Genomic DNA, 133,104 nt, shown 5'->3' on the forward strand with positions numbered 1-133,104 from the left:
TATATAGAGATGGCGTTATTCCAGTAGAATATTATTTTTAAAAAACGTTCCAAAACGCTTGTATCGTTAATTCAAGTTCGGAGTTCGATTTTTTCGGTTTTTTCTTGAGAAAGGTCATTGAATATGACCGAAAACGTTAGAATTTAATAAATACGGCTGCATATTTAAAGGTTTTCTTGAGTGTGTTTAGTTAATTCTACTTGCAGGTCAACATCTGCCTTCATATATTTTAATATTTACTTCAAAAGTATTTTCCATTACCAGAAAATGCTTCATTATTGTAGTACGACAGTTACCATTAGAAATTATTCAATCCATATTTCATTAAAAATGTTAAATAAACGAATCACCAAACATATGCCGTAAATCCATCGGGCTAGTTTATGTTTGGTGATTAGCTATATTTCATCGGGTTTAGCGATGTTTATAAATAAACGTTCTAAAAACTGAAAAATGAGAAATAATTTCGTTATCTCTGAAATATGCTTTTTTAGGTCAACATCTAACTATCTGGGCACTAGTGATTAAAATTTTCGGTTACTTTTGGGCTGGACTTTATAATTATTTAGGCTATAAAAATCTTAAATGTCTAGCAACTTTACCAGGCAGAATTTAGAAAACTCCTGAAATATCACACCGTTTTCTACTGTACTGAGTTTCTTTCCTATTTGTCATACATTAGTTTATTCTGTACTTTTGCATGTTTTGTTCATTACTGAGAGCATCTAAGATATATTCATCTACAGCTCTGCAGTCCTCAATTACAACTCAAACCAAGCCATACAGAGAGCTTTCTCTGAAAGAAAAAGTTGAGGTTATCAAGTATCTTGAACCCAACAGTCAACAAAAAAACAGCAGCAAAGTTCCGGATAAGTAAAATATGTGTTAACAACATTCGTAAATGCAAGACAGAATACCTTAAACTTTATAAAAATGGAGACTGTTTCAGAAAAGTAAGAAAGATAGCAAATTTTGAGATAAATGCTGCTGTTCTGAAATGGTTTCAGCAAATGAATGGCATGAATGCTCGTGTGTCTGGCATTCACATTTGCAGAGAAACTTTATATTCAGAACTTTAATGTATCAAATGGCTCGTTTGAATCATGAAATCGCTTTCTCACACACACAAAGACGCGTCATTTCAGAGAAGATACTTGGAGAATCAAATGATGTAGATGACATAACAGTGGGAAATTCCAAACAGAAGATTACAGTTTATACAGTTTTTGACACAATTAATATATATTCTGCTATTTAAAATCACAGCTGTCAAAATTAATAGAAATAAACTCACAAAACCTACAAAACAATGTGTCACGGAGATTGTTATAATGTACTGTATGTATTCTCCACTTTTCTATAATGACTATTTTTCTGTAGTGACCATTTATCTTAGTCCCAAGGTTAGTCACCTTAAGCAGGTTCCACTGTATTTCATTTATTTTGTTCCTCTATTGAATGAAATCGTCATTTTCGAATATACATACTGTATTGCATTTCGGATAAAAAACAAAAGCACAATCTGTATATCAATGTTATGATGATTGTCAGATGATTGTTCGTATAGTAATAATTATGAGGATATGAGTGTTAAGTCCATTGAGTCCCGAATAATTCATTTGTATTCTAGTTTCATAATCTAAAATAAAAATGGATTTATTCTCAATGAATCACGATAGCATTAACAGATCTACTTCATGAACACACACGATAAAATAAAGCTACATTAACCCCACTCAATTATTACCTCAAACTCAATGGCATAAAACGTTCGAGGCCGGATGACCAAGGCGGTTACAGCGTTAGCCTGTCTCTCTGAGGGTGGCGAGATTAAATCCAGGAGAGGCAATTCAATAATTTTTCGTGGACGGTCTGTCACGAATATGTCTGGTGCCGTTTCTCACTCCCGGTCATCCCCATTGCGGGCCTAATGGAACTTACGATGGACACGAAAAACGACTTTCTAGTACCCACGTGGCAGCAGAGTCGAAAATAGAAAGACATAAAACGTTTGAATAAAAACAGATTTTTCACAAAAAAAAAAAAAAAAAAAATAGTACATTCAAAAGGGGCGAGAAGTACATTAGCAAAAATATCTAAAATCTCATAAAAGTAAAATATAAGACATCAAAATTTTACTCTCAACGCCTCGAAGAACTAGACGGCAAGAAGCTGTACATTAATTTAAATGTCTTCTGCTTATTTTTAAGAATGATTTTTATCATTAGTTTGCTCCTCATTATTTCAAATTACATTCTCTTTTATCTTACTCTCTATTATTTTTTATATTAAAATTTTAAATATCATTTACAGTTACATAATTATCAATATATGTAATGTTTACATTTTATAAAAAGAATTATTATTAATTACAATACAGAAATGGGGATAGTATCATGAAACGACGGAAAACGCCGGGATTTAGCCTTAGAAAACGGTAAATAGAGGAACACAGTACTTTGAAAGTTTAAAGAATCACTTGACTGACGATTTTGTTTATTTTCCATAAAAGTGCCCGATAATCTGGATAATAAATATCGGAGATCTTTTAATAAATGGATAAGATAGAGGCGTTGTATACCTTGTAGTATGTTGATATTTCGTTTCAACTAATCTAATTCAATTCTGTAAACAAGTCCTAAAAGGAAATGGGTCTATTATTTGTTTCGATATCTCACATCACAAAATAAATAAATGTTTTCGTCTAATGTAGAAATTTCAATAAACTTTCTTGTTTATTTCTTTATTTTCTTTGATTTTTAGTATTTATTTATATACAGTGTTTTTTCCTTTCCTTTATTTACTGCATCAATTAAATTCTAACAGAAAAACATTTATTTATTAATATAATTAGTACGCAAATTATCTCATTAGGTTTTGTTTCCTTCTCTTTCCTAGTTTCTCGTCTCAACCTCACAGTTTCCACTAGTTTGAATACCAAAGATTTTCCAACGGATTTTAGCATTTTGACGTTTGAATGTTATTCGTGTAATAATTTTAGCGTCATTCAAACGCCGAGCCGAGAAAATAAAGGCTTCGGCCTACCACTCTGGGGAACCCGGGATCAAATTTGTACGAGCAATCCGGTCCGGAATTTTCATGGTCAACGTGTCTTGTTTCACACCACCCGGTCGCCTCCATTGTGAGTTTGATTGAACCCAAGATGGATGTGGGGAAAAAACCCGCTTCGTTCGTACCCATAATCTCATATTTAAAAACAAAAAATTAGCACCAAAAGCATCAGTACTTAACAACAGGCGACTGACTGTTCACATCAGCCGCGTGTAACTAGAATGGATAGACATCGACAGGCAAAACTCTCTCTCCAAAGACAATGGCCGACAACTGTTGGTAACGTTTTGTGTCTGTAACAGTCGATGTGAAAACCTTCATTAAAAACTCGCAATACAATGTTTGTTGGTACAGTAATGGTCGGTAGCCTTCCTTCGGTCAGTTGTATAGTGTGAATCAGTCTTATGGCGTTAGCCTACCGTCCTGGATGCCCGGAAACGAATTCAGACGAATCGAAAAACCCCAGGAATTTTCGGGGAGTAGCTGAACAAACGATGGAGTAGCCAGTGTGGTGAACGCAATTAAAAATTACAGATTTATATTTTAACTATAAATGGCGCTGTTCATTTAATCGAAATTACGCGTAATGAAATGGCTGAATAATAACAAATTCTTGAGTACCGATTCGAGTTTGAAATGGAACTTGCCAATTTTCTAATTCGCCTTTAGGCATCACACATTTGTCTGGAAAACAAATTCCAATTCGTTTTTACACTAATCTGAGGTAATTAAAATATCATCATATTTAAATTAAAAGAAAAAAAACGAATGAAAAGCAAAGGGTATCTCGATCAAGTAAAGAAATTTTTATACCTTTTATAGATTTATTTATCTATTGTAAAGTTTTGCAATATATATACTATTATACTGTATATACAATATATGAAATAATATACAACGAATGTTTTCTTTCCTCGTCAGAAGTTCCGTCCGAAGGACTTGTGTTCGGTATCCCCATTTGTCAGTGTCTACAAAACGAGAGGTTAGTTAAACAGAGGTCGTCGGCTCTTTTGAGGGAAGCGCCCGACACTCCCGTGGCCAGTAGAAGCGAGGAGGACGTGTCATCGGGAAGAGCACCATCCAACGACACGGTTAGCGAAACTTCTGCGTCTTCCCTGGCCAGGACTCCGGTGAGCTTCGCATTTTTTCTTGTAATTTTGTTTGTTGTTCCAACTGTTAACAGATTCATCCGTGCAGGACAGCGGATCCATCGAATCTCTGTCTATCGCCAAACACACCTGTCTGGACCTAGGTAGATTGGATATCGGATCTTCGGATGGCTGGAGCCAGGGATCTACCAATAGTCTTTACACCAATGGACCTCAAGTTCCCGCAGTCGTCATTGCTTGTTTCAGACACATAGAAACTTACGGTATTGTTTCTTAATAAACTGCATTATCCGTATTAATTCACAAATTTATCACAAAATTATTATTATTTCTTAAATTTAGGGCTACACGTGTTAGGTATTTTCCGCGTCAGCAGTTCAAAAAAGAGAGTGAGACAGGCGAGTGAATTATTATTTACTCTAGAAAAAATTATCATTTTTAATTAATTAGTAAATTGAATTTTCGACTTATTTATAGCTGAGGGACGATTTCGATAGTGGCAAAGAAGTGAAACTAAACGATGAGCATCATCCTCACGACGTTGCTCAACTTCTCAAAGAATACTTTCGCGATTTACCCGAACCTCTTCTGACCAGGGAACTCTATCAAGCTTTCTTATCCACGCAAAGTTAGTTTTTATTTCTTGACAAATGCTTATTTTCACTTGTGTTACGATTTGAGTTATTTGCAACGGTTTTGTTCCAGGACCCCGTTTGCCCATAGGTCGAGTCGAAATGTTGCAACTGCTGTTAAATCTTCTGCCCGTTACAAACAGAGACACTTTGTGGGCCTTACTTAATTTTCTAGTCAAAGTAGCGGATAACTCTTCGGACAGACTATCCGAAAACAAAGAATTTGTAGGTATCTTAGTTTTATTCGTAAATTGTACACAAAAATGCGATTTCGTAACGATTTGTCCGTCTAGTTACCAGGTAATAAAATGGATTCTCACAACTTAGCTACCCTCTTCGGACCCAACATTCTTCGTATGACCAAAACCGGAAAAGACTACGAATTCCTGGTCGAAAACGTCAGCAGGGTTCAAGAACGATGCGACGTCATTTTAGTTGTGAAGAGTCTCATCGACAACAACGAAAAACTATTCGAAGTAAGAAGCTAAACAAGTTATTTATACATTCTGTATATTCGCAACTTACTTTTAAATTTTTTCCCCCTGTTGAAGGTTTCCGCGGAAAATCTAGACGCGGCTTATCGCAGATTGCTGGTGGACGATCCAGAAGCTCTGGACGTACTTCTTCGTCGCAGATATTACAGCTCACCAGAGTAATTTTCACTCGATAACTCTAAACTTCCGTGTTTAATAATCGACACACTAATTCGTACAATTAATTTTCAGCTACGACGATAAAAGCAGCACTCTACCCAACGAAAGTCCACCCATTGTGAGTAAGGAAGAAGAGAATTATCTCCGCCAGTTTCTATCTAAAGATCGATCCAGAAAAAGGGAAAAGAAGTCAAAGGGAAAATCGTCCAACGAACAAGGAAGGAAGAGTCTTACTCGACCTTTGACCCTGGCCGAGATCTCTCGAGCCGAAGCATCCAGCACCGAAATGTCTAACAGTCCTTCAGAATCTTTGGACAGTCCAGACGTGACCACGTCATTTACGGTTATGGTGCCTTTGTCGCGTGCCGACGGAGGACCCGTCATAGTGCCTCAATTGGAAATCAGCGAAGCTTCGGAGGATGAGAACGGCGAGAGGCACAAGAAGGGGGGAAATCGCCCGTACGGCAAGAACAGGCATCCCACCTCTCCTTCGTTTCACGTGTCGGACATTAACGAAGAAGTGACTATAACAATCAAAATGCCTCGCCGCAGACCGAAACAGGAAGATCCTAAGACAAAAACGTCCGAATCGGATGTCGACAAAGTATTGCCAAAAAGCGCTTCCACTTCTATATTGTCCGGACTGTCTCTAGGACACAGAGACAAAAAGAATTCGAGAGGGGAATCGACGGAACATTCTAGTAGCAGAATATTACCATTTTTCGGAATGTCTTCCCCCAAACCGCTGAGGACCAGAAACGTGCAAAGTTCCGCCACCACAAATTTTCCTTTGGAGAGATGGAAAAGGAGGGAAATCATCGCTTCGGAATACACGGAACAAACTTAAATTCGTACATTTCTAGAATGTTCTGTGATAGCGTCATACCGAAACAAGTACAGTACGTATCGTTCACGTGGAGGGCAATTTTGCATCGATAAAGCGTCTTCGTTCTATCTTACAACCAAAACGATTCGGACGGCGTAAGCAATACCTTCGTAAAACGAATTTAAGATGTACAGTACATCCATCACTTATCATTCGTACGAAATTTAACCTCGTAAACGGTAAAAATGACGTAATATTTTTATTTATTTTGACTTTATCAGTAAAGAACACGTTGCACACTCGAACTACACCGTAAATCTGCTGAGCAGATGTCACCAGATTTGTACACCACTAATCTGAATTGTTCCATTTAAGCGCGACGATCGTATCGTCCATTGTACAGTTTGTGTATAATGACCAGGGATCAAAATCCTTGTAAATATTTCTCGTTTGTAATTGTGAAAAATTTGGAAATTACTCGTTAAATACGGTCCTCTCCTTTGTAAGTCGCTTGTTTTAAAAAATGTACAAAAAAAAAAAAGAAAAAATCCCGAGTTTTATACGAGTTTGCATTTTTGTATATTGTTGCTAAAGAAAATTCAGTAAAATTGGTTTTAAAAAAAAATTAACAACGAAAGTTACAATGGCGGAAAAACAGTTTATATATATAAAACTTTAATATGAGGACAATATACAAATATATATATATATATATATTTGCGTGCATCGATACAAAGAATTGCCGTTAACCATTTAGAATTCATATATAAACAAACTTTTCAATTTGTTAAAAATCGGATATGTAACTATATTTTTATTGTTACACGTAGATGTAATGCTTTTATATAGATCACGACGTTGTCGGCAGCATTTAAAAAATGTATCGAGGCAGAAATTTATTAATTATCGTTATCCTAAAATATTAAATACTTTGAAAATTATAATCCGTTCACGATAAAACCGCAAAATATATACAGTTCGGGCGATAAATCGAAAAAATAAAAAATGTTTTAAAATTCATTTAGGGACAGCATAAATAAAGACGCTATTAAATAAAATTTCCTGGAAACAATAAACATCTCAGCAAAAATAAATAATGGAAATTTCCATATAAAATTTGAATTTCCGCGCGCCGAATAAATCCAGTTTCGTTCAACGTATCGAGAAAGTTTCTCTCGTATAAAAACATGCATCAGGAACGTAAAACGACGAAGTTTTTCTTAAAACGCTCGCATCGTTGGCTAAAATCGAACCGACGTCATTTGGATGACGAATTGGAACTCGTTTTCTTCTTGCTCTTAGTTCGAGGCGCCAATGGTTGTTGAGGTTTGGCCTGTTGATGGAACTGTCTCTGCAGTGCCATCTGGAATTTGTGTCTTCGCTGCGGCGTCATCGAGCCCGAAGACAACGAAGAAGCATCTGAAAAACAGAGAACATTTATAACGTTTAAAGAAATTTTTGCAAAAACAAAAGCATAGTTTCTCGCAATTCCCCAAGCTACTTACTAAACGATTAATATAAAGTATAAGTTGTGTTTATTACCGTGAGATTGTAAATTTTATAGATCGGTATAAAAAAATTAGCCGTTAAGTGAGGTTAGAGACTATCATCACCTGGTATATCTATTATGTGATGTAGAAATTATCAAGCAATCAATCAAATTCATTTGTGCGGATTAATTCTTTCTTTTCAAAATTACTTTAAATTTTGAAAAGAAAAAAAAATGTAATTAAATGAGACTAAGTTTCACAAGCAATAGTAGATAATAAACCAGCAATGAGTTACTCAACTTTCCCGGCAACATTTAAAACTTTGGTGGTGCCATCTGTTATATTTTATTAAAACTTTTTATATTTTTAACTACTATAAAACGGCAAAAAGCTTAATTTTGAGGGTAGGGATAAGTTTTATAAAAAATTGTAAATGGTGATAATCACCAAGATTTAATAGCATCAATCCCCTAATAAACAAACTGTCCAGCAAAATTTCAGAAATTTTCGACAAAAAGCACAGGAGTTATTAAGCTTCAAACAGGGTGAACAAAATCGTGCCCCCCACACACAAACATCCATACATATAGAAATTATCCCAGAATTCTTTTGCATTTATGGACAGTACAAGGTGCTCTAAGTCCAAAAATGTAAAAATCTAGGGAGTCACTTTTGCCCCATCGCTATACTTTCCCTCTGTATAAAAGGCAGGAAAATAAAAAGTAAAAAAATGCAACAAATTCTTGTAAAGTTAGATTAATAACAGAATTATAAGAAATTATTGTTGAAGACACAATTATAGAGGGATTTGAGAAATCTTATCAACAGCTTGGATGGAACAGTGGATGATGATCAAGGAGACTGAAGATGACAACGAAGTAAGAAACAGGAATGATGACAATGAATGATGTTTTGATAAAGATGAAAGTCAAGTATTGTTTCAATAACTAACCAATTTTTTTTTAAAATCAAATTGTTAATATTCTATATGCAAATAAAATAAATAATAATAGGTTGAGTTATATTCTGATCAAAACAGTAATTTGTTAAATATATAATATTGTCAAATCAAAAATATTTACAAAAGATAACACATAATCACTGGATGGAAATCAAGGTAAAAGTAGGAAATGTAACTGTGCACATTTTTACATGTTGGGAGGCTGACTACAATATCCAGGCGATACAATCAGGATAAATGACTCATTTCATTGCAGCACCTTGTTTGTATAGGATTGGACACTGTTGCTAATCTACATTGTATTGTGCTAAAAGATCCTTACTTCTTTAGAGTTAGTACACATTTTGTATTCAGTAATGCACTGACTGATATATGTTGTCCCATATCCAATGTGAGGGCAACACATGTAAAAACAGGTTTGATATTTGGAGCAGTTGTAGCTTTTGCTAAACAAAAGTAGTATATATATTTGAAAACTAAATATTAGAGTATTTAGTTTTCAAATATATGAAAATATATTAATAAAAGAAATAAAAGCATATGAATAATTGTGAATGTTGATTTTCAACAATAACAAGTTCATTAACATTTTTGCAAGTTTTTCAATTAGTTTTAACACACTTTAGTCTGATCATCATTCAGACTAAGCAACTAAATTCTGTCAATTGAGATATTCCGTTTCATGCTGAGCTTATGTAAGAAAAGCAGAAACACACAGCAGCATGTGATGTTACAAAATGTACAGCAATATCTGCAGCACTCATATTCCATATAACTTATTGATTTTTGAGAAAATGTAAAAATGTTCAGTAATTCACATTTTTGGTAATCTGGTATCACTTTGGCCTCATAGGTACTGGATTATTTAATAAACTGACAATCATTTTGACTGAAAGGTTTAAAAAAAAATTTCTTCTCAACAAATTCTTCCAATATAATGTTAAATTACAAAATGTCCTCAAATTAATTTAAAAATGTCTTTAATTTTATATTTACAATTAAGTTTTCTATTATCTAAAGTCTAAACAATATTAGACAATTCACAATTGAAAATATTAGCAAAACACTGGGCTAATAACTAAAATAATAATAAGAAAAAAGTCCCAACCTAGACTCAAACAAAACAAAATTCATCTTCAAAAATTTTTATGTATATGTCTGAATCTATCCTGTTAAGAAAAGACCTCTCTTAAAGACTCCCTTCTCTGTTGCAGAATAGAAAGAGAAAAAAAATCTATAGATTTAAAGGAAACGGTATAACCAGTGGATTAAAAGCAGAGCTGTGGAGTCGCGTAAAAATCTACCAACTCCAACTCCGACTTTTCCTTACCATCAGACTCTAACTCTGACCAGGAGCGGACTTGTTACCAAAAGAGACATGGAAATTCTGATGTCATCACATGACCTCAAAATAAAAGATTCAATAAATAGAGTTCTAATAAAGATAGAACGTAGAAACTCTTTATTCCAAAGCTATAAGACTAAGTAATATATAAATATGTATTCGATAATTTTTACTTTTCCGGCTGTTATATATAACAAAGGGAAAGTGTAGCGCTCAGTCAAAAAAACAACCCCTCCCAAATTTTTACATTTTTGGACTCAGGACACCTTGAAATTTTGAGATATACAAAAGATTCGAGGTTTTTTCTATAGGTGTGGATGTTAGACTATGTGTGTGGGGCATGATTTTGTTCACCCTGTTTGAAGCCTAATAATTTCTGTGGTCAGAGTGGTCAGAATCAGAGTCAGATGTTTAACACAAGAATTAGTTATTAAGCATCAAAGTGGTTGAACTAAATCATGTCCCCATATACATTCTAGCATCTTAGGTGAGAACATTTTAATAGGTTTTTTCTGTACTATTATAAAATGACAAAAAAGCTTACTTTGAGGGTAGAGACAAGTTTTATTTTATTATTATTATTTTTTAAATTTTGAACGCTAATAACGAGTAAAATATTCAATAAGAGATATGACACATGACCACTTTTATGTCTTCACCCTGTCGACCTTTAATTAAGAACCAAAATTTAATAATATTAATGCTCCTTTATATGCAAGCTACAGTGCCACATTTCATTTCTTAAACTTTACTTATTCTGAGATATTGTTTATTATCTAAGAACAGAAAATAAAGAAATTAAACAAATTAGACGCCAACACACACTCACGCAAATTTTTCCCCTTTTATTGACTTTTTTTGAGGGGTTCGGGATGTCTCCAAACGTGTAGATTTGCAAAAGAAACTTGGAGAATCAAATTTGACACGATTCCAATACTTTTGCATTTTATATACATTACAAGTTGGGAAGTAAAAAGGAGTCAGAGTCGGCGGATTTTTTGACGACTCCGACTATGACTCCACGGCCCTGATTAAAAGTGATGCTATAAACTAAGAACATAATTCAATAAGTAATTATAATATTAACCTGGTGATAAGATGACAGCTGAAGCAACATCAGAGGAAACATTTTCTGTTTCAACACTCACAGGATTAACATCAGCACTTCCCATCTGAAAGTTGTATGGAAATGAATCCCAATTAGATGCACATTTTAAATGTATTTTTTTAAAACTAGTTTCAAAAAACTTTTTACACTTGTTCCAATACTAGAAATGGATGAACAGAGACTAGAAGTGGTAGAGATGGAAGAAGCATCCTGATTCCTAACTCCTGCCATGACTATGTTACTTGATGATGACAACAAAGTTGGCTGTGAAGCAGTTACCAATGGTATGGTGACTGAACTGCTTTGAGTCATATTTGATAGTGTTACCTAAATGAAAATAAAAAAAAAAGTATTTCATTTTTAAAACATTCAAATAGTTATCTACTAACTGTGTATAAATCTAAATGTATAATTAACAGGCTTCTACTTTTAAATACAAGAAGTTTACCTTGATAATTCTAGATAAATTTCTTGTCTCAGAATTTTTAAATTTATCATGATAACTATTGTAATTATTATTACTACTACTACTTAGGACTAATGATTGGTTATAATTTAATTACAACTTTTACATTCTACATTGTTCCTGATACTCTTTATATCAACTTTAAGTACTTTTTTCAATAAGATTTTTCTAAACTAACAATTTAAATTATTAAAACTTGCTTAAAAATTCTTAAATAAATATATTGAGAAACAGTAAAGCCAAACAATTGCTGGATTATATCGGGCTAAATTACTACAATTATTATTAATTTAATGTTAAGTAGTTTGGCACTAGAGGCAAACATTAAGAACAAAAAGTGGGACTCAAACCTACAACTCCCACTTATTACATATGGCTGTGTTGTCAGTTACTCTATCCAGACCTTTATCCAATCATCACTTCTAGAACTTATTAATTTAGATATAACCATACTCAGTTACTTACAACACCTTTATATTTAAATTAATAAGTTCTGGGTAGTGTAACTGGAAATATGACAACATGGTAATCAAGAGTTGCGGGTTTGAGTCCTGCTTCAGGCTAATTCTTTTCTTCCAGAACCTTCTAAATTAACTATTAAAATATTAATTTAATTATAATTATTAAATTAATATTTTAATAATTACTTAGCATTTAATTAATAATAGTAGTAGTAATATAGCCCGATATAATCTGGCTTTAATATATAACCATCAGATTTGGATGTTCATATTATTGAGAATTCCTATTAATTCCTAAGCAAGAAAGATATTTTGAAACAACTTGAAAATACAAAACGAAGTAAATTTACCAAATTTGGTATTCCAATTCCTAAATTGGTGATATTAACAGCAGATAATATATTTTGTGGTGGAGACAAAAGAGTGCTGGAAGAAGAATTTTGAGGATCTGTGGAGGAAGGACTGCTGACAGGTGAAAACACAATCTCACTTCCACCTAGAGATTATTATTATTACTGTCGTTGTAAAATAATATAAATTAAAAAAACAATGTGTTATTATTAATATAAAATACTGACCTTGAGTACTGGTAACAACTGAAGGACTCCGAGCCCTAAATAACAAAATATAAATACAATCATCCATTTCAGTTTCTATACATTTAAATGACTTTTATGTGAATTTTAAAAAGTCGATAATTTATGCTGAAGAAGTTCTAAATTAACACTAAGTAAATAATTATTTCCAAAACAAAGAACATTACACAACTGAATTTCAATGCAAATTATTAACGTAACATTATAAAAAATTCTTCTTATTAATTATACAGTTAGTTCCTGAATTATGACCGAGTTCTATTCAAGAACCCCTATCATAAATTGAATTGGTTGTAAGTCATATATCAAAATTAATGATGAAGTATATAATTTCCAAGACCATGCATAAGCCCATCTAATGTTCAGTATAACTTATTATATTAATATTTATATAAAGTGTAGAAATTTTAATGAGAAACTGACTCATTTTTATGGTTATTAGTCATATTAGTGTAGGTTGTGGAAGATGTCATGATTTTTTTTAACCGCTAGTATGAAATACAAATTGACAATTCATGTTTTCTGTTACCACAGTAATAAAGTACAAAGTCTAGTATCAAGTTGATATATCACTTTAAAAATCAACAGACTGTAAGGTGATTTCAAAAAGTACTCTGGATTTTGACATCATCAGCCATATTATCTCAATCATGGAGTAAGATGGTTAATGAAATTTTAATGTAATAAAATCAGCATTAGACTCATAATATTCAATCTGATTATTTTTCAGTTAAAACATTTTACAATACAATATTAAAAAAAAAAGAAAGAAATTGCTAAAGCATGTTAAACATAACTTTAGAAATATTTTACAATAAAACATATGATGGAAAAATGCAACTAGATCAAGAATTTCAGCCAATTTTTTTGCTATTCACTGTTTTTTAATGTTTTTTCTTCCTTTTAAAGAAGAATTTCAGCTCTACCTCAGACAGGACATTTGCTTAAAAATTTCATCAGCCATCTTACCCTTACTAGTTGGACAAGATGCTGGCTACAATAACAAAAAACAATCTTGGCTACCAGGTAACTGTTTAGCTCTAAACTATACTCCTTTAACCCTAGAATTACTTAAATGATTTCATTACTAATAGTATCCAGGTAATTATATTAACATTTATAAACCATATGTGAAATAAACAACACTCATCACTTTAATGTAAATGGAAAGACTGCAAAATAATAGTAAAAGCTATTCATTTTGAAAAAACTGAAACAGCATTCATAACAACAAGAATTCACATCAAAATGACTGATAATGCCCCACCATTATCCAACTTCATGAATCATGTGAGCTAGCATCTTGTCCAACATAGCAACTTCCATAGAGAAATGAAATTATCTCTAAAAACAAGAGAAATTCTTTACATATTGCAAACTCATTCATCTGCCATTACAATTTTTCCAAAAGCATCAAATATATGTACACTGCCCTACCATTAATATCTGGATAATGCCAGATATGAAAAATAGATATCAGGTAAACAATACAACACTGTGTTGGCTATAAATATGTTTTTTGGGCTTTGAACAAGCCATAGCAAATAGGAGTAAGCAAAATGCTGTATTCAGAGAAATTAACATCAAATGATACTGGGATGCCACATTTACAAGTGTTCTATATGCAATATCATGACTGTGATAACTCATATAGAGCACCTGCAAATGCTGATGACTAGAGCTGAATCCACCAAGGAAAATTCCAGAAAACCTCCCAAACTGACAGAAAGAGATAACACTGTGTGAGAGTCCTGGAATAACTATCAGCCCAAGTATGGTAAAAAGGATGTCCATGCTATGGGTTACATGCTATAATAATCATGTAAGCTATTTCCAAGGCAATGATCATTGTCAGAAATGATAGATGCTAATTGACATGGTGTAATAAATACAGATCCTTGACTGTAGATCAGTGGAATTTCATTCTATGAACAGATAAATCATGATTCACAATCTACTAGTTGGATGGCTGTACTTGGATGTAACAAACTCCAGAAGAACAATTCTTCCAGATTGTATTATCTCAACAAAAAAGTGGTTTTGTGGTAGTTGTATCATAGTTTAAATCTGCTTTTTATGGTAAGTCTTGGGCTCACTAGTTGTTATTGATGAAACCATAAATGCTATGTGGTATCTGTTTATTCTGGACAGTTATGCACTACCAACATTGTGACAGTACTTTGAAAAAGGTTCCTGTTTACCAATAAGATAATGCACCAAACTATATTGCTCAGGTTCTATGGAGTGTTTTGCAGACATGGGTGATGAAAAGTTGGATTGGCCTTCCTATAGCCATGATCTCAATCCTATTCAATATCTTTGGGGTAGATTGAGATGTCAGCTGTATGAACTAGAAGACTGTGCATGGAAAAATGCTGAACTGATGCCCATGTTGAAGGCTGAATAGAGGAACATTTCATTAAATATTTATAAAAAAGTTTTTAGAGATTATGCCACAAAGAGTAAGCTTAGCAGACAGATTTCAACACAAGATATTACAAACACAATAAATCATGTTTTTTGTCTAAAACCTTGGGTACAGATATTAATGATAGAGCAGTGTATACATATTATATAACTAATATATAATATTAGTTATAGTGTACACACTATAACTAATATTAGACACTGCTATAAACTTGTATCTTAAAAGCTGATAAATTTCCAGTAATTTTCCCTTCTCTGTTTAATAACTCAGATAATTATTTAGAAGCTGACTGTTAAATTTTACTTCCCTAAAATGAGAGATAAGCAATACTGAGTCTTAAACCTGTCTCATTGGATATTATTAACATTAAAAATTTTTATTTTTTCAATTTATTTTATTGTATTTGTATCATAATGAAATAAAATAATTTTATCTAAATTTCTTGGTTTTCAATTCATATTTTATTTATATAGTATTTTGAAGCATTTTAGTCCAGTTTTTGAATCTTCTTACTTTGCTTCTAAATTTTATTATGATTACATCATATGTTGTTATCAATTTTTATTTTATTGATATGAGTTATTAATTGATCCCTTAAATTTCACTACATCAAATGACAGTTTTAAACTTGTTTACACTTCTGAAACTTCCCTTTCACTATTTTGAAATAAGGTACAAAGTGAAAAGAATTTAGTACCAAATACAACATAACTGTTTATCAATAGTTGATATTATTTGTATAATTCTTAACATAATTATTTGTGAAATAGTAAAAATTACATTATCATTCTTTTTTCCACAAATGAGATATTCTATATTTTAAGAAAACAAAGTGTATTTTTATTTACTTTTTATGTCTTCCATTATATTTTTTACAGTTGAGAACTAAACTTTCTTATGTTATTCACATTTTATAAACACAATAATGGACTAAACATCTAGAAAGCTTGGGACCAGAAGTGGTCCAGATTCAGATCTTCTAGTGCTCTGAACACATGCTAAATATACATTTAAAATAAACAATGGAAACTAATGAAAATTGTATTTAACACATATGCCAGCAGTCACATTGAAATTGGCTTCATACTTATGTGATAGAAACCAAAACAAACTGGCTGCATGACAAACTACAGTTGTATTACAGCTCACCAATTGAAAACTAGCCAGTTTTCTGGAAACCAAACAGTTAATCCTGTATCTCATTTTTGAAATGCTATTTCACTAAACTTGGAGTTTTAGGCATACTAAAATAAGCATTTAGCAACCATAAATTACTAGTGTAAAAATTAATCTGTTCCTATTTCAGTTACGGAATATTTGCTGCTCACTAAAATCTTTAGTCCTTCTTTGCAGTTATGAACTAACAGTTAGTGTACTAAATAAACCCTCTTAGCCAGAACTACAGAATTCAGTCTGTTCCATTTTTTAAAAACAATGTATGATTTTCACATTGATGAATGTGTGACGACAAATACAATTACAAACCTTCTAAATGATGTCAACATTGGCAACAACAAAAAATTCAAGAAACTATTCTAGAGAATATGCTGATTATTTTAGGTAATGGTAATGAAATTGAATTTTAAAGCACAAATATTATTCAAATAATAAATAAATGTATAAAGTNCCTTAATATTAGTAAAAATGTGTGTAAGTAAACTCATGAATGAAATAATAAAAAACTATGTATTATATATATAAAAAAAAATACTTTTTAAACACAAGAAATAATGACATAAATTATGGGTTTCCTCCCATTTGTTTATTGTTTGAAATTAAATTTGTTGTTTATCTGGTAAGACATTTTATACTTCATCTTGAAAAATTGCAATTGTATGTTATGTCATAATAGTGTCTGTCAAGAAAATAGTGTTACTTTTAAAAAGGTTTTTATTTTATTTTTCTTTATATTGCAGCTATGTATTTCAAGCTGGGCTCTTATATTTGTATTATAATTTATTAAAATGGTTTATTTATTTTTTAATTATCAACAACGTTATGAAATTGGACAAAGTTTTAGTAGAATTTATCATGACTGAGAAGCAAAAAAAAAATATTGTAAATTTTGGTTGAGAGAACATGATTATATTATCCATGTTGTACAGTATAGCAGAAATGAGTGATGATGGTTTAATTTTATTATTATAAATTTTAAAAAAGTATAGCAGTAATTTTTCTTGACGTCACTACTTCCTTGAATTGCAAGTTTTCCTGAAAAAATCGTTGTAAAACTTAACGAGATTCATGGTAAAAGAATTGCAATTTTTGAAAACTTAGTTGAGAATCACAATGTATATTATATAAACAACCCTTCTAACATTGTAAATTTTAATTTTTATGTTAGAAGACATTACATTGTTATGTAAATATTATGTTCATTAAAAGATAACAACAAAGCTGGTCTCTATCTGGTCTAGCTAGTTAAATGAAAAGACAGTTTCTACTATATCAGCTCCACTTATTTATTAATTTTCTTGAACATATTTCAACATTATAGCCAAGTATTCATATATCATTCACCATTTAATGTATCTCTTTGAGATAACAATGTTTATTAAGATAAAGTTTTATGAGACAAGCCAATATTGACTAAAGAAATGAAAGAATTTTTGCTTATTAGAATGTTGAAATAGTTACAAATGTATATATATTCTTAGCTAATGACTTAATGTTATTAAAGTGCACAAAGCTTATAGCATCAAAACATGATTATGGCTATCAGGAGAATGTGATTTCTTTTCATCTGTTAAGAAATTAATTGTTAAATTTTAAAAATATTTTTTACATAATTAATTAATTAATTAATTTTAAGTTGTAACTTTTATGCTGTGATTAATTTTGTAGTTGTTTTTACTTTATTATAAATTTCAATGTCATTTATTTTATCTCAATTTTATTTTAATCCATGCTCTATTTTAAACTTGACATATGAATTTTAAATTATTTTAATACTTTATATAATTCTTCATATGCAAAAATTCACAATCTGTTAAAAATTAATATAAATGTATGTAATGAATAGTTAACTTTTTCTAAATCCTTTATAAAGTAGACTCAAAAATTAATGACTGGATAAATGTGATTGAAGCAGAAATAAAAGCATTTTTAGAACTATGTCTACATTCTTGCTTCACACAATTGACAATATTATCCAAACTTCCTAAAAAAAATCTACTTTTGAAAATGGATTCTTTTATCAAGAAATAGATTTTTATAATTCTAAGATGTTTACATTTCTCCAGGAATATACATTGGGAGACTAATTAAATAAAATTCATCCATTAGTAAACTTCTAAACTTTTTCAATAAGACAAATGGCTAATGTTTATATTGTCCTGGAATACTGGAATACAGTTGTCCTTAGACATATCAATGGTTGTATGCAGAGGAAAATTAGTGTTTAGGAATTATATTATTTGGGAAGAAAGCATAAATATGGTAGTGAAATTACAACGACTGGATAAAATACATAAAAAATTGTTGAGAAGATTTAAAACAAAATAAAAAATCATTATTTTTAAAAGTCTGAAAAATCCTTTAAGGAAATCCTTTATTAGATATTGGACAACATTTTGGGATTTTTTTCATCTTCAGATGTTTTTTTATGAATAAAATAAATTTAAAAGTTAAAACTTATTAAATCTATTTGATTAATAAGTTTTAAGAAATAAGAAAAGGATTTAATGATAAGAAAAACATTCATATGATGTTCAACATCAGATACAAGAAATTGTTTCAGACTTTTAAATTAACAAACTAATAATCAAAATCATTCTTTAATTGAATTATTGCTTTGTTGCTGCATATAAGCAAATTACATTTTCTAAATATATTTTTTTGAAAGAAACAAAATTCAATTATTATATTAGAAACATGTTACAAGGAAAAATTTTCTAACAATGCAATTCCCTTTTTCTTCCTACAGTAAGTAGCAACAATGTTATAATCACATTCAATTTTGAATCACTATAGATTTCTTAATTTGTATGTAGTTATTATTGTTAAATTAATTAACTGAGTATCTCAACTGTATATTAATGTAAGTATATCTGAATGCATTAATTTCTTTTATGCAATTAATAAATCTTGCTTTGTTATTATTTTTACCTCAAATTATTTCAAAGATTTATATTCTACAAATGCTTCCTAATATTTACTTATTAAAAATGCAGTTATAAAATGAAAATAAATAAATAATCAATTATAATATTTAGCTGGTAATTAAAATGCTAAGCATCAGTTTAGTAACTAAATAAAAAATATTTTCAAGTGTACATTACTGTTAGTTTAAAAAGAATTTTAACAATTTTAAACTTACTTTGGTTGAGACAACGAAGATGAATCTATAGCTGCAAGTGATGCAACTGTTGATCTAGAAGACCCAGCGAGATCTAAAGCACATATTTTGTAAAAAAAATATGTACATTCATCTTAATTTGTATGAAATTTGCATCACTTACTATTATTAGCTTCAACAGAATTTGAGAAATTATTAGTATTTGAAGAAACTAACTTGGATATTATTGACATCTTCTTACTGATTGCTGAATCTGTAGTTTCAGCCTAAAATTTAAATCCACAGCAATATATTTTTTTGATAATTTATAATTAAAATCTATTACTGATATATCATAAAAATATATATATATATGACTAACTGTAATTTTGCTAGTTTCTGATGAAGCTAGAGAAATTTCACTAGCTAATTCCAGAGTTGAAGAATTAACAATAGCATTCATAAATTCTGAAGGCCTGGGTGTATGAGTTATTTTAGGTGGCTGACCAGGAACAGAATGAGTGATTTTCACATGTTTACGACCTTCTTCAGTAAATATCTCTGTGAACTGATCGATGTATCTAAAATTTTAATATATTTGTATTATTATTGTTGTTACATCCTATTTTAATTATAATATTAATTTCAACTAATAAAACAGACTTACTTTTTTACATTTTCAGAATTTCCTAATTTAAAACTATACAATAATGAAAAATAAAAAATTCATTAAAAAATTTTAAAACGTACAAATATAGCCTTATCATTAATTTTTTTGTTATACCTACCAACAGCTTGTTCCAATTTGTTGTGCATCCTGACCAATAGATAACTTTCCAAAGTATTCTTGAGCAGAAGCACGAAATAATATTGTAATATGTGTATATTGTTTCTTCTCTGGAGTTTTTTCTGCTTCCATAATGTATTCTTCTACAACAGTCTACAATCAACAAAAAGTTTATTAGAAAATAAGCTTTAAAAACTTTAAAATTAATTCAATATAATTCATACATACCAAATCATGATCTGCTGCTGTGTAATCTTTAAGATCTTTTAAACAAGCATTTGAAATAGCATATTTTTCAACCTATTTGAAAGCATAATTTTAAAAGATGCTAAAAAACAAACTAAATAAAATAAAAATTGACCTCAGACCTCAATTGACTCTGGAGATTTCAAACTGACTTCTTGCTGCTTCCAGTTATCAGTAACCTGTAAAACACAAACTGTTAGTATGATCAATTTTTGTATTTAAATTTTTCATTTTCCATTAAACTTACCTGTTTAGACAGTTTTAAATTAATAAGAGGTTGGCTATTAGATTTATTTCTACGTTTTGCAAGAAAATCATATAATTTAAGATTTGGAGGAGCTGGACAATGTTCAAATTTTCGTTTCTTATTTATATTTGCTTGGGAATGTTTTCTGGCTAATCTAAAAATTTTTAATAAAACAATTTATTTGTTAAATCTGATATTTGTATTTTTTTTTAAATATTCAATTTTATAAATGAAAAATATTTTACTTCTTAAACGATCTTCTTGAAAATAAATGCTTGCGATGATGTAAATGATTAGCTAATATTGCAACTGACACAGACGGATTGAGACATAAAGGTTCAGAAGTAGCTAACAGCAGAGCAGCTTCTAATGCCTGCCGTTCATCCCAAGTCCATTTCTGTCCATCATTAGTGAGCATTCCAACATCACTTATAATTGTCTAGAAATATAAAATACTTTTAATATTTCCATTTTTAAATATATTTAAATTAGCTGCATTAATTCAATTCTCACCTGAGTTGTAGGTCTTAACAAGACATGATGATAATCACAGGTTGAAGGATTGGAAGTACGTCTGTAGTCTCTTACTTCAACAATAACACAGCCATTATAAAAAAGATTAGCCTGAAATAATAAAATTTCAATAAATTATAAAAAAGATTCAATTGAGACTCAACTTTATTGTAATTGTTGCTTACCTGGGATCTTTCTAGTAAGTCTATTAAAAGTGGAGGAAGCTAAAATAAAATTAATCTGTTTAGTATATATATTTATATTATATACATTTGCTAATATTAATCTATGCCATACCTCTTCATTATCAATATATTGTAAAATTTCTCCTTCCTATAATTTAAAAAGAAGTAACATAAAAAATTACAAAAAAAAATTTTCACACAATAAAACTTGTAACCAAACTAACCTCATATGGTAGACGAATAGTTTCTGTATCACAACCAGTTCTAGTTTTTAACATGAGAGAATAACCTTCATTTCCAAGATATAAATTAACAACTAAACAATTTAACTTTTCTTTTATAACCAATTTCTCTAATAACTGAGAACCTCCAAAAAGATTCTGAAAATAATAAAATTATAATCAGGATAATTTATATTTAAATTTAAATGAAAAATTATATTTGTCTTATATAAATATATATACACACTTTATTTTTAAAAGATGTCGAGCATCCAGCTATATATAAATCCATTAATTTCTGCTGAAGAGATTTCCTGAGAAAATTATCATCAGAAATAAATAAACAAACAAACAAAATTAAACAACAGAAATTTAAATAAATTAACAACATTGCATAATTATAAAATAATATAATATAGTTAATTACTTTGATCATAATGATATATTAAACTCATAATATGATAATTTATTTGCTGACACTACAATAAATTAGTCATAATAAATTATAAAGAAATGTTATTACAAAACACACAATAAGATAATTTTTAAAAATTTCTTTTTACATTACTTGTTTTGTTACTTCCAGATTATCTTTTACATATCTAAATTAGATGGACATATGTATTATAATATGGTGTTTATGTAATAATTCATTCAATTATCTACATAAACATTATTAATAAAACAAAAAGTCCAATAAAGTTTTTTGGTTTTTTCAATATTTTCTACTCTAAAGATACATTTTTAAATTGCAGTATGTCAATATGACATGAGTAAACATTCAAAATGAAGAAACAATATAATTTTAAAAATAAAAGTTAATCAAGAAACAAGTTATTTAGTTGAAAAATTATTGATTTAAACTAATAAAGTTTTTAATTTGTAACTTAGTAACTGGTTTTCATTTTAATTGCTGGAATAAATAACAATCAATATTATTATTGTTTGTGACAATCAGTCCTAAAAGAAATATTTTTCCTGTTATACCTAATACATAACAAAACACCATATTTACTCGAATATAAGACAATCTCACATATAGGACAAGGTGTGACTTTAAAGATCAAAACAAAGAAAATTAGATTTATTAATACAATTCTAATTTTATTTCGTTTAATAACAAATAAAATATTAAATGCGTGTAAATGCTCGCATTGTCCCGCAAAAATTACTGGCATTTTAAACTTCAAGGAAAAATCTTGTAAAATCGACAACATAATTTGTTCATGTAAAGCTGGATGATCGGGAACCTTTTTTTGCCAATCCTTAACAGTCAAATTCACTCTTTGTGGATTACACTTATGAGTCTCTTTGAGTTTCCAAATAATCATCTGTTTTCACATGGGAGTGAATTAAAACTTATATCGAGTTCCCATGTATTTTTGGAATTCAATTCAAAAGCTTTGCTTTTCCTATTGCTATTCATCTTTACTCCTGACAATACACAAGAACAATTCAAATTACCCAGATAAAATACTTTTGTTTTTAAACATCAGAAGGTGAGAATCCAGTAAAATATGTGAATACATAGTTTACAAAAATTATACAAAAAAATGAAAAGAATCCTTCTCTCGCGCGTATAGGATGACCTAGGTTTTTGAAGCAGTGAAAAATGGATAAAAACCTCGTCTTATATGCGAGTAAATACGGATATTTATAATTTGCTGATCTGGCAATAGAATCTAGATAAATACATTCCATAACATCTCTTTATCACTTCTTTTAATCTTTTTGATTTATCATCATTAACTGTAATAACTGAACTCAATATGTCAACTGTTGTATTCTTTCATACTTTTACCATCAATTTGTAAGCTCTGCCAGAATATTTATTTAAATTTTGTTGTTAATAAAACATTTGGTTTTTACCTCATTTACAATGAGGCTCAAGCTCTGGTCTTCATTTTTTTTATAACCTTCTGTGAAGTTATTCAGAAGTTCATCTACAATATACATTTTGTCTGTATAGTTTTGCAACTTACAATTAACTAAATATCAAATGAAATGGACTATCTTTTTTAATGAATAACTAATTGAAATACATAATATTGAATTTAAATTAAAAACTTTAAAATGCTAACAAAAAAATACTGCCAGAATTTCTCTTGGTTAGGTATTTTATTCATAAAACTAAAACAATAGTCTAAAATTCAATTTTAAAGTTACAATTAGTCTTCCCTATAATCTAAAAATTTTTACAAAAAACTTAATACATTAATTAAAATCTGTTCTAATTTTTTATAAAAATATTAAATTGATTATATTTAACTTTTATTAAAAGTACTATATATGTAATCATTTATTGAATCAACATTTAATTTTAAAAGTTAGCTTAATACATTTTCTTACTCATTTTAAGGTAAAATACTGATCTGAATAATGCTGATTATATATGATGCTGAACTTATTACTGATAAAGATGAATCTTCACTTTATCAAAGTTATTTATAAAATTGCAACAGATACTTGCACTTTGACTATTATTCACAAACACTAATATATCACCTTCATCTCTTTTTACATTGAATACATGGCAGGAAATAAATTTTTAAAGCAATAATTTAAATATTGTATGCAACAGCCTCCTGTAATATTATCCATTGGAGAGAGAGAAATAACTTTTATTAATTTTATTTCAAGCTAAAACCTTCTTGTGATATACCCAATTTCACAAATGATTTGGATTGGTTCCTCTTCTTTCATAAGACTATTTTCTTTTGGAGTAAAAAAGATAACTTTACTGTAACCTTACTTCTAACCATAATTTCCAATACATAGGAAATATGTACATACTCTCCCTCTTCTGTCTGTAACAATCATTTTCAAATTTAAAATAAGCCTAATGAAATATACTAAATGGGACCAGTAAGCAGAGAAATGTTCTCCATCTTGTAAGAATATTCCTAATTTGGAGAAAAGATGGTTGTTCTAAGACTGATTAACACAAGTAATAAAATCAGAAGTGGTCAATATATCTTCCCATTTTAATCCTCTTAAGCCTTTGTAACCAATTCTTCTTTATTATCCATTGATTTTAATTTACTATAAACTTACCAATGGAGAATAAAATTATAAAAATATCTAATGAACATATTACAATTTGTATGAGATACATGTTAGCTATACAGAAAAGACTTTATAAAAATATGTTTTCCTTAATTTTCCTGTGCAATCTTCCTTTCAATTAGCATCTAAAGATATAGACTAGAAAACAACAGAAACAAGAACCACTTTTAAAAGAACATTTTTTAGATTTACAGATTACCAAAGAATCTGATTTATTTGGAATTTCAGTGTATACAGAAAGGACATACAAACTGATTTAAATTCCTGCAAAAGCTTATTAACAGTATTCCATTCATTAGTTAAGACAGCATTTATATTTTCTTCAAGTTGGAAAAAATTTAGGAGATGAAATGTTAGGGAAAAATTATAAGATCAGTGAAAAATATTGAAACTTAATGAAAAATATAACTAAATATATAAATAAAATAAAAAGTAAGTAAAGAAAGAAGAGAAGTAAAAACTATATTTTATATCTAATTGAAAAGCTTTTATGAAACATGAGCAAGTCAATGAAGCATAAGATAACTTTGAAAAGATATCTAACACTTTTTAGCAAGATAATAAATGACAAAGAGGAAAGAAATCATAAGATAAAACTAGATATTACACGATATTGGCAAACTCAAAAGAAATGTGAGAAAGTATACTATTGGAAACATTGGAAAAAAAGAAAATATAGAATATGTTGAAAAAACATAAATAACAAAAGTCTAGATACTAAAAACAACAATAAGATACATTGCCTATGAAGTGATACATTGCCTATGAAGGGGATATGACTCATTACTAAGAAAATGAAATGGTAATTTGAAAGGTAAAAAACAAAAAAAAAATTTAGGAAGTAGAGTGAATCTTACTTAACACTGATTTATCTAATTATATAAAATTACTTGTCCTGACTGATTGAGAGATTGACTGATTGATTCATCATCACCCAGAGCAAACTGCTGAACCTAAAGAGGTGAAATTTTGTACACAGTTAGGGTACGTCATAAAAACGCACACTAAGAAGGGATTTTTCGAAATTCCCCCACAGGGGAGAGGGAAAGCATTAAGGCTTAACCTGAAGAATGACTTCTACTGTAATATTTTAGATGCGATTTTTTGTTTTCAACTATGTTTAGTTTTCATTGAGTGCTTAGGTGTATTAAATTGATAACATTTCAGACATAGTTATAAATATTTTTATATATTTTGATTTTTTAACCAAATGTTCGAACTGTTTTAAATTCGAATTTGTTATTGCATATTGGTTCGATTATAGAATGATTGTAAACATTCCAGAAAATTGATCAAATTGAAAATAGTTCGTTTGATTTTCAGCAATTCTCTTCAGCGGTAGGTGTTATATAACAATTACTATGGTTATTGAAATATTNGTAAATAAATATTTAGTGACAAAAAATGGAAATATTTGATTTTGTAATGGGAAAGCAAAGCTGTATATTTTATTTTATATATTTCAAGTTTAAAATAAATTTGTTTTTAATTTTATGATGTTTGGAATTAAGCTACCAGAAGACATCAAAATGAATTGATGGACTGTCTCCAATATTGAAAGGAAGAATGTTTGAATTTGATACTTTTAAATATTTTAAAACATTAGATAGAATACACATCTACAGATAAACTGGAAAAAGCTTGAAAAATGTTTGAATGTTAAATATTTGTAAAAGAAAGCTCCAATAAAGTAGAAGTTTTGCTCCTTATAGGAAAATCATTATTAAAAGTCTAATTGTTAGATCCAAATAAAAATTGGAAGCATTAAAAAAGAAAAATTAAACAGTTTTTACATCTTAAACAAAGTAGATTTTTTTTCAATTTAAATATAATAAAGTTTATTATGAATATAGTCACCACTGGATTCTCTTCTTATACCTGTCAAAGAAAAAATTATTATAAAAAATCTTCCAAACAAGAAATAGAAAAGTTTAGTGCATTTGAAACATGTAGCGTGTGATAAAGAGTTTTCAGTGAAAATAGACATTACAAGTGGGATGCAATTGTAAATGGAGTGCATTTAATGTTAAATTATTAAATTTTAATATATGTTTATTTAGCTATAAAATGCTTATAAGCTTTCTGAGTTTAGAACATTTGATTGCTATGGAAACCGAGCAATGATATTTTCAGAATTTAGAATGTTTATATTTCCAATGTTGAGATATTTGTCCTGAAAATGCTTCAAATAAAAGTTTTTGACTTCTTGAGAAAGATTTGATATTTGTTGCTGTTATTGTGTTATAGAAAAGTTTAATGAATAGATTTTATTTATTTGAAAATTGGTAAAAAATCAGGAAATATTTTAATCAAAAACTAATATAGCTTTATAATTAAAAACAAAGATAGATAAAGATAACTTTTTGAAAATACAATGAGCTCTATGAAGTCATAAAGCTTCAATTCATAATTCTGAATTTCACTTCTGAAGTAACTGCCTCTATTTTCTAAAATACTTCAAACTGGACTGTAATCCTATCTTCATTCATGGCATTTCAAGTAATTGAGTATAAGAAGAAAGGTCTGACTATTATCTAATAAAAACCTTCTGGTAAAGAACATCTTATGGTAAAGATACAATTACAATCCAGTTTAAAATGTTTTTATCAATGGATATTTACAGCTTAAATAAGCATGATATCAAATGCCATGTCATAAATGTAAAAGTAACTTGTTCAACAAGTTAAAAATGATATGTAGATAGTAGTATCACTAAAAACTTATAACTACTAACATATCCAATACCAACTCAACAAATTGAGTACTACAAGCATTCAATTCATGGCCTTGACTTTTATTTGCTTAAACTGGTTTGAGTAAATCAAGTATTTTGTAAACTTAATTGTAATGTTTTTTAATCCTTTGGACCTCAATTTTCTATAGAGCTCTCCAAATTTGATATTCCATTTCATTAATATTGAAAACACAGTGCAATCTGGCTATTAACTAGTTTGACACATCTAATTATCTGGCACCTTAAGTATTCTCAGATATTATAGGCACTGTTGCCAAGTCATAGACAAGCCTCCCACTAGTTCAAACTGCAGTTCCCACAAAACATGGCATTATATTGAACCTCAGCTTCAACACTTGAGCTTAGGCACAATATTAAAAGCTGTTATGGTCATCATCTCAGGCTGCTCAAAGTAGGAAAAGTATCTTATAACAATGTTGTATAAATATAAAAATCAACCCCAAAAAATATACTGTACCTCCCACAAGATTTCCAATGGTAGCTTAAATTTTCTGCTAAATTTGATGGTAATCCAACCAACTGGGCAACATAGATTACCATTGACAGCAGCACTCTCAGATGTTTGATCAGTAGTCCAACTTGTGTTTTGCTGCATCATTAACATATAACTCCATATCTGTTAATCTGCTCAATTATTTTCAATTTTGATCACATATTTATTGCGTTTAAATTATTAATTTATCAAAATGTGTTAATTTTCAACAATCCAACAATCTCCTTAATCTGACATTGTTCAGGTTCCCTATATATCAAATTACCAAGATTGTACTATATGACAATCTTCAAATTTTTATCAGAATTTTTTGATGTATTCTTAGAACTATAAATGCTCTTGAAATGTTCCAAAAATAATTAGGTTCCTTACCAATCACACAGTCATGACTGCTGTGTAAAATACATAAAGTACATACATTAAAGTCCATTATCTGAAAAAATTCTTTTTTATTTATTTATTGATGAAGAATGAATAATGAAGTCATATATATATATATATACACAAGGCCCCAAATTTTTCCTATTAGTCAACATAAAAATAAATATTCAATAATAAGTAAAAAATTTCCTGATAAAGCACATATGACACAACAGACAACAATATGGCATTCAATTTAATGACCAAACAAAATATAAAATATGCATTATAAAATGCTGGACATATATGGTGTCCTCGGGTCTGTAAATATTGGATGCCATGTATGTGTCCTTTGCACTGACAATGTTAATGCATAAAACACAAACAATTTTGACAAATTTAAGTTACATATCTTGTAATTACTTATCTGCATTTTATTCCTTATTGAGACTACCAGAATATTAATTTTTACACTTGAAAGACTTTTTCAATTAATATACTTTGTTCTTAGTTTTCCATTCATATTACAAGAATATGTATCACATTTTTTAGCTACATAAATGACTTTCATACTTTCTCTGGAAATTCATTACATCAGGTAGTTATAATTTTCTTTAAACAATATTTATAATAATTTATATGAAAATATCACAATAGCATGCTTTTGATTTGACTATATTATGTTAACTTCATGAATTTCTTTTAAATATTGCATTGTCATTATTTTCATTATAAAATTCAAAAAATGTCTGTAAAGTAAATGTTTCATTTTATCTCTGTTGCACAAAAATCAAATCTTATGTAAGTATACTTTAATTTATAATATGATGAACTTATATAAAATTTTGTATGTATTTTAATATCAGCAAAATTTTTTAATAAAATATTATTTAAAAATTAAAAGAATAAACTAGGAATAAATATAATTCAATTATTATTATTATATAAACACATAGCATACCATTTGGTTTCTGGTTTAATTTGTTTTAATAAATCCATTGGTCTCTGTTTGACAGTTTGTAATAAAAACTGTAAATTAACAATTTACACTATTAATAAAAATATAACACTTTATAATAAAATAAACATTATAAAAAGATTACAATTGTGAATATATTCAGTTAATTTAAAAATACTCAAAAATATATTTTAAAATTTCAATTAATTATAAATTTACCAGGTACAAACAAATTATTAATTATAAAAATAAACTTAACAAATTTATTGAATAGCATAATTCATACTAAAACCTTTGTTTTCAGCAAAACAGTTTAATTACAGATGTTTTCAGTCTTTTTTAAAGACCTTCTTCGGGTAAAATACAGAACCAAACAAAATGAAAGAATAGAATTATCCAAAAGAGTTCTTTCAGATAATTCAAGTGGAACATGCAATTGAAGTGCTTAGTGAAATCCAACAGAAGTATTTTAGATGGAGGACACTATTACCATTCAGAAAAATTTAAAGTACAATAACCCTAGCTCTTCTTAAACTCTGTGGTTGCCAGCAAGAAATAGCTTAAGGATAATGATGCTGATCTTAATACAGGTTGACAAATCTAAGGATTTGATTATTTTATCCCATTCCTTATACAAGAGGGCATACCAAGCATATATAACTGCTACCAGTTGTATACTGGCATCGGACCATCACTTGGATTGTCTATAGTCTCAAATCAAACACTTCACTTAAACATTTTTGGCTCACAAGTTTTACATGAACAATGTTCTTAGCTTGTAAGCACTAAATTGGCCTTTCTCTATTGCTAGACTTATTATACCACCACAGGACATCAGATTAGCCTTAGAAAATCACTTTACTATTTCAAAAATGAATGCATTTCGGACCTTAAGTCCATTCTCAGCATGCTGTACAATAACTATATTTAAGAAAAAACATGCAAGTTAGATTATATTAACAGTAAAAAGTTTTTTAGGTTGTAATTCCACTTCCATAATTTTGAGATTGATGTTAGCACATTTACGAAAAATACAGTGAAATTGTGACAATTGGTAAAATGACAATGATAAAATATTGGTTACAGATCAGAATTTCTGTGTGCTACAATATTAAAAGGATGGTAACAATTTCATGTACTGCAAATAACTTAAATAAAAATGTTGTAGACTTACATTTAACATGCCAATTTGATGCATAGAACATTAAAATCAAACAAGCAATAAGATGAAAAATATACGTAATAATAGACACTGTTAAAACAATAAAATATAATAATATGCCGATACACTGCTAAAATTGTAAAATAATAAATAATAAACCGATATACTGTAAAATAAGTAAGATGAACCAATGACCTGCAGTACATTCTAGAAAAACTGCCATTTTCTCCCCTGTTTATTTATACACTCCCCCTCCGGTCAAAAATGCATACCACAATTCATGTAATTTTTGGCCATGATTATTTTTCATGATTTTCTCTTTGTGTTTAATTAGTAACAATGTTCTTGTCTATCACCTTCTACACAAGATTGTTTGGTTTTACTAAACTTCACAAAATGGGCATAAATGTTAAACATATCATAGAAAAAAGTTGCTCATCTACCATCCAGATTGAATGCATTCTCAACAAATTTCTTACTTAACTATCTATGACTACAGCATTATTTAGTTCTTGTGAAGAACCTCCAGGACTTGCCACTTCTCAATGAAAAATACATCACAGTTCTTGACTTCACGGCTTTATATCCTTTCATAAGATTGGAACCATGTTTCTGTCATCTACGGGACTTCCTCCTTGATAAAATTTCATACTTCTATGCTACTTCCATATATATTAGAGTTGGCACATCTGGCCACATATTTCTTCTTTTTTTTTTTGTTTTTGATGGCACCATGTACAGTATGTCCAGAATAGAGGTGTTCTCATCACTAGCATACCCCGCGTTTCTTTACGCAGTGAGAGTGTAGCGAAATGACGTCACAAGCAGTGTTGGCCAATTAGAAACCAGCTTCAGTGTGTTCGCTGTAAAGCGCTTCTCGAGCGCTGCATAAAGAAACGCGGGGATAGCGAAGGGGGCATGGGGGTCTATCATGCCCTGGGCACCACTCACAGAGGGGTGCCAAATGGTCTCCAAGACAAACAAGATTTGGGGGGTGCCAAAAAAGTGTCGTGCCCCCAGGCGCCAGATATGTTGAACCATTACGCCACTGGTTCTCATAGGTAGCCAAAGATCTTAAGACTAATTCACAAATGTGAATTAGTCTTAAGATCTTTGTGAATTGTTCTTAAGATCTTTGGAATCTTCAATTTTACTGAAGTATGCACAAGGATGTATGCAAGATATATTGACAATGCATTGATTACTTGGAAACCATGGTGTAATATTGTTGAATTTCTTCCTGACATCAATGTTAACCCAAACAGCTTCATTTTAAACCTTGAACAAGAGAATAATTCCGAAGTATACTTTTTGGATATCTTTATCTCTATATGAGACAGTGTTATTAAGACCAACATTTTTTTAAAACTGACTTACAATCTGCTTTTCATTCCTTGGACCTCTAATGACTTCTTGCACTACAAATTGGAAGTCTTAGAGATTAATTAAATGAGCCTATACATACTGTCAAATGTCCTGTGACAGGATTTAAGAATTCAAGTATATCAAATCTCTTGCTCAATGTTTTGAATTTAAAACTAGTATTATTGAGGCTCTTATAGATAAGTTCTAATTGGAACCCATCAACAACAATAATCAACCTTACAGATGATTCTATAACATCAGATTACATACTTATTTGATATGCAAGACCTTGCCATCATATGTATATGCAAATTACTAAAGCCACCAGACAAAAAATCCTATACAAATGGAATCCAACAATCTGCAAGCTTTTATGTAACAATAAGGATCCTCTAACCCTAGCAATGTTCCAGGAGTATACACCATTCCACTTAAAGACATGAGAGTTGCATATGATCTTCAATACATAGGAGCCACAATTAAAATCTTTAGAAGCAAGATTGAAGTATCATAGGTAGAACATTCAGAAGTCCAACCTGGTTACAGCCCTTGCAGCCTAAGCTCTTCCTCATTCTGTCAATGGAAGCTGGCAACAAGCCAAAATCATTAACAGCATTAGGAATGAGCCTCGCATACATTACACAGAGGTCCTTTACATTTACAAATCTGTCCAATAAGGTAGCTCTATCAACTATCAGGACCTCAATGCCTGTCAACTACCTGGAAAGCTTGCTATGAGTTGCATTTTGGATAACCTTGACATCCTTTTATCTCTACTTTCATGATGTATTCTCCTCCTGCATTTTATTTGCATTGTTTACTTAGTTTATTTTATATTCTCACTTTTATGTATTTTTATATTTCTTATGTATTGTTTATTACGTATTTTTTAACTTTGTTATTTATTTCTTTGTTTATATTTATCATATTTTATTTTTATTCTTTTGTTTTAAAATTTAAATTAACTGTCATTTGTTGCTCCAAAGCTTTTATGTTATATTCTATTTATTCTATATTTTACCTGAAGGTTGTCTTTAAAAAAAGCCAAAAACATTTGTAATTAAACTGCAAACAAAAGTTTTACTGTAAATTTTAAATGTCCACAGTTGCAGTTTATATTCAGTACTTAAATAACACTCTCATAAATTATATTGGTATAGACATAAAATGTTATACTCATATGAGGAAAAAAGTTTAAAATATCTGAAAATACTTTTGGAAACAACAAAAGCATTTTGTGTTCAAATACTAATTTAAATTAAATATTTGTTTTCACAGAAAATTGCCTTCCAAATTTACCTTAAAATATCCTATACTTTTTAAAGCTTAGTAATAAATAGGTAAATTAATTTTATTTAAACAAAAAGTTAATTATTATTAGTAATCAATGTTGAAATATATTTTAATTTGATCATCATGATGGATGACATAAATGATCATTCAAGTCTAGAAATATGGTTTAAAATATATTCTAAAAATGGAAATTGGTAAACAAAATGGCCAGAACTTAAAATAGCATCCTCTCTAAATAGAGAGGATGCTATTTTAAGTTCTGCACTAACATTAGATTAAAAAAAAAGAGAGAGAGAATAAGACCAAAAATGACTCACTCCTTGGTCATATAAGACTAAGTCCATATTGCTTTAAATTAATCACTTATAAATCATCAAATATGAAATGGTAGCAGAACCAGACCAATTATAAAAACTCCAGTAAGCAAAGACCTAGGGACAGAGAGGGTAACAACAAAAAGAAGACAACTGGATAGATTAGTCAGCTAAGCTGACTAATCTATCTAGTTGTTAAAATATATTTTAAACCATATTTCTAGACTTGAATGATCATTTATGTCATCCATCATGATGACCTGGATCCCATTTTGAGTGCTTGGCTATAATTTGACTGCCCATATACATAAGACATCACACCAAAGAATTGCCCTGAGAAAAAAAGAATTTCTTTAGAACCTCATACTATGTCACAGCCATAGTTATTCATCCCTAGAACCCTCATATCAAGAGGATGACATTGGTTGGAAAGGACAAATAATTTTCCTATCTTTCAGAGTTCTTTGTGGGGGAGTACCATGACAGACACATACATCATTCCTATAATTTAATGTTGTTTGAATTATATCTTGTGTACTATAATGTTTGAAACAGTGCTTCTTTGTAAATGCTGAACAAACTCCTTTTTATGAAATAAGTAGATTAATTTAAAAGTTGCCAAGTCATAATATTTCTTTTTGTATTGGGTTGAACCAAAAGTTTGTTAAGGTATTTACATAATTGCTTGTCTGTGGTGCCTCTGTTGTGCTTATCAAGTTTTAACTTGTTTAGGCTGACATTACGAATATATGCATATTTATTACGTAAGTTTAATTACAGCTATTTTTTAAAATTTTGTTAACTTTTAAGAAAAAAAACACATTAAAATGGAAGATAAGAAGAATTTTCGACGTCTGATACTCTATTATTTCTGAAAAGAAAAAAATGCAACAAAAACTCAAAAAAAAAAATATGTGCTGTATATGGGGAGGATGCAGTTACTGATCAAACATGCCAGAAATGGTTTTCAAAATTCAGGAAGGGAGATTTTTCTCTCGAAGATACACCTCAGTCAGGACAACCTTCAACCTTAGATGAGTCCATAATGGCTTTAATTCAAAATTATTGGCATAAAACAACACGAGAGATAGTCGATATCTTAAAAATATCCCAAACATCTGTTGTCAGACATTTGGCTAGCCTTGGATATACTTCCCGTTACGATGTTTGGGTTTCCCATAAGTTAAGTGAATGAAACCTTATTGAGCGTGTTTCTGTATGTGATTCACTTTTAAAATGCAATGATGATGATCCCTTTTTAAAGTGATTAATAACAGGTGATGAAAAATGGATCATTTACAACAATATTCAATGCAAGAGATCTTGAAGTAAGCCAGGTGATCCTCCAGTGCAACAACCTAAAACTGGTTTGCATCCCAGAAAAGTAATGATTTCAGTTTGATGGGACTGGAAAGGGGTTCTTTATTACGAGCTTTTACCCAACAACCAAACAATTAATTAATTTAATTCCAATAAATATTGTCTTCAACTGGATGAACTAAAGGCTGCAGTGCATCAAAAACATCCGGAACTTGCAAATCGACGGGAGTGGTATTCCATCATGATAATGCAAGACTGCACATGTCGTTAAACGTGCGCCAAAAACTTCTAGACTTTAACTGGGATGTTTTGAGTCACCCTGCATATTCTCCAGATATTGCTCCCTCAGACTATCATCTTTTTCGTTCATTGCAGAATAATTTAAATGGCATAGAATTTCAATCTCTAGAAGGTATCAAAAATCACATCGATAATTTCTTCAATCAGAAACCCACCCAATTCTACACAGACAGAATTATGAAACTACCCGTCAGGTGGCATAAGGTTATCGAACAGAAGGGTGAATACATTGTGGATTAAAGGTTTTTATTTATTTCAAAATAGTATGTTTTATTTCTTTCTAAAAACCAAATGAACTTTTGGTTTAACCCAATATTTTTAGCCCAAAACACACAATGAAATGTCCCAAATTAACTAAATAATTTATTGTTAGTTATACAGACTGCTGAGCAAATCTAGTACTGATCATGATAGTCTATCTTAAAGTGCTACAAAAATGTTACTTTTTTAACATCTCAGAAACAATACAAAATATTTAGTTGAAATTTTTTGTATGGTTTGTGCTACAAGAAGATTTTTAAAGGTTTTTATGTATGATTTTTTTCACCTTGGGCAGAGATCTAGAGATGACACATTTCTTTACAAAACATATGTGATGCCACTAAAATCTAATTAATTTTCACAATTTAAAATAAGAAACTAACTCATCTTCATTCTTCCATCATGTCCAATCACCAAAAATAAGTTTTACTTTGCAGAGACAGCCTTTTATTAGAAGCTACACCTCTGCAAAATTATGTAAAACAGTTAAAAAATTAACTGATGATAAACCAAAATATTTTAAAATTTATATATACAGTGGTACCTCAGGATACAAATGCCCCAGCATACGAAATTTTCAGGGTACAACATGAATTTTGAACATAATTTTGCTCCACAGTACAAACAAAAACTCACCATACGACATTACATTAGTTCACAGTGCCATTTTTTATTCACTTCTGTTCATTGATCCCAGTCTGCGTGTTTGCTTCGTCCTGGAAGGATCTCGCTCGATAAAGGAAATCTTGTATTATCAGAAAGTGACTGATTTTATTGAAAATAAACATTCCAAAAAGCTTCACACTGGCCATATTGCTGCTCAGAGTAATGACATTTGCCTAAGTCATTTTAGAAACATTTTAAAAACTAGGCAAAGCCAAACCTCTTTGGATAGATATTTTACCGAGCAACCTCTATCCAGTGAAGTGAAAGTGCTGAGTTTTTTCTTTTTTTCTTTTTTTTTTTTTTGTACTCTTTTCGCCTGTGGGCACTAAGAGGGCCTCTTTTTGCAAGCCCATTATGGGTTCAGCCAGGCCCACAATGGGGCTGCCGGGCGAGTCCCCCAGAGTGGTAGGCTGCCACCTTGACCACTTGGTCATCCGGCTGCGTTAAAGTACTGGTGGAAGTGAAGGAAATACAGCAAAAAGCAGTGAATAAAATGTTTTAAAAAAAAATATATATATATATATATATAACAGAAAAGTTAAAAAATTAGTGTTAAGTTATTTTTAAGTTATTGTTACCTTATGTTATGTAAGTTAAATTTTAGTATCATTTCCCTTCTTCCTCTCCTCCTCCACCAGTTTACACCTCTACCGTCATCTATCCTCAAAAGTCCGCAAATAAAACTACATTTTTTTAATCAATTTTTATTCTATTATAGTTATTTATACATTTACAACTACAAAACACATTTTTACTAAAGTTACTTTTTTTTCAATGTACTACTTAGCTTTAATTTGAGTGTGTTTTTCATGTTGGAACGAATTATTTGGTTTTACATGTAATCATATGGGGAAAAATGATTCACCTTATGACATTTTCATGATACGATCTCAGTTTCGGAACGGATTAATTTCGTATCCTGAGGTACTACTGTATTTTCAATTAAAATGGCAGACAGTATATTTCACAATTTAAAATATAGAAAAAATGAAGTTGCCTTCATTCTTCTGTCATGTCCAATCACCAGGTTTTACATAATTTTACAGAAAATGAATAAACGGCTGTCTCTCAGAAGAAAATTATTATTCCTGGTAATTGGGCATGACAGAAGAATGAAGACAACTTAGTTTCTTCTATATTTTAAACTTGCTGTTACCTGCAACTTTACCCGTGCAGATTTTGCAAGCAAACACCATTTATATTCAGTAGAAGTTCAGACACATGTACTGCATATCTCGCCAACCACGTGACTGCACTACACGGTTACATATCTCATATACACATGCGTCTTGCCCCTTGCCACCCACTGATGCCAAAAATATAATGCTTACCTAGATGATATCTTTTAATTTATATGAATGTTTAACGGAATAATATACAGCCTATGTCCCCCTGAAGGCCCATTCTAAATATTGGTGAAAGAATTTTTGAAATCAGATGGGTAGTTTCAGAAATTACCTCCTACATCCAAACTTACAAACTTTACCTCTTTATAATATTAGTATAGATTATGAAATATATCATCAGCCATTTTAATTGAAACTAATTAATTTTGTTGTTTTTTTTTAATCTAAGATTACTCAAACATAATGCAATACAAACATGATAAAATAAAACTTTCTTTGCTACATTTGATATAGATTAAAATACAGTTCTCAAATAGTAAGAAATGTTGCACATGTGATTGAAATGGAAGATATTAAAAAATTTTCTTAGTAATTAGATGTGAGTATTTATGTAATATCTGATCAATGTGCAAACTTAAGTGACTTAGCTACAACTGAGTCACTTTAGCATTTTCTGTCTCAGTTGTCCATCATCAGGACAACTTGAGAAAAACTTGTTATTAAAGTAAACCTCAATAAAGCATTTTTTTGTTTATATTTTGGTTATAATAGTAGGCAAACACAGAAAATGGTTCATTTATAAGTTTCAAATTATTAACAGAACTATCTATAAAGTTTTAATTGACTTAAATTTAACAGAATGTAGTAATTAATATTAATAATAATAATAATAACTGATAATTAGTAATTTGTTTGGCTGATTAATCAATCATTACACATTGTCACTACAGTCATTGTCATTGCTTAATATCTAATACTTTTCAATATGAAGCAAATTGTTATTTTTTTAAATGTTTCTAATTATTCAATTTACACATGACAAAGTTTAACTCTCATTCTAATAAGCATCTATATTTGTAGCTTATTATGGCAAAAATTCATTAATTTGAAGTAGCTTTATAATAAAAATATTATCAAAATACCAACAAATACTTACATCAGCATATTGGCGTGCTGTTTCCATGTCTTAATTTTTCTCCTTTAATATCTTAATATCACTGATTTTCTTTTTTTTTCTTTCTTATTTTATCATTTCTATAAAAAAATAATTGAAAAACAAATTTTAAGAATTATATATTCATTTCTTAAAAATCTTAAATATTAAAATTTACAAAAGAAAAATTAATTGAAATCTATTTTTTATAGTAATTATGAATTATCAAAAAAATTTGTTGTTATATTTTAAATTGAAATATAATACAATACAATCACATTCAAAGCTATGCTAATCAGCATTTATATTTTTCCATAAAATTAATAGTTTTGTGAAGAAGCCATCTTAAAACCTTTTAAACTGTAAAATATTTTCATATGGTTTTCAAACTATTTGGCATTTTCATAGTTTTTTTCTTTTAAAATTGTGAAGAAACAGATGATAATGAAGAGCTAGTGTAATATCTGGAGTGTTTTATTGCATAACCTGCACTTCCTTTTAAGAAATAATTCATGAAATATAATAAAAAAAGATGATGCATTCATAAATTATTTCAAAGTAAAATTTACATTTTTAAACATATTTAATGATTAATCTTGGAATTGTGTTTAAACTATCAAGAATATTGGTATGAAGCAAAATCAATAGTATAGGAAATTGTGTTAAAAGTATTAATTCTATTTAATGCAAAAACCTTTTCAGATTTTTTAGCTCATTTTCAAAAATAATTAAAGATTTTTTTTTTGAAACAAAATTATTTCAATTTTTTAAGACTAAAATGTTTAAAACTGTAGGCATGCGTGTTAAATACATTTCTTTTTATAAATTGATAAGTGTAAATTCACAATTCATGAGTACTTTGTTACATAAATTCCTGTGATATACAAGGGCAAGAGATTTTATTCATTTTTTTATTTAGTTGATTTGTACATGTGGATAACAATACAGTCATCTCTTAAATGTGGATTCATTGTCTGGTTCAACTGGTCCATAAAAATTGGCAGTTTCCAGTTATATGTTTCTTCATTTATGTAGTTTTTTCAGATGGTCCCTTCAAAAACATAAAACTGAGATTTTAGTGGATGTTTTGTGTGATGCACTTAAATGATTTTACTTTAGGTATTGTTTCCTAATTTGTTGCTTTTACAGCAATGGATTGACAATAATTGTAATTTTACTACTGGTGGCAAAACTATATTCTTTCAAGTTTGTTCTAAAAAAATAATTATATTTCTGCAACTTTTTCCAATTCTTATCACTAAAGTTGAAGTCACACAAATGCATTTTCCATTTACAACAGCAATTGTCAAAGCATTGGAAATAATTCTGATTATATTTTACAAGATGAGCTACTAGACATTTTCAAGGACTGGCAAAAATAATGGCAGAAGTGCATTGAATTCCATACTTTGAAAAAGATCACAGCTGTTATATTCTATAATGATTATAATGTGACAAAAAAAAATCAGTCTTTATTTGCTTTGACTAGGTCTTGTATAATTAATACAAGAGTTGCTGTTTAAAATTCATTCAAAAAATAAGATTATCAGCACAAAACCTTTCTCACTAATTTCTAGCCTTATTAACTGGAGTACAAACGTTTTCGGCCTTCTTAATAGGCCTTCCTCGGGTACACTTTGTACTCCAGTTAATAAGGCTAGAAATTAGTGAGAAAGGTTTTGTGCTGATAATCTTAGAAATAGTTCTAGCTACATATGCATAGTAGTATTCAAAAAATATTTTTATTGCCATGATAATATAACAGAATTATATTTAAATATTTTACAACAAATTATTTGTCAATAATGATCATATTATCTACCTTGTTGATATTTCAAACTATGCAAAACGTACAATAGTTGAAGACCACCTGGTTTGTCAAGTTTAGATAATACAGAGTGACAGTAAGCAGAGAAAGAAATATACAATACAATGAAAATTGGCAAACACTGAATCATGTATAGATTATGCATGTTTTTGAACAAACTGAAAAACAAATGAAAAAAAGAACTGCAAGGCAATAAACTGAATTGATGGGATTAATTGAGATATGGTTAAAGTAGAAAAAAATTATAAAAACATCTGTTAATATTGTGATTTTCTATAAGGGTAGTGTGAGACACTAAAGTGCCACAATGACACCACAAATTATAGTGTTGAGCAGTGTCATAACACTTCTTACATGTATTACTAAAAGTATAAAAAAACACAATAGCTTTACATCGCTAAGCAAGAATGCCAAAAGAAAAAATTACCAAGTTGGAGTACCACTATAAAAAAGGTTGAAAAATACTGTACTAAGAGAAAAAGGACAAATTCAGAAATTGCCAAAAAGTTGATAGTATTTGATGACATTCAATTGTAAAAACCAAAAGTAAATAACTATAATAATATAAATTATTTTATATGGAAAGCTTTCTTAATAATGAACTACCAGAAAGAAAAAGAAGAGAGTTTTTCAATAATGTTATTCATAATTCAAGGTTATTTTTTTATATAATGAATATTATAACACTTATTTTATATTAATATTTTTTATTTGTTTGAATTGTTTTGAATTTTGATCATGAAACTTTAAACATTAAAAGCAGACTATAACAATATTGGAATGGAGACAGATATTTTATATACATAAACATTATGCTAATAAATAAACTGACCCTTTATTTATAACTATTAAAATATTTTAATATCAAATTTTCAAAAATAAATCTAATAAATTTTGATTATTATCTTTCTAACATTTTGTTTTATAAAGTTATAATTAAATACACTAAAAAACTAAAAATCCCACAGTTTATAACCATAACTTTTACTTTCTAAATAAAAGCAAACATTTTTGGTTTTTTTAAAACAACCATCTTCAGGTTTCTAAAAGAATTCAAATATAACATACATAATCTAATGTTGAATTTAAATTCTTTAAAATGTACCCAAAGCTTCATAGGACTTTCCATGCCATACAGTATATTGTTGTCTCTATAAAAATCAAGTATACTCATTTTTATTTAGAAAGTAAAAGTTAAGATTATAAACTGCTGAAATGTTGGTTTTTTTTAGTGTATTTAATTTGAAGGCATCCAATTAAAGGAGGTAATTATAAAGTTATAGAGTCAAGTCAAATAATTACGAGCTTTTCCACTGCAGATGTTGCACACATCTATAAAGTCAGAAGGAACATGTATCATGGTCATATACTGCATGTGTATAAGACATATTTTGAATCTATACAAATAAGAGCAGTCTCTACCATGGGCACAGGTTGCAATTTATCAGACTCAGCATTTCCAAGACAGTAGACTTCATAAAAGAATCATATGCTACAGTAGTGAAGGTGTATCAGGACTGGCTGAGTATAACACCTTTGACTACTCAACATGCCAATTGTAGAAGTCCACATGCTATTCATGCCAGAGATAAACATGACTGCAATGGTTAGGTTAGGAGTGGTGATCAACATGCTAGTGTTGAACCGAACATCTAAGTGTAAGTGGAGCCACAAGGAAGGTCTCCAACATGACAGTGCAGTAAACCCTGTTGTGTCAACACACAACAGGGCTTTGGAGCAGATACTTATTGACAACATCCATGCCAATGCAATTTCATCACAAACAATACTAGCACTAAATTCTTGCTAAATGGCAGAGGGTTGTCCTCTCCAAGAGTCACAATTTTTGTTCTACCGAGTGAACAGACAATAACATATTTAGTATCAAGCAGAAGCCAAAGAGATAGAGACAGAATTCGGCAAAACCAGTATTCTACTTATAATATCATAAAACCACAATAATTTTAGAATGCATTTACATATTTAATCTCCAACAAACATATTGGGCAGACAATCATATAGTAAGTTATTAGTCTGCCAACAAAAAAAAAAAAAAAAAAAAAATTCTGGTTTTAATCCAATCTAGAAATTTCACAAACTTTTACACATAAGGACAAGACATCACTGCTGTTTCCTCGACCATTCCATTAGACCCGATTGCAAGTAAAGTTTACTATAACAAACACAATCAATAATTTATAAGTTTAATTTCCAAATTTTAAATATAAAAATAGCATTCCCACATTAATTTAACATTACTCATTCAAACTGAAAAAGAATATTTTAAGAATATAAATATATTAATTTAAATTATCTAGTAACTGTTATAAATCATTTTCTTCTATACTCATCATATACGGTAATGGCAGTTTCATCATTACAGAGCTATTTCGACATATTAAAAACATATTTTGAAGCATTAACCTTAAATTTTTAAATCCTTATGAAAATAACTGTCAACTTTTGCTCCCTGTAAATATCACATAAATAATTACATATAATGTTGCGTAGCTAATGAGAGCAACCATTGATATAATAATAAGCATTGGCATCATACTAAATATTACTGCATTAATAAACACCTGGAAACACTTTAATATTTGCTTCTTCGTCATTTATAGCAGACACAAGTTCATTGATCTTAATATCGTCTTATACGAACATTAATACTTGTGCTATATATTAAAGTATTGTAATCTAATGTAAATTACATATACGAGTACATATATAATCATAATACAATCAGTGATTAAAAGTTACTCACTATGCGTATGTATAAATATATAAATATTAATATAAAACCAACTCGCCGACGTTACTCGTATAGTACTGAAAACCCTCTAGTGGTGCCTTTCGGAAATAATTTTAAACTCTTAAATTGGGATTGCACGCAGTGGCACACCCAGAGGGGGGTCAAAAGATTCTGACACCCTGCAAAGAAAAAGGAAAACTAGGAAGTTTTCCATAATTTTTTAATTAACATACCATACAGTAATATAAACAAATGTATATATATATATATATATTCTTTCTATACGGTACGAGATGTCCCAAAACTTCTTATTGGTGCTATTGAAATAGATTAAAATTGAAAGAAATGTTTTAATGACACGATTTTATGTCTATTTATTTACATGAAGCTATGAAATTGGCTGGTTTGATATGATATTTATAATATTTCTGAAATATAAACATTTCAAATACATATTTTATTTTATTTTATAACCTACATTTTAAAAGATTAATGTTAAAGATTCTGTTTCTGATACATCTTTCTAATTTCTGGTGTTATGAAAACAAAGCATTAGCTTTGACTTTCACTAGCTTGTCATTCTTTGGAAAACTCGTACTCGAAAAAAAAAATCCGATATTGCTTCCTTTTGCCCTTCAATTTATAAGTAAAACAACTGTAGCATTAATAATGACAGGCTATCCTATGGGGAAAAATAGATAATTGCCTGGGATCCCAATGAACAGAAGGCCCGAACCAATCTTTCATAAAGAAACATTTTCCCCCAAAAAAAATGTCTGAAGTCAACGTCGTACAAACCCTAATTCAGATTTGCCTGGACGTCCATGAAGCTATAATGCGCCACTGTTCAGCGGTAAGTTATAACTTCATGGCCATAAACACCTCGGCCATCAGGACATATGATACCAGGTCTGCCTGTGACTTTATTACTTCGTTCCTGGAAGCTCCCCGTTTCCTTGCCAATGCGAAGGGAATTTACAATCGCACTCTATCAGGACAGATTGTAATTAATGATGTGATTTATTACATTTAAAAGTATATCCATAGTATTTTTAATAGTTATCCTTCTGTTGTGTGTTAATTTATTTCAGATAATTGAAATATTTTAAAATTACAGTACATACAGTATGTAAAGGAAATAATATAGGCCAGGGTAGGAAACGTTTCTGAGCCCGCCTGCCCTATAGTAAGCATGCTTATCTTAAATGATATTTATGCTTACAAAGTTTTAGACTTCAAATAATGACGTTTAAATAAATTAAACGAATATGCTTTAATTAGAATGAATGTAAAAAACCTGATTGAAAAAAGACAGATGAATAAGTGACCGACACAGTCGTATGATTTCGTTATGTCTGCCATATTGACATGCCACATGTTTTACGCTTTCTATTACTATTAACTACTGTATTTGTGGTGAGTTTCGTGGAATTCATGTCACCCTATCCTTATTAAAAGTGGATCAATTTTAGTCAGCTGTCCAACGGGTGACGTGACTCACAACTATTGTAATAGCTTGACCATTTATTCTCCTACTCTCGAATTGTTGAGACGTAAAATAAAGTTTGCTTTGTTAATGTTAACATTGGATCGAATGAATCATTCATAATCTTGTCTCTATGCCACCTCTCTCTTTCAACAGAATCATTCGTCATCTACAAATATAATGGAAATATTGTGACTTAACTTGAAGAATTGTTTTCCTGAGTTATCATTTCAATCATTGACAAATAAAACGAGAAAGATACATGTATACAGTAATACCCCGACTTACGCGGTTATCGCTCGGTCCCACCTATCGCGTAAGTTCGGGGTATTACTGTATTTGTTTCAATCTAACACTATCGGAAAAGCAAAGGAGATAAAAATGTGAGAATTCGAAAAATTATTTGTTAGTTTATCTCTTCGCATTTTATTACATTTAAATTTATTTTTAATGGTTTTTCTCCCTTGATATAAGATGTGCAAACATGGAATAAAAAGACGTGAATTAAATAGTAGAAATTATATTATTGAATATACAAAACGATTTAAATTTATAATAAATCAAGCCACACTCTGCTCATAAACATAACACATAAAAAGTAAGTATATTTATTATAATAGAATTTTACATTATTAAATCGTATCTGTTTATTGAAATATTCATGGAATATGTTATGTTAATTAAATTTTAATAAGTTTCAAAGAATTTTTCATGTTTTAATATAAATAAAAACTATAAAGGGTTATACTGTAGGTCGAAGGGAAAATATTCTCTTGATAAGTGTCAAAAATTCGAGTTTAATCGAATTTGCAAGTGTTTAAAGGAGAAAGAGTGAGAAAGAAAAAGGAAAAAGTTTTGAAGAAATTCATTCGTCGTCGGTTTTGTTACGTCGACTTCTTCGCTGCTGCAACTTCTCCTGAAGTCCTTGATTCATCCTCTCCTTTCTCATACTCCTACTGCGATGAAGCTCCTGCATATCTTGCTCATGTTGTCGACGCAGTTCGTCCACTTTCCCTGTGAAAACAAGTTTTTTGTTAACAATACGCATCAATAGAAAAATGTTTTAATAAAGAAAGAGATGAACACGGATTTATTAATTTAAATATTCATGAGATGGAGTGATGCCATTAAAGAAAATAACAGATGTACAGTACAGTGACACTGTACACACATTCTATAGCCATACTGCACAATTTCCATGAAATATCAAACATTTTCTTTAATATTTAGTTTTACAAAGTTAATATATATTTCTACTTCAAAAGATGTATCTGTTACAATACAATTTCAAAAATATAGAAAATCTTTAGTTATTGTTATTTTTTCCAATAATAAACTATTTACAGATGTATATAATTCATTAAAACTTTTATAAATAATACAGTGATCAAAATTAATGTTGTAATAGAAAATTTAAAAAATAATAATTAATTGAAATAACTTGTTTTTGCAGTTTAAGTGATAAAAGGCTGATCTCAAACTTAAAGAGGTGGAGAATAATTGAGGAAGGTCAGAAATAGTCTTTTTAGAAACAATGAATTCAAATGTTTGTTTTCATATCACAAAATTGAAATTTAACAAATAATTCTCTTTTGTAGATTAATTTGACTAAATTTTGATAATGTTCAAATAGGTAAAAGTTTAATTACTTGGTATACCAATTACTTTTTGAAGTTATAATTATAAAGGGAAACATTTCAAATTTTTTTTTAAGTGGGAAATATTAAGATAAAAAATTGTGTGTTACACTAACTGCACTTTATTTATAATTTAGGTCTACTCAGATGTATTAAGCCTGATTTAAGTTCTTCCATACAGAATCTAGTGTTCATTAAGTATAGCAGAATGACATCATTTTATCACATTCTCATACTTTATAGGGGTGTTGCATCATCTCTGCTTTGTGAACATGGAAGTTTCTAATAAACTAATATTTAATTGTTAATATCATAATTTAAAAAATTTTTAATCTTTGACTTAAATTAATTTTCTTATAAAATGTGGAAAATCGTGTTTAAGAATCAGAAATCATAATGAGATTTTCTCAATTCTGATTAATTGTCCCATCAGTACCAGATATATACTCCAATATTGCCTTTATGGTGAAATTATTCAAAGACAGACTATTATATAGGCTCTTCATTCAGATCTGTCAATAAGAGAATAAATGAGCATTTCTCAGTTTTTACTAATTGCATAAAGATTTAAACCTTAATCATTAATTTAATGGGCTTCAGACAGAAGAAAGTAGGGGACAAGTCTATTTTGAAAAATAAATCTAATCTTCCACTCAGGTTCCTAGAACAATTATATATTCACAGCTGTGGACAAACTCAGTAATAAATAAACTTGATGCATATATGTTAACCTAGAAATGCACATAGTTTTCTGTAATGCAATTGTTTAATTGCAAAAATGAAACAGTTTTTAATATGAATTCATACAATTTATGCCAAATAATTGTGATTAAAAATATACAACCAGACCTACTTTTACATTGCAATTGTTACAAATTGAACTGAGTGATATGGAAAGGCATGAATGTGCACACACTGTCAACTTTTCAGTATAGTATAGTAGTATTTCATTTGTAATAATAAAGTTACTACAAACATAGTTTCTATGAAATCCGAGTCATTAACTTGTCAAAATTTTGATAAATATATCACAGTGTACACCTATTGTTATTTTTCCATGATTATAGTTTTTCATTTGTTACAACAGAAAATCACATATGCATTTCTAGGTTTAGGCAGAACATGGGTTTGGTTAGCATCTAAGTGTGATATCCTCTATATCATCAATCTTAAAAAAAAAAAAGCTAAATTTGGTCAATTTTAAGTTATTTCCTAATGTTTAAGATCAATTACTGTAGTACAGTTATATTTTCTTCTTTGCTCCTTTCTATTTTAAAGACATTTGAAATTTCTTTATTTTGGTTTTTACTTTATGTACTTTTATTTAAATTTGAATATTTATATAAACAAAATTTTTTTGCATATTATTATTTATATGCCTATAAATTCCCACTGTCATCCATCTGTCCTTCCTTAATTTCAAGAATGGAGTTAGATAGGTGAAAGCAGAGACCAGGAAACCATAGGGGCAGGAGGCCCCTATTAACTATATACGAACTTCTGATACAAAAGTCACATTATTTCAATTTTAAAAATTTTCCCTAACAGGAATTAGAGAGATGATCATCATGACTCTGCTGCTAATAGGAAAAGTATGATGTACAGTACAGTGGCTTGCTAACAGGGAAAGTATTACATAAAGGACAAGACAGTATTAATTTGGGGTGAAGAGTATATATTTTAAATTAAATAAATAAAAAAATTATTATTAAAAGTTGCAACCTGGCATTGTGACAACGTCACAATAAATAATTTTTCCCCCTTCCAATACCTCACAGATCAATACTTTTGTGAAATTAAATAAAAATAATTATAAAACAGTGTTTAAATATTTTTTATTTTATTTTTCAAATTTAAATTTGTAATTTTTAAATTTAAAAAATTCTATTCCATTTGCTCTGACAGCTAAGAATGAACTAAGTGAAGGTCAAAAACATTTGATTAAATATTTTTTGGTAGCCAGAACTTCAATAGTATTGTTTTATTATTAGTATCATAATAGTGCCAAGTTTCATAGACTTTCACTAGTTTTTTCTTTTTCTTTTTTTTGTTATAAGAGTCTGAAGAGGCCAAATAGTAAACCTGAAATGCACATCCCTAATTAATCAAGTATCTACTGATTGAGTGTGGCTTCCCAAAGGAAAGAACTGACAAATAGATTCAATAAAATAGAAAAGATATGAGCTTGAAAGAACTATTGAAAACCTTACCTTGTACAGTAATAAGATATTGTTCTACATGCTGGAGAGAGTGGCTAATCAAGCAGTTATAATAATTTAATACTACAAATTTAATTCACAAAAATATCACAAAAATGTATTAATTCATCCTGGCATTTTTAATTAATTTTTTAAATTAATGTTTTTTAATTTAATACTACTTAACTGTGCTGTACTGAGAAGAATTAAATTTAAATTTAAAGGACTATATTTATAGATTATTCTTCAAAAAACTTAAAATAATAGACAAGAGAAAAAAATTAAAATCATCAATAGAAAATAATAAAGTTAAATAAATTTCATATCTCACTATCAGATTTTAGAATCCATAATTATTCTTAAGAATTTTTGAAAGATAGGTTAGGAGAGATTTAATTATGCCTGGAAAAACTTTTTTCTATCACCAGACTTACTGATTAATTCTAATTTTTGTTGAAAAATACTTTTGAGTGCATTGAGAGAGAATGGATACTAGGAAAACAAGCCTACTTAAAAAATGACACACATGTGATAGAAATGTTTCACTTATTCTTTCTCTAAATTAATTCAATACTAAATTTGGGTTACTTAAANAAAATATTAAAAATTTATGATAATAATTCAAATTTTGTGGGCCCTTGACACTGGAGGTCCAGGGATTAAGCCCTATTAATCTCTATTTAGATCCGCTCCTGTACACAATACATGTATGCTGACTGGTTACCGCAAGCTTTCGATACAATCTGGCCGTGTTAAATGCTTTGAATGGCATCATGCGCGCTCATTTGTTTGCTGCGGCAAACCTCCACACGAGCAAGCGATCGAGTTCCCGCAAGCATGGCACGAACTTAAAACGGCTAGCCGCTAGCTGTCAATGAGAAAGCAAACACAAATGTTAAAAGAGTATACACGTTAGAATAAATTATTATTGGTATATTTGTTCTCATATAAAAAGTATATTGACAGTCAAAACTGTCTCTTAGGCATGCGGGCGCATGCTAAGCAAGCCCAGAGAATTTTTTCCTGCTAAAAATCCTATCGTGGATGAAAGTTTCATTCAGGAGGACATTTGTACATTGTGGTTTCCGAAAACAGAAACCACCACAATGCACAAATGAACCACTAAACATTTTATATTCCTTTTGGTTGTTCTTGGTATGAAAACAGTTGAAATACATCACCTAATGATTACTATCTCCTTGGCTAATTAAATTTCCTGTTGGCTATAAAATTTTTCCATTAGATTTTTAAATGCACTTTTCAAAACGTGTATTAATTACGTGTAGAATTAAGATTGGAAGGGGTTGCAAAAAGTACATCATTGTACACGATGAAAAGGCAGTGGTTAAGGCATTGTCTACGTGTACATTTTTAATGGTGTTAGAGGCATTCGAATTTGTTCTTATAAGCCTAATAATTAGTCATGTGAAAAGCTATCAGGTAGAAAATATTTGCAGAGCTTTTTAAAGTCATTTCTTCAATGTCAGGAAGGTCCATGAACTAACTTGCACGTAATTAAAAGAGATTTGTCAAAAGTACATCATTGGAACAGGAAAGAGAGGGAGTTAAAAATGACTTGAAAACTGTACACGTAATTAATAAACGGTCCTTTCCAAACAAGATCAAGGTCACGTTATGTTTTTAATATATCCCAGTAACTAAGTGGAAGTGTTTTTCAGCTACATTAATTTATATGATTGTCTGCGTTTTAAGTAAAATGGTATTGCTGTTATGTTTCCATCAAAACCGAATAGAATATTTTTAATATCGGAAATTAAACTAGGGTTTGTGAAATCCTTCATTGTGATGTGTGATGAGAAATATCTGTAAGCATGATTCTAATGAAATTCATTTTCGTCCAGCAAACGAAATGACTATATCATAACTGCAATAAATGCCAACAATAAACGTTTGACTTACCGACCAATTGGTCTCGGTTGGGGGTGGTAGGCAACGTCAGAGGCGAGGGAGAGAGAGTAGGGGCAGATGGTGACAGATACATTTTTGCTTGCTTCCTATGAATTTCTCTTGCAACAATCTGAAAAAGAATATCTTATATTTCTAAATTGGCGAAAATTTCATTTGGAAAAAATACTTACCGTAAATTGAGCGCTGTAATGTTTCTAAAGCAATATCGGCAAGAGTTAAAGGTATTTCTGTTATTGAAAACAATGCCCACGAGATTATGAAATCACGTGATTTTACAGATCCAATTGGAGAGAATATACATTCTTATTTGTTTCCGTTGGTAACATCGAAAACGAAACATCAAAAAACCAGTATTTGCTGCGTGTTTGGAATACCCGCAGTGACGTAATCAGAGACAGAGTTGCCAGAATCTGATTTGTTATATATAAAGAATGTATAGTAACAGAACCTCAAGATGGCGCCTACAGGCCTTAGAAACACTTAGCTGCATTGTTGCCATCTTTCAGTATAATCTGTAAAAATAATTAAATGTATCTATAAAGATTAGTGAATAAAAATCAATTTCAGTAAAAAATGTATTGAGATTTTTATTTTTGGATAAGTAAGACGATGTCTGAAACTGAAATCTCATTAAAAAATCATTCAAAAACGACGCGTTACACACGCATTCCGTCAAATTCTATGGCAACTTCTTCGTAAACAAAAGCAATTACAGTCACGCAATTAGTTTTAAGTCGTATAGCAACTAATTCATCGTCACAACAAATTTATTGCGACTATCAAACGTTGCTAAATGACACGTTTTAAAATAAACGTGACGCATCAATCGGTCGATAATCGTATAAGGTAACAGTATTAAAAACAATTAAATAATTTTTTAATATGTGCATCATTGCGTTTTAAACGTACGCTATTTGATGTGCCCATAACCATGATTTTTTTAATGTTTAAAACACTTTTTTAGAACACTACAAGAAAAATTAATTTTATCAGCTCTATATTCAATTCATGCTTCGTGGCATTTATGATTATGTTTGTTGTTTTTATATACAGTATTGTATTAGAATTTTATCAAAATCTAGCAATTATTTCTTTTTAATAATTGCATCTAAAACTTCTGAAAATAGCAGAAAGTACTGAAATGTTCTAATAAATATCTAAATGCAATCGGCAAATAATAACGATAGAGTAATCTGAAAATATCTAGAAAAAATTTATTCGTAAACAGGAAAAAACAAGAAAGTATTGAACCATCGTATGACCTTATGAAAGATGAAAAGCATTAGCCAAATATTGTGTTTGCCTTATGGGAAAACTAATATAAAAAAAAAAATAGTCACTCCTTATTTTTAATAATATTTCTGAATATTACACAAAAAACTTCAGGATGTCGGACAACAAAAAAATTTAACCATGGTTAATTTTACGATTAAAAATTTAATCTTGAGTACATCTCATTTTCAATTACAAATTGCAATTTACAGATAATTCTTTTATGTAACAAAAACTTGAAAGAAAATTAAAATATATAGCACTTCGCAAGGCGGTATTTTAAATCAAACCCAAACTTAAATCCAAAAAGCAGGGAAAACTCTCTTGGCGCAATAGTTATGGATGACTCCAATATTTCGATGTAAGCTGATCCACATGTTGATGGAATACGCAGCTTGTATTTTTGCACTTCAATTACAATGTGCACGTCGGATTTTTCTACTTCAACACTTATTGTGTTCATACAATGACAGATTTTCATTAGTCAGAATTTGAACACAGTAGTTTTTAGTAAATCAGTCTGAATAATTTCATTATTCTGTGTCCCACTTGTTCTGTAAATGTTTTAAAGTTGTTTTCGTTGTTATTCTTGACGTTTCAAAATATTAAAACTAGCTTTAAAATACAGGATGTCCATAAATGTTTACCCTGATAACAAAACAACGTAACTCTTAATCCTATGCGTTTCAAGTTAAGCCAATCAATCCTCTGTCAATAAAAGAACATACTATTTTTAATAGTATGTTCACGGCCTAAAGAACTTTGGAATTTCAAATTATAATTTATGCTCAGATCAATCCATCAGTAACGTGCCGTCCATGAAGCTGTGGAAGCGCCGCATCCCTTGAATTTTCTGAAATATAAATACATATTACGCGACTATTTTCATATTTTAACCTACTGTACTTTGAATTATTTAAAATTAATAATTTATTATTCCCGCATTATGTATCTTACCATAAATTTCCATACATGTGAAAAAAATGATAAGATTGCTATTGTATATTCGAATATAAATTCGCATATGCACATTCCCAATGGAAGCGCTGTATTGTCGAATACGGGACAAAAATATTTGAATGGTGTAAAGCAGCCAGATTACAGGCATTCGTGCAAGCGCTTTACAGAGCACCAACTTCACGAGGTTTAGCTGATGGACGCTACACACCAAAATATCGTATCACGCTTACAATAATTCTATCGTGGGCAGGCACAGTATCCCTATCATCAAATGTCACCGTATGCTACTGCAATCTATACTGGATAATCTGACAATTAAAATTTTGAATCCTGGGAAATTTCCACACAATCTACAGTCGTAAGAAATATTTAGGGCCGAAATTAAAATATTTTTAACAATTAAAGTATTATTAGTATTTATTTTTGTGCAAATTAAATATTGTGCAAACATTTGTTCTTTTAAATATTAGTTTTAGAACTACACGTGATAGAATTGATCTGTAAAAAACATTTATAAGCCTGATGTGTCCAGTTTTTCTGGTTATCTCAAAAGTTGATTCTTCTTATCCATTATTATTATTATTATTTTTGAAATTTCAAAATGACTGTTTTCTTTACAAAATTGTTATTGGGCTGCATTTGAAAAAATTGTAGACCTATAAATTTCCGCTGTCGTCAGTCCGTCTTTCCTCAATCTCGAGAACGGAGTTAGTTAGATGAAATACGAGACTAGATATGGAAACCTTAGGTGTAGGAGGCCCCGATTAACTGTATATAAACTTCCGACGCAAATTGGAAGTCACATTATTTCAATTCAACAATTTTCTCCTGAAGGGAGTTAAGTAGATGATGGCATGACTTTGTTGCTAACAGGAAAAGTATAATGTACAAGGGAAGACACTACTAATTTGAAGTGAAGAGCATATATTTTAAATTAAATAAATAAAAAATATAAAATTGCAGCCCAACATTGTGACATATAAGCACAAAATCGTATTGTTCTTTACATAACTACATAATGATGATGGACACGTTAAAGGTTAACAACCCCAACAATAAATCTGAAAATTTTTTTCTCAACTTTTTTACACATTATGAATAGATTGTAGCACAAACTTTCCGAAACGATGCGAATTATTCCTTCAGATGCTGTTTATTAAGTTATGGCAATGCAACACTTGGGCGATCTGTAGGGAATGCCTTCCGGGAGGTCTTTTTAAGGGTAACTGGTTCAGGCGTTACAGAGGTGGAGAAAAGCTAGAAAACTCCACATGGCCAGCCCATCCTGGCGAGGCACGAACCCACAATCTAACTCCCAGTGTTTATGGAACAAAACCACTTGGCCACTGATTGGCCACCTTCAGATGCTCTTTACTTTCCTGGCTGTTCTGTACACATAACAAAAGGAAAGTATTGGAATCATGTCAAATTTGACCCTCTGAGTTTTTTGCAAATTCCATGTTTTGACATCCCCTGAACCAGGCTGGATGGCCGAGCGGTAAAAGTGGCAGCTTGCCGCTCTAGGGGACCCAGGATCGAATCTGAATAGGTCGAAAATTCCCCAGGAATTTTTTGGGGGGGTTGTCTATCCGGATATGTTGGGCCCTGTCCCTCACCACCAGGCCGCACTATTGTGGGCCTGGCCGAACCCATAATGGACTTGCTAAAAGAGGCTCTCTTAATGTCCATAGGGTGGAAAGGGTAAAAAGACCCCTAACCAGTCAAAAAAATTCCATGGATATGTGCGTGTTGGCATCTATTTTGTTTAATATTAGGATGGGTGAAGATTAAGAAACGAATTTTGGCATGATAGCTTGTATATAAGGGGCATTGATGCAATTAAATTTTGATTGTGAAAGATCAAGAGGATGGAGAGATAGCGGGTGATTACATGTCATATCTCGCATACAATCGGACTTAATGATTTTGTTAGCATTTAATTTTTTTTTATAAAATTCATCTCCACCATTAAAATTAAGTCTTTTGTTATTGTATAAAAATTAAAAATGTATAAAATTTATTTTTGATTAAAAATACAAAAGTTATTTTTAAAATAAAATCTCATAAAAGCTAGGAAAAGTAAGCCACATATTGCTAGATTTTTTAATCTACGGGTAGAGAAAATCTGCCAGTCAGATTAGAGAAATAAAATAGCTATGTTTTAGGCAGATATTGCAATTTCAAGACTTCAAATGGCATGTCTTACTTCTACAAATTAAAACCCTAGATATAATTGAAGGAATCCATTGAACAGCAATATAAGCAGTTTTTTATATTTATATTTATTTTTTTATATTTAATATATTTAGTAAATAAGCAAGAAAAACTAATAGACTTAATGTTCATATAAGTCTGGACTAACTGTGGAAACTTTTCTGAGTTTTCTAGTCTGTCCTTAATTTCATCAAAACAAAATGAAACACTATTGCAAAGTCATAATGTACTAAGTTATTTCAGTTAAATAACTTAGTACATTATGACTTTACATATGAAATTATAAATGGTTTATAAAGTGCATGCATATATTCAAAATATGTTTTCTCGTCATTTCTTAATTTCATAGCTGATAGGTTTTTTTGTTGTGAAAAATTCAGTGGCATTCTCAACTTACAAAATCAATCAAAGTTTTAATTTTGCAATTCGATATTTTAATCTTATTCCTATCATAAACACATTATGTACTGTATATTAATACATACCTATCCTATTAATTTGTTGTGTAAACTAATGTTTGTATATGTAAGTTAAATACAAAATTTTGTCACATTGATCAGGTAAGATGAAAATCTTATAATAGAGCAGCTAAACTTTCTTAGAATAAAATAACTTTTCTCATAATTATTAAAACACACAAAAATTTATTTAAAGCATTAAATATGAAGAGACTTAAAATACATTTAAATAAACTTTGTTATTTTTAATATCATCTTTAAAATGCTTTAATACATTTAATAACATTGTCAGAGAAAATGAACAAAGGAAGAACAGGTCTCTGATAATTTCCCTTTATGTACAAAGGCAACCTGTGTATCACATGACAATGACTAAGGTCAGTTGAAATGCACCATTTCCTGCTGATTACCAGATAATGATGATTCTTGAATGGCAAAAACAGGCAAGCCATATATAACAGGAGCAGAACCAATCAGATGAGGCAGTTTACAAAAATTGCGAGCAGACGATACAGCACATGCTATAGAAGTTCCTCCATTGCCTGTTTCTTTTTTGCAGAAGGTTGGCAACCAAAAACGTAATAGAGCTTCGGTGAATCTGTCTATGTCTTTGTCAGTGATGTCCCATAAATTAGCAACCACACAAGGACTACAAAAAGTGTTTTGTTAGTCAAGAATTATGTTATATGTGAAACCAAACAACTTACCTTCCTCCTAACCAATATTGTAATGTCACTCCAGTTGGTTCTAGATGAGGACTATAGACTTTTAATTTTCCACTACTGCAACCCATTAGAATAGTGACAGCTTGACACTTCAACCTCTCAATGCTTTCCCCCGCCAAATAAACTTTTCCAGTTCCATGCCCACAATATCTAAAGAATTACAAATAATTTGTTACTTATTTTGTTCTAAGTCAAGAAACTAAAATTAAGTGTGAATTACATAAATAATTCATGATCAGTAATGGCAAACGAGAATTCTTGTTGAGTAGGTGCTCTGCCGACGATGCCATGCCAACCTTTCTGTTGTTTAAACACATCTTGAAATTTCTTTTGAGTATCAGGAATGTCATTACTGGGATTGAGGATGTAAAACGTATTGTGAGTGTCTACACCTTTTCTAAAGATGCAGTCAGGATAAAGACTGTAAGAAGTCAATTGTATGTGGAGTAAACTTAGAGAAGGCACACGACAAACAGGATGCTGACGCAATAAGGGAATATTCTCCCAGGGCAAGATTTGTACTCTCTAAAAAAAATAATTAAGTTACAAATGTCATAATGTATAATTTAAGAGATTTAATTATTCTTACTTTATCTAAGATTAAAATCACTGGTGCTCGCTGGACTCTACCAAAATTTAACTCCACAATACATTTCTTGATGTGCTTTACCAACTGCTTGCAACTTTTGTGGTTTGTATTACATTTAAATAGAAGACAAAGAGCATTTAGTAACTGAATGTCATCAAGAGAGGATGCAGAATCCAATAAAACCTAAAATAATTCAACATATTAACATTTTAAACTTAAATTTATATATACTGCATATACACTTTAACAAACCTCCAATAGGAGATAATCTGTGCAAACAAGATTTAATTTGTTGGCTTCTGCTAGAATTGAAGATAATGATATTTTTAAATTTTCCTTATAACGACTATCTGTGGGTACTCCTAGAAATATTCCTTTCCAATAATCCAACCAAAAATTTTCCATACTTTCAGTTAAAACCTAGAAAATATAATTTTAAATTGTCTTATTAAAATTATTTACAGTATTTTCATAATAGTTACAAATCACAATTTATTATAGTACAAAATCTCAAATTATGCTTGAAAAATGAAAAATTAATAATAAGATCTAACAAACTTGATAAAATTGTAAATTGTGAAAAGCTATTTAGAGTATGTCACACAATATGATACAAAATTAAAAGTTTAATAAATATATATATTAAATGATTGTTTCTTCTGAATATTTTCTAATTGTTACAACATAGTTCCATGTACCAAAAATTTACAAAGAAGTTGTACAGCCAGAATTGATAAATAGAAGGAACTATCAATTAAAGCCAAAAACCTTTGGAAAATGGAGAAAGTATTTATCCACCCTATAATCCTATCCTCCATGGGTGTAAACTCATGGATCAAAACTCATCTAAAAACCTTAAATACCGTACTATTGATAAATATTTATCTTATAAGATTAAGAAAGCTGTCATTCTAGAATAAATACCTGTAGTGTCTTTAGATGATTTTTCAATGAACACTAAGTAATTTGTTGCGACCCTGCAGCTTGATACCTGCATGCTCAAGGCATTTACAATATACACTGCCTTTGTAATGAGAAACGAAATTAATGAATAACAACAACAACAACAATAACTGATATATAAATCTATTTTGGCCTAGACAAATACAAAACATTTCACCCATAAAAAAACTTGCAAAAAAGAATGACCACTTGAAAATGGAATTATCATTAAATCCATAGATGAGAGTAAGATATAAAAATGTTTAAGATTACAACAGACCAAGCTCCCAAAACACACAAAATAAAACAGGCTATAACAGGAAATACAACAACAGATTAAATTCAATGATAAAATTCAGCTTAATGTAAAATGTGCATTTAAAACAAGAAACATATATTTTACTAATACTTACATATTCATTTGCAGTTATAGATTGGATGTGAACAAAACTACAGCTACCCCAGAAGAAAACAAAATTAAAACATATAAACAAATACAATCCTAAATTAACTGGAAAAAGTTGACTATCTCATAAGCAGGGAGAATGAGGCCTCAGATATTTCTCATAACTCTCATAATACTCATAACAAATAAATATATACATTATAAGATTATTTCCACAGAAAACAAGAATCATTATAATTACACAAATCTGTAACTCTAACAAAAATAATATACCATTAAATTGTAAACAAAACTAATCTGAATGAAACTGATATAATACAATATATAAAAGACATATCCTCAAAACAAACTGGGTATGGAAAAAACTCTATGATAAGCATCCTAACAATCTTAGCCAAGGATCATATCAACAGAACTGTGTCAAACTGCTGACTAGCTCAAATATGTCTCTTTAGAGAGACAAAAGAAATTATGATTGTCATACAAGATAAGGTCACAAATACAAAAAAATTATAAAATGTATATTGTAGAAGAAACAACACTTATAGATAATACATGTAAGAATGCTGTATCATTCCCAAAACTATAAAACATATCACATTGAGTTGCAAGCTTTTAATACAAATGGTCTACTTACATTGACATAACCAAATAAATGTAAAATATAAAAAATTTGCACACAAATTATTACATACCCAGCTACTATATTACACACACATTGTAGACAGTCTTAGATAACAACATACTATGATTGAGCCACAATCACAGACAAAACAATCTATTGCAAAAACCAGATATTATATTCATTGACAAAGAAAACACACATCATAGATATATCCATTTTAAACACCCACAACATACAAAATACATACACCAAAGAAGAAGAAGAAGAAAAAATTAGTAACTATTAGTCTCTTCTACAGGTATCATGTCATATATACTACACAAAAGTCTAGAGACATCAGTTCTTAATAACAGAATGTGCATCATATCAGAGAAAGCAATGAAACTAAATGACAAGTGTTTAGTACAGAAAGAATTTTTATTTGTGTGCTGTTGATGTAGCTGTAATTAAGAATTTCCTGATTATGTGACATCAGGAAATTCTTAAATACAGCGGGTGATTGGTTAACAAACACTTTCGCAAAAGATTTTTATGTTTGGACAATGAACACATGTTTGGATAACAAACACCTCACAATTAAGTGAAATTTGTTATAATTGTTATCGTCATCGATCAAAGTTAAGCTTCAAACACAAGAAGAAGCTACGTAAAATAATGAATACCAATTGTCTTCCCTTGTCTTCAGGCAACAATTTGAAACTTTTTGGAGTGCGGGAGACGTTGACATCAATGCTCAACCCAGCATATATTAATCAGATAGTATTCATCTGAACTTTGAAACTTTCCCTTATAATTCCAGCCTTTTATTTTTCTCACAGAAACAATTCTTTTCTAGTATTTGCGAGACTGTCGGGCAGGCACTCATTAAGTTTTGCATCAGTTTTTATTTTTAAAAGATGAGAGTATAATAGCAAAGATAGAGAGTGGGAAGATGATGTCTGATATTGCTGGGTAATATGAATGGCTTGAACAGGTCTATAGCAGGCCACAGTTCAATCTTATCTAAGAAAGATACTGTATTATCAAGAAGACTCAAGCAGCTTTAAGAGTAACAAAAATCACATCTGAGAAATAAAGAATATTAAAGAGCTCAAAATAGAACCTTAAACTTGAAATTCAGATAGTGAACAAAGTCTTGCAACGAATTATGTTCATTAACTGATCATCCACTGTACAGCTACATCAACAGCACACAAAAACTGTTTCTGTAGTTAACACCCTGATTTTGTTACAACATAGAATTAAGTATCAATATCAACAGAATAAGGCAGTGATTCTCAAAGTGGGGGTCGTGAAAAATATTTGAGGGGATCACAGAAAAATTGATGACAGATCAATTTTTTCCAAATATTTTATAAATTTACTATGGATTCATGTTTAAAAATAGTAGATTCTTTTTGGCTTAGTGTGAAAGCAGAGTATCCACTACTCTCTAAATTGGCAATGGCAGTTCTCTTACCATTTGCAACCACTTATTTATGCGAAATGGCATTTTCAGTAATGACCAACATCAAAACAAAGCAGCACTCTCGTCTTTGCAACATAGAAATCAGTACGAGACCTGCACTGACTGATATTAAACCCAGTTTAATTTATTTTGCCAAAATAAGCAAGCTCACCCATCACATTAAATTTAATTTAAAATATGTTTAACTTAACTAATTGAGTTTACTAATATCGAAACATATACATAGAATAGTTTGTTCAAAGATGTACCAAAGATAAGTTATTAATTTTTAATGATACTAAAAATAAATCTGCTATTAAAATTGTGAGTGTTTCAATGCAATTAAACAAAACAAATTAACTCATTCTGAATTTAAATTAATCCCCCTTCAGGGTGTTTTTCTACACATACCCATTCTTCAGGGTCCTTTGAAATTTTTAAGTGCAAAAGGGGGGGTCGCGAACCAAAAACTTTGAGAAACACTGGAATAAGGAATAATACCCATCCACAACAAATAATAACTGTAAATTTATAAACTAAAATTGATAATTTTCTAGTAAGTTATAGAACAAATACTATAGATTTGCATCAATTTGTTGATAAAAATTGTTGAAAACAAAATTTAGTATTCTGATTAAAAGTCACATATATTCAATCAGAATACTATATATATATATTCAATTCATTAATTTTAATTCAGAGAATTAGAATGTTGGTTATATTAAGTAATAAAGTTTTAACAAATCCTAAGTATATTTGATCAAGTTTTGTGGATGAATGTTCAGAAAAGTCTACATAATGTAAAATTAATGTAATTTTCTGAATAACTTTATTCATTCTAGGTAAAAAAGAAAATGCAAATAAAAATTATAGTATTTAATTACATGAAAAATTTAAAAATGATTCAGTGATCACAAAGCAAATGATAATAATGATGATTATACAATCATTGTTTATCAGTCAAAACAAATTATTACAAGTTTTAGTGAAAAATTCTGATAAAATAAATAGACCATTTAAATTTTGTGTGTGTTATACAAACTCTCACTTTTTTGAATGGTTTAGTAGATACAAATTTTATTACATTTTGAATAAAATTCATCACATTATTATGTTTATTAAGTGTTATAAAATTATTCAGAAACAATTTCACTTCTCTTATTTTAACATTTCTTTTTTTTTTTAAATCAGATATTTAAAGTATTAAATAAGTTAACAAATTGGTCCAAATATTAATCAATGTTTTTTCTCAGTTTTACAGCAGCAAAATGTCACTCTTGAACTATATTCAATCCTAATTATTTTCAAGTAAGAATTCCAAAATCAGGAGTCAACTTATATTTAGGCCAATATGATAATTTATAATGTGTATTATTAAAAATTAAATTTAAAACATATAAAATATATTTTAAAATTTATTAATACAAATTATAAAATAAAAATACAATAGAATTGACTTATTATAATTACAGATATTGTTTGTTATCACATTTAAAGTTATAAGAATTAGCATGTCCCAAAACATAAAATTGAAAATACACTTATAAAATTTTGCTTATTATAATCAGTTTTGGCTCTAGTTATAATTATCTTTAGATAAATACACATTTTAAACCAACTTTTTGTGCTTTTGGCCTTAATGTATGGCTGATAATAAGCAATTATCAATAGTTATTTTTATATTATTTAACCAGTGGCATAACACATTAAAGTTTAGTCATTTTAAACATTATTTTCTCATAGCAAATAATTTAGATTGCAATTCCTATTTTAATTATACACTACTTAAAGATAGCAGGCAAACATACTGGATAAATTATTAATTGATAATAATAGTAATAATTATAACAAATATTCAAAATATACATTTTAAATTATTTTAATGTGCTTTTTTTTTGTCAGAATAAACAATAAGAATTTCCATTAATTGTAGTCTTATTTATTTACTTCATTTTATTTTATTTCATTTTATTTATTTCATTTACTTATTTACTTACTTTAAAACTGATTATGTTAAGTATAACATAGTCAGTTTTTATCAGTATAAACAAGTTCAAGAATAATTACAATTAATAGATTCTACTGTATATAAATCATAACTAATTTTCTCATTATTTTCATAAATTAAAAGTGGCCAATAACTGTACCAATTACCCTAGGTGTCTAATAAATATATTCCTTTCCATAAAATAAAGAAAAGCATTAAAACATTTTAAAATAATAATTTAAAATAAAGAAAATTTAAACCTTCATCTGGTAATCTAAATCACGACGAACCATCCACCAAACTTTAGCATCCTTTTTCTGCATGGTAGCGGCACTTTCTTTTAATATTTTATTAAATTCTGGTAAAAAATTATTTTCAAACTGTAAAAATGAAAAATAGACAATTATTTTTATTGTACATTTAAAATCTGTGTATGAAAAATCTATGCTAAATTACCACAATATCTTCTTTATGTTCTATTGTTACTGTGATGGGAACAGAATCTGATTGAAAGCGAGTCACTAATAGAACTGGAGGACTGACTTTATCCGAATTTATATTTAATTCACATGGAACTGTGTTTACTTGCACAACAGTCCAATCTTTTGGGATAGAACCAATTATGTTTTGTATTTTTTCTTTTTCTTTAAGTTCAAATTTGTTTCTAAAATTTAACAAGTCTCTCTTTACATTAGCCAACTGATATTCATCATCTTCAACTTTATAGCTGTTCGAAGTATTCCCATTTCCAAGAGTTTCATTCTTACTAATAAAATGAACATTTTTAAAAACAATTGAAATAATCTAGTAAATTTTAAAATGACTCATATGCATTATTTTTAAAATAAAATGTAAATACATACTTGATTTTTTTGGTCAAAGTGATTAATGCTTGATGCTTTAAAGTTAATGCAACACTCTCGGAGATGTAATAAGCAACATCAAACTTTTTGTCATCCTGACAAATGTTTTTCAGATATTTAGTAAGCAATGCCATCAATATACACATGTTAGAGTAAAGTGGACAAACTGGATAATGACCTATTACCTCAAGAGCATGTTTTAATTCCAAAGCCAAATCTTCTAATTTCACATCTATATGTTNCAACAAATAATAACTGTAAATTTATAAACTAAAATTGATAATTTTCTAGTAAGTTATAGAACAAATACTATAGATTTGCATCAATTTGTTGATAAAAATTGTTGAAAACAAAATTTAGTATTCTGATTAAAAGTCACATATATTCAATCAGAATACTATATATATATATTCAATTCATTAATTTTAATTCAGAGAATTAGAATGTTGGTTATATTAAGTAATAAAGTTTTAACAAATCCTAAGTATATTTGATCAAGTTTTGTGGATGAATGTTCAGAAAAGTCTACATAATGTAAAATTAATGTAATTTTCTGAATAACTTTATTCATTCTAGGTAAAAAAGAAAATGCAAATAAAAATTATAGTATTTAATTACATGAAAAATTTAAAAATGATTCAGTGATCACAAAGCAAATGATAATAATGATGATTATACAATCATTGTTTATCAGTCAAAACAAATTATTACAAGTTTTAGTGAAAAATTCTGATAAAATAAATAGACCATTTAAATTTTGTGTGTGTTATACAAACTCTCACTTTTTTGAATGGTTTAGTAGATACAAATTTTATTACATTTTGAATAAAATTCATCACATTATTATGTTTATTAAGTGTTATAAAATTATTCAGAAACAATTTCACTTCTCTTATTTTAACATTTCTTTTTTTTTTTTAAATCAGATATTTAAAGTATTAAATAAGTTAGCAAATTGGTCCAAATATTAATCAATGTTTTTTCTCAGTTTTACAGCAGCAAAATGTCACTCTTGAACTATATTCAATCCTAATTATTTTCAAGTAAGAATTCCAAAATCAGGAGTCAACTTATATTTAGGCCAATATGATAATTTATAATGTGTATTATTAAAAATTAAATTTAAAACATATAAAATATATTTTAAAATTTATTAATACAAATTATAAAATAAAAATACAATAGAATTGACTTATTATAATTACAGATATTGTTTGTTATCACATTTAAAGTTATAAGAATTAGCATGTCCCAAAACATAAAATTGAAAATACACTTATAAAATTTTGCTTATTATAATCAGTTTTGGCTCTAGTTATAATTATCTTTAGATAAATACACATTTTAAACCAACTTTTTGTGCTTTTGGCCTTAATGTATGGCTGATAATAAGCAATTATCAATAGTTATTTTTATATTATTTAACCAGTGGCATAACACATTAAAGTTTAGTCATTTTAAACATTATTTTCTCATAGCAAATAATTTAGATTGCAATTCCTATTTTAATTATACACTACTTAAAGATAGCAGGCAAACATACTGGATAAATTATTAATTGATAATAATAGTAATAATTATAACAAATATTCAAAATATACATTTTAAATTATTTTAATGTGATATGACGATTTTAGTCTCTGTAATCCAAATATTCTTGGTAGACAAATCTCACAGCAATCTTATTGGCAAATTAAATTTATTTTGTAAAGACTACATCAAATGCATTTCGGGCTGGTCTAATATTTTCCAGTCCCTCTTCAGTGCTNCCAATATTGTAATGTCACTCCAGTTGGTTCTAGATGAGGACTATAGACTTTTAATTTTCCACTACTGCAACCCATTAGAATAGTGACAGCTTGACACTTCAACCTCTCAATGCTTTCCCCCGCCAAATAAACTTTTCCAGTTCCATGCCCACAATATCTAAAGAATTACAAATAATTTGTTACTTATTTTGTTCTAAGTCAAGAAACTAAAATTAAGTGTGAATTACATAAATAATTCATGATCAGTAATGGCAAACGAGAATTCTTGTTGAGTAGGTGCTCTGCCGACGATGCCATGCCAACCTTTCTGTTGTTTAAACACATCTTGAAATTTCTTTTGAGTATCAGGAATGTCATTACTGGGATTGAGGATGTAAAACGTATTGTGAGTGTCTACACCTTTTCTAAAGATGCAGTCAGGATAAAGACTGTAAGAAGTCAATTGTATGTGGAGTAAACTTAGAGAAGGCACACGACAAACAGGATGCTGACGCAATAAGGGAATATTCTCCCAGGGCAAGATTTGTACTCTCTAAAAAAAATAATTAAGTTACAAATGTCATAATGTATAATTTAAGAGATTTAATTATTCTTACTTTATCTAAGATTAAAATCACTGGTGCTCGCTGGACTCTACCAAAATTTAACTCCACAATACATTTCTTGATGTGCTTTACCAACTGCTTGCAACTTTTGTGGTTTGTATTACATTTAAATAGAAGACAAAGAGCATTTAGTAACTGAATGTCATCAAGAGAGGATGCAGAATCCAATAAAACCTAAAATAATTCAACATATTAACATTTTAAACTTAAATTTATATATACTGCATATACACTTTAACAAACCTCCAATAGGAGATAATCTGTGCAAACAAGATTTAATTTGTTGGCTTCTGCTAGAATTGAAGATAATGATATTTTTAAATTTTCCTTATAACGACTATCTGTGGGTACTCCTAGAAATATTCCTTTCCAATAATCCAACCAAAAATTTTCCATACTTTCAGTTAAAACCTTCATCTGGTAATCTAAATCACGTCGAACCATCCACCAAACTTTAGCATCCTTTTTCTGCATGGTAGCGGCACTTTCTTTTAATATTTTATTAAATTCTGGTAAAAAATTATTTTCAAACACAATATGTTCTTTATGTTCTATTGTTACTGTGATGGGAACAGAATCTGATTGAAAGCGAGTCACTAATAGAACTGGAGGACTGACTTTATCCGAATTTATATTTAATTCACATGGAACTGTGTTTACTTGCACAACAGTCCAATCTTTTGGGATAGAACCAATTATGTTTTGTATTTTTTCTTTTTCTTTAAGTTCAAATTTGTTTCTAAAATTTAACAAGTCTCTCTTTACATTAGCCAACTGATATTCATCATCTTCAACTTTATAGCTGTTCGAAGTATTCCCATTTCCAAGAGTTTCATTCTTACTAATAAAATGAACATTTTTAAAAACAATTGAAATAATCTAGTAAATTTTAAAATGACTCATATGCATTATTTTTAAAATAAAATGTAAATACATACTTGATTTTTTTGGTCAAAGTGATTAATGCTTGATGCTTTAAAGTTAATGCAACACTCTCGGAGATGTAATAAGCAACATCAAACTTTTTGTCATCCTGACAAGTGTTTTTCTATTTTCGATTAATTTTAAATATATGATTAACAATAGACAGATTTAATTTAAAATTTTTATAAGATACAGTTAATGATTACTTGAAATTTATAAGCAAAGCAAAATAACTTGACAAAAGTTTTTAAATAACAACAACAAAAAAACATTTACATTACATTTCATATTGAAAAAATTTCAATAATAAAATTATAATATATAAAAATTTCTTTTTATATTTTTTCTATTTAAAAAGTTAATTAGTAAATTTGATTTATATTATTTTTTAAATCTTGTTAAAAAATGTATATATTTATGTTAAATAATGTCATATAAAACCTTAATTAACTATTTAAAAACTTACCAGATATTTAGTAAGCAATGCCATCAATATACACATGTTAGAGTAAAGTGGACAAACTGGATAATGACTTATTACTTCAAGAGCATGTTTTAATTCCAAAGCCAAATCTTCTAATTTCACATCTAAAAAAAATAATCATAAGCTGCACACATTAAAATACAAAAAGAAATACAATAGTTCTACCAATCTCAATGCTTTGCTGACATGGAAGATTCTGAAAATTAAAACATTGACAGAATACATACAAAAATATTTCTTTAGTAAGGGTACAAAACCAGCTTAATAAAAATATATAAATTATACTGTGGTTTTAATCAAGAATCTTTTAACAATTCAGAGGTCAAGAATAAATTTGACATATTCCTAACAAGTTTGGTAAATTCTTGACTAAAATAAATTTATTCTTGACAGGACCAATAATGAGCCAAGTATATTTGATTAAACTAATAAATCAATTGAGAATGCTGATTTAATAATACAAGAAACTTTTCAAAATCTACATCCTCAATAATAAAATAATGTCATGAATAGCTGGATAAATTGTATGCACAATATTGAAATATCAAGTACTTAATTAAATACTTTCAAGTTAGTTTGTCAAAAATAATAGTCCTATAATAGAAGAATCTGTTAAATAAATTTTTACTAAAAATAATGGGATTACACAAATGTATGACAAATTGTAAAGAATATACCAAGAACCATGTTAAAATATCCATCTGACTATCCCTAAATTCCAGCATCAGTTTTACATGTCAATAAATCATATACTCATTTTTGTCTCTAATATAAGCTGAAATCCCAGCAGAATCTCAAACATATTTTCCAAAGTCATAGATATATTAGAAGCTAAATTAAGTATACCTATGCTAATTTATAATTATATATGAATTAATAATTGTGATTTAACGACATTTACCCCCTCTTGTATGCGGCCGCATCAGTTCAAAAGTTTTGAAATGCGACCCTTACATATAAAAAGGTTGACTATCCCTGATCTAGGGGATGAGAAGCAAGTGGGTGGCAGGGAGGTGCTGGAGGCACAGTACTGAACAGTGACCTTAGGCAAAGGTTGGGTCGATGACTACCTTCCCCTTTCCTCTATTAAAACGAATAAGAAAAAAAAATTACATTTAATGGTTTCCAGAAGCGCAGAACAATGTATGGTAAGAATATAGTGTGATGTTCATAGAAAAGTTTTCCTAAAAATATTTCCAAGCCTTTCTCACACAAGGAAAAATGGGTTAGGAGCCACTGGGTATCACTTTATGGAACCAAAGGGATGGTGGCTCAAAAGTTTGGGAATCACTGGTCTAGTTTATTAAATTAAAATGATTTTACAATAATTTCTAATGATTACATTTATCAGAAGATCTTTTAAAGTGTGTGAAGAAAGCTATAATCACATACTATTCTAAAAAAGTCAAAAAACAATTATCAATTATATCATTCAACTCATTTGTTATCTTTAAATGTTATTGTATTTACAGCAGTTATATTCTTTGCACAATATTATTATTCAAAACAGTTTAATTGAATATTTAAAATTTTTATAAAAATTTTTTGATCAATATATTATCAATAACAACATATATAAATTAATACTGCATTACATTTTGATAATACACTGACCTCTCGTTTGTTTCCAGCAATGCCATCAATATACACATGTTAGAGTAAAGTGGACAAACTGGATAATGACTTATTACTTCAAGAGCATGTTTTAATTCCAAAGCCAAATCTTCTAATTTCACATCTAAAAAAAATAATCATAAGCTGCACACATTAAAATACAAAAAGAAATACAATAGTTCTACCAATCTCAATGCTTTGCTGACATGGAAGATTCTGAAAATTAAAACATTGACAGAATACATACAAAAATATTTCTTTAGTAAGGGTACAAAACCAGCTTAATAAAAATATATAAATTATACTGTGGTTTTAATCAAGAATCTTTTAACAATTCAGAGGTCAAGAATAAATTTGACATATTCCTAACAAGTTTGGTAAATTCTTGACTAAAATAAATTTATTCTTGACAGGACCAATAATGAGCCAAGTATATTTGATTAAACTAATAAATCAATTGAGAATGCTGATTTAATAATACAAGAAACTTTTCAAAATCTACATCCTCAATANGTCATCTATATTCAGCAAACGAAATCAACAACGCAGTTAAGGAGACAAATTCCCTGACTTTTTGACAATTTTCGACAAATTCCCTGACTTTTTGACAAATTCCCTGACTTTCCCTGACTTTTTCAAAAAATAATGAAAATCCCTGACTTTCCCTGATTTTCCCTGACTTTCCAGGTGCGTAGGAACCCTGTATATAGTTCGACCGTCGTCCTCTGTGTGTCTACTGTCCGTTCTTTCTAAATCTCCAGAAAGCAATTACGTAGATGAAAATCGAGACTAGGTATGGAAAGCTTATGACAGTAGGCCCAGATTAACTATATACGAACTTCCTTTCTAAACGGAAGTAACGTTACATCAATTCTAAAATCCCCCCTCGAACAGAGTTAGATTGATGTCCCACACGACTCTGTTGCTAACAGGAAAGGTATGATGTACAGGAGAAAACAACTACTGTACTAAAAAGTTTGAGAACATTGTACCGGAAAGTTGCAGGCCGGCATTATGACTATATCACAATATATAGAAAAAAAGTATTTATATTTAAAATTTATTTATTAAACATCAATTAAATTTTTTATAAATAATAAATTTACCGGTAATTGATTTATTATAAACTCTGGTATGAATTATTGAAATTATTCACTTTTAAAAAATAATAAATATTTTAAATTTAATTAATATAAGTGTTAAGTAAAACGATGGAGACAAATTTAACATTTTATCTTGAATTAATTACATTAGATCTCTAATAAAAATTGTTATAAATGTATTTTATAGATATTATATTAATAAATATCAAAGGTTTTCCTTTTACACTAAAATTTGGTTTATTAATTTAAAGAGCATTATATAGATTATATAATGCTATTCTAAGATTATAAACAATATATCTTAAAAGTCGTCTTCATGTTATATGTACAGTATAATACTGCTGGTGAGCTAATATTAAACTTCAAGTAGTGTATTAGATTATGTAGAAATGTGACATGAATTTGATTACGAATTAACGCGTATGTCCTTCATCTTTTTTACATATTTCTTGAATTATACAATAAGAGTTGTACTTACTCAATTTCGAATATAATTTCAAAGCTTTTAACAAATGAATTTTGTTACAAGCACGTAAACTGTGTCCTTAATTTTCAATAAAATGTCGAATTTATCGACATCTTTCTGAATAAATGTTTATTCAGAAAGATGTCGATTTAATATATTTAAATATTTATTAAAAATATTTTTGAGAAAACATATTATATAGTGTGTAACTATCTACTANTTGATCAATATATTATCAATAACAACATATATAAATTAATACTGCATTACATTTTGATAATACACTGACCTCTCGTTTGTTTCCAGCAATGCCATCAATTTACATGCAAAGTAAGGTTGTCCCCTGAAAGAGGCTGAAAACATTTGCTTTGCATGTATATCAATGGCATTGTTGGAAATGAATGAAAGGTCAGTGTATTATCAATTTGTACAGCAGTTCCAGCTTGAAGAAATAATAAGTATTGCATTTTAAAACAGATATACTTACCTATATGTTCTTTTTCATCAAATTCTTGATGTTTAATCTGAGATGTAATAGTATTTGAAATTTCATTAAAACTGTTATTTAAAATATCATCTGTTACTGATGATCTTACTACAGATTCAACTGCTTCTTGATTTTCACTATTCTTTCTTGTAATTCTCTGATGAGATGAATGATTTTTTGAATCGTTTAATATTAATTTTTTTCTTGTTTTTGAACGTGTTGTCATAGTGTTTAGACTATCATCTCCTGTCCGAAAAATTTCAGGGGTCATCCATTTTGATTCTGCTAAATTTTTATTATTAGCCATGTGGTCTGATTGATCAAATGGAGAATTTGACATTTTTGAAAACATGGAATTGTCCAAAATAGTATTGTGAAATAAGAAAAAATCATCATCACCATCATCAGCATTTCGTCTATCTTCAATCTTTTCTTTTGACTTATGTTTCTCTGCAGTATTTTTTATTTTAGAAATTTTTTTCTTTTTATGTCGAGTAGAATATGTTTTAGGTGGAGAAGAAAATAAACATATATCATCTATGTCAACTTTTTGCATTTCTCGATGACTCACTTTTTCTTGGTTAATTTCAGTTGATATAATTTTAGAATGAAAATCATCTATATTATCATCTTTCTTTAACATGTTTTGGCCACTTTTAGACTTATCTGCTTTACCAGATAAGTTGTAATTGTTTTTGTGAGAATACTTAAACATTTCTGCTTTAAGCTTTTGTGACTCTTTTTGAATTTTGGGATTATGAAAATCTGTATTTTCATCACTTTCCAGATTACTACATAATGAGTCATCTGATTTGTCTAAACTTTCAATATATTTTTCCATGTAGAGATTAGGGGCTTTTTTCTTTTTTGGTGCTCTACATCCTTTTCTTCCCTTTGCAGATACTTTTCCTGGTGTTTTTGTAAGATATTTCATAGGCAATTTTACAAATTCATCACTTGATGAATTATCATCATCATCTAAATTTAATTTACTGATCTTCTCAGCAATTGAGGACATTTCTGAAGATACATTTCCACAAACATTCAATATCCTTTTACTCTCATCTTTTTGTTTAAATACATATTGAAGGGATATAAAAACTTTTTGTAATGTTAATTCTGAGAATAAATCTGCATAGATTATTTCATGAATTTTAGATGATTTATCTAGTTGAATAAAAGCATTATTCAGATTATTGAGTGCAGTACTGAATTTATTTTGTGTTGCATTAAGAATTGCTAATTTACATGAAACACGGCAAAATAGAGAAATGTCTGATTTCATCACTATTTCATTTTTATTTTCTATCATTCCTTTTTTATCTTTCCAAAAAATAAATGGTAAGATTGATGTAAATACATTTTTTCGTTTTAATAATATAATTTCATAATACTTTAAAATATCAAGAAATATTTTTTCTTTCTTATCAAAAGAATAGTGATTGAGAGATGATTGTAATTCCATTAATTCTAAAAATTGATAATGGAGGGCTATGTATTGGCAAATTTCACAAGAACATGATGTTGGATGATTAAAAAATGATGGAATTATAATATTTTGTTTTCTCTGTTGTGGTGGTGATGATTGAGGATCTTCAATGTTTAAAAACACACTACGCACTTCTGCTTTCAAACGTCTTCCAGACTTATTAAAAATAAATAATTCTTTCTCCTGTTCTTTCTCTACAACATTTTCTTCATTGTGTGAATATATTCCTTCAATGATATTTTCAAATCCAATGATGCTTATATTAAAATTCAAAATATTTTTCAAATTTATTATCTTTGTATTACAATCATCATAATTTTCACATAATAAGTCCAGTTGTGCCAGCAATATTAAAATACTTATTGTTCTGTAGAGAAAGAAGAAAATTGTATTAAATTTAATCATATTTTGAGAAGACAAAGAAATCTAGATAAAGAATTAACCTATTTGCCAAAATAATTCCTTGTGCAACTGTAAAGCTTTCTTGTAAGAAACATTGAGCTTCTCTTGGTGCACCAATCATTACATATAATTTTCCCAATAATAAACTTGATTCTATAAAAGTTCTATATAAATATGGCTTATACCATGGAGAATCTAAAATATAAATATAACATTTGTTTAGAATTAATATTTAAAATAAAACTATTCAAATGTAAAATTTACAAATAATTAACTCATAATTTTAATTTGTAAAATTCATTGAAAGTATCTAGCAATAATAAATCAAGATAATTAAATGAAAAAAATATTCCTAAATACTTTCAATAGAAAAATCACAATTAAAAGTTAGTGTAAAATAGACAAAACTACTGAATTACTATGTATGCACATACATGCACATATCTATTTTTTTAATTTCATTTTATAAAACTAATTCTAATATTTAGTGGCAATTTGATATATTACAATAGTAAAAAATTTCTTATATTCAAACAATTAGTTTCTTTTTTTTTACAAAATTTATATACTGGATGTAGTTATCTAAAGATATATATATATACTTTATTATTAATTATTGTAATCAAACAATTAGTTTCTTTTTAGATGATTACTGCGTTATATCAAGGCTTTTAGAAGATAAGGATGTTTACTCAGGTGGTTGTCCATGTCCGGATGGAACGACTTGTAAAATCGGTAAAAATGTAAGTTAATTTAAAATTTCGTGTTATCAAGAAAATAATTATTTTAATTTTGCTTATGTATTTAGTAGTGACAGTATTTTCATGAAACTTTCTTTATATCGTGTTTTAGTTCTTCGATATCGTTTTAAAGTGTAGAGAAGATAAAGTAAAACCTACAAAAGAACCAGAAGAGCCAGAAACAGAAAAACCAGAAGAACCAGAACCAGAAGAACCAACACAGTAAGCAACATAATAACCAGAAAATCCTACTGAAGAAGATAAAGTAACTGGCGACCAATAGTTAAATATAATTATACTCTGAAAATATCATATATTTAATTACACGTCATGAGTATTTAATCGTATTAATAAGTATCTTAGTTACGTTTTATTCCAACGTTATAAGATGTACAAATTTTACACTTTCACTGATTACAAGAAGAATTATTTAAAATCTTCTTTTATTTTGCAATGAAAATTCAATGTAAATTTAACTGATGTTAAGATAATTGCGTAACGAATTATGAAATAAACTGCATGAATTTCTACTGAAATTTTGTAATTGTATAATACAGTTGAAGTACCAATTGCTACGTAACAGAAAATATTCGTTCAATAATAATTATTATTATTTCTTCAAGCATTGAGTATTTGTACTTTAAACATTAAAAAATCTATTTAAGAAACTATACATGGAGATAGAGAGGTTTTATTTACATCCGATTACTAGAAATGTAACCGGGATATAGACTGAAATGAATTTTAAACGGATATTTGTTACTCGGTCGAATCGATCTTACTATCCCAGATTTGGTCACGTTTTAATTGAAGCAACAGATATTCTTTGTACAGTATATTCTATTTGTAGGCCAATATAAACATATCAATGGAATAGCTGACCATATTATAACTTATATAACTTAATAGCGTGGGTCATAATCTATATGACCCACGCTGTTAAGTTGTCAACCAAAAACTCTGGATAACTGTGACGAGCAATCCTAGGAAGTTTGTGGTGTTTTGGCCCTTTCCTGGCCTTCAGGACATCCCACTGTTGGCCTTGCTGAACCAACAATGGACCTGAAAAAGTTTCCTTATACACACAGTACAGAAAGAGTTAAAAACACTAAACTGATGACCTAAATGTAAGAGCGAAATTCAAATATTTCATCGCTGATATGATATTTATACAGAAATGGATATAATTTATATTTAACGAATAATTCTTTACAGCTTAATTGTCATACAGCTTAATTGTCATAATTGTTTAACTTCTTATGTCAAATTTATAAAAATAATAGTTGTTATGATTTAAACTTTTCTGCTTAGAAAGTCTAGAAAATTTATTAAATCGTATATTACTTATTCTTCAAACTCGTAGGTCGTCAGAGCTGATATCAAGAATTTTGAACACAACATTAATTGATAACTAAAATGGTTATAGATAGAATTTTTATCCATAATAAGTTACTACCGTATTACATATCAAATTTTTAAAAATAATTTATGCCTTGATACAATTTTGTTACGGAAATTGTTTGTTCATAAACATTTTACAAAAATCTGAAAAATTCGAAAATATTCGACACTGAACAAATACTATTCTCTGTAACTAGTTTCCAGGAGACTTTTCAAAATTCCAGTCAAGAATTTACACCGCACAGTTGCCACACGTCCAGATTTGGATAACTTCGTCACGATTGGAAAATTTTCCCAAAATGCTTCGATTTCTTCATTTCAATTTCTCAAAATAGTCAAATAACATTTCTAGGCGATAAGATTTTGTGCGTGCATGCGACAGTTGTTCTCACAACATCAAATGTGCACGAATTTTAGAAATCTTTGGTGTATCATATTCTGAATACTGTCATGTGTCACGGTGGCTTTAACATCAACGATGGTGTTGATGGTGAAGGATATCCACTGACAATGCCGTAATGTAGATCTTTTTTGTTTTCTTCGTTTTATTTTGCTATTTCTTTTTATGGAACTGACAGGTCCGTTACATTTAATCATATTCATCATGGTTCAGTCAGATCCAAAATGGAGCAGCTGGGTTTCCGTACGAAATCATTGTTATTATGTTACATATTTTAACTAAAAAACATGTTTGATAATCTGAAACCGTGTCGTAATTCTTCTTTGTTGCTTAAGCACTATGTAGTGTAATAAATTCGAACGTTTGGCACTCTTTTATCTTTATTTTAGTTCAGTTGAACCTTGTATCTTTTTCTCGTATTCGCTATCCTGATGTTGGGTCATATGAATTTTCTCTTCGTAGGATAAAGTCCGCCGTTTACTAAACTATTTAGTGTTTAAGCAACAAAGAATAATTACGACACGGTTTCAGATTATCAAACAAATTTACAGAAACAGAAACGGCGGATTTCATCCTACGAAGAGAAAATGCGTACTGAACTAAACTAAAGATGAAAAATTCCAAGTGTTCGAATTTATTGCACTATATAGTGTTTAAGCAACAAACGATAAAACATGTTCTTTAATTGATAATTCAATAAAATGAATTTAATTAGAATTATTCATTTATTTTTTTGAAATAGTTACTACCTACCTAATGCTGAGAATCCATCGATTATTATCAAAATGTTATCTCACAAAGCTGTCTTATGTTCCGATTTTTGATTTTAACTTACGACAACGCTAGACATATTGGCCACTAGCTGTCACCCGCGACTTCGCCCGCGAAGGTTTTGCAAGCAAACCCCATTTATATTTAGTATTTCAAAAACCTCAGTAATTGTTACATAACTCCTACCGCTGAGAATGATGAGAATTGCCGAGAATAAAACGAACTATTTTCAATTTGATCAATTTTCTGGTTTCGTGGTTTCTTTGATGATTCTATGGACTTCTCTGGTATGGTGCCTTTTTCGTGCTCCGCTATACTTTTACATTTTTCTTCAAAAAAATTGAAAGTAAAAACTCTTAAAACCATCATAAAATTATACAAATTACACTCTGAGATCAACATAAATTGACAAATATACAACACAGTGTATTATAACCTAATGGGAGGAAAAGGGTTTGGATGAATTCTCCAATGGACTCTACCTGTCATGAAGGAATGGTAGCCCGATCTCACTAATAGACTATAATCAGTCAAGTTCATTTTTTATTCATTTATTTTAATAATTTCTAAATTTTATAAAAGTTTTCTTTTTATATTTTTTTTCACTTTTGAGTATTTTAACATTATCAAGTGAGATATCGCAACCTTCCCCTTTACAATGTATGGCCACTGATGAATTAGTGTAATTATATTTTATAGCACATAAATGTTCTCTTAATCTAATTTTTAGGGCTCTTCCAGTTTCATGTATGTACTGATAAACTATCGATGAAATCTATGTCAATAAGAATTCCTCATGTGATAAGTTACTGGAAAAAACCCCAAAAACTTTCGGTTTTTTTTTTACAAATCCTGTATATTATTTCTTGGGAAAAACCACATTGACTCACCTAATTGTCTCTGGCTCGTTGCACTTGCCAATGTTACTTTAATTTCACATCCATCTATTTTAACTTTCTTGGATAACTTGAATGCCACTAAAAAAGTTCACAAAAAAGAATATTTAAAAAGCATTCAAAGCACTCCTTATTGCTAACTTATAACTTACTCACCCACCAGAATAATCTAAATTTACGTGTCGTATTACTAGGTTATCACTTTATACACTCTCCTACATTAAATTTAACCTACGTTACAACACTAACGATTACTTTGTAATAAATACCCATCACGTACTTGATTTATATTTTTCGGTACCAACCGGTTGATAAAGCGAGCATCTATTAGATCTAGAAGCCCGCTTTAACAACAGATTAATTAAACACAAAACTTTTCTATCCGTCTATGAATGAAATTTCTATATATAATTTAGAATATAAGCTTTACTTAACCTACAATTCAAATTGCTTTATTGTTTGTCATTTTTAATTATTATGAAATTTTGCATTAAGTTTTCAATATTCTCCACTTCCTTAATATCTGATTTAAGTTAATAACTAAATAAATTACAGTAGAGCGTTGTTTATCCGAAAGCATTCCAGTCGGCAAGTTTAAATTTTCACTAGTTCTGTGGCACTGCAATCTTTGGCTATATCTTGGGCTACTCCAATATTTTTTTTTGTTGGTGTGTGTTTCAGTTGGCAGCACTGACACTTTTGTATGGTATTTTTCTGAGGACTGTCATGCTGAATCGAACGTTTTTGATACTAGATTAACTTCTAAAGTATATATTTTTTTGTTTTTATATTTTTCAATATATTTATTTTGTTTGTAAAAAATAAAGAAATACTATAATTTTTAATGATACAATAGCCACAATTATTATTTTAAAAAGTTTACATTAGGTTTAACATCAACGAAAATTCAACGCGAAGCGATATGCAACGGAGAAAAATTTCAACACGGGATAGGTTAATATATTTTTTCGTATATAATCGGTTATTCGAACAATCCCAGTCCCCAATCGATTCGGATAAACGACGCTCTACTGTAATTCAAAGAATCACAATAAAATTCAATGAATCATCTTGTTTCCAATTAATTATTTTCCAGGATCTATCTGTCTTATCAGATCAAACGTTTAAAAAGATTCAAAGACAGAACAAATAAATTCTAACGAGACACATCAGAATTTTGAATTCAACTCCTTTAAGTATTTGATGCAACGAGACAAAAAGGCCTCAAAAAACATTTAATTGAAAATAACTCCTCAAATAATATAGCGATTCTTTGAATTCAGTGTAATGAAGTTGAATAAACTGAATTCCAAAAACTGAAATTATTTCAATGTTTGTGAACAAAAAATTTAAAATATTATTATAATTTCCTGCAAATAATTGGCAAAATAAGCACGATTTTTGCACCTTTGCAGGTTATATGCAAAAATTATGGTACTTTAATTAATGCCAAGTTATAATCTTGCTTTGCATTGCATTATTATGTAGAATGTGTGTTCATATGTTATGGACAAAGTGATTAATCAGGCATTATTCATAATGACCAAAAAGGGCATGCAATGTGATATTGATTAATTTATCAAATTGACTGGTCATTATGAATACTGCTATCACCTAGTCGGGCAAAGTGATAATAATACATTGAGGAGTGATCATCCGACATACGCTAGCCAATTGGCACTCTGAGTTGCTGATTGTATCGTGCTGAGTACGTACTGCGTTTAGTACTAAATTTTAAATTGTGCGACATTTTAATTTGATTAAAAAAAACTCCACTTGTTTCATTTAGAAATATTTATTTTTTGTTAATTATTTCAAAATATTTTAAAAAGAACAAGTAAACTTTTAAAACTAAGTACTAATAACTACAGTAGATCGTCGTTTATGCGAAACGTCGTTTATCCGAAAGCATTCTAGCCGGCAAATTTAAATTTTCGCTAGTGCTGTGGCACTGCAATCTTCGGCTATTTCTTGGGCTAATCAAATATTTTACGTTTTTGATACTAAATTAACATCTGAAGTATAATTTTTTATTGTTTTTATATTTTTCAATATATTTATTTTGTTTGTACAAAATAAAAAAATAATCTTTAACGATACAATAGTCTTCGTTAAGCTTAACATCGACGAAAATTCAACGCAAAGCAACACGCAACGAAGAAAAATTTCAACACGGGATAAATTAATATATTTTTTCATACATAATTGGTTATCCGAAAAATAAGTTATCCGAACCCCAGTCTCCAATTGATTTGGATAAACGACTCTCTACTGTATATTAATTAAATAGTAAAATTTTACCTATGTGCACCGTGATGGAGGCGATCACAACTGTTTGTGCTTCCAATGGATTCCTCCCGGAAGGGAGCTGACGGCAGGCTGCCAATTGTTTAACGTCACTAGATATTGATACATACTAGTTATTGATACATGTGTTCAAGAACTATCGTGAATCAATATCTAGTGATTTTAAACAATCAGCAGCTCTCCTTCGAGAGAAATCCATTGAAAGCACAAGCAGTTGCAGCCGCCACCAAATTCAATACTAAACGCAAGTCAGTACCAAATATTGGTACTGATGCAAGCGCAACTCAGATGTGAGTGCTGATTGGCTAGCGTATTTTGGATAATCACTCAACAATGCATTTGTGAGGTTTGCCGATTGGGGAGAACATGTCGCGACAGTCGAGCAGTCAGCACTGCCGCATGGGCGCGGCGGAACTCACAGAGACAGGTTTACCATATAAAATCGTTTAATAAAATTATAATTTCTTACAATATTTTCTTGATTGATGGATTATCATACCACGAAGCACAAGGATAAAGTTCAAGTAGAGTTCGAAAAGTTTGTGTTTCCGTTTCCTACAGTTCAGCACAGACGGTGAAATAATCGTCGGCCCCAGGGCGAATGGCACAGCTTCAGGTGGTTCTCACAGATGAACCAACGAGCCTGGAGGTTGTCCGGTGACACTGCTTCCACTAGATCCGAAACGTTCTTTCCAAGATTCCATGGGGACACACACGTCCAGGAGGATATGAACCAAGAACGTCACATCCCATTTTTGCGCAGTTTTTATAAGTTTTTTCTGGGTCCCAGATCGCACATTCCAATAGGTTGATGTCAACTTTCCCCCGCACATTCCAATAGGTTGATGTCAACTTTCCCCCGCTCTCCAATTGGTCCCCCTCCTCGTTACGAATTGTAACGAAATCGGAACCTAGATCGTAGGATGAGTCAATATCGACTGACAATTTGATTCCTATCAAAAACGTTCAATCTACGCTCTCAAATTCAACTATTGTTTCATTCCGATTTTCTTAGAAATTTTTACAGGCATGTCCTTATATGGACATAAAATATTCATTTTGCATTTGACAGCTTCTTTTTACAATATAAAATAATAATTATAAAATTTTTTTCATATAAAATTAAAACATTTTCTGTGCACGAATTTCGACCCACTTCCGAAGTCTCACACATTATTATCACTTTGCCCGACTAGATGATAGCAGTATTCATATTTCATGCAATCGGTCAATTTGATAAATTATTGAAATTTATTACAATGCCCGATTTTGTTGGTCATTATTCATAATGCCCTAATTAATCACTTTGTCCATAACATATACATGCAAGTCTAACTTGAATATATCATAGAATAGAAATTTAAAAGCTTTTGTTTTTCTCAAGTTTTATATAATTTTAAGTACTCAATTTATTAAATTGTTGTTAAATATGTTATTTTTTTATCGATAATTTGTGTTATAAGTAAATTCAATATATTATATTATATGTGTTTCTGAAGGAGTAGGAGGGCGCCAGTTATGTTCGCTACGCTACTGGATGACACCAGTGGTAACACCACATTTTTGATTTCATCATATAAATTACCCTCTCTCTATTTTCCATTTTTTTTGAAAATATTTAGATTTAACAGAAGACTTTGCATAACAATCATTTTAATTTAAATAATTTTATTCTGATTAATCACTATTTTTCCCCTCTCACTTTTTGGAAAAATTTATATAATAAATCAATACATTTTATTAAACATAGAAACAATATCTGAAAATTATTTCTAGGGAGCCTTCTGTTAAATTGACACAACATTAATCAAAAATTAAATTAATTTCATGATAATTATTACATAGTACAGTAGAGTCTCGAAAACTCGGCACTCAATAACCCGGCAGTCCGGATAACTCGCCACACCCTGGCAGGGCAAAAAATCCTTAGTTAATTAATGTTCATTACAGACAGCTTTATGCCTCAACATATTTTTCTGAGGTCTGTCTTATCAGGTAAATTACCATACACAGTGTATTCATTAATTTTCATTTTCACGTAGCAAAGGCTCTATGCCTTCATAAATTTCGCACTTTTCCTTTGTTTAAGGGTATTTGGGCAGTTTATTTTCTGTTGTATTCTCTAGCAAACAATACATACAAGTACAGTACAGTATTTTCTGAGGAAACACTCATACTTAGTTTTTTTAACCCCATTCCCGATAACCCGGCATTTTCACAAACTGGGCCACCCTTCGGTCCACATTAGGCCAAGTTTTCGAGACTACTGAAATATTTAATATAATCGCAAAATTCATTAAATTTTTTTTTCATAAATAAAGCCTTATAAATTTTTTCAAAGCAACAATGTGTCGAAACTTCAATTACACTACCATGACCTCTGTCCGATGTTTGCCTCCAGAACTATTAATTTTGATATAACCTGTACAGTTATATCAAAATTAATAGTGTTGAAACCCCATATTTATTTGAAACTGACTATATTAATTCCATTTTCAAACTAAAGCCTAACATCAGCCTGTGTCCCTATTTACCCAGAAAAACAGTATAGTATTTTGTAGAAGCATAGTTAGGTAGTGACTATTTGTAATATATTATAGATATTTTAAGGTAGGTACTACATTCTAATATTATTTGTATTATATTCTTATTACAAGTAAATTCAATATATTATATTATATGTGTTTCTGAAGGAGTAGGAGGGCGCCAGTTATGTTCGCTACGCTACTGGATGATACCAGTCGTAACACCAAGCTGTGGTGGGATACAACAGAAAACTATATTACTCTCGTAATTTAATTGTCAAAAAGAGAGTATTCTTCACTGGTCTGGATTAATTTTTTGATATCATCATCCAATATTATTATAGAAAATATTTAAAAAATTTCATAAATAAAATAAACATTGAAAGTTACCACTCACTTCCGGAACTTGTTATACCTTCGTCAGTTTATCTAAATATAAATTCAACAAAATAATTCTTAACTTAAATGTGCCTACATCCATTTTTGGATATCTCTGGAAACTTTTATAGGAGCAGTAATCACTGCAATTCGAAGAAACAGGTTTCATTTGTGCCATAAGCAATAGGCAACAGGCCCAGATTGCTCCGAATTAACTTACGTTTAATACAATGCACACGATAATTCAATGTTTTATAGGAACTAGATGAAGTAAATAGATGATATAATATAATATCAATAGTATAAAAACAATCAAGATGACATCAAATTTAATAGTTTGCATTAAAATCCTTTACTAATATTGATCCTATGAAGCATTACAATCTATCAATGACAAAGAAGAAATGAAACAAATATTTCTAATCATTCAAATCAATATAAAATTAATACTTTCTTAAATAAAAATAAAGATTTGTTAATCAAAATTCAGTCACCTCATTCATTACCCATAGGAACTTTTCACTTATCATATTTGTCTATGCAATTTCATGGAGAATATAAATATTTCCTTTAATAAAATTTTTGAGATATTTTTGAACCCATATAAATTTCAAAAAACCTAAACATCCAATTTGCAAATCATCTCCTAAGATAATAAATTATTATTAAGAAGTAAAAATTCTCATAAGAACCGTTACCAGTAATAATTTCACATATTTAATCATTGTTAAACATAAGTGTAATAGGAAAGATACCAGTTTTCCAACTGGAAAATTTCCCAGAAAATGTGTACTATGTTCACGCCTATGATTCACTGTAGGAGGAACGGAAAGCCCATATTTTATAAAATTTGGGTGGTAATAATTTTATAAAAAAACAGTACTTACAGTACATATCTTTTTTGTTTTCATATTCTATAAAAGCGAGCCCTCTTGACCTCCCTGTTTTTTTTTTGTTTCTCACAAGTTTTACTTAAAATGTTAAAAAGTTTTTAATTAAACAACAGTATATTTATTTTTGTGCGGTTAAAAATCAATTATTATATTTTAGGTTTCATTTTAAAAAATTTGTTAAAACTTTATGTTTGGAAATTTTTGAAAACATGGTTTAAATGCGAGGTTTATGGTTTCTTTAATTAGAAACAAGTGTTCTTTGTGACTTCAAGTCTGATGTTGTGTATTTTAAAAAATATGTAGACGATGTCTTTGTGCTATGGAAGAATGACCGAAAAATCAATGAGTTTGTTAGCACGATCAACAACAACAATGACGGTCTCAAGATCAAGATTGAACAGAAAATTTCCCCACAGATACATTTTTTAGTCATAGATATTGAATTCAAGGAGGGGCATTTGGTCACTAAGATGTACTTTACATCAAACCGACGCAAAGCCCACTGTACATTCCATCACACTCAAATGATCCTTTCCAGTACAAAATGGCTGCCTTCCGTGCCCTCATTAGAAGGGTCTTTCTCTATTGCAGTAGTATAACAGATAGGCAGAAAGAAATCAATACGATAACTCAGATTGCCAGAGTACTAGGATACAATATGGAAATGATAACAGCACTGATGAAGCAACAAAATAAACAAAGCAAAGACTCCAGCCAGAGATTTCTCTAAAATCACAAAGTTCACTTATGATAGAAGTAAAATAGCCATCATGAGGGAAATTTCAGATCTGAAAAAGTCCTGTTAATTTTCAACTTTTATAAAATATTGAAGAACGACAAAGAAAAGATTGATAAAAAAGAAGAGCAGGAGTATACAAGATTCCATATGAAAACTTGGAACTAGACATCAAGAAAAATTATACTGGTGTCACTAACAGAAATTTACGAATCAGATTGAGAAAGCATAAGTACAATGTCAGGGAAGGATCGAACGCCACAATACTATCACAAATGGCACAAGCTGAGGGCTCGGTGATCAAGTGGGATGAAGCAAGCATTATAAAACCTGTGTATTCCCAGGCTTTGGCGATAAGCGCCGAAAAGATTGAAATCTATAAAAGCAGATTGCATGATACAAGCATTAATGCTAGGGATGCTGAAGGGCATCCCTAGCATTAATGCTTGTATCATGCATCAGCCTGAAATACCTAATTAAAAAATTGGAGAGCTCAGTTTATGCCTTGATTTTGCATATCTTGCATTTTTCGTATTTCATATACGATATTATTATATAATATTATAATATATTGTTACTTAATTTTATTTATCTGATACAAGCATTAATGCTAGGGATGCTGAAGGGTTAGCATCAGCCTGAAATACCTAATTAAAAAATTGGAGAGCTCAGTTTATGCCTTGATTTTGTATATCTTGCATTTTTCGTATTTCATATACGATATTATTATATAATATTATAATATTTTGTTACTTAATTTTATTTATCTTATACATGTATTTTTATATGTGTATATGCTTATTTTATTTGTATTTAAATTCTGTTCCACTTGTTTATATTCAAATTTGTTTAACCTCACGATGGCCAATAGATTTGGCTAAAAACGTTGGTTGCGTTTTTATTAAATTTCTCAGCAACATGAATTGTTGTGTTTTCGTTTATATTTTACTGAGTTAGTTGACTTGATTATCAGAAGAATGAGGTTTTGAATGACGTTTTCATTATTTTTTCCAAGCTGAAAAGAGCAACTATATTTTTATATATTTTTAAATTTTATAACAAATTTTGAAATATCTAAATAAAGAAAAACATGTTTATAAAATGATAATATAACTTCTATTTAGCTATTTAATCAAGACAATTCAAAAAATCTTTTTAAATGCAGTTCATTAATTTGCAAATTTTCCATGCAAAGAACAAGCAAATATTACATCTTAAATTCGAGCCGAGAAAAAATTTCTCCCACTACATAATGTCAGAATTTTGATATAAAAACAGATTTCCTTTTTGGTTTTTAATTAATTAATTTAATTTAAAGCTCAGTTTTAGTTTTTTGTAAAAGTCAAACCTGTGGTTTTTTAATAAAGAAACCGACTTATTATTCACATGCTCTCTGGCTCACAACATCTGTATATGCTTAATTTTTCTTTTCTTTTTTTAACCAGACTTTTAGACATCAAGCATTTCAATTTCATTTTAAAAATATGGGACTCCCATTATGTTTTTGACAATTTCCCTCATTAATGTCTACAGGCTTAGCTAAAATACTACTACATTTTGTTGTAAAGATTTTGCAACTACTGCAAAAATATTTTGTTGCCAAAAATTACTCCAAGACTGGTATAATTTTTTCTGAACCTAATTTACAGATTTGGATATATTCTGCATCCGTACAAATATAAACTCTATAAAATTTATTTACATTTAAAATTCTAAAAACACTTACTTTTTTTATGGGTCCAAACCTTGAAAATGTCGTAATTTATATTCTGTTGTAGAATATTTCTGCAAGAATGCAAGTTTAATATATGTAAACGCATCATTTCCCTTGTAAAATCTTAATTCACATAAAATTAAATTAGGAATTCATCTATATTCAATACCATATTATAAGTCTCTCAACGCCAATAAATATGGATTCAGGCCTGGATACTCCACGCTTACGGCCATCAATAATGTCGTGAAGTTTGTTAACAACGCTTGGGCCCTGGACAAACATGCCTTATTGCTAAGTTTGTCCAGGGCCCCTTATTTTAAGAAAGTATTTGACCACCTCTGGTGGCCAGCCATTCTGAAGAAACTAAGGGACACAAATTGCCCCGATAACATTTACGGCCTTTTGGCCAACTACCTGACTGACAGAAAGGCAGGCTTCTTCTCGGGCAGGCTAAATGTCACAAAGGAAGTAAATTGTGGCTGCCCCCAGGGGTCCCGGTGTGGCCCGGGGCTCTGGAATGTTGTATACGACGACCTCCTTAAAACAATTCACAACACTGAAGATATTCATATTCAGGGCTTCGCCGACGATACAATTCTCATGATTCGACACCAAAATCGCAACAAGCTTCAGCAGAGGGCAAATGAAATTCTCGACAAGATACACGATTGGAGCAAGCAAAACAAATTGCCTCTGAACTACAGCAAATGAAAAGGCCTAGTCTGCACGAGGAAATCACGTTGTAAACAGCTTCAAAGGCCCCCTTGTATTTACCTAAATGGCAACAAAATCAAAATTAAACCAATTATTAAATACTTGGGCGTTCACCTTGACCCAACCTTGTGCTGGAACCACCATATTGAAACCATCTGCCATATGTCAAATTTAATGTAATTTGATACGAAAAACGCAAAAAAATGAACATATCAAAATTCAACTCACTATAATTTATCTCCTGTTTCACGGATTGCATTTGCGACAATACCTAAATAAAATTGTTTTGCAAGAAACAAAAATTGTACAATTAGCACAATTTGTTTAAATTGTTTATACCATCTTGTAGATATCATCTCTCCCAGACAATAAGCCTATTATCCTCGAAACCTTTCCCATAATCTGCAAGATGTGGTCCTTCAAACCTCACAAATTAGCTTTCAAATATTGTAACAGTTCAGCTTCATACTGCTTAGCTGTGATGACTGTGGCATCCTGCCTCTCCTCCTGCTTACTTGCAAGGGAAGGGAATAATCCTTCTTGCTTGGACTTGAGCCCATCCACCTCCTCTTCCTTGGAAACACGGCTTAGCACTTCCCGTGTTCCCACTGATGGTGGCTTAGAAGCCATACCACCAAATAGCGGGCTTCGCAACAAGAAGGTAGGCAGTCACTTTCCCAGAACAAGCGAGTAAAAAATCAGACTCTTCCTTTCTTCAGAGAGGCCTTGAGATTCCCGCCCGCAGCAAATGTTGAATATTGTCGCTATGGGAACCCGGCTGTAGCTATGACAACTACTGCCAAAAGTTGAAAATTTTTTCAGTGAGGCAAAAATTTCAAAAACAAATCGTTCTATAATAATATTTAAAAAAGAGAACTTTACCAAATTTTTTAATATCTATACTGAAAACATCCTTTTTTAGATGGTGCTTTCAAATTTCAAAAATCACTAAAATTGGGCCCGATACAGCTCTCCAAAACTGCCCACACTGGGTATAAAAAGTCACTAAATCTCACTTAATTTGGGTTTTACAACTTCAAAGATTTCAGACAGTACTCACCACCGGGTGTACAATAAATGTTTACTTTCAGTTCAGGATATCGGCCACCAATGTTTAGATGACCGGTCTATGAACTTTCACTACTTCGAACCTTTGCAGCTGCAGGAATCTCAATATTTTTGATTGATTTCATATTCTCTCTCAATTTTTGGGTTTAATTATTTAACTATTTCCATTTTGTATAATTTTGTATATTCTAGTTTATTAAATTCCTTTTTATTATTTGATAAAAAAATGTCTCTTATTCAATATCTGAATCAAATTTATTATTTTCGCACGCGTGCTAATTAGCATAACAGTAAATTGATTAACTGGTGTCATCATCCTGACGTGGATCCAAATTGCAAGATTCGAATCTGTTTTTTTAAGCCCTCCCGGTCAAATTCTTGACGTAAGATCGGATCTCTCAATCCGAAACTCCAAGAACAGATTACATTCAAATCTGCACCAATTAAGTGGTACCAAATTCCTAGAGGAAAGGTATTCCCGGCTAATCTCACATTATTAATTAATGCAGAACATGTAAACAAAAAAATTATGCACAAACAACATTAAATTGATATTTTTTGTTTTATTTAAAGTAAAATTGACTATTTAATTGTAAAAAAGAAAAATTTAGCATTATTTTACTATGGCAACAAATATTCATATTTTGTGAATATATTGTATTTTATTCAAGTATATGTCAGTTTATTATCAAATAATTTAATTTAAAATTTTATATTTGGAATTTTTTGAAAGCTATTTATAAATTAAAAATATATATACACATCTATTACTTATCATAAAATGAGCATTACATTGACAACATTTATTGATAATACTATTGAATTTTATCTTAATTTTATAACCAATCATGCTTCAAAAAAAAATTATAAATTTGTTATATTATATTATTATATTCTTTATTATACTTTAAATTTTTTTTTTTTGATGTTATTGCATCACTTTACGAAGTTCCTATATACGTAATTGCATTAGTTTTAACACCTATTTAATTAATTTCAACCACGACAGCGAATGATATGGATGATTGTTTCTTTTAAAGTATTTGATTGAAAACGTTACATAAAATTGGGGTTGCGTAATCATCTGAAATTATTATTATATTTTTGACTTAAAATCACTGAATTTATGCAATTTTAGTTTAATTAATATCGTATAAAATTGGCTGCTTGTACAAGTTTGCTTAAAACATGCAACTCAAAAAACCCCAAAATGGCAGCTTACTGTTACATGTGTTGCCATGTTTGAAAATTCAACTCTCCGGGGATGAGGAGAGAGTTAGTTTCAGTGAGTTTAAAGTGTAAATAATAAAGAATAATAATAATAGTGGCACATATAGTATACATTTTGGAAATTAAAATATTTATTAATCATTTTGACTTTTCAGTTAACCCAAAAACAATAAATCCAAAATAAGCGAATTTGAATGAATATTTGAATTGTTTTTCCGTTGCTAACTTAATTGACAAACCAACGCCTGACTCAAATGCTTAGTTTATAGTATAAACTATAACAGTATATGTAAAATCGCATTACATGATCATAAAATGATTAAAAATTACCTCTGTCATATTTAATAATTCTTCTAAAATTCGTTTTCTTTGATAATCTTTAGATGGATGGAATCGTCCAATAGCTTCATATTATATTCTACATCACGTGATGTATTTAGCCAATGGGAGAATTAAAATTGGATGACGTTGAGGAAAGCGCATGTTGCCAGAAAACATGTATCAAAATTTGATATTTTAATATAAATATTAAATTTCAAGTGAATTTTCTCTTAATCATTGCTGAATTATATATTACCTTTGATTATAATTTACGATTATTCAAAAATGTTACTAATTTATTTAATGACGACAAGATGGTCTAGACCAGGCCTGTCAAGCATGCGGCCCGCCAATACATAGGTTGCGGCTTGTTGAGAGTTTTTAAAAATTTTTAAATATGAAGCTTTGACATTTGAAGTTTGAAAGTTTAAAATTTTTTGGTTGATGCTGGCATTGTGTGTGGCTGCATGATCACTTGGGACGCTGCACGCTGGAGCAAGGCGTCAAATGAAAAGCAGCAGCCGAAGACGAACAGAAATAAAAACACAAAACAATCAGAAACATGATAGAATGACGAGCAATCTAATCTGACACATGACACATGTTTGTATGGCCGTCAGCCATACTGATATTTGTATATTTGTACATATTTTATTATATTATGTTAGGCTTAGGAATCTTTGTTTTATGTTCTAATCAGAGTCAGTAGGTTAATCTGCTGACTCTGTTCTAACTCTTACAGAAATTTCCTTTTCAACCTTTTCTCTTTTGGGTGAGGTCACCGTTTCTGAGAAGTGGACTGGGAAAACAAAGGAAAGGAAAGGTCCTGGGGTCACGGGAACCAGGGGTGTGACACTTTTGGCTCAAACTTTAGAGAGATTGGACATTTTTAAGATAAAAAGTAGATCTTATGTACACCATAGTTGGCCACCCCTGCTGTATTGTATTGCTAAAGTTGTCCTCACTTGTTTTGATCTATGTATAATTAAAAACTATAGACAGTGGTGGCTAAAAGTCTTGCATCAGTAATCTGAAAATAAAACTTATTATTTCAACTCAACTTAAACAATATTACATTTCAGGTATATATAATGTATTGTTTGAAAAGTAATTTGTTGCTGAATTCATATAAGTCAAAATGCAGACTTGAAGAAACACAAATACTGCTTTCAAAATACCTTCTGACTTTCTAACTTGCTGATCCATTAAAGATTTCACTGACATCTTTTTAACTGTAAAAATGATACAGCTTAATTAATCAGTAGTGAGTACATAGCTCCCATGTAACGTCTACTACTACTGCTGTTATGATTTGGCAATGCCTATGGCCAAAAAATAATTTTCACCTGTTCAAATCAGGCAAAAAGTTGTTATTTTACAAGAGCTTGGTTTTAGTAGCTGTAAAATGTGCCTGTGATCATTCCACTCTATTCCTTGTCTTGCTTGGATAGTGGAATGATAGTGTATATCTCTTCCTTACAGTTATTGTTTCAAAGTCTGAAACTATTTGTAATTTCCTAAGATAAACAAATTAGCAAATATTATTTTACAATACTATTCCATGAGTGGGTTTTGCTGAGTAGTTGGACAGTATTCTGGGCCTCACATAATAAAGTACATGATCAACCTCATAGCAAACAGCAATGAACATGTTAATGCATTTTTATAACTATAAAAAAAACTTTACTTACCAAAACAGCATACAGCTGATAATTTTTAAATTTCTCTTCACTAGTTAAAGGTATTTCAAGTTCTGATGAGAAATCAACATATGTGTTTAATTTCTGTATGCATATTTCATCAAATGAAAATCTATTAGAAATTTAAGAGTAATTTTATAGTGATAGTGATAGTGAGCGAAAGAAATGGCGTACCCAGGGGTGTTGCCACTGAGAAAGAGGGTGATAGAAAGGGTGAGAGAATGATAGGGGGAATGGGGTGGGGGAGAGAAAAGAGGGTGGAAAGGAGAGAACTGTAGTGTGTTATCCAGATAAGTGTGAGGTAAACAGAGGAGAGAATGCACTGAAAAGTGACAATTGTACAATTAATAACAGATGTCCGCCCATCAAGAACAGAATTGATATGCGGAGGCGGATTGGTGAGGGACACAATGGGCTTAACCCCTGTAAAATATTTGTAATAAGCCTGACAACTAGGTTATCTGCGTCCATTGTGAAAGTTCATTAATGGTAGATGGTTACAGAAGTTTTTTAGTCCATGGAAGATCCGTGCTGAGGAGAGGAGGACACTGAAGTTGCAGGGCCAATGATGACCTTCCGCTTGCACAACACTATGCAGATTTTCGCGGTAGGAGGTGTACTTAGGACAGGTGAATAAGACGTGAAATGGATCCTCTTCTTCTAGATGTCACAGGTGCAATTACCATTTCCTTTCTCAAGGAAACGTTTAAGGTACGCACGGAAGTTCCCGTGCGCCGTGATAAGCTGGGTGATGGCATGGTTGGTGTGGAAGAAGGATAAATTAAGACGTGTGCTGACACTTGGGAGAAATTTGTACGTGTGTCGGCCAGTGGTGCCAGTATCCCACTCTTTTTGCCAGATAGTGATGAGTAGTTCGTGCAGCTCTCTGTGAATGGTGGAGAGAGGGATAGCCTCATAAGCATAGGTATCAGCTATCTTGTGAGCATTCTTAGCCAGCCTATCGGCCCTTTCATTACCTGGATTCCCAGAGTGGCCCTGAACCCAGTAGAAATTGATGTTGGCTGAGTTATTAATTTCGTTAAGGAGGTTGAGACTATTGTCAATGATTGGCAATTTTTGGTTTCGATTCTTTATCTGGTGGAGTGCCATACGACTGTCTGTGATGATGTTGACAGTTTTTCCAGAGAAGCAGGAGATATTTTGCTTGATGTACTCAGGGTGGCGAGGATAGCCAGGGATTCCGCCTGGTTATTGGAGCACTGTGTGCGCAGGCGAAAAGCACCTTGCCAATGATGTTTCTTAGTGCTATCAACCAGGCAAGCAGACGTACCCACAGCATCCCGGGTTTTTGAGCTGTCAGTGAAGAAATTTAGCCCAGTAAGTGAGGGTGGCAAATTAAAGTAGATCCTATTGGTGGGAGAAATTGCTGGGTGGAGCCGGTTGATATTGCAGTTGAGGTCTATCCCGTAGTTAGAAATGTCATCAATCAATTTGCTGAAGGAGTCGGAGTTGCATTTTGGAGATCAATTTTCTTAGTTCAGATTTGGTAATGTTACGAAAGTGATGTTTCATAAGTAAATTCCTTAGGTACGTTGCAAGAATTACCAGGTGTATAGGAAGGAACCCAGCGATGACCAGGAGGGCATTGGTTGGAGCGGTCCTATAAGATTTGGTGGTTGCAATTGCAGCTTTACGCTGCGCGGAGAGCAGTTTCCATCTGATATGGATGTTGTTGACTGCGTAGCCCCACTCCTTGCTTCCATATGTTAGAATCGGTTTCCCCTCGATATGGGTTCCTGTCCGTGGTGAGGGGACCTCCCAGAGATGCTTTAGAAACTCTTCTTTACCATCCCTGGGATCTGAATGCCCACCCACGTGTTTGCCGTGCGTGGTGTCCCGTATGCCGGAAAGGGGGATCCTGGTAGTTGAGGGGCAACACACTGCTTTGGCCCCTGCTTCAGATAAACGGGAGGCTCAAATCAGACTCCATTTGAGTCAATCGGCTGGTCGTTGAGTCATTATAGACCTCGGCTTGGAGTCAACCGATCGATGCAGACCAGGCAGACACGTCAGACAAGATGTGCTCTTCTTGACTGCATTGTGAGGGTATAGCTCTTGCGAAACCCTGGTGTGACGGTCTATGGGACTCTCCCATGTGACGGCATCCCCTTGTTGGGCCCCATGGTGGGTGGGGTCACTAGGAGCTGAAATATTATTATTTAATCATGGATCCTAAACCTTCAAAAAATAAAGACAAGCCAGAAAACACTGCCAGTCAGCCATTCTACTTAATAGTGCATGCTACTGGAGAAAAACCTTTGTCAAAATGTTCCCCTTTTTTGATTCAGAAGTTATTTGAATCAACGATCAGACACCTGAAAAAAACACAAAAACTGAGGTCAGGAGACCTACTTGTAGAAACTGCCTCACCTCAACAGTCGGCAAAACTTCTAGCTGCAAAGAAATTGGGAGACATTGAAGTCACTGTCACACCACATGGAAGTTTGAACTCTTCACGTGGTGTGATATCTGAGTTTGATCTGATGTCTGAAGATGAATCAGATATTCAGATTGGCCTTTCAGACCAAGGTGTTACTGCTGTCCGACGTATCTCCATTCGTCGGGATGGCAAGTTAATACCAACTAAACAAGCCGACATTGCCATCTTTTATTACAGCAGGTTATCTGCGCTGCCCTGTCCGTCCGTAAGTTCCAAATCCGCTGCGTTGTTCCAAATGCCAGCGGTTTGGACATTCACAGACATCCTGCCGTGGAAAGAGCATATGTGCAGAGTGTGGGACTGAAGGTCACGAGAGTACTGAGTGTACCAGTACCCCATGCTGTGTTAACTGCAAAGATGCCCATCCTTCTTACTCCCGAAAATGCCCTGCATGGCAAAGAGAAAAGGAGATACAACGGGTGAAAACAGTAAACAACTTACCTTACCCAGAGGCGCGCCGAATGGTCACTTCAAGTGCACCACTAAAACAAAAGACATTCTCTGCTGCTTTGAAGACCACAAAAACATGTGGAGTTCAAACCGACATTTCTGTCTCCCCAAAGGAATCCCTTACCAGGCATGCGAAATGTTTAATGATTCCACCAAAAGAAACACCAGAAAAGGAGAGTTTAAAACCAAAAACAGCCCTACCTAAAATAGGGGTAATAACAAGAAACCTGGGTTCTAAAAAGGCTAGTAAGAACCCACTAAACAAGCAGAGAGTAAAAGCAGCTCTCTCTAAATGTAAAAAATCAGAAGCCCACTCTATGAGTGAGTTTTCTGATATCTCTGATGAAGAGACTAATCAAGAGGTGACAAAACCAATATCACCTCCAAAAGAAAAACCCCCGGTTAGATTAAANAAACACCCCTACCTAAAACAGGGGTAATAACAAGAAACCTGGGTTCTAAAAAGGCTAGTAAGAACCCACTAAACAAGCAGAGAGTAAAAGCAGCTCTCTCTAAATGTAAAAAATCAGAAGCCCACTCTATGAGTGAGTTTTCTGTAACCCCAGCGATAGATGTTGATTTAAGCTTAAAGCAGTTTTTGAAAGAAACCACGCCAGACTGCATCTATACATAGCGCTACGCTGAAATTCAACATTGTGACAGGAATTTAATTTTTATTTATAATGATGGATGAAAATCGGATAATTATGTTGGCTTAGCCTTTGTCTGCCAAAATTAAATTGTGGCAGAACAAATAACATCAAATTATTTCATTTTTTATGTGGAGTTGCAGGCTATTTATTTAGCCCTAAAATACATAAATAGAAAAGGTCATCGTTGCTGCATGATTTACACTGACTCAGTTAGTGCACTTCAGGCTTTGATGTTGTATGAACCTAGTTCTCACTCCATAGTAATTAAAATTCAGAAACTAATTTGATATCTTCTTGCAAGGAATTTCTCTATAAAATTTTGTTGGGTCCCAGGACACGTAGGAATAAGAGGAAATGAAGAAGCTGATGTTGCTGCTAAGTCAGCAAGTCCTTCACATCATACAATGCGTATTAATGGAGGCGATTTTAAGCTAGTCGTTAAAAAACAACTAGCAGAGAGATGGCAAAATATGTGGAATGCACAAACTCACAATAAAATATACGAGATCAAACCTTTAGTAGAAAATTGGACACACAATAGGCAGTATGATAGGAGATCTGAAGTTGTCCTTACTCGTTTGAGAATTGGACACACTCGACTGACTCGTCAATACCTTTTGAAGGGAGATGACGAACCAGTATGTCAGCACTGCAAGTGTACTGTAAGTGTTAAACACATATTTTGTACCCCTCGATGTGGGTTCCTGTCCGTGGTGAGGGGACCTCCCAGAGATGGTTTAGTAAGTCTTCTTTACCATCCCTGGGATCTGAACGCCCACCCACGTGTTTGCCGTGCGTGGTGTCCCGTATGCCGGAAAGGGGGATCCTGGTAGTTGAGGGGCAACATAACGTCCCCAACACACTGCTTTGGCCCCTGCTTCGGATAAACGGGAGGCTCAAATCAGGCTCCGTTTGAGTCAATCGGCTGGTCGTTGAGTCAGTTTTGACCTCGGCTTGGAGTCAACCGATCGATGCAGACCGGGCGGACATGTCATACAAGATGTGCTCTTCTTGACTGCATTGTGAGGGTATAGCTCCTGGGAAACCCTGGTGTGACGGTCTATGGGAGTCTCCCATGTGACGGCATCCCCTTGTTGGGCCCCATGGTGGGTGGGGTCACTAGGAGCTGAATTTTAAAATCTAAATATGGATTCATTAAAACCTAAAACATGTACTGATGCATTACCACCAGCCTACCTTATCGTTCATGCCATGGGAGAAACACCCCTATCTAAACGCTCCCCTTTTTTGATTCAAAAATTGTTTGAATCGACCGTTGGGAATCTGAAAAAAATTCAAAAATTGAGGTCAGGAGATCTACTTGTAGAAGCAGCCTCCCCTCAACAGTCAGCAAAGCTTCTGAAAATGAAGTCTCTAGGAGACATAATGGTAACCATCACACCACACACAAATTTGAACTCATCACGTGGTGTGATATCTGAAAGCGATCTGATGTCTGAGGATGAATCGGATATTCAGATCGGTCTTTCAGACCAAGGTGTCACTGCTGTTCGACGAATTTCAATCCGTCGAGATGGCAAGTTGATACCAACGAAACACCTTATTTTGACTTTCAACAAACCAACATTGCCATCTTCTGTTGCGGCAGGATATCTCCGTTGCCCAGTTCGCCCATACATCCCAAACCCGCTACGTTGCTTTAAATGTCAGCGGTTTGGACACTCCCAAACATCATGCAGAGGAAAAAAAGCATGTGCACAGTGTGGAAATGAAGACCATGAGAGTAATGAATGCACAAGTTCTCCATGCTGTGTGAACTGCAAAGATGCTCATCCTGCCTACTCTCGGAAATGCCCTTCATGGCAGAGAGAGAAAGAAATTCAGCGATTGAAGACTATTAATAATATATCCTACCCGGAGGCACGTCGTATGGTCACCTTAAATACACCAGTGAAACAAAAGACATTCGCTGCTGCTCTGAAATCCACAAAGACATGTGGAGTTCAGACAGACATTTCTGTTTCACCCGATGAATCTCTGACTCGCCATGAAAAATGTCTGCTGATACCATCTACCAAAGCAACAGAAAAAGAGAATAACAAAGCAAAACCACTCATACCTAAAACAGGGGTAACAACTAGGAATGTGGGTTCCAAAAAAGCCAGTAAGAACCCACTTAATAAACAAAGAATAAAAGCAGCCCTGTCTAAAACTAAAAAATCAGAGACTCAGTCTATGAGCGAGTTCTCTGACTTCTCTGATGAAGAGAATAATAAGGGGGTGACACCACCAACATCACCTCCAAAAGAAAAACCCCCTGTGAAATTAAAGAGGGACAACCTTGCTAAAAATGCTGCCTCAAACACATAATGGATTATAAAATAATCCAATGGAACTGTCGTGGTTTCCGCAACAACTTCTCTGACATTAAACACTTGACGTCATCTACCTCATCTCTCTGTGTGGCACTCCAGGAGACTCATCTAAAACCTGGAGAAAATATTTCTTTAAAAGGATTCAATCTTTACCGCAAGGATGATGATAGCCACAACCGTGCCAGTGGAGGTGTGGCTATTGTAGTTTCAAATCACATCCCATCCTTGCCGGTACAAATCACCACTAATTTGCAAGCCGTGGCAGCTAGAATATCTATTGGAGTAACTGTCACAGTTTGTTCTATATACTTGCCACCAGATGTCAGAGTGAATGAGAATGAATTGGATACTTTGGTTGAACAGCTACCAACACCATTTCTTTTACTGGGTGACTTCAATGGTCACAATCCTATGTGGGGCAGTCCTGACATCAATCGTCGAGGCAGAGCCATCGAGAGATTTATAGGTAATCACCAACTGTACCTATTTAATACTGGAGAAGTGACATACTTCCATGCCCCATCAAGAACGTTCACTGCCATTGATCTATCATTAGCAACTCCGAATCTGTTTTCAGCATTTACATGGGAGGTTGGATCTAATCCACTCTCTAGTGACCACTTCCCAATATTTCTAAAATATCGAGGCAGAGAAAGCTGTGAAACAGCCCGTCCACCACGCTGGAAACTGGAAACGGCAGATTGGCCTGCATTTTCCTCTTTGGCTAACATCACTGAGGAAATGGTCAATACTGCTGATATCAATGACGCAGTTGAAGTTGTCACTTCTAGTATTATACAGGCAGCTGAAAAAACAATGGGGAAAACATCAACCAGATATCCAAAGCATCCGAAACCATGGTGGAACCAGAATTGCGAGGCAGCATTTAAAGCACAAAAGAAAGCATGGGGGATTTTCAGAAGATACCCTAGTGCTGAAAATTTGACTGCTTTTAAAAAAGCAAAGGCAAATGCCAGAAGAGTTAGAAGGCAAAGCCAAAGGGATTCTTGGAGGAAGTATGTTTCTAGTATAACATCATCTACTAGCTCAAAAGCAGTCTGGGATAAAATCCATAAAATCAATGGGAAATATACTTCTTATTCTCTGTCCATGCTAGAAAATAATGGCACAATAGTCAGCGATATACAGGGTATTGTCGATTTATTGGGAGAAACATTTTCGTCTTCATCCAGTAATATTATGTATCCAAGAAATTTTCAGGCTTATAAAGCCCAAAGCGAAAAACAATATTTAAATTTTCATTCTTCATCTAATGAGGAATATAATGTGCCATTCACTAACATAGAACTACATACAGCGATCTCTCGCTCGGGGAATAGTGCTGTAGGCCCGGATAAAATCCACTACAGCATGATTAAAAATCTGTCAAACAATTCCCTTTGTAATCTTCTAAATCTGTTTAACAGAATATGGACAGAACATACTTTTCCTGACTCTTGGAGGCTATCGATCATTATTCCCATTCCGAAGCCTGGTAAAGACCACAAGAATCCCTCAAATTATAGACCAATCTCTCTGACAAGTTGTCTCTGTAAACTCTTTGAGAGGATGGTAAACAGACGTCTGATGTATCTCTTAGAGAAAAATGAATACTTTTCACCACATCAGAGTGGTTTTCGTAGGAACAGAAGTACCACTGATAACTTAGTAAACCTTGAAACATCTATACGCGAAGCGTTTGTTAGACGACAACACTTAGTGTCTGTGTTTTTTGATATAGAGAAGGCCTATGATCGCTGTTGGCGATATGGGATACTCCGTGATCTGGACCATTTCGGATTTCGGGGTAATTTGCCAATTTTCATAAAAAACTTCTTAGAGAATCGAAGATTCCAAGTCAGGATGGGCAACACTTTATCTAGGCCTTTCACGCAACAAGAAGGTGTTCCTCAAGGCTCTATTTTGAGTGTGACTCTGTTCCTAATTAAAATTAATAGCATAGCTAACTGTCTTCCCCCTAGTGTGAAACACTCTTTGTATGTGGATGACTTTCAGATCTCCTGCCAGTCTAGCAACATGAGTTTTATCGAGAGACAACTACAAACCTCCTTAAATCGCATAGACCATTGGTCCAAGACTAATGGTTTTAGTTTTAACACGGAAAAGACCTCGTGCATCCACTTTTGTCGAAGGCGTGGTTTGCATTTGGATCCGGAAATTTACCTAAACGGGGATAAAATCCCAATGGTGAATGAGACTAAGTTTTTGGGTGTTTCTTTCGACAAAAAACTGACATTTTTGCCACACTTGCGCAACCTGAAGAGTAGATGTTTAAAATCTTTAAACCTTTTAAAGGTACTATGCTGCTCATCCTGGGGAGCAGACAAAGTTTCGATGCTCAGGATTTATAGGGCCCTTGTTCGCTCTAAGCTGGACTACGGTTGCATTGTTTATGGCTCTGCGCGAGAATCTACTCTTCGGATGCTGGATCCAATCCACCATCAAGCTTTGCGTTTGTGCACCGGTGCATTTCGAACTTCCCCTGTTCAAAGTTTGTATGTGGATGCTTATGAGCCTTCACTCTCTCTCAGGAGAGAACAGTTGTCTCTCTTCTATTACATTAAACAAAAATCTCAGAAAAAACTTACAGCTGATTGTTCAGATACTCAGCTGAAAAGATTATTTGCCGCTCGGACGAGTTGTGTCCCCACATTCGACATAAGAATGGAGAATGTAAGCAGCACGATTGACCTAGACACAAGCAACATCTCACATGTTGAGGTTAATAGTATTTCACCTTGGTCATCTTCACCGATCGATGTTGATTTAAGCTTAAAGCAGTTCCCTAAAGAAACCACGCCAGACTACGTCTATAGACAGCACTTCGCAGAAATTCAGCATTGTAACAGGAATTTAATTCCTATATACACCGATGGATCTAAGTCGGATAACTATGTTGGCTTAGCCTTTGTTTGCCAGGATGAAATTGTGGCAGAACAAATAGCACCGAATTCTTCCATCTTTTCTGCGGAGTTGCAGGCTATTTATTTAGCCTTAAAGTATATAAATCGGAAAGGTCATCGTTGCTGCGTGATTTACACTGACTCAGTTAGTGCACTTCAGGCTTTGATCTCGTATGAACGTAGTTCTCACTCCATAGTTATTAAAATTCGAAAACTAATTTGTCATCTCACTACGAGAAATTTTTTTGTGAAGTTCTGTTGGGTCCCAGGCCACGTGGGTATAAGAGGTAATGAAGAAGCTGATACAGCCGCTAAGTCAGCAAGTCCTTCACAGCATACAATGCGTATTGAAGGCAGTGATTTGAAGCTATTCGTTAAAAAACGACTAGCAGAGAGATGGCAAAATGTGTGGAATGCACAAATCCACAATAAACTTCACGAGATCAAACCTTCGGTAGAAAATTGGACACATAATAGGCAATATGATAGGAGATCTGAGGTTATCCTTACTCGTTTGAGAATTGGACACACACGACTGACTCATCAATACCTTTTGAAGGGAGATGACGAACCAGTATGTCAGCACTGCAACTGTGCTGTAAGTGTTAAACACATATTTTGCAACTGTGTTGCTTTTGATCAGAGTCGTAGACAGCATTTCGGAAATGCAAGCTTTAGAGACATTTTGGGCCAGAGGCCAAACTTGGATAATATACTGGACTTTCTGAAAGTCATTAACATGTATAGAGAAATATAATGATTTATTTATTGTATAGTTTTATTTACCTTGTGTTGCATATTTAAATTATTGTATATATTTTTGTTGTTTATGTTTTTATTTTTTGTTGTTGTTTATTTATTTATTATATTATAGATTCTATATATATATCACCATTGGCTTTTGAATGGTTAAACTGTTCTGTATATATGTTTTTTTTATTTATTTTATACATCCAATCATACCATTTGTCGTGGCGCAGTATAGCCTGCATGGCTTTTGTGCCAATAAAAATTAACCAACCAACCAACCAACCCACTATCCTGACTGTCCCTTTTGTCTCACAAGGCTTGACCCAACATATAAGGCAGAATTTCATTATAAATTCACTCTGTCGTGGAGAATCGACTTCTTTTGTTAGAGAAGGAAGGTGAAGGAGAAGATGAGTGTTCATCTTCTGTACTAGATTCTTCAGTGTGGGAGGATTCTTCGTCAGATGGGTTGGGAGATGCGATTGGCGAAAGTGGTGAAAGTGGCTGGGGAGGCAGACTGGCTTATATGCAAGGGGCTATAAGGTGGATAACTGGACGAGGAGCTGCTCTAGTTTCTACTTGCCGTATGTATCCTACCCATTTTACTCAATCCTGTTGACTTGTAAACCTTTCCTGATAGACTGGGGAAATTTGATATCCCCCAGAGACAATGGCCATAGTTAGGGTCGTGGGTCGGTTAGATCGGACATATCTTTGAATACCACGGATCATGGCTTGATATGCGACCAAAGCACATCTGTCCGAGATATAGAGGATGGAGGGTCCAGGTTCACCTCCTTCCCTGATGTTATCGTGAGGTACTCCCTGGTCTAGGGTTCCTGTAGACTTCTGTAAAATATAATTGGTTTCAAATAAACTAGATGGACAACAACACACTAGTTTATGAGTCAAATCAAGTGGTAAAAGAGAGGAAGCTATTTAAACTCCAGATTTTATAATCGACTTTAATTTATCTGCCGATGCAAATAGAGTAGCAGCATGGGCAAAATTCAAATGCCAGCCAGGCCAGATAAAGTACCATCTAGGGGACCTATATACATATAGGGGTTTATACTTAGATTATTTAGTTCTAAATAACTAGACTCTATAATTAACGGTACACCTAGCCTGAAAAAGGAAATATATTACAATTAGGATCTCGAAACCCTTGATCAGGCCCCTACAGATAACAATCAAAGAAGAAAATTGCCGCTCTGTCATGGGCGAATAGAACAGGATAAATCCTAAAAAGAACTCCCAATTTCTGGAGGGAACCTTATTTCCCCATTATGAAGAAAGGATAAACAATAAATATCCAAATATACTATCCAATTAAAAGATTAATATAGGCCAAAGGTTGGAAAGGCCATTTTTGGTTTTTTCTCTTTTTATCCCCCGTGACCAAAAGAGAAGATGCCGCAAGTCCATAGAAGACAGTGAAGCACGAAAAAGAGAATTAGCCTATCAATTTCTATGTTCTAGATTAACCTTAATATAATAAAAGGTTGAGTAATTATTATTTATTACCTAGGGAGAGGAGGATCTAATAGTCGAAGGTGATACAAATCGAGGTATCCGGCTACGACTACGATGTGTAACTGGCATTACGCAGGGTAATTCTTCGATAGGTCCCTGACTTCTGAGTGCATAGGGAGGAGTAGGTCCTTCCTCGATGTCTTCTTTGTCTTCGGATACTTCCATTTCCTTTTCTCTGTTACTTCTTTCCTCGAGCTCAGGGGGTGTGTGAAGAAGTAGGGATGCATTTAATATAAGCTCATCCCATGGATCAGTAATTATCTGTGGGTCTTCTTCGGATGCGGCTGATATAATTTCCTTTGGTAGGATAAGTTCTGACAACTCTATAGGTAACTTGTCCTCCTCTATAGCTACTGATGGTTTTATTCGATTTGCATGTACATGTAATTTTCTTTTAAATTTTATACTTTTTTTATTTCATAATGTACAGGACTTAAAATGGCAGTAATTCTGTAAGGTCCTGACCATCGGGCAGCTAACTTCCTTTTTATTTTTCTTGGAACTTTTACTTTCTTTAGTAGCCCCTCGATGCGGGTTCCTGTCCGTGGTGAGGGGACCTCCCAGAGATGGTTTAGGAATTTTTCTTTACCATCCCTGGGATCTGAACGCCCACCCACGTGTTTGCCGTGCGTGGTGTCCCGTATGCCGGAAAGGGGAATCCTGGTAGTTGAGGGGCAACATAACGTCCCCAACACACTGCTTTGGCCCCTTATTCGGATAAACGGAAGGCTCAAATCAGGCTCCATTTGAGTCAATCGGCTGGTCGTTGAGTCATTCTTGATCTCGGCTTGGAGTCAACCGATCGATGCAGACCGGGCGGACACATTAGACAAGATGTGCTCTTCTTGACTGCATTGTGAGGGTATAGCTCTTTGGGAAACCCTGGTGTGACAGTCTATGGGACTCTCCCATGTGACGGCATCCTCTTGTTGGGCCCCATGGTGGGTGGGGTCACTAGGAGCTGAATAATTTTCTCTAAATATGGATTCTCTAAAATCTAAAACATCGACCAATGCACTGTTACCAAAGGAGGTCAATTCCTCCAATCAACCAACCTACCTTATCGTTCAAGATACAGGAGAAACACCTTTGTCTAAACGCTCTCCTTTTTTAATCCAGAAACTTTTTGAGTCGACCATTGGTCACCTAAAAAAAATTCAAAAATTGAGGTCAGGAGATCTACTTGTGGAAACAGCCTCCCCTCAACAGTCAGAAAAACTCTTGAAAATGAAGTCTCTAGGAGACATACAAGTCACCATCACACCACATACAAGTTTGAACTTTTCACGTGGTGTGATATCTGAAATTGATCTGATGTCTGAGGATGAATCAGATATCCAGATTGGTCTTTCAGATCAAGGTGTTACTGCTGTTCGACGTATCTCTATTCGTCGTGATGGCAAGTTAATCCCTACTAAGCACTTAATTTTAACTTTTAACAAACCAACTTTGCCATCTGCTATCACAGCCGGTTATCTGTGCTGCCCAATTCGTTGGTATGTTCCAAATTTGCTGCGTTGCTTCAAATGCCAGCGATTTGGACATTCACAAACATTCTGCTGTGGGAAAAGCACATGCGCTCAGTGTGGAACTGAAGGTCACGAGAGTACCGAGTGCACCAATTCTCCATGCTGTGTGAATTATAAAGATACCCATCCTGCCTACTCAAGGAAATGCCCTGCATGGCAGAGAGAAAAGGAGATTCAACAGGTAAAAATCACAAATAATATACCATACCCAGAAGCCCGCCGCATGGTCTCTCAAACGCCAACATTAAAACAAAAAACATTTGCTTATGTTCTGATATTTACGAAAACATGTGGAGTTCAAACAGATATTTCTGCATCATTAAGTGAATCTCTTACTCGCCATTCAAGATGTTTACTGATCCCACCTACACAAGCAGAAGAAATGGCAAACACAAAGACTAAAACTCTTGTAATGAAAACAGGAGTAACAACCAGAAATGTGGGTTCTAAAAAGGCTAATAAGAACCCACTAAACAGAGTGAAAGCAGCTCTCTTTAAATCTAAAAAATCAGAGGCTCAGTCCATGAGTGAGTTTTTTGATATCTCTGATGAAGAGAATAATATGGAGGTAATCCAACCAACGTCACCTCCAAAAGGAAAATCATCAGTTAAACTGAAGAGGGACACTTTTTCTAAGAATGCTGCCTCAAACACATAATGGATTATAAAATAATCCAATGGAACTGTCGTGGTTTCTGCAACAACTTCTATGTCATTAAACACTTGACATCATCTACCTCATCTCTCTGCATGGCACTCCAGGAGACTCATCTGAAACCTAGAGAGGGAATTACTTTAAAAGGATTTGATCTCTATCGCAAGGATGATGATAGCCACAACCGTGCAAGTGGTGGTGTGGCTATTCTGGTTTCCAATCGCATCCCATCCTTGCCGGTACAAATAACAACAGAGCTGCAAGCTGTGGCAGTCAAAATTTCTGTTGAAGTAACTGTCACGGTTTGTTCTATATACTTGCCACCAGATGTCAGAGTCAACGAAGATGAATTGGATGCTTTAGTTGAACAGTTGCCTATTTGTTTTACTAGGTGATTTCAATGGTCACAATCCAATGTAGGGCAGTCCCGACATTAAAAGTCGAGGCAGGACCATTGAAAGATTCATAGGCAATCAGCAGCTATATTTATTTAATACAGGCGAAGTGACATACTTCCATGCCCCAAGAACATTCACTGCCATTGATCTATCATTGGCAAGTCCAAACCTGTTCTCAGCATTTACATGGGAGGTTGGATCTAATTCACTCTCTAGCGACCACTTCACAATATTTTTGAAATATCAAGGCAGAGAAAGCTGTGAAACAGCCCGTCCACCACGATGGAAAAGGCAGATTGGCCTGCATTCTCTTCTATGGCTAACATCACTGAGGAAATGGCCAATACTGCTGATATCAATGATGCAGTTGAAGTTGTCACTTTGTGTATTATTTAGGCAGCGGAAAAAACATGGGAAAGACATCAACAAGATACCCAAAGCATCCGAAACCATGGTGGAATTAGAATTGCGAGGCAGCATTTAAAGAACAAAAGAAAGCATGGGGGATTTTCAGAAGATACCCCACTGCTAGTAATTTCACTGCTTTTAAAAAAGCAAAGGCAAATGCCAGAAGAATAAGAAGTCAAAGCCAAAGGGATTCTTGGAGGAAGTATGTTTCTAGCATAACATCTTCCACTAGCTCAAAAGTAGTCTGGGATAAAATTCATAACATCAATGGGAAATATGCTTCTCACTCTCTGTCCATGCTGGAAAATAATGGCACAATAATCAGCAATATACAGGGTATTGCTGATACGTTGGGTGAAATGTTTTCTACTTCATCTAGCAATATTATGTATGTAAGAAATTTTCAGGCTTATAAAGCCCAAAGAGAAAAACAGTGTTTAAACTTTTACTCCTCATCTAATGAGGCATTCACTAGAATTTAATTACAAACAGCGATCTGTCGCTCGGGGAATAGTGCTGTAGGCCCAAATAAAATCCACTACAGCATGATTAAAAATCTGTCAAACAATTTCCTTTCTAATCTTTTGCACCTGTTTAACAGAATATAGACAGAAAATAATTTTCCTGACTCTTGGAGACTATTAATAATTATCCCCATTCCAAAACCTGATAAAGATTGCAAGAATCCCTCTAATTATAGACCCATCTCTCTGACAAGTTGCCTGTGTAAACTCTTTGAGAGAATGGTAAACAGACGTTTGATGTTTCTCTTAGAGGAAAAGAACTACTTTTCACCACATCAGAGTGGTTTTCGTAGGAACAGAAGTACCACGGACAATTTATTAAAACTTGAAACATTCATACGCGAAGCGTTTGTTAGACGACAGCACTTAGTGTCTGTTTTCTTTTATATAGAAAAGGCCTATGATCGCTGCAGGCGTTACGGAATACTTTGTGATTTACATAAATTCGGACTGCAGGGTAATTTGCCAGTTTTTATAAAAAACTTATTGCGGAATCTTAGATTCCAAGTTAGGATGGGCAACACACTATCTACGTCTTTTGTCAAAGAAGAAGGGGTTCCTCAAGGATGTATTTTGAGTGTGACTCTGTTGCTAATTAAAATTAACAGCATAGCTAAGTGTCTCCCTCCCAGTGTGAAACACACTTTGTATGTGGATGACTTTCAGATCTCCTGTCAGTCTAGTAATATGAGTTTCATTGAGAGACAACTTCAAACTTACCTAAATCGCATATATAATTGGTCCAAGACCAATTGGTTTACGTTTAATGCAGCAAAGACATCATGCATCCATTTCTGCCAAAGGCGTGGTTTGCACCTGGATCCTGAAATTCACCTAAATGGCAATAAAATTCCCATGGTAAATGAGGCTAAGTTTTTGGGTGTTTATTTCGACCGAAAACTGACATTCTTGCCACACTTGTGCAACCTGAAGAGTAGATGTTTAAAATCTCTAAACCTTTTAAAGGTACTATGCTGCTCATCGTGGGGAGCAGACAAAGTTTCTATGCTCAGGATTTATAGGGCCCTTGTCTGCTCTAAGCTGGACTACGGTTGCATTGTTTATGGCTCTGTGCGAGAATCTACTCTTCAGATGCTGGATCCAATCCACCATCAAGCACTACTTTGTGCACTGGTGCTTTTCGAACTTCCCCCGTACAAAGTTTGTATGTGGATGCTTATGAGCGTCCACTGTCACTCAGCAGAGAACAGTTGTCTCTATTTTACTATATAAAACAGAAATCTTACTCTAAACTTTCAGTTGATTGTACAGTATTAGATACTCAGCTGAAAAGGTTATTTGCAACTCGCCCAAGCAGTGTCTTTTCATTCGCCATAAGAATGGAGAATGTGAGCAGAACGACTGACCTGAACACAGGCAACATTTCACAGCTAGAGGTCTGTAATATACTTCCTTGGTCAACTCCTGTAATAAATGTTGACCTTATCTTAAAGCAATTTCCAAAGGAATCCACCCCAGATTATGTCTACAGGCAGCACTTTGCAGAAATTCAACACCATGACAGGAATTTAATTCCTATTTATACAAATGGATCTAAATCTGATGGTTACGCTGGCTCAGCTTTTGTCTGCCAGGATGAAATCGTGGCGGAACAAATTGCATTGAATTGGTTCCATTTTTTCTGCAGAGTTGCATGGTATTCATTTAGCTTTAAAGTATATAAATAGGAAAGGTTATCGTTCCTGTGTTATTTATACTGACTCAGTTAGTGCACTTCAGGCTTTGATTTCATGTTAACCTAGTTATCACTCTATAGTGAGTAAAATTTGTAAGCTAATGTGAGAACTAGACCGAGTTAATTAAAAATAAAATGTTTGATATTAAACGATCAATTATTATTAACATCGAAACTCTCAGTTTTTCTTTGTGTTAAAATTCTCCCTGGGAGGAAATCTATCCTTCCGTGCCCCGGAGTGACTTCCTTTCCCAACGGAACCCGAAACTGAATCACCCGGACATCTTTTAAAAAAATATACGATTGGTGAAACCCGGCCACGAGACCCGAAGGTATAAAGACCAGGTGCCGCACGGAAGGGGAGTCGATTCCGCTTACCCAGATCCAGGACGCCACCCGACCGCCTCGCCGACGAACCCTGGGACGATCCCGAGACACGATCCGATCAAGATCCTCGACCCAGCAAGAACGCCAATCCAAAACTAGACCGAAATTCATCCGAGGTATGACCCAATATTGTACACTCTCTCTCGGCGCGGTCCCTTCGAATAACGCGCAAGTAGGTAGTCTTTGTATGTTAGGATTATGTTGTCTAAATAAATGTGTGTTTGTTTATTAAAAGGTTGTCTTTATTTCGGGTATCGTTAACGCTTTACCGTCGACCCCTCTCACCTCCTCCACTCGACCTGACAAAAGAATCCCGACTTTACGGGATAGAAAAAGCATTTTCTAAGCCATCCACTGACCAGTGGGCAGTTGTCACCCAACTGTTGCCTATCAAAAAAAGAGGTACGACCTCGTCCTACCTCAGGCTACCCACACTAATTTGCCATCTTACTGCGAGTAATTTCTTTGTAAAATTTTGTTGGGTCCCAGGCCATGTAGGTATAAAAGGGAATGAAGAAGCTGACGCAGCTGCAAAGTCAGCTAGTCCTTCACAGCATACAATGCGTATTGAAGGAGGTGATTTCAAGCTAGTCATTAAAAAACGACTAGCAGAGAGATGGCAAAATATGTGGAACGCACAAGTCCACAATAAACTGCATGAGATCAAACTTACGATAGAAAATTGGACACACAAAATATTTTATAACAGATCTGAAGTTATTATTACTCGTTTGAGAATTGGACATACTCGGTTGACTCATCAATACTTTTTGAAGGGTGATGAGCAGCCAGTATGCACGTATTGCAAGTGTTCTCTTACTGTAAAACACATACTGCTCGATTGCTCTGTTTTTGAGACCAGGCGTATACAGCATTTTGGAAATGCAAGTCTTAAACCGATTCTGGGTATGAGGCCCAATATTTTTTAAAAGTCTCTAATTTGTGTAAAGAAATTTAATTATTTATGTATTTATATATCTATTAGCCTTTTGTTCGTTCTTGTTTGTGAATAATAGGTATATATCTGTTTTTTGTTGCTGTTTATTTATTTATTTATTTTTGTCATATGTTTCTTATTTGTGATTTTTATAATTATTTACCATTTGTTATCGCGCAGCTTAGCCTATATGACTCTTCTGCCAAAAAACCAATTCCAACCAATTATCAAAACATCTGCGCCAAACAGTGGCCCAGTCGATAGTGGCCTGAGTATTTAGCGGACAGAGGGATAGCGAGATATCGGGCCTAAGGTGGCGATAGATTTCGCAAGCCTTAGTTTTAACAGATGGAATATTCCCAGATTGGAAGAGACTAAGTAGGTGTGTGCACCATACTTTCACAAAGGGTGGTGGACCCAGTATATTGGGCATGAGGTTTACCTTGTAATTAGGTAAAAGTAACTTGGGCGATATCCAAGAAAGAAGCTGTACAGCTTGCTTACCGGGTGATCGCGGCCAGTAAGGGCAAGGACCAGCTGCCTAATTTGGACAGAAGTAGAGAAGAGGGTGGGATCAAACGTGGCCCAGCCACTGTTTGCTCTAGTATTATACATAATATGCCTATTAATTCATTCGGGTTTATTGCCCCAGACAAAACGAAAAAGGAGTCGATTGATATGCCTAAAGCCTACGTCCAGGCCAAAAACAGAGGCATAGTAGACAAAAATACCAAACCGCTGTTCTACTTGGAAAGTAGAGATAGCTGCCCGTCCAAATGGAAATTTTGTCCCCAATTTTAACTTTAATCTCCTTTAAGTTATGTTTGGCCGAGTCGGCACCAAAGTATAAACCTAAAATATTAACCCTATTGCTCACAGGGATGTCAGAGAAAGACACAGGTAAGATGGAACCAACAAGGGGCAGAAAGGAAGATTTCCCCTTGTTAATGACAGCTCCAGAGGCCTGACAATACCTGTCAAAATGGCCAAAAATTCTGGAGATAGCCCAGTTGTCTTTCACAAAGAAAGTGACGTCATCCGCATCGGCCATAAACTTATAGTAGTCCGATTTGTAGTACCCAGTCATAGGGTAGCCTGAGATACTAAAGTCCCTTTGTATCTTGCCCAAGAGGGTGTTGATACTTAGGGAGAAGAGAAACATGGACAGAGGACATCCCTGCCTGACTCCCTTACCGAGCGGGAAGGCCATTAATACTAATGCGGCAATGAGCCTTACGATACATAATTTGGATAGCCAAAAGTACCTTGTCAGGTATACCATATTTTTTAAGAACGTGCCAAAGAAAGCCGTGATCAACATGGTCAAAAGCTTTCGATTGATCAATCGAAAGCAGAGCTAATGGCCATTTCCTGTTGGAGCAGTATTCACTAAGTAACCTAATAAAGCTTAGATTATCTAGTATACATCTATTAGGAATACCTACTGTTTGAGTACTAGCAATACTAGGGGTCAGGGCAGAACCAATTTTGTTGTAGATAATGCGCGCGTAGAACTTGTAGTCTACGTTGGTAAGCGTTAAGGGCTGAAAATCATGGTCAGTAGTGCAGTTGTCTAGCTTGCGTAGAACAGAGAGCTGACCCAAGTTGAATTTTGAAATACTAGGGTCATTGGGGGACAGAGAGTTGTAAACCATTGGGAGAAAGGAGGACAATTTATCAGAAAAAACTATAGAACTCTGCTAGGAAGTTGTCAGGTCCAGGAGATCTGCCTGCACGCATTGCAGAAATTGCAGATTTCACTGAATCCTGAGAAAAAAGATGCAGAAAGGGATGAAGACAGGCTGTAGGAATTGCCCTTGTCATGTCTTCCCATTGAGATGAGTCGACGTGAGTAGGAGCGAAGAACTGGGAAAAGTGCTGAAAGAACAACTGGGTAATTTCTTGGTCATTAGAAGTTAAGGTGCCATCGTGCTTTAGATTGGAGGAGACATTAGATTTAGATTTATCATTCCGATAACGGCCGAAAAAGTTCGAGTCGAAACGCCTCGGAGTATTAAGGCAGGAGACCTTGTACCCCTCATAGGCGTGTTCGAATCTACTTGTTAGAAGGGCAGAGATGCTGGCCGAAGCCTGCTTAATGAGACCTTCAATGTACCCAGTGTTGTCATTGCTGCAGCGACAGTCAGACAAGAAGCATTGAAGAAGCCGCAGTCGACAATGTCTCTTGCGGCGAAGGTGCCTATCGGTGGAGCGGGCAAGTTGGAGCACCTCCCCCTTAAACCTACACCAGTCCTCTAGGCTGACAGTGGATAGCGAAAGCATGCTTGTTAGTAGCTTGTCTACTAAAGACAGATATTCTTCATCCCTAAGAATTTCAGGGGTGAGGTGGAAATGGTTACGTTTTGAAGAACAGGATAGATTGAATGTTGCCATTACCAGCGAATGGTCCGAGAACCGATTGCCCGGGAAATGGAGAGGTATGACAGAAAAGTCAGAAGCAGAAGATGGGATGTTAGAGTACATCCTATCCAACCTTGATTTTATAGAGCCGCTAGCATTACTCCATGTAAAGATAATGTTGCTGGGCAAAACAGCAAGCTGCACATCTTTTAGGGCAAAATTACACAAGAGGTCTTCAAGTTTTTTTTTTAGTACTATCAGAAAACCAGCTACCTCCTTTCTTATCTTCAGGACGAAGGATCACATTCCAATCACCAATGACAAATAAGTCTTTATTGGTAGCCAAATAGCTACCAAGAATTTGGAAGAAGTCCGAACGTAAGCTAGGCCTCGTAGGGCCATAGATGCAAACAACCCTAGCAGTTTTTTTATTTTTAACAATGTCTAAACAAACTATCCGTCCGTCACTATCAGTGACAAACTGTTGGACTGTGATACTGGAGGAGATGAGGAGTGCAACTCCTCCACTCCTACCCCTGGAGAAGCTATAATAGCTATTATAGCCCCTAATTTTAGGCCTAAAGGTCCTCTTCGCATGTTCTCAAAATACGTTTCCTGCAAAGCTAGAATGTCTAGCTGAAGGGCAGGCAAAAGGGATGCAACAAAAAGCTGACGGGGGATGGACCGAAGTCCATTACAATTAAGGGTCGCTAAACGTATTTTGAAAGCCATGTTAAAGTTAGGGGGTTAGTACTCCTCCGTATTTGGGTCAGAGGACTTGCCAGCCCTGGCCTTCCGGTGCCTACGCCTATTTCGGCAGGCCCGCTTACTGGGCCTACCTTCCCTCCCAGAGTCGGATCCTCCAGCAGCGGACTCGTCACTGCTGGTTTCACCTTCTCTCCCCTTAACACTATTTTTACGACTAGTTTTACTCCTAGTCCTCACGCTGCTTACTCACCGCTCCCTACTATCTAGCTTAGAGCTGTCCTCATCTACCTTATTTACTATCTTATCACTATTTCCAGTTTCCACAGACGGAGCTGGGACTGGGTCGGTTTCTCCAATGACCATAGGGGCAGCTTGGGCTTCCGGCAGATCGATGGAAGGAGAGATGGAGACAGAGGCATCCACAGACACCTCCATCTCGATGTTGTCCGAAGCTGCTGCTTCTTCAACAGAGCCTTTGGAAGTGCAGGAGAGAATATTATGGTCCCCCGAGCAAACACGGCACGGCTTAGGACAAGACCTGGAGGCATGGTACCTGCTATGACAATTGTCACACAGACTAGCCTTGCAGTCCCGCTGCTCATGACCCGGCTCCAGGCAGTGTCGGCAAATACGCTCGACGCCCCTGTAGCCAAGAGTCGGGCACACCCTCATAGTAGACAATGTTCGGGATAGGTTTCTTTACTTCTATACAGATTTTAACCGTGCCCGTGTTGATATGCGGGCGGCCCGGGACTTTAAGCATCGACACGGCATTCACGGCCCCGAACTGGCCCATTAACAAGCAAACTGCTTTTAGGTCTATCTCAAGGGGAAGGAAACGGATGAAGACGGTGGTGATGTCTTCATCCAAGGGGACAGGGAAAACCCTAATGTCCTTTACCACAAAACCTGTGGTAACAAGAAGGCGGCGACTCTCGGGCGACCGAAACCCAATGAAGTACCGGTCCTTGCCCATGGGCGCAAACCAGGAAACCTCCCCTGGCACTAGGGTGCACTCAATGCCGTCTAGAATCTCGTCAACAGACGAGCCTTCCGGAACGGAAACATGGGCACTAAGCACCCTGCGCATCCTGCCGATAAGGACGGCAGGCTTGGCACATTAATGCTGCGCCGGAACACCAGCATACAATTGCTCAGTGTTGAAGAACTTGTTAGAGTGAGCAGACACTGAAGCTGCTGGAGCCCAACGTGCTGCCACCTTAGCGAAACTTGTCTTCTGGGACACTGAGGGCCCAGAAGTGGATGGGGAAACGGAAGTGGCGGGAGCAGTCCCACTAACTATATTACTAAAACTAACAAAACTACACTGTCTGGCAGGTGCTAGAGAAGAGAGAACTTACCTTGTCGACATCCAGACAGCAACTCCACCCTTATAGACAGCTGACATAGGGACTGTTGGTGTCCTCAAGTTCTCATCACCTGCAGCATACCGGATTACCATCACCTAGGACTACTATTGTGGACTATCTACAACTTATTACAAACAGGATTCCTTGTAAGTACTGTCTTTTTTTCATTTTTGAGCGATTTTTCTGCTACTTTGTTCGGGCACCTGCTGAACTGCTGCCCCTCGATGTGGGTTCCTGTCCTTGGTGAGGGGACCTTCCAGAGATGGTTTAGTAACTCTTCTTTACCATCCCTGGGATCTGAACGCCCACCCACGTGTTTGCCGTGCATGGTGTCCCGTATACCGGAAAGGGGGATCCTGGTAGTTGAGGGGCAACATAACGTCCCCAACACACTGCTTTGGCCCCTGCTTCGGATAAACGGGAGGCTCAAATCAGGCTCCGTTTGAGTCAATCGGCTGATCGTTGAGTCATTCTTGACCTTGGCTTGGAGTCAACCGATCGATGCAGACCGAGCGGATGCGTCCCTGCTTGACAGTTTTGTCTTGTCAGTTCAGATGTGCTCTTGACTGCATTGTGAGAGTATAGCTCCTGGGAAACCCTGGTGTGACGGTCTATGGGAATGACCCATGTGACAACATCCCCTTGTTGGGTGGGGTCATTAGGAGCTGAATATTTATTTCTCAATATGGACCCAAAAACCATAAAATAACAAAGACGAGATCAAGTACCAACAAACCAGGAAAACAATTTCAGTCAACCTACTTATCTGATAATACACGCAACTGGAGAAAAACCTTTATCGAAATGCTCTCCTTTCTTAATACAAACACTGTTTGAATTGGACATCTGAAAAAAATTCAAAAATTGAGATCGGGAGATTTACTGATAGAAACAGCCTCACCTCAACAGTTGGCAAAACTCTTAACAATAAAGACACTGGGAGACATGGAAGTGACTGTCACACCACACGGAAGTTTAAATTCATCTCGTGGTGTGATATCTGAGGTTTATCTGATGTCTGAAGAATAGTCAGATATTCAGATTGGCCTTTCAAACCAAGGTGTCACTGCTGTTCGACGTATCTCTATTTGTCGAGATGGCAAATTGATACCAACCAAACATCTTATCTTCACATTTAACAAGCCGACATTGCCATCTTTCATTACTGCACTGTCCAGTTTGTCCATACGTTCCAAACCCACTACGTTGTTTCAAATGCCAGCGGTTTGGACATTCACAGACATCCTGTCGAGGGAAGAATGTATGAGCACAGTGTGGAATGGAAGGTCACCAGAGCACTGAGTGTACCACTACTCCATGCTGTGTGAATTGCAAAAACGCGCACCCCACCTACTCTCGCAAATGCCCTGCATGGCACACAGATAAAGGAATCCAGCGTGTAAAAACAGTCAACAACTTACCGTATCCAGAGGCACGTCGCATGGTCACTTCAAGTGCACCACTAAAACAAAAAACATCTGCTGCTGCTTTGAAATCCACAAAAACATGTGGAGTTCAAACCGATATTTCTGTTTCCCCAAAGGAATCTCTCACCAGGCTTGCGAAATGTTTACTGATTACACCAAAAGAAACACCAGAAAAGGAAAGTATAAAACCAAAAACACCCCTACCTAAAACAGGGGTAATAACAAGGAACCTGGGTTCTAAAAACGCTAGTAAGAACCCACTATTGAAGCAGAGAGTAAAATCGGCTCTCTCTAAATGTAAAAAATCAGAAGCCCACTCTATGAGTGAGTTTTCTGATATCTCTGATGAAGAGACTAATCAGGTGGTGACAAAACCAATATCACCTCCAAAAGAAAAACCCCAGGTTAGGTTAAAGAGAGATGCTCTCACAAAGAATGGTACCTCAAACACATAATGGGTTATAAAATAACCCATGGAACTATCGTGGTTTCCGCAACAACTTCTCTGACATTAAACACTTGACATCCTCTACCCAATCTCTCTGTGTGGCACTCCAGGAAACACATCTAAAACCTAGAGAAAAATATCTTTTAAAGAATTCAATCTCTACCGCAAGGATGATGATAGCCACAACCGTGCCAGTGGTGGTGTGGCTATTTTGGTTTCAAATCGCATTCCATCCTTACCGGTACAAATAACCACTGATTTGCAAGCTGTGGCAGTCAGGATTTCTATTGGAGTAACTGTCACAGTTTGTTCTATATACTTGCCACCAGATGTCAGAGTCAATGAGAATGAACTGGATGCTTTGGTTGAACAGCTGGCAACTTTGTTCCTGTTACTGGGTGACTTCAATGGTCACAATCCTATTTGGGGAAGTCCTGACATCAATAGTGGAGGCAGAGCCATCGAGAGATTTATAGGTAATCACCAACTGTACCTATTTAATACTGGAGAAGTGACATACTTCCATGCCCCATCAAGAACGTTCACTGCCATTGATCTATCATTAGCAATTCCAAATCTTTTTTCAGCATTTACATGGATGGTTGGATGTAATCCACTCTCTAGTGACCACTTCCCAATATTTCTAAAATATTGAGGCAGAGAAAGCTGTGAAACAGCCCGTCCACCACGCTGGAAACTGGAAACGGCAGATTGGCCTGCATTCTCCTCTTTGGCTAACATTACTGAGGAAATGGTCAATACTGCTGATATCAATGACGCAGTTGAAGTTGTCACTTCTAGTATTATTCAGGCAGCTGAAAAAACAATGGGGAAAACATCAACTAGATATCCAAAACATCCTAAACCATGGTGGAATCAGAATTGTGAGGCAGCATTTAAAGCACAAAAGAAAGCATGGGGTATTTTCAGAAGATACCCCACTGCTGAAAATTTGCAAAGGCAAAAAAGCAAGGGCAAAGGCAAATGCCAGAAAAATAAGAAGGCAAAGTTAAAGGGATTCTTGGAGGAAGTATGTTTCTAGCATAACATCTTCCACCAGCTCTAAAGCAGTCTGGGGCAAAATCCACAAAATTAATGGGAAATATACTTCTCATTCTGTCCATGCTAGAAAATAATGGCACAATAGTCAGCGATATACAGGGTATTGCCGATTCGTTGGGAGAAACATTTTCTGCTTCATCTAGCAATATTATGTATCCAAGGAATTTTCAAGCTTATAAAGCACAAAGAGAAAAACAAAATTTAAATTTTCATTCTTCATCTAATGAGGAATATAGTGTGCCATTTACTGGCATAGAACTACATACAGCAATCTCTTGCTCAAGGAATACTGCTGTAGGCCCGGATAAAATCCACTATAGCATGATTAAAAATCTGTCAAATAATTCCCTTTCTAATCTTTTGAATCTGTTTAACAGAATATGGACAGAACATACTTTTCCTGAATTTTGGAGGCTATATATCATTATTCCCATTTTGAAGCCAGGTAAAGATTGCAAGAATCCCTCTAATTACAGACCAATCTCTCTGACAAGTTGCCTGTGTAAACTCTTTGAGAGGATGGTAAACAGACGCCTGATGTTCCTCCTAGAGCAGCGCTGTCCAACTTATCATAGCCCGCGGGCCATATTTTCTTCACCAATCATTTCGGGGGCCAAGAAGGTTGCTGCTGTATTCAGCCAGGTTAAGTGATGTTACGCAAACTAAATAGTACCTACTTTAAATTCAAATTAGATTTAAATTTTCACATAATAAAATAATTTTAATATTAATAATAATAATTTAGTAACATAAATTTATTAATAGTAAAATGCACGCGCGGGCCGTAAAAATTATTTGGTGGGCCGTATACGGCCCGCAGGCCGCCAGTTGGACAGCCCTGTCCTAGAGGAAAAGAACTACTTTTCACCACATCAGAGTGGATTTCGTAGGAACAGAAGTACCACGGACAATTTAGTAAATGTTGAAACATCTATACGCGAAGCGTTTGTTAGACGACAGCACTTAGTGTCTGTATTTTTTGATATAGAGAAGGCCTACGATCGCTGCAGGCAATACGGAATACTTTGTGATTTGCACAAATTCGGATTGCGTGGTAATTTGCCAACTTTTATAAAAAACTTCTTGCAGAATCGAAGATTTCAAGTCAGGATAGGCAAATCTTTATCTAGGCCTTTCACACAAGAAGAAGGTGTTCCTCAAGGCTCTATTTTGAGTGTGACTCTGTTTCTAATCAAAATCAACAGCATAGCTAACTGTCTTCCTCCTAGTGTAAAACACTCTTTGTACGTGGATGATTTTCAGATCTCCTGCCAGTCTAGTAATATGAGTTTCATTGAGAGACAACTGCAAACCTCCCTAAATTGCATAGACAACTGGTCCAAGACCAATGGTTTCACTTTTAATACAGAGAAGACCTTGTGCATCCACTTTTGCCGAAGGCGTGGTTTGCACTTGGACTCTGAAATTCACTTAAATGGGGTTAAAATTTCAATGGTCAATGAGGCAAAGTTCTTGGGAGTTTCACTTGATTCTAAACTGACATTTTTACCACACTTGCGCAATTTGAAGAGTAGATGTCAAAAATCTCTGAACCTTTTAAAGGTACTGTGCTGCTCCTCCTGGGGAGCAGACAAATGTTCTATGCTCAGGATTTAGAGGGCCTTGTATGCTCAAAGCTGGATTACGGATGCATTGTTTATGGTTCTGTGCAAGAATCTACTCTTCAGATGCTGGATCCTATCCACCATCAAACATTGCATTTGTGCACTGGTGCATTTCGAACTTCTCCGGTTTAAAGTTTGTATGTGGATGCTTATGAGCCTCCACTATCTCTCAGGAGAGAACAGTTGTCTTTTTTTTATTATATAAAACAAAAATCTCTTACTAAACCTTCAGTTGATTGTACAGTATTAGATACTCAGCTGAAAAGGTTATTTGAAGCTCGTCCAAATAGTGTCTCCTCATTTGCTATAAGAATGGAAAATGTGAGCAGCATGATGTATTTGAACACAGGCAACATTTCACAGCTAGAGGTCTGTAGTATATCACCTTGGTCAACCCCTGTTATAAATGTTGACTTTAGCTTAAAGCAGTTTCGAAAGGAATCCACCCCAGACTTTGTCTACAGACAGCACTTTGCAGAAATTCAACATTGTGACAGGAATTTAATTCCTATTTATACAGATAAATCTAAATCTGATGATTACGTTGGCTCAGCCTTCGTCTGCCAGGATGAAATCGTGGCAGAACAAATTGCATTGAATTCTTCCATCTTTTCTGCAGAGTTGCATGCTATTTATTTAGCTTTAAAGTATATAAATAGGAAAGGTCATTGTTCCTGTGTTATTTACACTGAGTCAGTTAGTGCACTTCAGGCTTTGAGGTCATGTGATCCTAGTTCTCACTCTATAGTGTTTAAAATTCGTAAGCTTTTTTGCCATCTTACTGCGAGAAATTTTTTTGTAAAATTTTGTTGGGTTCCAGGCCATGTAGGTATAAAAGGGAATGAAAAAGCTGACAGGAGATGATTTGAAGCTAGTTGTTAAATAACAACTAGCAGAGAGATGGCAAAAAGTGTGGTATGTACAAGTTTACAATAAACTACATGAGATTAAGCCAAATATAGAAAATTGGACACATAATAAACAGTATGACAGGAGATATGAAGTAATTCTTACTCGTTTGAGAATTGGGCATACTCGGTGACTCATCAATATCTTTTGAAGGGTGAAGACCAGCCAGTATGTGAGTATTGCAACTGCTTTTTAAGTGTTAAACACATGCTTAGCAACTGCACAGCTTTTGATCAAAGTCATAGACAGCATTTTGGAAATGCAAGTTTGAGAGAGATTTTGGGCCAGAGGCCAAATCTTGACAAATTATTGAACTTTTTGAAAGTGAATAATATTTATAAACATATTTAATTATTTATTGATTTATTTATTCATTTATGTGTGTATTGTTATATATTGTTTTGTTATTGATTTTGTTATTTATCAGTTTATTTATTTATATTAAACATTCTAGATTATATATATTTATTTATACCATTTGCCATGGCGCAGCTTGGCCTGTGTCGCCCTTGCACCAATAAACTAACTAACTAACTAACGAACTATGGCAGCTGGAGGGTTTTCCCTCTCAGAGGCTCCAAGGCTACGACTAAGACAGCCATTATTGTCAGGAACCCCAGTCTCAATGACCAATTTATGCCGCACTTAACCACTCCTTATGCTACAACTTGTGTTATTCACAGCAATAATAACAACACCTTCATTACTTCCATCTACTGCTTCCATTTTGATGACATAAAATATATGTCGGAGGACTTAGATATGATCAACAGGACCATCGCAGATAGGCCGTGGTTAATTTGTGGGGACACGAATGCCAAGTCCTTCCTATGGCACAACCGCATAGAGGACCGTAGGAAGTATAGTATGCAGGAGTTTGTGGCTGCCCTGTACCTTACTTCCTGCAATACCAGTGCCCTACCCACCTATCACTCTTCCAGGGGTGACAGCTGGGTCGATGTAACTCTGGCAAACATCCACATGGCCCCATCCATCTCCCTCTGCACCACTTGCATCGAGCCCAGTGCAAGTGACCATCGTTATATTAAAGTTAACATCCAAATGGACATGGCTGTTTCTTACCACCATACTAACTGGCTTATCTACCAGAATCTCATACGGGATAACTGGAATGTCAACGTTGCCATAACCAGCATGAATGAAGAAATAGATGACTGCATCCACAATCTCAACAATCTGTTGACAAATTGCTACCATCTTGCCAGCATGAAAAGCACTAAATCAAACACCAATGCCCCTTGGTGGGACTCCAACCTATTCAACCACCGCAGAGAAGTCAGACGGCTGCGTAAGATTTACCAACACCACCAAAACTGCCACGATAGGACTCTACACAAAAATAACTACACCAGGTAGTTCAATGAATATAAAACTCTTATCAATAAGAAGCAGCATCAAACGTGAAGACAGTTCTGCGGCAAATTTAATAAACCATGGTGCGTTTTTCCTGTCATAGGCAAAGTCCTTGACAGGATGGTCATCACAAGGGTACTCACGTGTTTAAGAAGAAGGGGAGTCCTGAGCAACCACCAACATGGTTTCACGCCAGGGAAATCTACTACTACGGCCCTCACAAATGTTGTTGACTACATCCGGAATGCAAAAGCTACGGGTAGGCACACGCTGATGGTCTCTATCAACTTCCACGGTGCCTTTGATAACTGGTCATTCTTCAACAACTTCAGGCACACAACTGCCCTAGGAACCTCTACAATCTTATCAAAAGTTTCATTCACGATAGAAGAGCTGGCTTCTTCTTGAATAACTACAGCTACAGTCATCATGTCACCAAGGGTTGTCCGCAGGGCTCTGTTGCGGGGCCCGGCTTATGGACCATCGTGCACATTGACCTGCTTACTACTATAAACAAAACAACTGGCAACCACCTCCTGCAGGGCTATGCCGACGACAGCATTCTCCTAGTGTCTGATAAGAACTGTAACAACTTATCTATCCTGGCTAATGACCTTCTCACTAAAATCTCAGGCTGGTGCTCCTGCACTAACCTTTCTATCAACCATGCGAAATGCTCTTACATTATCTTCTCAAAGAGCACTCCACTGCAACGCAGCCCTCGGATTGAAATCAATGACATTTGCATTCCATGTGTCAAGGACTTCAAGTATCTCGGCGTTGTTCTAGAACAGCAGCTACAGTGGACTAATCACATTGACATAGTTGTGGCCAAAGCAACAAAGACTTCCAACGCCCTGATCAGCATCGCAAGGAACACCTGGGGCATTGGTTACAGAGCAGCTAAACTCATCTATTTTGGGGCCATTGAGCCTATACGCCACTCCCGTCTGGGCTGAGGCTACCACCAAGACCTACATACAGAAAAAGCTCCTCAAGGCCCAAAGGGTTGCTGCCCTATGCATCTGTAGAGCCTATCAGACAGCTCCGACCTCAGCTCTTCTTGTTATAGCGGGCGTGATTCCAGTTCACATTAAGGCCAGGATGGCCTCCAGGTTGTGGAAGATTAACTCGTAGATGACCGGGGTAACGACCAGTCGTTCCCCCCTTCAATGAAAATGACCAGGGTAACGATTCATGTGTACTTTGGTAAAAATAATTTTTTATGAAATCTATCGACAACAGATGTCAGCACTTGACGGCATCGTATAGCTAACGCTATGTTTCACATGTTTGTGGCCAGGGGGTGTTTTGTTGACCTATATAACCTTTGTTTGGAATTTTCAAAGTTCACTCTTGCTCTGTTGCTTGAAGACTTCTGTTGTGTGTGTTGCAGGTAAGCTGCCATTTTGTCTCTTTGTTCATTTTATTCTTTGTTCATCTTATTCTTTCGTTATTCTATATAGTTTTCTATATAAAATAATTTCCTATGTAAGATATATAAGGTATAGATTTTATAATTTTAGTTATAAATTTCAATTTTATATCGAATCATATATATAAAATAAGTTATTTGTTATCGTTCTATTTCATATTTTCGATTCATTTATCGTAATTTTATTTTAGTTTTAGGTTTATATTGTAACATATCGTTACATATAGTTTATTTTTTTTATTAGATTTATCAACTTTTACAAAAATTTATCTCAACTATAACTATGGCATCAACATCAAAGATTTAAAAAGTTTCAGATGACTCCGATGTTATAGATTATATGGAGTTCTCAGACACTATTTCAGAGTCTGACTCTGATCCTGATTTTAGTGCATTTGAAGGATCAGATGATTCTGATGAGGATATTTCCCCTCCAAGCGCCTCTAATCAAACGCAATCGGTAAATGATGACGATGATGAGGACTATCAGGAGGTTCTATCTCCGGAGCAATCTTCTTCACTTCCTTTCTCTTTCCTAGAGCTTGCTGGCCCTAAGCATATGCCACCGCCAGATTCACCTCCGATTGCATATTTCAATCTTTTTGTTACAATGACTTTGCTCCATCTGATCGTAACGGAATCAAACCGTTACGCACAACAAGTCATAAATGGCATGGGGAATAACGTACCGCCTGCTCTGAAGAACTGGACCAAAATTTCGGTTTTAGAAATAAAGGGGTTCCTAGCATGTATATTGAACATGGGATTAATCAAAAAGCCTACAATAGCATCCTACTGGTCCACTTCTTCCTCCCAAACCACTCCATGGTTTGGTAAAATGTTTCCAAGAACCCGCTTTTATCACTTGTTACGTTTTTTCCATTTTGTCGATAACACTAAGTTATCCAAGCCAGGGGAACAAGGATACAATCCTTGTGCAAAGTTTCAACCCCTGCTTGATCATGCTAACAGAGTGTTCCGACATCACTACACGCCACACCAGCAAATTTGTGTGGATGAGAGCCTTGTAGGTACAAAAAATAAAACCTCGCTCCTGCAGTACCTTCCAAAAAAACATCATCATCAGTGGGGCATAAAATTTTGGATGCTGTGAGACTCAGTCTCTAATTACTGCTTGAGTTTTTTCACTTATAGAGGGGCCAGGACTCAGCAGGAAAAGGACATCAATTCTAAATTTGGTCTAGGATACAGCGTCGTACCTCAAAAAAGGCTATCATCTTTTTGTAGATAATTTCTTCATGTCGGTTCCTCTTGTTCGACATCTATATACAATGGGTACCTACATAACTGGCACTGTTCGATGAAATCGAAAATACCTGCCCGCCCCACTAAAATCGTCGAAGTTTTCCGTGGGCCAAACATCTTATTTTAGATCCGGGCCGTTGTTAGCCTGTGGATTCAGAGAAAAAGCATCTCAAAAAGTTCCGGTCTTGCTACTATCCAGCCATGCGAGGGCGCGTGCAAAAGAAATTGTTAAGCGTAATGTAACTAAGTCAAAGCCAGAAATAATATTAGAATACAATAAATTTATGGGTGGGGTCGATACGTCAGATATGATGTTATATGCGTACTTGGATGAGAGAAAGACCGTGAAATACTGGAAGAAAGTTGGGTTCAACATCATAGGCAGGATGGTGTTGAACTCATATATATTATACAAAGAAAATTTTGGAGGCCCAGGAAAGCTAAAACCCAGGTACGCCTTTTACGTATCAATAATAGAGATCTTGGAGGCGGAATGGATGGCGACCAAACAACAACCTGAAGATCCTCATCCTCTAGGACCAAGAGATTTGCGAAAATTGCCAGCAAAAAAAGAATCTAGATGCTGTGTTTGCACTAGTTTAGGCCTAAAAAGAAGATCGAGAACAATATGTACGCACTGTTTGAAAGGATTACATCCTGAATGTTTTCCAAAACATCATTGCTGATAGGATAAGTATGTGATATAATTCTGATCACAAATTTAACATCATATTTATTTGAATTATCATTTTGCAGTAAATTCAATAAATAAATACTTTCTTACAGATTTAGTGCTTGCAGCATCATAGATGCATTTTTTCTACTTTTTTATTTTTTATTATTTTTGCAATTACTAGTAAGGTATGTAATCGAGTTTCACATTAAATTTATATGTATTAGCATTTTGCAGCATATTCAATAAATAAATACTCTCTTACAGATTTGTACCTGCCAGCATCACAGATGCATTTTTGTCTACATTTTTGCATTTTTTATATGTATTTTATATCTACTCATATTAATTTTTTTTGTGAAATTTCAACGCATATATTATAATTATTATACTTATGTATATATATTTTAATTTTTACTTATGTTAAATAAAAAATAAATTTTACTATATTATAGTGAAAATTTGCTTAAAGTTAATACGTTTGTTTTTTATTAATGTGTGATAACTTGAAAACGAAAATACGTACATGCATAAAACTTACATATAATTGTAATAAACAATATTCTACATCTACATCGTTCTGGCCCATTGCCAATACAAACAAAGTAACTGGAAAATGTGAATTTTGACAAAAAGTAACGAATTTTAAACTTTGGACGTCAGTTATGATCAAAAAAAAATTTTTTTTCTCCTAAATTTTTAAAATAAAATTTATTGAAAAATGTTGTGTTTAAAAATAAACATACTGATATAGATATATAATTTTTTTCATATGAATATAACGATAACTTGATTTTTGGTAAATTTTTTAAATTTTATGACCTCTTTGACCTATATTGACGTTGGTCATTTTACAACCTACCTGTAAACACGTGGGCGGGGCAATCCGGTCATCTAAAGGTTAACCTACTTAAAACCGGGGTACCGATCTGTCGCACCCCCTATCGTTTACGAAAATCACTAGGGTAACGATTTGTGTGCACTTTAGTAAAAATAATTTTTTATAAAATCTGTTGACAACAGATGCCAGCACTTTACGGGAACGTATAGTTTACTCTATACTTCACATATTTGTGTCCAGGTGGTGTCATGTTGACCTATATAACCTTTGTTATGAATTTTCAAAGTTCACTTTTGCTTAGTTGCACGAAGTTTACTGTTGTGTGTGTTACAGGTAAGGTTCCATATTTGTTCTTTGTTCATTTTATATAATTATTTATTTATTTTTATATATAGTTTTATATATAAAATGAAGTAATACACTTTTTTAGATATATACAGTATACTTTTTATAATTCAACTTATAAATTTTGATTTTATATCAAATCATATTTATAATAAATTATTCGTAATTGTTTCGTTTTATATTTTCGATTTATTTGTCGTAATTTTATTTATAATAGTTTTAGTTATATATATTGTAACATTTCATTACATATAGTTTTTTTTTTTTTTTATTAGATTTTTCGATTTTTATGAATATTTATTGATCAATAATGGCATCTACATCAAAAGCTCAGAAAATGATGGATGAATCTGACCTTATGGACTACATAAAAAATTTTTCAGATATTATATCTGAGTCAGACTCCGACTTTGATGTCAGCATGTACGAAAGTTCAGATGATGATGTGATGACGATATGATTTCTCCAAGCCTCTCTAATAATCATATGCAATCTAGAAGTGATGACGATGATGAGGACTATCAGGAGGTTATATCTCCGGAGCAATCTTCTTCACTTCCTTTTTCTTTCCTAGATCTTGCTGGCCCTAAGCACATGCCACCGCCAGATTCACCTCCGATTGCGTATTTCAATTTTTTTATTACAATGACTTTGCTCCATCTGGTCGTAACGGAATCAAACCATTACGCACAACAAGTCATAAATGGCATGGGGAATAACGTACCGCCTGCTCTGAAGAACTGGACCAAAATTTCGGTTTTAGAAATAAAGGGGTTCCTAGCATGTATATTGAACATGGGATTAATCAAAAAGCCTACAATAGCATCCTACTGGTCCACTTCTTCCTCCCAAACCACTCCATGGTTTGGTAAAATGTTTCCAAGAACCCGCTTTTATCACTTGTTACGTTTTTTCCATTTTGTCGATAACACTAAGTTATCCAAGCCAGGGGAACAAGGATACAATCCTTGTGCAAAGTTTCAACCCCTGCTTGATCATGCTAACAGAGTGTTCCGACATCACTACACGCCACACCAGCAAATTTGTGTGGATGAGAGCCTTGTAGATACAAAAAATAAAACCTCGCTCCTGCAGTACCTTCCAAAAAAACATCATCATCAGTGGGGCATAAAATTTTGGATGCTGTGTGACTCGGTCTCTAATTACTGCTTGAGTTTTTTCACTTATAGAGAGGCCAGGACTCAGCAGGAAAAGGACATCAATTCTAAATTTGGTCTAGGATACAGCGTCGTAAATAAACTGCTTGAGACGGGGTCGTACCTCAAAAAAAGGCTATCATCTTTTTGTAGATAATTTCTTCATGTCGGTTCCTCTTGTTTGACATTTATATACAATGGGTACCTACATAACTGGCACTGTTCGGCGAAATAGAAAATATCTGCCCGCCCCACTAAAATTGTCGAAGTTTTCTGTGGGCCAAACATCCTATTTTAGATCTGGGCTGTTGCTAGCCTGTGGATACAGAGAGAAAGCATCTCAAAAAGTTCCAGTCTTGCTACTATCCAGCCACGCAAGGGCGCGTGCAAAAGAAATTGTTAGGTGCAATGTAACTAAGTCAAAGCCAGAAATAATATTAGAATATAATAAATTTAGGGGTGGGGTCAATACGTCAGATATGATGTTATATGCGTACTTGGATAACAGAAAGACTGTGAAATACTGGAAGAAAGTTAGGTTCAACATCATAGGCAGAATGGTGTTGAACTCATATCTATTATACAAAGAAAATTTTGGAAGCCCAGAAAAGCTAAAATCGAGGTACGCCTTTTATATATCAATAATAGAGAGCTTGGAGGCGGAATGGATGGCTACAAAACAACAACCTCAAGATCCTCTATGACCGAGAGATTTACGTAAATTACCTGCCAAAAAAGAATCCAGATGCTGTGTTTGCACTAGTTTAGGTCTAAAAAGAAGATCAAGAACAGTTTGCACTCACTGTTTGAAAGGATTACATCCTGAATGTTTTCCAAAACATCATTGCTGATAGGATAAGTACAGTCGACCCCCCTATAAGATCGTTGATTTTTCCGTTTTATCTGAATTACATGTTGTACGAGTCANGACTCAGTCTCTAATTACTGCTTGAGTTTTTTCACTTATAGAGGGGCCAGGACTCAGCAGGAAAAGGACATCAATTCTAAATTTGGTCTAGGATACAGCGTCGTACCTCAAAAAAGGCTATCATCTTTTTGTAGATAATTTCTTCATGTCGGTTCCTCTTGTTCGACATCTATATACAATGGGTACCTACATAACTGGCACTGTTCGATGAAATCGAAAATACCTGCCCGCCCCACTAAAATCGTCGAAGTTTTCCGTGGGCCAAACATCTTATTTTAGATCCGGGCCGTTGTTAGCCTGTGGATTCAGAGAAAAAGCATCTCAAAAAGTTCCAGTCTTGCTACTATCCAGCCATGCGAGGGCGCGTGCAAAAGAAATTGTTAAGCGTAATGTAACTAAGTCAAAGCCAGAAATAATATTAGAATACAATAAATTTATGGGTGGGGTCGATACGTCAGATATGATGTTATATGCGTACTTGGATGAGAGAAAGACCGTGAAATACTGGAAGAAAGTTGGGTTCAACATCATAGGCAGGATGGTGTTGAACTCATATATATTATACAAAGAAAATTTTGGAGGCCCAGGAAAGCTAAAACCCAGGTACGCCTTTTACGTATCAATAATAGAGATCTTGGAGGCGGAATGGATGGCGACCAAACAACAACCTGAAGATCCTCATCCTCTAGGACCAAGAGATTTGCGAAAATTGCCAGCAAAAAAAGAATCTAGATGCTGTGTTTGCACTAGTTTAGGCCTAAAAAGAAGATCGAGAACAATATGTACGCACTGTTTGAAAGGATTACATCCTGAATGTTTTCCAAAACATCATTGCTGATAGGATAAGTATGTGATATAATTCTGATCACAAATTTAACATCATATTTATTTGAATTATCATTTTGCAGTAAATTCAATAAATAAATACTTTCTTACAGATTTAGTGCTTGCAGCATCATAGATGCATTTTTTCTACTTTTTTATTTTTTATTATTTTTGCAATTACTAGTAAGGTATGTAATCGAGTTTCACATTAAATTTATATGTATTAGCATTTTGCAGCATATTCAATAAATAAATACTCTCTTACAGATTTGTACCTGCCAGCATCACAGATGCATTTTTGTCTACATTTTTGCATTTTTTATATGTATTTTATATCTACTCATATTAATTTTTTTTGTGAAATTTCAACGCATATATTATAATTATTATACTTATGTATATATATTTTAATTTTTACTTATGTTAAATAAAAAATAAATTTTACTATATTATAGTGAAAATTTGCTTAAAGTTAATACGTTTGTTTTTTATTAATGTGTGATAACTTGAAAACGAAAATACGTACATGCATAAAACTTACATATAATTGTAATAAACAATATTCTACATCTACATCGTTCTGGCCCATTGCCAATACAAACAAAGTAACTGGAAAATGTGAATTTTGACAAAAAGTAACGAATTTTAAACTTTGGACGTCAGTTATGATCAAAAAAAAATTTTTTTTCTCCTAAATTTTTAAAATAAAATTTATTGAAAAATGTTGTGTTTAAAAATAAACATACTGATATAGATATATAATTTTTTTCATATGAATATAACGATAACTTGATTTTTGGTAAATTTTTTAAATTTTATGACCTCTTTGACCTATATTGACGTTGGTCATTTTACAACCTACCTGTAAACACGTGGGCGGGGCAATCCGGTCATCTAAAGGTTAACCTACTTAAAACCGGGGTACCGATCTGTCGCACCCCCTATCGTTTACGAAAATCACTAGGGTAACGATTTGTGTGCACTTTAGTAAAAATAATTTTTTATAAAATCTGTTGACAACAGATGCCAGCACTTTACGGGAACGTATAGTTTACTCTATACTTCACATATTTGTGTCCAGGTGGTGTCATGTTGACCTATATAACCTTTGTTATGAATTTTCAAAGTTCACTTTTGCTTAGTTGCACGAAGTTTACTGTTGTGTGTGTTACAGGTAAGGTTCCATATTTGTTCTTTGTTCATTTTATATAATTATTTATTTATTTTTATATATAGTTTTATATATAAAATGAAGTAATACACTTTTTTAGATATATACAGTATACTTTTTATAATTCAACTTATAAATTTTGATTTTATATCAAATCATATTTATAATAAATTATTCGTAATTGTTTCGTTTTATATTTTCGATTTATTTGTCGTAATTTTATTTATAATAGTTTTAGTTATATATTGTAACATTTCATTACATATAGTTTTTTTTTTTTTTTATTAGATTTTTCGATTTTTATGAATATTTATTGATCAATAATGGCATCTACATCAAAAGCTCAGAAAATGATGGATGAATCTGACCTTATGGACTACATAAAAAATTTTTCAGATATTATATCTGAGTCAGACTCCGACTTTGATGTCAGCATGTACGAAAGTTCAGATGATGATGTGATGACGATATGATTTCTCCAAGCCTCTCTAATAATCATATGCAATCTAGAAGTGATGACGATGATGAGGACTATCAGGAGGTTATATCTCCGGAGCAATCTTCTTCACTTCCTTTTTCTTTCCTAGATCTTGCTGGCCCTAAGCACATGCCACCGCCAGATTCACCTCCGATTGCGTATTTCAATTTTTTTATTACAATGACTTTGCTCCATCTGGTCGTAACGGAATCAAACCATTACGCACAACAAGTCATAAATGGCATGGGGAATAACGTACCGCCTGCTCTGAAGAACTGGACCAAAATTTCGGTTTTAGAAATAAAGGGGTTCCTAGCATGTATATTGAACATGGGATTAATCAAAAAGCCTACAATAGCATCCTACTGGTCCACTTCTTCCTCCCAAACCACTCCATGGTTTGGTAAAATGTTTCCAAGAACCCGCTTTTATCACTTGTTACGTTTTTTCCATTTTGTCGATAACACTAAGTTATCCAAGCCAGGGGAACAAGGATACAATCCTTGTGCAAAGTTTCAACCCCTGCTTGATCATGCTAACAGAGTGTTCCGACATCACTACACGCCACACCAGCAAATTTGTGTGGATGAGAGCCTTGTAGGTACAAAAAATAAAACCTCGCTCCTGCAGTACCTTCCAAAAAAACATCATCATCAGTGGGGCATAAAATTTTGGATGCTGTGAGACTCAGTCTCTAATTACTGCTTGAGTTTTTTCACTTATAGAGGGGCCAGGACTCAGCAGGAAAAGGACATCAATTCTAAATTTGGTCTAGGATACAGCGTCGTACCTCAAAAAAGGCTATCATCTTTTTGTAGATAATTTCTTCATGTCGGTTCCTCTTGTTCGACATCTATATACAATGGGTACCTACATAACTGGCACTGTTCGATGAAATCGAAAATACCTGCCCGCCCCACTAAAATCGTCGAAGTTTTCCGTGGGCCAAACATCTTATTTTAGATCCGGGCCGTTGTTAGCCTGTGGATTCAGAGAAAAAGCATCTCAAAAAGTTCCGGTCTTGCTACTATCCAGCCATGCGAGGGCGCGTGCAAAAGAAATTGTTAAGCGTAATGTAACTAAGTCAAAGCCAGAAATAATATTAGAATACAATAAATTTATGGGTGGGGTCGATACGTCAGATATGATGTTATATGCGTACTTGGATGAGAGAAAGACCGTGAAATACTGGAAGAAAGTTGGGTTCAACATCATAGGCAGGATGGTGTTGAACTCATATATATTATACAAAGAAAATTTTGGAGGCCCAGGAAAGCTAAAACCCAGGTACGCCTTTTACGTATCAATAATAGAGATCTTGGAGGCGGAATGGATGGCGACCAAACAACAACCTGAAGATCCTCATCCTCTAGGACCAAGAGATTTGCGAAAATTGCCAGCAAAAAAAGAATCTAGATGCTGTGTTTGCACTAGTTTAGGCCTAAAAAGAAGATCGAGAACAATATGTACGCACTGTTTGAAAGGATTACATCCTGAATGTTTTCCAAAACATCATTGCTGATAGGATAAGTATGTGATATAATTCTGATCACAAATTTAACATCATATTTATTTGAATTATCATTTTGCAGTAAATTCAATAAATAAATACTTTCTTACAGATTTAGTGCTTGCAGCATCATAGATGCATTTTTTCTACTTTTTTATTTTTTATTATTTTTGCAATTACTAGTAAGGTATGTAATCGAGTTTCACATTAAATTTATATGTATTAGCATTTTGCAGCATATTCAATAAATAAATACTCTCTTACAGATTTGTACCTGCCAGCATCACAGATGCATTTTTGTCTACTTTTTCTACATTTTTTATATCTATTTTATATCTATTAATATTGAATTTTTTGTAAAATATCAACGCATGTATTCTAATTATTATATTTATGTAAAAATATTTTAATTTTTGCTTATGTTAACAAAAATAAAGCTTACTATATTATAGTGAAAATTTGCTTAAAATTAATACGTTTGTTTTTTATTAATGTGTGATAACTTGAAAACGAAAATACGTACATGCATAAAACTTATATATAATTGTAGGAAACAATATTCTACATCATTCTGGCCCAGTTCCAATAAAAACGAAGTAACTGGAAAATGTGAATTTTGAACTTTGGATGTCAGTTATGATAAAAAAAATTTTTTTCTCCTAAATATTTAAAATAAAATTTATTGAAAAATGTTGTATTTAAAAATAAACATACTGATAGAGATGTATAATTTTTTTCATATGAATATAACGATAACTTGATTTTTGGTGAATTTTTAAAATTTTATGACCTCTTTGACCAATATTGACCTTGGAAGTTTTACAACCTACCTGTAAACACGTGGGCGTGGCAAACGGTCGTGTAAAGGCTAAAATACTTTTATCATCTCTGATTTGCACTTCTGATATAGTTCGGAAACGATTCACGGCCGATATGCATTATGTAGGGTGTAACCTACAAGAATATCCAATGAAGTAGAACACACTGTGGCTTTTAACAAATCATGTTCAAGAAAATTTCCAATGTTTTATTGGATGATAACAAACCAATACACTTCACGTCTTGTCTCTGAACTTGCAGGACTTAATCAGTAAATAAAGGTGCGATATTGCGAAAATGGGAGGGGAAATCAAATTCAAAAGTAAAAAGTGATGAGGAGAGAAATATAGATATGGAAACAAGTAAGGAATATCACCTTTGCAGTTGAACTCGTTTACTTAGGAAAATAAATTGGAATAATTATGTGGTTTGACATTCATAAAGATTAAAAATCGTGTGTTCCTCAAGTCTACTCAGAAAGCAGTTGATGGTGATAACGCACTGTATCGGCTCAGTGCAAATAGATTGACTGTGTGTGAGACGAATGCGCAGCTCAGGAAGTCGCTCATCTTTGACGTCAGAGCGTGCTACCTGTCATCAATGACGCTCCAGGTGGACTGTTACAATTTCGCGCAATAGGAGCACGAAAATCGATCAGAAGGACATGTTATAGCACTGTATGTCGATAATACTAATTGCTTATCGCTTTTTTAATGCTCAGCATCGGCTGTTTTTATTTTAAAATCGTAAATGTGCTTTCAACTGATCAGGAATTATGATTAAATCTGTTGATGTCATACTTTTTTCTTTCTTTGTTTTATTTACATTTATTTCTCTGTAATTAAAGACGATACAGCTCTAAAATAAACAGATCAGGTCTCACTTGCCACCAGATTATCTCAACTTTTACCCATTGTCATCGGTTCCTTTGTAATCGGTGAAGAATAGATTGTGTTTATTGTTTTCGCGGTAATGTGAGTAGAGCAGGAGATCTCACTTAATAAACCGCCAAGTGTTTTATTACAGTTTAAACAACTGTTCTCCACTTGTTATTCTTAGTAACTAGAAACGTCTGTCAAGGTCAGTTAAAGTTTATTACTTTCACAACAGGGTGTCAAGTGAGCTGCACCCACCCCCACCGTTAATGACAACAATGTGCTAAGTGTCTCATTACTGTGTAAACAAAAACTCCCTTCCCTAACCATTTGTTAATAGAGTCATAAAAGAATTAAACGTTATAACAGTTATTATAAGTTTTATTTTATATTTAACTGCATGCATTGCTGGCTGGTTGGTTGGTTGGTATTGGTTTTTTGGCACAAGAGCCATATAGGCTAAGCTGTGCCATAACAAATGGTAAATAATTATAAACATCACAAATAACAAACATATGACAAAAATAAATGAATAAAAAAATAAACAGCAGCAACAAGAACAAAAAACAAATACAGTTGACCCCCCTATAACGTAGCAAAAAATTGCGGCAGTATTCATATAAAGGGCTCGTAAAACGTTGTCGCCGACTCGTGTCGCGACAAAATTGGTCGAATCTGGACCAATAGTGGATGAGCAGTCGAACTACTTTCAGCCATCCAGCGCCATGCTACAGAAAGTTTAGGCAGGTAAATTGAGTTTGCTATTGTCTGTACAGTATTATACACAGTGCGGCAATTAAATTCCGGGACTGAAACTATATCTCAGCAACCAGTAGCAACATCTGTTTAAATTTTATGTCATATGAAGTTTGAACACATGTCACTACTAACCTAAAACTTTTATTTAAATCGGTTGACATTTATCTTTGTTTTTGATACTTTGTTTATCAGTTTATTTTGTTACATGTCGGCAAACAATAATGGAACGACATGCTGTTATTAAATTTCACGCTAAACTTGGCACAAGTGCCACAGAAACATTCAAAATGATGCAGAAAGTGTATGGAAGTGAGTGTTTATCACGGTCAAAAACTTTTGAGTGGCACAAGCGAATTTTGGAAGGCAGACAATCACTGGAGGACGACAAACATGTGGGAAAGCATATAACAATTCAAACAGCAGATTCGATTCAAAAAGTGCAAGAATTTGTATCCAACGATCGCAATGCAACACTGAGAATGATGGAACAGACATTAAACATTAACAAAGAGACAATACGACAAATTCTTAAAGAAGATTTGGGCAAAACAAAGGTCTGTGCTAAATTTGTTCCGCACACACTAACCCAAGACCTAAAATTGACGAGACTGGAACATTCCAGAGAGATTGTACGAGCAGCAAATAACAGCTCAACCTTCCTCAAATCAATTGTTACTAGTGACGAAACCTGGTGTTTTCAATATGACCCACAAACAAAACGTCAAAGTGCCAAATGAAAGTCAAAATCATCACCTCAAGCCAAGGAAACACAAAAAGTTCTATCAAAAATCAAGACAATGTTCATTGCTTACTTTGATAGCAAAAGCATCATCCACCGTGAGTTCATCCCACAGGGTCAAACAGTTACTGCTGCTTTCTACTTGGGAGTTTTACAACGATTAATGGGAAGAATTCATCGAATTCAACCAGAATATCGCAATTCTGATTACTGGTGTTTGTTACACGATAATGCACCGAGTCACACATCGTTGATTGTTCGTCAATTTTTGGCACGAAATCAAGTCTGTGTGTTGAATCATTCACTGTACAGTCGACCCCCCTATAACGTACGTTCCTATAACGACAATTCCTATAACGTAGCGAAAAAATTGTAGAAACTTTCGTATAATGTACCTCCTATAACGTCGTTTTGCGACAAGATTGATAGAGTCTGGACCAATAGTGGATGAGCAGCCAAACTACTTACCTCCGACCCTGCGCCATGCTACGGAGCGGCTAAATTGAGTTTGCTATCGTCTGTTTAGTATTATATATAAATTATATATAAATTAGGTACTGTACATATAATTATATATTAACTTAATTTATTGTAACTTTATTATAATTATATATATGCTTTCTGCCGCCTGGCAACACGCTACGGAGATTTTAGGCTAGTAAGTTGAGTTTATTATCGTCTG

The 133,104-nt window shown here is 32.9% G+C and overlaps 7 protein-coding genes, 2 long non-coding RNA genes and 3 pseudogenes across 13 annotated transcripts; 8 read left to right on the plus strand and 4 right to left on the minus strand.

Moving 5' to 3' along the window:
- Positions 1 to 3,989: 3,989 nt before the first annotated feature.
- Positions 3,990 to 6,873, plus strand: LOC111641567 (rho GTPase-activating protein 6-like; the record flags this gene model as incomplete). Its single annotated transcript, XM_023387745.1, has 8 exons — positions 3,990 to 4,202; positions 4,270 to 4,444; positions 4,524 to 4,579; positions 4,659 to 4,809; positions 4,887 to 5,038; positions 5,107 to 5,289; positions 5,365 to 5,465; positions 5,539 to 6,873. Coding segments are annotated over 8 exons (1,806 nt in total), but the record flags the coding sequence as incomplete, so codon positions are not given.
- Positions 6,874 to 6,950: 77 nt separating this feature from the next.
- LOC111641552 (transcription factor SPT20 homolog) lies at positions 6,951 to 42,939 on the minus strand. 5 transcript variants are annotated; one of them, XM_023387733.1, is made up of 24 exons: positions 42,808 to 42,834; positions 38,219 to 38,316; positions 35,653 to 35,734; positions 29,258 to 29,325; positions 26,546 to 26,566; positions 21,870 to 21,936; positions 21,626 to 21,781; positions 21,514 to 21,549; positions 21,402 to 21,440; positions 21,217 to 21,327; positions 20,949 to 21,142; positions 20,704 to 20,857; positions 20,579 to 20,635; positions 20,439 to 20,510; positions 20,212 to 20,363; positions 20,091 to 20,123; positions 19,806 to 20,004; positions 19,608 to 19,710; positions 19,466 to 19,538; positions 12,702 to 12,736; positions 12,474 to 12,619; positions 11,344 to 11,523; positions 11,176 to 11,260; positions 6,951 to 7,711 (listed from the first exon to the last, which is right to left on the minus strand). In XM_023387733.1, exons 4-24 carry the CDS (start codon positions 29,293 to 29,295, stop codon positions 7,551 to 7,553), a joined length of 2,112 nt encoding a protein of 703 aa, XP_023243501.1. In that variant the 5' UTR covers positions 29,296 to 29,325; positions 35,653 to 35,734; positions 38,219 to 38,316; positions 42,808 to 42,834; the 3' UTR covers positions 6,951 to 7,550. The 5 variants fall into 5 exon arrangements, with proteins under 5 accessions (XP_023243501.1, XP_023243499.1, XP_023243502.1 ...); XM_023387731.1 differs by lacking the exon at positions 35,653 to 35,734 and having other exon boundaries at positions 42,808 to 42,939; XM_023387734.1 differs by lacking the exon at positions 26,546 to 26,566 and having other exon boundaries at positions 42,808 to 42,833.
- Positions 42,940 to 44,951: 2,012 nt separating this feature from the next.
- On the minus strand, positions 44,952 to 50,322 carry LOC111641568. Its single transcript, XR_002759429.1, has 3 exons — positions 50,216 to 50,322; positions 50,037 to 50,154; positions 44,952 to 45,295 (listed from the first exon to the last, which is right to left on the minus strand). It is a non-coding gene; the product is annotated as an uncharacterized LOC111641568 (long non-coding RNA).
- Positions 50,323 to 55,180: 4,858 nt separating this feature from the next.
- LOC111641562 lies at positions 55,181 to 72,078 on the minus strand. The gene is made up of 10 exons (XM_023387741.1): positions 71,918 to 72,078; positions 69,986 to 71,841; positions 62,534 to 62,765; positions 62,127 to 62,436; positions 61,931 to 62,050; positions 56,516 to 56,683; positions 56,264 to 56,446; positions 55,895 to 56,199; positions 55,657 to 55,824; positions 55,181 to 55,598 (listed from the first exon to the last, which is right to left on the minus strand). Exons 1-10 carry the CDS (start codon positions 71,995 to 71,997, stop codon positions 55,328 to 55,330), a joined length of 3,693 nt encoding a protein of 1,230 aa, XP_023243509.1. The 5' UTR covers positions 71,998 to 72,078; the 3' UTR covers positions 55,181 to 55,327.
- A 385-nt stretch (positions 72,079 to 72,463) lies between these two features.
- On the plus strand, positions 72,464 to 72,800 carry LOC111641563. The gene is made up of 2 exons (XR_002759428.1): positions 72,464 to 72,619; positions 72,729 to 72,800. It is a non-coding gene; the product is annotated as an uncharacterized LOC111641563 (long non-coding RNA).
- Positions 72,801 to 94,383: 21,583 nt separating this feature from the next.
- Positions 94,384 to 95,568, plus strand: LOC111641553. The gene has a single exon (XM_023387737.1). The coding sequence runs from the start codon at positions 94,384 to 94,386 to the stop codon at positions 95,566 to 95,568; it is 1,185 nt and encodes a 394-aa protein (XP_023243505.1).
- Positions 95,569 to 101,764: 6,196 nt separating this feature from the next.
- Positions 101,765 to 102,970, plus strand: LOC111641554. The gene has a single exon (XM_023387738.1). The coding sequence runs from the start codon at positions 101,765 to 101,767 to the stop codon at positions 102,968 to 102,970; it is 1,206 nt and encodes a 401-aa protein (XP_023243506.1).
- A 7,662-nt stretch (positions 102,971 to 110,632) lies between these two features.
- LOC111641555 lies at positions 110,633 to 111,058 on the minus strand. Its single transcript, XM_023387739.1, has one exon. It carries the CDS (start codon positions 111,056 to 111,058, stop codon positions 110,633 to 110,635), a length of 426 nt encoding a protein of 141 aa, XP_023243507.1.
- Positions 111,059 to 113,035: 1,977 nt separating this feature from the next.
- Positions 113,036 to 117,553, plus strand: LOC111641556 (annotated as a pseudogene).
- Positions 117,554 to 118,377: 824 nt separating this feature from the next.
- LOC111641565 lies at positions 118,378 to 122,000 on the plus strand (annotated as a pseudogene).
- Positions 122,001 to 123,441: 1,441 nt separating this feature from the next.
- On the plus strand, positions 123,442 to 126,096 carry LOC111641566 (piggyBac transposable element-derived protein 4-like). Its single transcript, XM_023387744.1, has 2 exons — positions 123,442 to 124,310; positions 125,247 to 126,096. Exons 1-2 carry the CDS (start codon positions 123,618 to 123,620, stop codon positions 125,382 to 125,384), a joined length of 831 nt encoding a protein of 276 aa, XP_023243512.1. The 5' UTR covers positions 123,442 to 123,617; the 3' UTR covers positions 125,385 to 126,096.
- Positions 126,097 to 127,479: 1,383 nt separating this feature from the next.
- On the plus strand, positions 127,480 to 129,254 carry LOC111641560 (annotated as a pseudogene).
- Positions 129,255 to 133,104: the final 3,850 nt, after the last annotated feature.

This window comes from Centruroides sculpturatus, unplaced genomic scaffold, assembly GCF_000671375.1.
Source record: "Centruroides sculpturatus isolate CEXI.00-Female unplaced genomic scaffold, Cexi_2.0 scaffold1576, whole genome shotgun sequence".
NCBI classification, from domain to species: Eukaryota; Metazoa; Arthropoda; class Arachnida; order Scorpiones; family Buthidae; genus Centruroides; species Centruroides sculpturatus.

Bases quoted from the DNA above. Each gene is read 5' to 3' on its own strand.
- LOC111641552 (XM_023387731.1), bottom strand. From the start codon at position 38,245: ATGGAAACAGCACGCCAATATGCTGAT. The intron at 26,567-29,257 runs GTATGCTATGTG...TTTCTTTGACAG, and splicing joins ATTAAACCAGAAACCAAATG to GTATAAGAAGAGAATCCAGT. The intron at 11,524-12,473 runs GTAAATTTACTT...ATTTTCATTTAG, and splicing joins GAATTGGAATACCAAATTTG to GTAACACTATCAAATATGAC.
- LOC111641562 (XM_023387741.1), bottom strand. From the start codon at position 71,997: ATGATTGGTGCACCAAGAGAAGCTCAATGTTTCTTACAAGAAAGCTTT. The intron at 56,684-61,930 runs GTTTAAATTTTC...TATATTTTCTAG, and splicing joins ATTTAGATTACCAGATGAAG to GTTTTAACTGAAAGTATGGA. The intron at 56,447-56,515 runs GTTTGTTAAAGT...GAATTATTTTAG, and splicing joins CAGATTATCTCCTATTGGAG to GTTTTATTGGATTCTGCATC.
- LOC111641553 (XM_023387737.1), top strand. From the start codon at position 94,384: ATGGATTCATTAAAACCTAAAACATGTACTGATGCATTACCACCAGCC.
- LOC111641554 (XM_023387738.1), top strand. From the start codon at position 101,765: ATGGATTCTCTAAAATCTAAAACATCGACCAATGCACTGTTACCAAAG.
- LOC111641555 (XM_023387739.1), bottom strand. From the start codon at position 111,058: ATGAGGGTGTGCCCGACTCTTGGCTACAGGGGCGTCGAGCGTATTTGC.
- LOC111641566 (XM_023387744.1), top strand. From the start codon at position 123,618: ATGATTTCTCCAAGCCTCTCTAATAATCATATGCAATCTAGAAGTGAT.